The sequence below is a fragment of the Gossypium hirsutum genome, chromosome A01 (genome assembly GCF_007990345.1).
Source record: "Gossypium hirsutum isolate 1008001.06 chromosome A01, Gossypium_hirsutum_v2.1, whole genome shotgun sequence".
NCBI lineage: Eukaryota > Viridiplantae > Streptophyta > Magnoliopsida > Malvales > Malvaceae > Gossypium > Gossypium hirsutum.
In genome coordinates this window covers 26,786,696-26,930,874 of record NC_053424.1, presented here as the reverse complement: position 1 = coordinate 26,930,874, position 144,179 = coordinate 26,786,696, and the positions used below count along the sequence as shown (strand labels likewise).

Sequence of the window (144,179 nt, the reverse complement as noted above, 5' to 3'; positions counted from 1 at the left end):
ATTTTTTTTTTCTTCTGGTAGGTTTTTATAGTTTATGACTAGAAGAAACCCGTCGAGACCATTACTTTTTGATAGTGAGATAGAACACATAGCTTGCAGAAACCGAAGAGAAATTAGGTGAAGCCTACGTGACATAGAGGAAGAGCAAGAGGACGATATTTCCACCACAATCGAGGAGATGGCTGAAAATCAAGAAAATTCGCTACCTTCTGCGATTGCTGCTGATCCAGTAAATCAGAATCCTGCTTCATACACTATGTATGATTATGCTAAACCTAATTTCAGAGGAACTGAGTCGAGTATAGTTAGGCCTGCTATTACTACAAATAATTTTGAACTGAAACCTAACACGATTCAAATGATACAATAATTTGTTCAGTTTGATGGTTTGCAAGATGAGGACCCAAACACTCACTTTGCAAATTTTCTAGAGTTTTGTAACACTTTTAAAATCAATGGTGTTTCTAATGATGTCATTCGTCTTCGGTTGTTTCCCTTTTCATTGAGGAACAAAACTAAACAGTGGTTGAACTTGTTACCACGAGGGTCAATTACTACTTGGGAACAAATAACCAAAAAATTTTTACTTAAATATTTTTCGCCGGCTAAAATAGCTAAGTTGAGGAATGATATTTCTTCTTTTGTGCAGATGGATCTAGAAACACTTTATGATGCATGGGAGAGATACAATGATCTATTGAGAAAGTGCCCTCACCATGGGTTACCTTTATGGTTGCAGGTTCAAACGTTTTACAACAGTGTGAATCCCTCAACAAGGCAACTTATCGACTCGACTGTTTGTGGGACTATCAATAACAAAACACCTGAAGTTGCTTACGAATTTATTGAAGAGATGTCACTGAATAACTATCAGTGGCAAGTCATGAGAACAAAGCCAACAAAAGCAGCCGATGTTTTCAACGTCGACGCGGATACTATGCTATCTAACCAAGTAGAACTTTTAAATAAAAATATTGACGGTTTATATGGTTCTACTCAGGTTCATCCAGTGATGAGATGTGATTCAAATGGAGGAGGAGTACACACAGAATATCAAACCTTCAACCCCAGCACTGAGGACGAACAAGTTCAATATATGGGTAACAATAATTCTAGACCTCAAAATAACTCATACAGTAATACTTATAATGCAGGTTGGAGGAACCATCCCAACTTCTTGTGGGGTAGTCAAGGGAATCAAAGGTCATAACATCCTCCGGGTTTTCAACAACCATCTTACCAACAGGAAAAGAAGCCGAACCTTGAAGAGATGCTAATGATAAATGCCAAATTATACATAGTTTTACCCCAAATACTTAGCATATTTATGGATGTTTACTACTAGATTTGTGAATTTTGGTGCTCTTAATCCGGTTATTTCATGTTTTGTACTCAGGAGATCACCAAGAGTCAAAAGGAGCCAAAAATGAGTTAAAAAGGGACAAAACAGACCAAATCGAGAAGATCATACGACCTAAGCCTTACCACACGGGCATCTTACACGCCCGTGGCCTTTGGGGGTGTCGACCAAGGTTTACACGATTCACACGGCCTGGCCATTGAGCCCACACGATCGTGGAAATTTAACGGATCGAACAAGGCCTGGCAATCACGTCACACAGTCGTGGCACACGGGCGTGTCCCTTTTTCAAAGAGTTATATTTTACACGGAAAAGGGTACCTAGGGAGGAAGAAAGCTAATCTAAAGCCTATATAAACACCCTAAGTATGACCCAGAGAAGGGGGCCTCTTCCAGAACTTTTCTAGAATACAGAACCACATGCCAGGAATTACTTGAAGGAAGTCAGACGATCCATCCCAAAAGCCGGAGCTACTCCAAGACTGAAGATCTCTCTCAGAATTCCTTCAGGGGTTTTAGAGTTTTCTTCATGTTTTGTTATTTTTATACTTTTGAGATGTACTCTTATTTTATTATGAACCAAACCCTTTAGATACCTAAGGAGGATAAAACCTATGATGGATCTTCTTATTATTATCTGAACTGTATGATAAATACTTGATTTATTCTTAATTATGTGTTCTTAATGCTTGAGTTAATATTCCGTGTATTAATTCATGATTTGATGTGCTTATGTAGAGGAGGAATAGACCCTGCCTAAGAGTAGATTTGGCATAATTAAGCGGAGTTGATCGAACGCCTAGAAATAGGGTTACGAGATTTTGCCGGATTAGGGTGAAACCTAATATGGGAGTCCATAGAGTGATTTACTGCTTCCCTAGGGGTTTTAATTAAGAAAGAAATTTTGATTAATTCAACTGACGGTTAGACGTTATTATTCTCAAAAGGGATAATAACATAGGTTAGAGAGTCTCACAGATCAAGTCAAGTGAATAAATCGTCCGGTTCAAAGTCAGTTAACAAGTGAAATCTAGGTGGATTCCTCCTTGGGTGTCTTCTTTATCAATTGCTTCTCTTCAAGTCTTTTCCCAAATTTTCTCTTCGCTTTAATTAAATTAGTTAAGTAGTTTAGATAATTAGTTTAATAAACAAATTCTTTTATTCCTAGGCTAGATAATAAAAAGATAGTTATTACTAGTACTTTTGGTTCCCTTGGGTACGATATCTCGGTCTTGTCGTTACTATACTATTGTTCGATAGGTGCGCTTGCCTTTTCGTCGTGATAATAGTTAGTCTAGGTTTGATCTTCATTATAAATATTTATTACTTGTTACGAGTCACGCGATCAAATTTTTGGCGCCGTTGCCGGGGAACTGAAATATTAGGAACACTAAATTTTTATTACTTTAGCCATTTATTTTTCTTGCAATTTTATTTTATTTTATTATTTATTAATTTACTTTTTCTCTCTTGGCAGGTTTTTATAGTTTATGACTAGAAGAAACCCGTCAGGACCATTACTTTTTGACGAAGAAATCGATCGCACAGTTCGTAGAAATCAAAGAGAAATAAGGCTTAGTTTACGATACATGGAGAACGAGCCTGAGGACGATACTCAAACCCCAACCGAAGAGATGGCCGAAAACCCAGGCAATCAGCTGCCTCTTGCAATTGCAGCTAATCAAAATCCTGCTCCATGTACTATGTATGACTATGCTAAACCTTCTTTAACAGGAACTGAGTCTAGTATAGTTAGACCTGCTATTGCTGCGAATAATTTTGAACTAAAACCTAACACAATTCAGATGATACAGTAGTTTGTTCAGTTTGATGGTTTGCAGGATGAGGATCCCAACACGCACTTGGCGAATTTTCTTGAATTTTGTGATACATTCAAAATCAATGGCGTTTCTGATGATGCCATTCGTCTTCGGTTATTTCGCTTTTCACTGAGAAACAAAGCCAATCAGTGGTTGAACTCGTTACCACGAGGGTCTATCACTACTTGGAAACAAATGACCGAGAAATTTTTACAAAAATATTTTCCGCCAGCTAAAATGGCTAAATTACGTAATGGTATCTCTTCTTTTGTGTAGCTGGATTTAGAAACACTTTACAATGCATGGGAGAGATACAAGGACTTACTGAGAAGGTGCCCTCACCATGGGTTACCGCTTTGGTTGCAAGTTCAAACGTTCTACAATGGTGTGAATCCCTCGACAAGACAAATGATTGACGTAGCTGCTGGAGGAACCATCAACAGTACACACTGGAAGATGCCTATCAATTCATAGAGGAGATGTCACTAAACAACTATTAGTGGCAAGTTATGAGGACAAAGCTGACGAAAACAACCGGCGTTTATAACATCGATTCAGTCAAAATGCTCTCTAATCAGGTAGAACTTCTCAATAAAAAGATCGATAGTTTTCTTGGTTCTACGCAGGTACATCCAGTAAGGAGGTGTGACTCAAACGGAGGAGGTGTGCATACAGAATACCAATCCTTCAATCCTACAACTGAAAAAGAACATGTGACAGCCCAAAGTTGACCCTAGTCGGGAAGTGGTTTCGGGACCGCTAAACCGAGTCACCGAAATGTTTGAATGTGATACTTATTGTCTAGAATATGTAATTATGAATGTGTGAAAATTTCAAGCTTCAATTTGGTTGATTTCATGTGAATTTAGTCAATAGGACTTATGTGAGAAAATTCTAAAATGTGATAGGTCAATGTGTGAGGACCTATTAGTGCATGTGGACAAAGGGGGGACTTGCATGTCAAATTCCCCCCCTACTAGTAGTGGCCGGCCATGACAAGCATGGTAGACCAAGTTTGATGGCCAAGACATGTCATAGACATGTTTTGTTGGTGCATCATGGGTGGAAAAAAATAAAATAATAGGCATGGAAATTAAATAATGAAAAGGAGTATGATGAATACACAAAAAAAAAGTGTGTAGTTGATTCTTTCCCCCCCCATTGCCGTGAGCTAAAGAAAAGAGAGGAGAAGATCTTTGTTCATCCTTTTCTCACCTTCATTTAGCCTAAATTAGAAAGAAAAACAAAGAAAAAATTTTCTCATCCTTTGGTTCATCCTTGGCCAAAAATTTTAAGGAGGAAAGAAGAAGAAAGGTGAAGAGATTCGGCCATGCATGTAGCTAGGCTAAGGTATGTTTGATGATGTTCCATGAGATGCATGCATGTTTTAGTTGTTAGCTTGAGTTCTACCTAGCCCATGGTCTAAATCTTGCTATGTGATGGAATTGGCACTTGACCATGGATGCATCATTCTTGGTTGGTGTTTGATGTTGTGGTGATGAGGCATGAGGATGAGTTAAGATTCGGCCTAGGTGGAGGTTGTGTTAATGCCATTGCATGCAAAATATGAAGCTTGTTAATGATGCATGTGATGATGGCTTGATGATTCTTGAACCTCCTTTTTAGCATTTTTGTGTGAGCACATATGTGCATTGGTTGCTAAATGGAGAAGAATCGGCTAGCAAGATGTGTGCTAAGGCCGAATGTAACTTTGCATGTTAATGAGCAATGCATGTGTTAAATTGATGAAAAGGGGGAGGATGCTTTACTAGTGTGTATATGTGTGTATTAAGTGTTGAAATCGACCCCAAAAATAGACATGCATATTCGGCCAAGGGGAAAGAAATTAGCTAATATGTTGTGTTGATGCATGATTTTTGCATGTATGAGACTTTAATGTCTAATGTATAAATATGGGCTAAGTGCCTTGTGTTCATCTTTTTGATGCCTAAATGATGAAATCAATTTATTTGTTTAATTAAGCTCAAGAGCAAAGGGGAAATAAATCCGATAAAGGGAAGGAAAAAGTGGTTGAATAGCTAGCGGAATCGTTCGACAACACCCAGGTAAGTTCTTGAGTAAGAGAGCTTAAATTACGATGTGATTAAATCATGCTCTATGTGAGGCTATTGAGCCGAATGTGCAAGGACGATATGTGCCTTGTGGTTGAGTTTCGCAATGAAAATGAAATATGAATGTGCCATGAATTATTGTTAGATGTGCATGATTAATTGAATGCTGTCCGGGCTAAGTCCCGAAGGCTTTGTGCTAAGTGAATATATCCGGACTAAGATCCGAAGGCATTTGTGCGAGATACAAATTCCGGGTTAAGCCCCGAAGGCCTTTGTGCGAGATACTAAATCCGGGTTAAGTCCCGAAGGCATTCGTGCGAGTTATTAAATCCGGGTTATGTCCCGAAGGCATTGTGTGAGTTACTAAAACCGGGCTATGTCCCGAAGGCATTTGAACGAGGAGCTATATCCGGTTAAATCCCGAAGGTACGTGATTTGGTAATGAATGAGCTTGCTGTAAAATTCCAGCGAATACTCGAAAAACATCCCAATATGGGGATATGTTACGTATGTGTTGAATTTAATCGAGCCCTTACAAATAAATGTTCGCTCAGTTGATAAACGAGCTACCGGCCTTCGGCTAAGTTAGTCTATTGTGTATGTACATAAGGGTTGTTAATGTTGTGAAGCAAGTTTGGTATCGGTAAATTGCGTATTATGAAATATTCCGTTTAGCTAAATGTGTGTTATTCTTTGTTTATGCTGGAATTCCTTGCTCAAAACTTACTAAGCATAAATTGCTTACTCGTTACACTGCTCCTCTGTTTTATAGATTTTTGGTTCTCCAGCTATCGGACTCGGGATCTTGAAGTCGAAGTCGCCCACACTATCAAAGGCTCTTTTGGGTACTATTTTGGTTGAATTTTGATATGGCATGTATAGGACTACCCATTGTTGTTTTTCGAGTACTTTATGAAATGTATAAGTGTACAGCCATGCGAAAATGGCTTGTAGAAGTGGAGTATGGCATTAGACCATTCGTGTTTATGAATGTATAGATGGTTTCATGATGTAACTATAGTTGGAATGGAAGTGTTGAGCAAATGATCAGCCATTGGAATGGCTAAGTATGATCATATGTGGGCATATGTATGACAAGGCCCTAGTTGGTCCATGAAACCCCGAAAATAGGTAAGGTTTACTTTGAAAACAGAGGCTGACAGCAGCAGTGGTGTGGATTGGAAAAATCACAAGAATTGTAGGAGTGGAATTAAATAGTGAACAAATTATGTAATCGAACCTTGATGAATATACTTTCATATGAAAGTAACGAAACAATCATATGAACAGTACAGTAAGAGATATTCGGGTTCTTGTGGAACAGGGCCAGAACAGTTTCTGGATTCCCTGTTCCGACTTTGGAAATTACTATAAATTGACCAGAGATAATTAGGGGTCATACCATATATGTATGGATTCCTCTCTGAGTTAGTTTCCATAGAAACAAACGGAATCAGTATTGAAGCTCTGTGCAGAGAGATATCCAAGTCGTAATGGGAAAAGGTCAGTGTAGTCGACCCCTGTAACATGGGAGACTTTGACTAATAAACTGTACTAATTGGCCCGACCAAAAATTTAGAAAAAAATACATAGGTGGGGACATGAGTCTAGTTTCAGGGAAAAATCACAAAACTGATTTTCGAGTTGTGAAACTCAAGATATGATTTTTGAAGCGACTAGTACTCAGACTGGGCAGTGTCTGGAAAAATTTTTCAAAGTTTGTTAACATCTCGTGTCTGACTCCGGTGTCGGTCTCGGGTTCGGGGTGTTACATTAAATTGGTATCAGAGCCACGGTTTAGTCGATTCTAGGACTACCGTAATGTGTTGGGTCTAGCTATACATGCCATTTTATGTGATTACTTGATAGTGTGGTGATTTCTGACAATTGTAAATGTGTTTATAGTAATGGATCCCGATCGTGACCGAGAGGTAGCTGATGATCTTGAGAGTGTAGCGCCTGCTCCCGCACAAGGGACAGTGCCGGCAGACTCTCAACCTAATGCTAGTAATCCGAATGATGAAGCTAGACAAGCATTCTATAGCGTGATGAATGATTGGTTCAACCAATACATTCGAACTAATGTGGTGTTCCACAACCTCCATTCCCGACAAATACTACCCCCGCACCTACAATACCACCGGTAACGGACCAAATAAGGTCAAATAAGCCCCAGTTGACAGAATCCGAAAACATGGGGCTACTGAATTTAAGGCTATGGATAGCGATGATGCCGAGCAAGTTGAATTTTGGCTGGACAACACTATCCGGGTACTCGATGAGCTATCTTGTACACCCGATGAATGCCTAAAGTGTGCTATCTCCTTGCTACGTGATTCTGCCTACTATTGGTGGAGTACTCTGACTTCTGTTGTGCCCCGAGAGCAAGTAACTTGGGAGTTTTTCCAAACTGAGTTTCGGAAAAAGTATATCAGTCAGAGATTTGTTGATCAAAAACGGAAGGAATTTCTTGAGCTTAAGCAAGGCTCCATGTCGGTTACTGATTACGAGCGAAAATTTGTTAGACTTAGCAAATACGCTCGGGAATGTGTTTCGTCCGAAGCTATTATGTGTAAACGCTTCGAGGATGGGCTGAATGAAGATATAAAAATGTTCGTTGGCGTTCTTGAAATACGAGAGTTCGTGGTACTTGTTGAACGAGCTTGTAAAGCCGAAGAGCTTAGAAAAGAAAAGCAAAGAGTTGATGAGGGAACTGGAGAGTTTCGTAAAAGATCCTCGGGAAGGTCTCTTCAACAGACATCGAAGAGATTTCGAGATGATGCGGGCCAGTTTAGAGGCACTTCGGGCCTTTTTAGACGAGATCGTGATCGACCCCCTGTGGGTACACGAGGCACTTCGGTCGCCAGTGTTGGGAATGAACGTCGAGATAGAACGAAATGTCGATATTGCGGTAAATGGCATTCGGGGAGTTGTAGATTCCCTGATCGCTCCTGTTACAAGTGCGGATCAGTTGACCACTTCATTAAAGATTGCCCGAGGTTGTTTGAACAGAATGAAAATCAGAGTGGGAAACCGGGTGCTACCACTGCTCGAGGTAGACCATCTGGAAATACGGGCAATGCTAGTGGTGGTCAGAGAGGATCCAGAGATGATATAACCAGATCCGAAGCTCGTGCGCCTGCTAGAGCTTATGCTATACGTGCCCGCGAGGATGCTTCTTCGCCTGATGTTATTACCGGTACATTCAGTCTCTTTGATACTAATGTAATTGCTTTGATTGACCCCGGTTCTACTCATTCTTACATATGTGAAACCTTAGCATCCAGTAAGACTTTACCTATTGAGTCTACTGAGTTTGTAATTCGGGTGTCAAATCCCTTGGGTCATTACGTGCTTGTCGACAAAGTGTGTGAGAAATGTCCCCTGGAAATTCGAGGTTCCTGTTTTCCGGCGGACTTGATGCTTTTGCCGTTTGATGAATTTGATGTTATCCTTGGTTTGGATTGGTTGACCGCGCATGATGCGATTGTGAATTGAAAGAGCAAGACTATTGATTTGAGGTGCGCAAATAACGAAGTAGTCCGAATTGAGTCTGCGGACTTGGAGGGGATGCCAGCTGTAATATCAGCAATGTTGGCACAGAAATATGTAAGAAAAGGGTGCGAAGCATACCTTGCGTATGTACTTGATGACAAAGAATTAGAAAAGAAACCCGAATCTGAACAGGTGGTTTGTGAATACCCGGATGTTTTTCCGGAAGAATTACCGGGTTTCCCACCTGTTCGGGAGGTAGAGTTTGGTATTGAGCTTGTACCTGGGACTATGCCGATTTCGATAGCTCCGTATCGTATGGCACCAACCGAGTTAAAGGAGTTGAAAGCTCAGTTGCAAGAACTGACGGATAGAGGTTTCGCTCGACCAAGTTTCTCACCTTGGGGTGCACCAGTATTGTTCGTGAAAAAGAAGGACGGAACCATGAGGTTGTGCATTGACTATCGTCAGCTGAATAAAGTGACGATAAAGAACAAATATCCGTTGCCGCGCATCGATGATTTGTTCGACCAACTGAAGGGAGCCTCAGTGTTCTCAAAAATAGATTTGAGATCGGGCTATTATCAGTTGCGAATTCGAGATTCACCTCACGATTTTGGAAGAAATTGCAAGAAGCTCTGGGTACCAAGCTGCATTTTAGCACTGCTTTTCACCCCCAAACCGATGGTCAATCCGAACGGATAATTCAGATACTTGAGGATATGTTGAGATGTTGCATCCTCGAGTTCAGTAGTTCATGGGAACGGTATTTACCTTTGATTGAATTCGCTTACAACAATAGTTTTCAATCAAGTATTAAGATGGCACCTTACGAGGCTTTGTACGGTCGTAAATGCCGTACACCATTGTTTTGGACCGAGCTCGGTGAAAGTAAAATTTTCGGAGTTGATTTGATTAAAGATGCTGAATAGAAAGTAAAGGTAATCCGTGAAAGTCTGAAGGTAGCCACGGATCGTCAGAAGTCGTACGCAGATTTGAAACGAAAAGACATCGAGTATCAGGTGGGAGACAAAGTGTTCCTTAAGGTTTCACCTTGGAAAAAGATACTTAGGTTCGGCCGTAAGGGCAAGTTGAGCCCAAGATTCATTGGGCCGTACGAAATCTCCGAACGAGTTGGTCCGGTTGCGTATAGATTGATTTTGCCCCCGGAGCTAGAAAAGATTTATTGCGTCTTTCATGTTTCGATGCTTCGACGCTATCGATCTGATCCATCGCATATAATTAGCCCATCAGAGGTTGAAATTCAAGTCGACATGAGATATGAAGAAGAACCGATGCGTATCCTAGCTCGTGAAGTGAAGGAGTTGCGAAACAAAAGAGTTCCGCTAGTAAAGGTGTTATGGCTCAAACACGGGATCGAGGAAGCTACTTGGGAGACCGAGAGCTCGATGAAAGAACGATACCCAAACTTATTTACCGGTAAGATTTTCGGGGACGAAAATTTCTTAAGTGGGGGAGAGTTGTGACAGCCCAAAGTTGACCCTAGTCGGGAAGTGGTTTCGGGACTGCTAAACCGAGTCACCGAAATGTTTGAATGTGATACTTATTGTCTAGAATATGTAATTATGAATGTGTGAAAATTTCAAGCTTCAATTTGGTTGATTTCATGTGAATTTAGTCAATAGGACTTATGTGAGAAAATTCTAAAATGTCATAGGTCAATGTGTGAGGACCTATTAGTGCATGTGGACAAAGGGGGGACTTGCATGTCAAATTCCCCCCCTACTAGTAGTGGCCGGCCATGACAAGCCTGGTAGACCAAGTTTGATGGCCAAGACATGTCATAGACATGTTTTGTTGGTGCATCATAGGTGGAAAAAAATAAAATAATAGGCATGGAAATTAAATAATGAAAAGGAGTATGATGAATACACAAAAAAAAAGTGTGTAGTTGATTCTTTCCCCCCCCATTGCCGTGAGCTAAAGAAAAGAGAGGAGAAGATCTTTGTTCATCCTTTTCTCACCTTCATTTAGCCTAAATTAGAAAGAAAAACAAAGAAAAAATTTTCTCATCCTTTGGTTCATCCTTGGCCAAAAATTTTAAGGAGGAAAGAAGAAGAAAGGTGAAGAGATTCGGCCATGCATGTAGCTAGGCTAAGGTATGTTTGATGATGTTCCATGAGATGCATGCATGTTTTAGTTGTTAGCTTGAGTTCTACCTAGCCCATGGTCTAAATCTTGCTATGTGATGGAATTGGCACTTGACCATGGATGCATCATTCTTGGTTGGTGTTTGATGTTGTGGTGATGAGGCATGAGGATGAGTTAAGATTCGGCCTAGGTGGAGGTTGTGTTAATGCCATTGCATGCAAAATATGAAGCTTGTTAATGATGCATGTGATGATGGCTTGATGATTCTTGAACCTCCTTTTTAGCATTTTTGTGTGAGCACATATGTGCATTGGTTGCTAAATGGAGAAGAATCGGCTAGCAAGATGTGTGCTAAGGCCGAATGTAACTTTGCATGTTAATGAGCAATGCATGTGTTAAATTGATGAAAAGGGGGAGGATGCTTTACTAGTGTGTATATGTGTGTATTAAGTGTTGAAATCGACCCCAAAAATAGACATGCATATTCGGCCAAGGGGAAAGAAATTAGCTAATATGTTGTGTTGATGCATGATTTTTGCATGTATGAGACTTTAATGTCTAATGTATAAATATGGGCTAAGTGCCTTGTGTTCATCTTTTTGATGCCTAAATGATGAAATCAATTTATTTGTTTAATTAAGCTCAAGAGCAAAGGGGAAATAAATCCGATAAAGGGAAGGAAAAAGTGGTTGAATAGCTAGCGGAATCGTTCGACAACACCCGAGGTAAGTTCTTGAGTAAGAGAGCTTAAATTACGATGTGATTAAATCATGCTCTATGTGAGGCTATTGAGCCGAATGTGCAAGGACGATATGTGCCTTGTGGTTGAGTTTCGCAAATGAAAATGAAATATGAATGTGCCATGAATTATTGTTAGATGTGCATGATTAATTGAATGCTGTCCGGGCTAAGTCCCGAAGGCTTTGTGCTAAGTGAATATATCCGGACTAAGATCCGAAGGCATTTGTGCGAGATACAAATTCCGGGTTAAGCCCCGAAGGCCTTTGTGCGAGATACTAAATCCGGGTTAAGTCCCGAAGGCATTCGTGCGAGTTATTAAATCCGGGTTATGTCCCGAAGGCATTGTGTGAGTTACTAAAACCGGGCTATGTCCCGAAGGCATTTGAACGAGGAGCTATATCCGGTTAAATCCCGAAGGTACGTGATTTGGTAATGAATGAGCTTGCTGTAAAATTCCAGCGAATACTCGAAAAACATCCCAATATGGGGATATGTTACGTATGTGTTGAATTTAATCGAGCCCTTACAAATAAATGTTCGCTCAGTTGATAAACGAGCTACCGGCCTTCGGCTAAGTTAGTCTATTGTGTATGTACATAAGGGTTGTTAATGTTGTGAAGCAAGTTTGGTATCGGTAAATTGCGTATTATGAAATATTCCGTTTAGCTAAATGTGTGTTATTCTTTGTTTATGCTGGAATTCCTTGCTCAAAACTTACTAAGCATAAATTGCTTACTCGTTACACTGCTCCTCTGTTTTATAGATTTTTGGTTCTCCAGCTATCGGACTCGGGATCTTGAAGTCGAAGTCGCCCACACTATCAAAGGCTCTTTTGGGTACTATTTTGGTTGAATTTTGATATGGCATGTATAGGACTACCCATTGTTGTTTTTCGAATACTTTATGAAATGTATAAGTGTACAGCCATGCGAAAATGGCTTGTAGAAGTGGAGTATGGCGTTAGACCATTCGTGTTTATGAATGTATAGATGGTTTCATGATGTAACTATAGTTGGAATGGAAGTTTTGAGCAAATGATCAGCCATTGGAATGGCTAAGTATGATCATATGTGGGCATATGTATGACAAGGCCCTAGTTGGTCCATGAAACCCCGAAAATAGGTAAGGTTTACTTTGAAAACAGAGGCTGACAGCAGCAGTGGTGTGGATTGGAAAAATCACAAGAATTCGTAGGAGTGGAATTAAATAGTTAACAAATTATGTAATCGAACCTTGATGAATCTACTTTCATATGAAAGTAACGAAACAATCATATGAACAGTACAGTAAGAGATATTCGGGTTCTTGTGGAACAGGTCCAGAACAGTTTCTGGATTCCCTGTTCCGACTTTGGAAATTAACTATAAATTGACCAGAGATAATTAGGGGTCATACCATATATGTATGGATTCCTCTCTGAGTCTAGTTTCCATAGAAACAAACGGCATCAGTATTGAAGCTCTGTGCAGAGAGATATCCAAGTCGTAATGGGAAAAGGTCAGTGTAGTCGACCCCTGTAACATGGGAGACTTTGACTAATAAACTGTACTAATTGGCCCAACCAAAAATTCTAGAAAAAAATACATAGGTGGGGACATGAGTCTAGTTTCAGGAAAAAATCACAAAACTGATTTTTGAGTTGTGAAACTCAAGATATGATTTTTGAAGCGACTAGTACTCAGACTGGGCAGTGTCTGGAAAAATTTTTCAAAGTTTGTTAACATCTCGTGTCCGACTCCGGTGTCGGTCTCGGGTTCGGGTGTTACAGAACAAGTCAATTATATGGGTAACAATAACTTTAGATCTCAAAATAACCCATACAGTAATACCTATAATGCAGGTTGGAGGAACCACCCAAATTTCTCCTGGGGTGGTCAAGGGAATCAAAAGCCACAAAATCCTCAGGGTTTTCAACAGCCACCTTATCAACAAGAAAAGAAACCAAACCTTGAAGAGATGCTTTTTAAATTTATCTCGGTGTCAGAAACCCTTTTCCAAAATACTGAGACAACACTTAAGAATCAACAAGCATCGATCCAAGGACTCGAAACTCAGATAGGCCAGCTATCCAAACTAATCTCCGAACGACCACAAGGTAGCTTACTAAAAAAACTGAACCTAATCTGAGGGAACACCTCAATGCAATTAGTGCCCAAGATAAGGAAGGATTCATTACACCTGAGCCAGAATTACAGCAAAATAACGCGATGAACATAGGAACGAGAAGAGGTAAACAATAATGATCCCAAACAGGTAAGTACGAATCATGAACCTCGTGTGCCATATCCTAAAGCGATGACGAAAGACAGAATAAAAGAACAATTCGGTAAGTTTGTCAAACTCTTAAAGAAATTACATATTAACTTACCCTTTATTGAAGTTCTTTCGCAGATGTCTAACTCAGCAAAATTCTTAAAGGAACTTTTGAGCAATAAAAGGAAATTAGAAGCTACATCGCATGTGGAACTCAATGCAATCTACTTAGCTATTCTGAAGAATAAGCTACCTAACAAATTGAAAGATCCAGGGAGTTTTACAATTCCTTACTTAATTGGTAGTTTATCTGTGAATAATACTTTAGCTGATCTAGGGGCAAGTATAAATGTTATGTAACACCCCGAACCCGAGACAGTCGCCGGAGTCGAACACGAGGTGTTAACAGACTTCAAACCACTTATTAAAAATTTCCCAGACAAGCTGCCAATCTGCGTACTAGTCACTTTAAAAATCGTATCTTGAGTTATGAAACTCAAAATCCAGTTCCGTAAATTTTCCCTGGAACTATACTCATATATCTATATGGTATAATTTTTGTAGAATTTTTGGTCGGGACAATTGGTACAGTTTATTAGTTAAATTCGTCTCTGTTCCTGGGTTCGACTACTCTGACCTTTGTGCATTACGACTTAGATATCTCCCTTTAAAGAGCTTCAATACTTATTCCGTTTGTCTCTAATGAAACTAGCCTCGATAATGAATCTGTACATATAAGGCACGACCTCTAATTATCTCGATAAAATTTACGGTGAATTTTATAAGTCATAACAGGGGATCCAGAAATCGCTCTGGCACTGTTTCACAAGAATTTAATTATCTCCTAACATAAAGTTCATATGGTCGTTTCGTTTCTTCCATATGAAAATAGACTCATCAAGCTTCGATTACCTAATTTATTCATTATTTAATTCCATTTCTACTATTTTTAGTGATTTTTCAATCTCACAACACTGCTACTGTCAGCATCTGTTACTAAAGCAGACTATGCCTATTTCGTGATTTTCCTTGGTCTAACGAGTGATTCATCATACCTATCACCAATTATGATCATGACTAGCCATGCCAAAGGCTAATCATTGTCAAACATCTCCCTACTACACTATTGCCATATCATGAATTTTAGCACCAAAAATAATCAACCATGACATATGGCATAAAAATCGAATAGGCCTCAACTATTATTCAACCAAAACCGAATTGGCCCAATATCAGTCATGACCACATTATAAAACCCATTTACTAAGAATTATAACTAAATATCATAGGACCCAAAGTCTAAATTAACATTTATGCCATTTTCGCATGGCTGAAAGTTTACATACCAAAGTTCAAACACAACATAATAGCCTATACATGCCGAAATGTTCTCCTAGATCGACTAAGAAGAAAGTACCAAAACTTGCTAGCTGGTGTGATGACTTCGATGACGGTCCCAAGCACGCAAAAAGACGAGTCCAAGAAACCTAAAGTAGGTGACAAGCAAACACCGAGTGAGTATATAACTCAGTAAGTCATAAGCATTACATAATCATCCATTAATAAATTATCACATGAGAAAACAAGTGAAAAGGGGTTAATTCTCTCCACCCATACCAACTATGCCATGGTTCCTTAGACCTTTCGGCTCAATATCATACAAAGTACTACATCAATTTTTCATATGCTACTCAACATGGTATTTGAGGCATTTTCCATGGATGCTTTCATTCTCGTTACATTCATGCAACTAAATAACATTCCCTCTATTCCACGATGAATCTCATGTACGTCACTTCAAGTATAATTATCACATAGGTTCAAAACTTATCAAGCAAGAATTCCAAATATAAACATAACATCTATTAGCCACGAACTCAAGACACTTACTCGTCCGCTGTCCGTGACCAACTCAATAAGGTCGCACACTTAGTGTCAATAGTGCTTCAAAAACATATAGTAAGTCCGCACACTTAGTGTTATATAATCAAACTCGCACACTTAGTGCTTACATAATCAAACTCGCACACTTAGTGCTATATAATCAAACTTGCACACTTAGTGCTATGCAATTTAAACCCGCACACTTAGTGCCAATCTCATGATCATAATTGTTTATACCCGCACACTTAGTGCCGAAATCTACATCTCAATACACCTCACCTCTTTTCTTTTTCATTCAATACTTTTATCACCCCATGCATACGTGTATATATATATTTATCATTTCATTCGACATAATTACATAGACATTATGACTATTTAAATCAATACCAAATATATGCTTAATGACTTACCTTGTGTTGGGTAAGACGGTTCCAACTCGGCTACTCGATGATCTTTTCTTTGCCTTTGCTTGATTCTCCTTCTTTAACTCCTTGAGCTTAATCAATAAATCAACTAGTTTAACCATCTTGCTAAACATTCATAATTCAATTACACATGCAAATGTATGTTTGTATATTCGGCAACCATCCTCACTAATTACCCATTTAGTCGATTATACACATAATTAAAGGTAACATCACGAATGGGCATACTTATGTATATATATATATATGTATATATACTTCCGAATGGGCATCACAATTAGATTTAACACCACCTTCATACTCAATTAGATGGCCGAATGTATGTATATATGTACAATGTCAACTATAACATCATTTAAACACCTAATTTCATCTCATGAACACTTGATCGAATTTTCCTAATCTAGCATATTTTTCACATCTATTTGTAACATCATGTAAATCCACATATAACTACATTTCTTAAGTTCCACATCTTAATGCCCATTATAGCCACTCCCATAGTCTAAATCTAACAATCGGCAACACCCACCTTTCCACTATGTTAGCCGAATACTCATTCTCTTCTTAGTCCTAAATTTGTCACCTCTAACAAAATAGCTTAACAATTTCAACTTTCATGCTAACATAACAAGCAACTTAACACATCCATATAACTAGCATGCTAATAGCATCAAGGTATCAACTAAAATTTTTAAGCTCCTTAGCCGAATCCTAACTCTCCAACAACCCCAAATCCAACCATGAGATAGATAGAATTTAGACTCATCACCCAAAGGTTGTATATACTTCCAAAAATAACCTTGAACATACCTTAATCTAGAGGACCACCTTGGCCGAATCTTCCTTCTTCCTCTTCCTTTAGTTATGGCAATTGCAAAAGAAAGAAAACATGAACACTCCTTCTTCCCTCCTCATTTTGTTCATCTTTTCCTTTTTAATTCCTTTCTTTTATTTATTTTAATTGTTAACTAATAAATAATTGCATTGAAATTCAACCTAAGGGATGGGCATCATGGCATGGCCGGCCACTACTTGGGTTTTTTTGGCAATTTGACATGCAAACCCAAGATCCCTCACTTTGTTATTATTTGGTCCTTACACATTCCCCTATCATATTTTCTTAAGTTCTCAACTAAGTCAATCACACGAAATTCACATTCATAAGTCTAAATTAAATCATCAAATTTTCACACATGCACTAATACACATAGAGGACATGCAACTAAATTTTAAATAAATTCTTGGGACTCGGTCTTATGGCCCCGAAACTACATTCCAACTAGGGTCTAATTTAGACTGTCACATGTTATGCCATATAAAATGTTTAAATGACTAGGCCTCGATAAACCCAAACAGACTAGGATGAGCATACAATTGCCTGACAAAACAATTAGATTTCCTAAGGGTATTATTGAAGATGTTCTCGTTAAAATTGATAAGTTTATTTACCTAGTAGACTTTGTCATCTTAGATATGGATGAGGATAACGAGGTACCTTTGATTTTAGGACGACCCCTTTAGCAACTACCAGAACCATTATTAATGTAGGCGCAGGAGAGCTAACACTTCGTGCAGGTGAAGATGCAGTAACACTCCAAACACGCAACTCAGTCAAAACCTCTACTACTCAAGATACTGCTATGAAACTTGTCGATGATAAAAGTAATATTCAATTGTCCTTGTAGGAACCTCCTTGAACCAAGACAAAGGAGACAGCGCACTATTATCAAGTAGCGAACAAAGACACCCATGAGGAACGAAGGCTTCAAATAGAGGAGCAAGATGAATGGCGAGCATACAAACCGAGAACATATGATAAACCGAACCTATGCCAAAACAAGCCCGATACCTTTCCCAATCAACTGAAGGTTGGCGATAAAGTCTTCTTAGATGCCACAGATCCCTACATTGTCACTACCACACCAAATGAGGAAATCCCTCTTACGGTACTCATTATTTTTCCATTCGGTACGGTGGAGGTGAGTCATCCAAAGTTCGGCACTTTTAAAGTAAACAACACCCGATTAAGACCTTATTTTAAAATTGACAACAGGAATGAGGAGTATGAACTCCTCAAACCACCATGATCATTAGACGAAGAGGTAAGTCAAGCTTAGACTATAAATAAGCGCTTCTCGGGAGGCAACCCGAGCACTAACATATTTTGATTTCTTTATTTTTATTTTCTAACACTTTGGATCCCTAACTTAATCTTTGAATTGTAAAGTTTTCCAGCACACACGACCAGGCACACAGGCGTGCCTAAAGCCGTGGCCAAACAGGGGAAGAAGCCACGGCCGTGCGACACGGCCGTGTGGAAGCAGGACACGATTTCCCCAAAACACGGGGTGCGATAAATCCTCACGGCCGTGCAACATGGCAGTGGGTGAACATGATAGGAGACCACGGGCATGGGAATGAAAAATTACGAGCGTGCCAGGGACAAGGCTCGATTTTGTTTCTTCGACACGAGCGTGTGACACGCCCGTGCCCTTCAGTCGTATACAACAATCCGCAGGTGTGTTACCATAACACACGGGTGTGGGATAAGCGAACAAAGCTAGGCACGACTGTGTGACATGGCCGTGTGCCACACACACCCAAGACAGATAGGTGTGGGACAGTAGCTGGGCACGACCTAAATTGAAAATTTTGAAAAACACGGGCTCACTTTCAGAGTACACGGGCGTGGCCCTAGGCCGTGTGCACCTTCCCTATATAAACAAACCACTGTTTATCTTCTTCCCCCTTTCAAAACCCTAGCCGAAAAATCCTCTCCCCCACTCCCTAATCCTTATTTCGGCCACCATTCCCAAGATTCTCACTTCCCCAACCCTCAAACCACCCTGAAATCCATTCCCCTTGCATTAATCCCCACTTTCCCCTCTCTATACCCTCCATTTTTCCTCCACACAGCTATATCCCCGCATCACACGCTCGTGCTTGACATCAACACGCCCGTGCGCTGCCATACAGCAGCCCTTGGTTCACTTTCTCAACTTTATTTTTCCAATTTGTATTGCTACATTAGTATTCTACATGCTTTACATAGATATTGTACTATTTTGCTTTAGACAAGTTAGGAATTTGCTTTAGAATTTTCTATATTTGAATTATTTAAGCCACTAAATAGCTTATACTAGTTTTAGGCCTCTTGCTTAACTACTAATGTATCTTGGATTCTATCAATGTTCATATATTTTCAGGAACATTATGTCATCATCGAGAGGAAAGAAGGCCGCAGTCCAATCCTCAAAGAGACGTAGATGACCGGGTTCTTCCTCGGTGCGTGCTACAGCCGAAGTTCAGCACCTGTTCCTTGAATTTTTACAAGCTTCGCAGGAGGAGCTATTTCAGATTCTACACGCGCGACCCGTTAGTACAGGTCACTACATTGACTGGGCTGCCTTAGAGCAAGTCTAGCTCGCTGATGCCATCCGCGCCCTGCTGTCCATACACCCATGGGAACAGTTCTTCGCTATTACCGAGCCCACTTATTTAGAGCTAACTTTAAAATTATGCTCTACTTTTCATTTACAGGTGGTGATGACGAACAATGATGACCCAGACACCATTCAATTCCGATTACGCAGTCTAGTTCGTGCGTTGAGTGTCCCAGAGTTTGGAGTTGCTCTGAGACTTTACACCGATGAGTTTATGGAGGAGGAGGACATGAATGCACTACCACGCAATATCCACATCTCCCCCTCCTTGTGCTGGAAGGCTTTGGCACCACTCTCTTCCACCTACGACCCCAGCCGCTCAAAGGCCTCAGCTCTCCCCCCTTCCCTACGATATCTCCATGCCATATTGGCACACACCTTGAACTGAAAGAGAGAGAGAACCGACATCGTCAACACCCACGACGCCTACTATTTATGGTGCATGGCGAATACACATGTGACTGACTTGGCAGACTTCATTGCTTTCGCCATTCGCCATCAGACCGAGTGGCATAAGAAGGGAGTGATCTCTATCGACTCCTACGTGACGCGTCTTGCCAGACACTTCAGCCTCTTTAACACCGTGGCCCAGTCATCAGCGCTTACCCTGATAGGTCAGATGTCCCCACAGGGTATCACGACTATGTTACACATGAGAATGATCGAGCGCCGACGTGGGACCGATCCTCCTCAGTACCGTCTCTCGCATGCCATTGACGAGGAGGATCTTGAGGACATCCCTGATGATGTTCCCCCACAGCATGAGGAGCCTTCCATCGCGCCACCTAAGGAACGACCAGTTTATGCGGATGCTTCATTAGCACATCTTTCCGACCGACTCGCCTACTTCGAGCAGTATTACACTACACAGTTCGAGATGATTCACGACTGAAATCGGTGATGGGACCGACAGATGGAAGATATGCAGGCCATGATGCAGTAGTTGTGTAAGTACTTTCACATCGCCACTCCAGTACCACCACCTGAGGGCCCCACCGACAAGGATCATTGAATCCTCCTATTTTTTTATTCTTATTTTTACTTTATTTTATTTTATTTATTTTTCTTTTTCTTTTGATTTTTATTTTCATTTCAATTTTATTATTTTATTTTGAAAAACATATCTATATTAGTAAATTTTACTTTTTCCATTTTCTGGTATTTCTAAAAAGTAATCCCACTACGCTCTCTTCCATACCAACTCTTAATAAGCTCTTCATGATTCTACAGACTTCCAAGCAAAGCCGCTAAGAATATTTTACGGAATGAGGAAACAAATGGGAAACAATACCTCATGAGTGCCATGTTCAACGACCCAATTTCTTCATCTAGCCAAAAACAATGGCAGCTACCACTTTCCCCGAACACTCCATCCTCAGAATCAAGCTCCACATCCATATAACAGGGAGTTTCACCTCCTTTCCTCTTATGATTTTCTTTATTTTGAATAATCTATCTCTGTACACTAAGGGCAATGTACATCTTAAGTGTAGGGGGTGAACATGAAACCTGACTTTTTGCATTATTCTCAAATCCCTAAATTTGGTCTTGTGTTTAAGTGATTTTCTCATAATATTGATAGAATGAATTCTGATTGATCTATAATTATTGTTGATATGTCGTGAATTATACCAAGGGAATTATGCATGATTATTTGATTATAGGACCTTAAAGAATCGAGCATGATAAATTGATATTTTAAGAAATAAAATTTTTAGACTATTTCTCCTAAATTGAGGTATTATCTTGAAATCCTAAGTATACAGAAATGACATCAAAAACCCAAATTTTTGGTGAGATTTTTGAGCCTTTTGAGCATATAGCTTTCTTTCTTGCTCACTTCTTTTGTGGTTTGAGTGTGTCAACATTGAACTGTTATTTTAGAACTTGCTTTGATTATACATGTCAAGATCACACGTATGATTTGATATACTGAGATGGTAAAGGCACTTAGGATTTAACCCATTTACTCCATAAAAAGCCTTCCCACATAATTAAACCCTTAGCGAACCCCCTTTGAGCCTACTAACTTTTTTTTATTGATTAACCCTTATCATTAACCCATTAACCCATTATTGTTTAAATCCTCTTACTCAATTTACCTTTTTATCGAGATTAAATTTAATATTATTACCTCACAATGTTCCCATTTTTTGTTACTGAATCATGAAGTATGATTTCTGTATTGTATTGACTTCATTTGTTCTTAAAAAATGTAATTCTCAGCAAGCTAAAGTTGTTATGAACTCATGTAAAATAGTTCTAGATACTTGTTTGTGGTTTAGTAATTAAGTTTTTGATAGTGGGGTAACATATTGAAATTATCTCGATTCTAACCCTTGTTCTTCAGCTTATATCCATACCTGTAACCTAAACCCCATTACAACCATGCAAAGACCTTTTGATTAGTGTATCATATCATTTACAAGTGGCGGAGATTTGATTTTCATGCAAGCCTATGGTAATAACTTTTAATGTTCGACAATAGAATGCTTAATCTTGAACCTTAAACACTTTGAGTGATTTGAATGAATCTTTAGTGAGGATGTCATCTCTTGTATATTTAGGACTAAAGTTGATTACTTAGAAGAAGGAGATTACCTATGATTTTTATTATCAAAATATCTGATTTAGATTGTTTGAGGCTTTTAATGCCCCTATAGTTAAATTCTCACTGTATAATTTTCCATGGAATAGTTTGTAACATTATCAATACTGATCATGTGATTGAAAAGAATGAATTCTAGCAGTAAATGGGAGTTTTGCTTGAGGACAAGCAAATGCTTAAGTGTGGGGGTATTTGATAAACGCCAAATTATACATAGTTTTACCCCAAATACTTAGCATATTTATGGATGTTTACTACTAGATTTGTGGATATTGGAGCTCTTAATCCGGTTATTTCATGTTTTGTACTCAGGAGAGCACCAAGAGTCAAAAGGAGCCGAAAAGGAACTAAAAAGGGACAAAACAGACCAAATCAAGAAGATCACACGGCCTAAGCCTTGCCACACAGGTATCTCACACGTCCGTGGCCTTCGGGGGTGTCGACCAAGGTTTACACGATTCACACGGCCTGGCCATTGAGCCCACACGGCCGTGGCAATTTAACGGATCGAACACGGCCTGGCAATCATGTCACACGGCCATGGCACAAGGGCGTGTCCCTTTTTCAAAAAGTTGTATTTTACACGGAAAAGGGTACTTAGGGAGGAAGAAAGCCAATCCAAAGCCTATATAAACACCCTAAGTATGACCCAGAGAGGGGGGCCTCTTCCAGAACTTTTCTGGAATACAGAACCACACGCCAGGAATTACCTGAAGGAAGTCAGACGATCCATCCCAAAAGTCGGAGCTACTCCAAGACTGAAGATCTCTCTTAGAATTCCTTCAGGGGTTTTAGAGTTTTCTTCATGTTTTGTTATTTTTATACTTTTGAGATGTACTCTTATTTTATTATGAACCAAACCCTTTAGATACCTAAGGAGGATAAAACCTATGATGGATCTTCTTATTATTATCTGAACTGTATGATAAATACTTGATTTATTCTTAATTATGTGTTCTTAATGCTTGAGTTAATATTCCGTGTATTAATTCATGATTTGATGTGCTTATGTAGAGGAGGAATAGACCCTGCCTAAGAGTAGATTTGGCATAATTAAGAGGAGTTGATCGAACACCTAGAAATAGGGTTACGAGATTTTGCCGGATTAGGGTGAAACCTAATATGGGAGTCCATAGAGTGATTTACTGCTTCCCTAGGGGTTTTAATTAAGAAAGAAATTTTGATTAATTCAACTGACGGTTAGACGTTATTATTCTCGAAAGGGATAATAACATAGGTTAGAGAGTCTCACGGATCAAGTCAAGTGAATAAATCGTCCGATTCAAAGTCAGTTAACAAGTGAAATCTAGGTGGATTCCTCCTTGGGTGTCGTCTTTATCAATTGCTTCTCTTCAAGTCTTTTCCCAAATTTTCTCTTCACTTTAATTAAATTAGTTAATTAGTTTAGATAATTAGTTTAATAAACAAATCCTTTTATTCCTAGGCTAGATAATAAAAAGATAGTTATTACTAGTACTTTTGGTTCCCTTGGGTAGATATCCTGGTCTTGCCGTTACTATACTATTGTTCGATAGGTGCGCTTGCCTTTTCGTTGTGATAATAGTTAGTCTAGGTTTGATCTTCATTATAAATATTTATTACTTGTTACGAATCACACGATCAGCTAACAAATTTTATCTCGGTGTTAGAAACTCACTTTCAGAATACCGAAACAACACTTAAGAATCAACAAGCACCGATCCAAGGGCTTGAAACTCAGATAGGACAGCTTGCTAAACTAATTTCTGAACGACCACAAGGTAGACTACCGAGTAACACTGAATCTAACCCAAGGGAACAACTCAATGAGATTACCATTCAAGATGAGGAAGGGCTAGTTGAACCTGAACTAGAACCGAGGCAAGGAATTGTGGTAAGTAAAGGTAAATGTAAGGTAGTCCACAATGAGCAAAAACCGGTAAGTAAAGAGTACAAACCACGGGTGCCATACCCTAATGCGACAAGGAAAGACCGCACAGATGAAAAATTTGGTAAATTCCTTAAATTATTAAAGAAATTGCATATTTACTTACCGTTTATTGAAGCACTTTCGCAGATGCCAAACGCTGTTAAATTTTTAAAAGAGCTTTTAGCAAATAAGCGAAAGTTGGACGAGACGTCGCATGTGGAGATGAATGCAGTTTGCTCAGCCATTCTGCAGAATAAGCTAGCCAACAAATTGAAAGATCCAGGGAGTTTTACGATTCCTTGTTTAATTGGTAGCCTAGATGTTAGTAATGCTTTGGCTGATTTAGGGGCTAGTATTAATGTCATGCCCTATAAACTATTTAAACAACTAGGTCTTGGGAAACTCAAACAAACTAGGATGAGCATTCAATTGGCAGATAAAACAATTAGATTTCCTAGGGGTATTATTGAAAATGTACTCGTTAAAATTGAAAATTTTATATTCCCAATCGATTTTGTTGTTCTAGACATAGAAGAGGATAGTGACGTGCCTTTAATTTTAGGAAGGCCCTTATTAGAAATTGCTAGAACTATAATTGATGTTGGTACAGGTGAACCCACACTTCGTGTGGGTGATGATACAATCACTCTTCAAGCTCAAAATTCTACTAATACTGATCATGTGGTGTAACCTTCTGTGCAGGAAATACATTCGAAAAGCATACATGATCCATGTTCAAATTACAACAAAGGACCCAGCCATGAAGAACGAAGGCTACAACTCGAGGAACTAGATGAATGGCAGACACATAAACCGAGAGCACACAATAGACCAAAACCACGCCATAACGAGCTCAATGTTTCACCAAATCAACTTAAGGTTGGAGACAAAGTACTACTAGATGCAGCAGACCCTCGTATTACCACTTCTGAACCTAATGGAGCAATCCCTCTTACTATCTTTAGCATTTTCGCATACAATACAGTCGAGGTAATTCATCCCAAATTCAGCACTTTTAAGGTAAATAGTACTCGTCTAAAACCTTATTTTGATGAGAATGAGGAGTATAAACTCCTCGCACCACCATGACTACGCAACAAGAGAGGAAATTCGAGCTTAGACTCTAAATAAGCATTTCTTGGGAGGGAACCCGAGCACTAACAGTGTTAACTTCATTAAACTATTGTTTTTAACATCTAAATCATTAACTGAGTCCTTAAACACAGGTTTTCCAAAGTCACACGGCAAGGCACACGGGCGTGTCTTCGACCGTGTGCCCACCACGGAATGCGACACGGTCGTGCAATACGGCCGTGGGAGAACAGAGCAAATTTTTTTCCCAACACGGGATTCGATACATTGCCACGCCCGTGCGACATGGCCATGGGCAATCCTACTAAAACAACACGGGTGTACGACGCGCCCGTGTCTATTAACCGCGGTCGAAACTGCCAACGCCCATGTCACCACCCGTGGTTGAGATTGTCAAAAGAAAACGGGCATTCGCATTTATACACAGGTATTGGAAAACCGAACCACATCGCGCATGGTCGTGCATTACGACCATGTGACCACACGGCCTACGCACACGGGCGTGTCCTCAGGCCGGGTGGAGATTCCTCATTTCACAATAAACACGGCCTGGAAGTGAGACACACGGGCGTGTGACATAGCCGTGTGAGACCAATGTTGGGCAACACGACCGTGCCTCTTTTAAACTCAATTTTTTTATTTTTTTACTTTTATTTCTATTTATTTTTGAAGACTCATGTTTTATATTTTTAAACTCTACCTATCTTTATGGTAATCATAGAATTATTCCCTTAATTCTCATTCATAGTGGTGTCTTCTCATTTATCCCTCAGAATCATGCCATTCCTTCAGCTTTGTCTTCAGTTCTCGCTCTAGCTAATCCAAGGATTTCATCCACAATCTCAGGGCAGTTTCACTTCTCTTCCTCTCTTTCGATATTATATTTATATCGCTATTATATATCTTTGTACATTGAGGACAATGTACATCTTAAGTGTGGAGGGGGTCATTTATATCTTTATTAAAAAAATCCCTAAATTTTGTCTTATTCTCACGTGAATCACTCATATCATTATTAGAATAAATTTTGATTAATTTATGATTTTTATTGATAAATATTGAATTAAAACATAAGCATTTATATATTGATTTTTTAAACTTTAAGAAATTAGAGAATCAAGCATGATAAGTTGATTTTTGAGAACTAAAATGTTTAGGTTGTTCCCCCAAGTTTAGGTATTATCTTGAGTTGAAATTCACAGGTTTAACATCAAAAATGCATTATTTTTGTCAGATCTTAAGCCTTTAGAGCATCTATTATTTCTTTCATGCTCACTTTTATTATTGCTTTGAGTGCGTCAATATCGAATCGTTATTCCAGAACTTGCTTGATTATGCATGTCAAGACCACACCTTTGATTTGATATGTTGAGATGATAAAGGCACCTAGGTTTAACCCACTCACTCTATAAAAGCCTACCTTCATAATTAACCCTTAGTGAACCCCCTGGAGCCTAACAAGCCATTAATTGATTTACCCTCAATATTAACCCATAACCCATTATTGTTGAAATCCCCTCAATTAATTTCATCCCTATTTTTGTCGAGATTTGATTTGAATAAATTGCTTAGCTATGTTTAATTTTTAGCAAAGTTTTAAAATATTTGATTTGTTCTTAAAAAAATTATGAAATTATGTAATGCTTAGATTAAAACGATGTTATCCATGAAGAAAAGCTCAATTAGGAATGTAAATTGTCAATTGTAGTATTTTTCTAGTTAGGTAATTTATCAATTCAATCTCAATTCTAACCTTCTTTTTCAACTTGTGACCACACCCCCTAACCAAGGCCAAGTTACAACCCTCTAAAGACCTTTTGATTGATGTATCATCTCAATATATAGTGGTGGAGATTTGCTTTTCACGCAAGCTTATGGTAATAACTTTTCATATTGACTGATGAGTGCTTAATTTGTTGTCCTTAAACACCTCGAGTGATTTGAGTGAATCTTTAATGAGGATGTTAAACTCTGTGACATTTTGAATCAAAGGTAATCACTTAGATGAGGGGAGACACCTATGTTTTCATGATAAAATGCTCAACTTGGAATGTTTGAAACTTTAATGTTCTGCTAGTTGAATTCTCAATGTATGATTACTTATGGATTGTTTTGAGACATTATTGATGAGAATTATAAGTTAAGAAGAATTTATTTTGATTGTGGGTTGAGGATTTTGCTTGAGGACAAGCAAATGCTTAAGTGTGTGTATTTTATAAGTCATAATTTATACATATTTTTATCCCATGCTTAGCATATTTTTGGATGAATTATCATCAGATTTGTGGAATTCGGTCCTCCTAATCCTTTAATTTCATGTTTTATACTTAGGTGAGCATAGGAGAGTAAAAAAAGCGAGAAATGGGCCAAAAACGGAGAAAATTGGTCGACGTGGGAAATCAACATGGCCTGGACTTCCTCACACGGGTAGTTCACACGCCCATGTCTATTTAACAGATTGTAACACGACCTAAGCCACCTCACACGGGCGTGTCCCTGTCGAGCCCAAGTCTAATCCTATTCGAAAAAGGCCACTCTTGAGGCTTTTAGGCATTCTAAAGCCTATTTAAACACACTAGAGGAGGATTAAAGAGGACACACGAAGTATGAGGCAAGTAATTACTCGAAGGAAGCCGATTGATCCATCTCAAAAGTCGGATTCACCTTAAAGACTGAAGATCTCCCTTTAATTCCCTTCACGAGTTCTTGGGTTTTCTTTATGTTTTGTTATCTTTATTCTTTTGAGATGTTTTCTTTCATAAATATGAACTAAACCCCCTAAATACCTAAGGGGAATGAAAGCTAAGAGGGACCTTGTTATTATTATCTGAATTATATGATAAATATTAGAATTGTTGTTAATTATGTGTTCTTAATTCTTGTTTTGATATTTCAGGATATTAATTCAAGTTTTGATGTGCTTATTCAGAGGAGCAAAAGTCCCTGTCTAAGAGTAGATCTAACATAATTAAGCAGAGTTGATTGCACGCGTAGAGATAGGGTGACATAATTTTGCCAAATTAAGGTGAAACCTAATAAGGGAATCCATAAATTGAGTTAATGCAACACTAGGGTTTTAATTAGAAAGAGATTTCAATTAATTAACCTAGGGTTAGAAGTTGTTAGTCTCTTGACAGATAATAATATAAATTAGGGTTTCTACGGATCAAGTCAAATGAATAAATCGTCTAATTCAGAGTCAATAACAAGTGAAGTCTAGGTGGATTTTTCCTTAGGTATTGTCCAAATCATTCAGTTTTCCCAAAAGTTATTTCCCCAGTTCACTTTCTGTGCATACTTAGTTTAGTAATTAGTTTAGATAAAGCAAACCCCTTATTTTTAGGCTAGATAATAAAAAGAAAGTTACTACTATTACTTTTAGTTCCCGTGGGCTCGACATCCCGGTCTTGCCATAAGCTATACTACTGTTCAATAAAGTGCATTTGCCTTTGTCGTGATAATAGTTAGTTTTCAAGAACGGTCAATTATAAAATTAAAACTTATCATGATTTGTTCACATCACATATAATCATCATTCAACATCATTCACATTGTCCCTAATACGAGCCTACAAGGCCCAAAACATGCATTTGGAGTGGCTCGGGACTAAACCGATAACTCAAAAAAAATTTGGAATACTTAGAAAATTTTTCAAAATACAGGGGACACACACCTGTGTGGCACGACAGTGTGTCTCACATGGCCAAAGACACGCTCGAGTCACAGGCCATGTGGATATTCGAAATGGGATCACATGGCTGTGTCCCAGCCTGTGTCTAACCCCGTGTAACTCTCTAACTTGGGTCACATGGCCAACCACACGCCCATGTGACCAGACCGTGTGCCCTTTGAAAAGGTCACACATGCCCGTTTGTCAGTCCATATGCTAGACCGTGCCAAACATGTAGGGTATACTGACTTATACTACACAGCCAAGACACACGCCCATGTGTTGAATCATGTGGAGTATACTAACTTGGTTTTTAATTAAACACCAAGGGATGCACGACCATGTCACTTGAACGTGTATCACACACGGCTAAGACAAACGCCTATGTCTCTGCCCGTGCGGACAAAAATAGGCTATTTACCAAGCCATCTTCCTCACCTAATTTGCATTCACCTATACCAAACCAAATGGCACAAAACATGGCATAAATAGGCATTCAAACCAACCTCAACCAAGTCTAGTTCGTGCTAGTTCCATACAATCAAACACAAGATACACAAATATCAAAATAAGCCATTCCATTCATGCCAAATTTTACATTCACAAATCACCTAATGATCACTTTTAATTATATAACAATTTACCTAAAATTTCATGCTTATCAAATCTCTAAATTTCAAACATAAGGTACTCAAATTACCAATTCATAATACACATCACATAGCCATTACCAAGCACATGGAAAAAGGGTATTTGCACATATATACAAACATTATCAAACATGCCAAAATAAGCCAACTCACATGGCTATACACATTACAAACCATTCATCCATTACAAGTCAAATCAAATGGCTAAAACCATTACTAACATATACCAAAATGACCATAACTCCTACACATGCCATATAACCAAAACATAAACTCAAAAGTACCAAAGTAGAAGCTCGATAGTGTGATGCAATCTCCATCGACTCCCAACTGAGCTAGCTTCGAAATTCACTATAAAACATGAAAAAGTAAACAGAGTAAGCTATAAAGCTTAGTAAGCGCATATGAAATAATAAGAAAAACTCAAAAATCAATTACCATTCAAGAATATGAACATAACATAATCCTAAACATTTAATCACAATGTTAACATATATTCAATCACACAATTAATCAAGTTTTCAGAACTTTCATAGTTTCAATGCTCATATAGTTTCCATACATACTTGAACTAATATGTATCTATTTCTCACCATTTCATATCTTTAATATACCCGTTGAACCATTCGAAATACTATCGGATACTCAGGAATCTCACACCCTAAGTGCCAAAAACATAGTTGAAGCTATCTCAATCTCATATCACATATAATGCCAACTCTCGAGCTATCAACGGGTCTGCTCACACAAGCTGATGGTCATGACGAAGCTACACTATGCCGCTCAAACAAGTTGATGAGAATCTGCAACACATGCTAGATAACTCAACCATCGATAGGACGTACGGACCAACACCCAAATCAGATAACCCCTAATGACATGTCAATCGTATCCTAATCTATTCCTAAGGTTCAATTGGGATTTCTCATTTGTCGAATCGTTGTTGAACACATCTGCAAGGTCGTATACACAATTTATTCAATATTAAAGCATTTAAAACACAATTATAATAATGCTTATTAACATACAAACTTACCTCGATCGCTAAAACGACGGAATGGATCGACTAATCCAAAACCTTGTTTTCTCTCGATCTCAATTTGAATTTCGCTTTTCTTAATCTAAATATGATCAGGATTAACTTATTTCATTATCATTCTATTCAATTTAGTCCAAAATACACATTAAGGTAATTTTACACTTTTGCCCCTAATATTTCAACATTTTTACAATTTAGTCCTTATCTTATAAAAATACAAATTCATGCAATTTGGTCCCTACCCATGCTAGCCGAATTTCTCTTGTTACCATAGCAGCCCATATTTTTCATTTATTTCACATTTCTACCACAAAATTCACACGTTTCTCAATTTAATCCCTAATTGACAATTTTACCAAAAATCACTTTACAAATGTTTATGTAACAACAAGCATATATTTTCTATCATAAAACATCAAAATACACCTATATTCATCAATGGAAAAACCCTAAACCTTTAAAATTTTGCAAATTTGTCCCTGGGCTAGCTAGAATAAGCTACAACAATCTCAAAAACATAAAAATCATTAAAAACCAAGCAAAAATGCACTTACATGCTCAAGAAAATGTTGGCCGAATGCTCTCTCCCTTTCTCAACAATGATGGACAGTTCTTAGGTTAAAAATATGAAGAAGATGATATTTTATTTCATCTTTTTTTATTTACATTAACTTATATTATCTAATTACTAAATTAATAGTAAAAATTAATTCAATTTACAACATTACCAAGCCATTATCATCCACTATCATATTATTGGGGTATTTACAACATAAGGACCTCCACTTTGAAGTTCTATATCTATGAGACACCTTTAGCTTATAGAACACAAGTTGTACACTTTACGCAATTTAGTTCTTTTTATCAAATTGAGCAAGCAAACGATAAATTTTCACACAATCATACTATTATACTGTAGACCTCAATATAATAATAAATTAATTATTTCGACTTCGGATTTGTGGTCCCGAAACCATTGTTTCGATTTAACTAGAAACGGGCTGTTACAACTCTCCCCCATTAGGAATTTTTTTCCCCGAAAATCTTACCAGAAAAAAAGGTTAGGGTACTATTTTCTCATAGCTTCCTCAGGTTCCCACGTAGCTTCTTTAACACCGTGCTGTTGCCACAAAACCTTCACCAAAGCTATGCTTTTATTTCTCAATTCTTTAACCTCTCAAGCTAAAATATTTATTGGTTCTCCATTATACGGCATATGAGGTTGAATTTCAATCTCTGTGGGAGAAATGGTATGCGATGGATTCTATCGATACCGTCATAACATCGACACATGAAATACATTATGAATTTTTTCTAACTCTGATGGTAAAACTAGTCGATTTTCCACTGGACCTATTCTTTCGATAATCTCGTACGGCCCGATAAATCCCAGACTCAATTTTCCTTTGCAACCAAATCGAAAGATCTTCTTCCATGGAGAAACTTTCAAAAATACTCTATTGCTGATTTGAAATTCAATATCTTTATGTTCCAAATCCGCATACGATTTTTGTCGATCTGAAGCTACTTTCAAACTGTCATGAATTACTTTCACTTTATCTCGGCCTCTCTAACCAAATCAACCCCATGAATCTTTTTATCACTAAGTTTAGTCTAGTATAACGGGGTTCGACATTTGCGACCATACAATGCTTCATACGATGCCATCTTAATTGTATCACCCCTAATCAGTATCCATCGCCAGAACAGGGTTATAGAGTGTTACCAAAATTTTTCATAACATTTGTAGATATTTCAAGTCAATTTCTATTCAATTTTCGAAATCATTCATAACGTTCCTTAAATGGAACCTCGAGGCCCAAAACGAGAATTAGAATCGAGTCAGGACTTCATCAGAAACTTTAAGAATTTTTTGCGAAATTTCAAAATTTTTCCAAGGTACAGGGCTCACATGCTGTGCAGTCCAAGGGACACGCTCGTGTGACCCTAGGACACGCCTATGCTACAAGCCGTCTTTGTCTCCGTGTAACTCTCTGACTTGTGCACACAGCCATGCCACATGCCCGTGTGCTAGGCCGTGTGGTTAATTAATTCAATTCAAAATTAGGTGTAGGTTTCACACAACCAAGACACACGCCTATGTTCTAGGCTGTGTAGCACATACGGCTAAGGCACATGCCCGTGTCTTTGCCCATGTGCTCTATGTGTCACGCACGGTCTAGACACATACCCGTGTGTCTACTCGTGTGGACAAAATAAAGCTATTTCTAGCTTCATTTCTCACCTAAAATCACACTCACGACCTGCACTTGAAACACACATCCAATACCAACCATTCCAAGTATTCAAATTAAACAAATTCTATCATTCAACATAGCATACCATTACATGAATACATGTTCATATTCTTGCCTTGGTTGAATCCATATGATAGGCATAATTTGATCAACTACTTAACACATATGTAGCTACCATAGTATGACATTACAAATATATCAAAACAAACCATTACTAGTCATTCCAATGGCCAGATTACAAGCATAATTTACATTTACATGCCAACATGGCCAATGTAACCTATACATGCCATTACAACCATAATTGATTTACCATATATATAGATATAGGCCGATGGATAGTGTAAGTGATCCCCGCAAGCTTCTAATCCAACGAGCTTCTGATTTATTCTAAAACAGGGAAATAAAACTAAGCATAAAATGCTTAGTAAGTTCGTATAATATGGTACTTAACTTACTATTCATTCTACTTTGATGTAACGATGTAAGGCATATTCAATCAATTTGCCCCCAAGCCCTACTCATATCCTCATTGCCCTTGTTAGTCACATAATCCATAATAACATCACAAACATATAAGGGCTCAACAACAATCAAGCTTCCATGCACATATGCTTTCTATAACATGTATTCATTTAACATGTATAAATCATCTCTTTATATTACAAGTATAATTTCATAATAGTTCATCTCGAGTTCAGATAATTTCATATCAGAACTTTACCCATATTACTGGGAATATCAAGGTGTATAAGTCTATAATCAAGGATGTACATACTCATCAAATAAATTTCATGTACAATATCATCATTTCATATTTCCATATATCAATTATTATGTATCGTCATTTTCATGTATTTCAGGTCGATATGTGTACTAACTCATTTCTTATTCATATATTCTCATGTCGAGAACTTTTACCTATTGAATTTATTTAAAATTTCGATGGATACGCAGGTAGTACACTTGAGGTATACGAATCAGAATCTGTCAATTCATGTTCTATGGTACCCATAGGGTACTATATCAGAGAGTACACTCTCGAACCACACATGTATACGACAGGATTACCAGTCCAAGCTAAATCCTTTTTATGACATACGCTCTAAAGAGCTTGATCTGAATTACCCGTCCGGGCTAAATCCCATCTGCAACAAATGCAAGACCTTATTCATTTCGGGAAATCAAATATCCATCGAATTTTCCCTTTATTCAAGCGAAATTTAGCATCTTTCAAGCATTATCAAGCATGTGGTAAATTTTATATATTTATGCATTTATGCAATTCAAATGTTCACATTCAACTTAAGCATAAAATTAACATTTTTATCATTTATCATTTTTCGGGCATTATAATTGATCGGGCACTTTCATTTATCAAGCTTTAACGAGTATGTGATCATTTCACATATTTATGGCATTTATACAATTCACAAACACAACATTTAATTCAAGCATAAAAACATATACAATTTAGTTACACTAACTTACCTCGACAATGTTCATGTACGTAAAATCTACTAATATGATATTTTTCTCTTTCCTCATTCTAGGTCCTAATTTGGTCTATTCGGATACGAGTAAATTTAACATCAATTTACCATATTTCACATTCAAGTGGACTTAATTTTCATCCTAGGCAAAATTACCATTTTTCCCTTAACTTTTCCATAAATTCCCATTTCATCCATTGGCTCAGAAAATAAAATTTGTGCAATTTACTCTCTATTCCAAGCCTAACCAAAGTCCCATTACAAAATTTACAGCACATGTATTCATAAAAATTCAGCATTTTTCTTCAATTTCACAACTTTATATTTTACTCCCTAAATCATGTTTTCATCAAAAATCACTTTATAAAAAGTTGTTTATCCATCAACAACCTTTCATTTTCTGCCATTAATTTCTAATTTTCAACATATACATCCATGACCCATTTTCTATACTTTGATAACTTCTCAAATTGATCTCCTAAATAGATAGATTACACTATCCTAGTTTCAAAAATATAAAAATTACTAAAAACGAACCAAGAAAACTTACCCAATTTGGCCATGAAAGTTTCTTCTCTCTCTCATAGGGTTTCCATGTATTATTTTGGGGAAGAATATGAAAAAATAAGATGATATCTCTTTCATCATCTTTTAATTAATTAAATATTTTTACTTTCCAATTTAGTTCTTGCCCTTTTTCTAAAATTACATAGATGAGTCACCAAAATATCTACATACTTTTCTTTAATGGTCTAATTAGCATATAAAGACCTCAAGTTTTGAATTTCATAGCTATTTAATCCTTATAGCTACTAGAATTCAACTTTTGCATTTTATGCGATTTAGTCCTTTTCGTAATTAAGCACATAATCGATAAAATTTTCTTTTCAAAATTTTCACATGACATTTCTAACATAAAATAGACCATATAATAAAATAAAAATAAATTTTACTTTTTGGCTCGAATTTGTGGTCTCGAGACCACTTTTTTTATTTCACTGAAATTGGGCTTTACAACTCTCCCCCTTTAAGGAATTTTTGTTCTCAAAAATTTTACTAGTAAAGAGATTCAGACATTAATCTATCATAGTTTCCTCCAGTTCCTAGGTAGCTTCTTCTATATCATGTTATTGCCAGAAAACTTCACATGCTAGAATTTCAATCAGTCTCTCATTGTAAGTCGTGTCAGGCTGAATTTAACATTTATCAAAGCAATAATAGATTATAGGTCTGATCGGTACTGTCATAACACATATACTCACAAAACATTATGAACTTTGTAGAACTCTAATGATAATACCAATCAATATGCAACAGGTCCAATTCTTTTCAATAATCTCATATGACCTGATAATTCACAGGCTTAATTTGCCTTTACGGCCAAACCGGGGAACTTTCTTCCATGGCGAAACTTTTAAAAATATTTTTTCACCAATCTAAAACTCCATTTCTTTTCATTTCAGATTCACATCAGATTTCTAACGATCAAATGCTATTTTTAAACTATCTGAGGTCACTTCATCTTTCTTCGGTTTCAAAAAATCAAACCTACTACATGTATGTTTTCTCACTGAACTCCGTCCAAAACACCAGAGTTTTACATTTGTGACAATATAAGACCTCTCATAGTATAATTTTTTACTTGACTATTAACTGTTATAATAAGCAAATTCAACCCAAGCCAAATACTTTTCTCAGTTACCTTCAAATTCATGTACACAACATCGAAGCATATCTTCCAAGATCTGAATCATATGTTCAGATTGATCATCCATTTGAAAATGAAACACGATACTAAAATGTAACTGTATACCTAGAATTTCTTGTAACTTGTTTCAGAATCGGAATTTAAACTGTAGATCTCCATCAGATATAGCAGAAACTAACACATCATATAATCTGACAATATCAAAAATAGATAATTCAAGCAATCTATCAAGTGTGAAATCCACTCATTCCAGAATGGAATGTGCAGGCTTCATCAAACAATAAAAAATTACTCAATTAGTATCTTTCTTTTTCATGGACAAGGATAATCTCGATATAAAGTTCATGGTAACTTTGTCTCATTTCCATTTCAGTATCTTCGCTGGATATAATCATCCTGAAAGTTTCATCCTTATCTTACTGATACATCCAACATTTAAACACCGATTCAGAAATACCACATTCATTCCAAGCTACTAATACATCTTTTTCAAATCATTATACATTTTATCATTCCCCAAAAAAACAGACATAGTACCATTATGATCATTCATGTAAAATTTTCTATATAAACTCCAAATTATTTAGTATACAAACTCTGTCTCTGAATAACAGACATTTATCAGATCTATTCTAAAATTTTGAATCAAAAATTACTTCACACTATATTCATTTATCTTACAACTCATTATTACTTTTCTGAGTTTTACTGATCTGTCGTAAAATCATCTGTTTAGCTTTATACTCAGCTAAATTTGAGCTATTATCAAACAATCATAATAGGTATCCATGGCTTGCAAAGTATACAAAGATTTTCTACTCAGAATATTTGTAATCACATTCTCTCTTTCCGATTGATATTCAATTATCAAATCATAATCTTTCAACATTTCAAACCATATGCGCTATCTCAGATTCAAATATTTTAGCAACATCAGATACTTCAAACTTTTATTATTGGTGAATATATGACATTTTTCACCAAACAAGTAATGTTGTCAGATTTTAATACAAAAACAATAGTCGGCACTTCTAGATCATGTATGGAGTAATTCTTTCCATGTGGTTTTTAACTATCTGAAAGTACAGGCTATTACCTTGCCTTACTGCATCAAAACATAATCTAATCCCATTCAATAATACATCTCTGTAATAACAAACTCCTTACCCAATTCAGATTGATCTAGAAGTAATACTTCGGTCAACAAAGCTTCTAACTGGTCAAAACTTTACTGGTATTTATCAGTCCATTCAAATCTTACCTCTTTTCTGTAATAACTGGGTCATCATTGTAACTATTTCAATTATTAACATTGAAGCTTTGAGTTTTTCCAAAGCCACAACCATCAGATAGATTTTAAACCATTGTGCAATAATATGACTAACATTTTAGTTGTATAGATAAAACAACACTTCAACATCAATAATGCACCTCAACTTAAAAGAGGGAAACCGAAAGTGGCCCTAATAATAACTAATGCAGTAACACAGTTTCTATAATCTGTGATCTCTATCACCATACCTCATGACCGAGTCAATATTTATAATGGTAATAAATGTAATTACCTTCGAACAAAGAATATCTTTCACAAGTAACCCATGTTTACATAATAAAGAGATTGATGACATCTTAGAGAAAATTCAGAAGGATACTATCACGCATACTCAGTAGAAACAACTGTGATAAAGATAATGTAACTTGCACATTTGCAATTCAGGACTTCAATTAGTAGAAATAGAAAATAACATCATATGAATCTTATCCTAAAATCTTATATCAATCATGATGAATTAGAAAACCCACGTAAAGTAGAGCAATATTGCTTATAAATCAACCTGACTTACAGTAATTTCATCTATCATGATTTACTAGCCTTTCAATACGACAAATATTACATCTGAACATGAACAATTTCTCTGCCTCTGAGAATAAAAGAATTTATAGAGTACCCAGGAGATGTTGTTGTAATGTACTCAATTATAACAGCTACCTTCAAATATCTTTTCAATTTCATCACCAATCTACTAACTAATTAAGTCATCAATAATCTTACATTATTTAGTTCACAGGAAGAGTCAATTTGAAAGAATTTTTGGCTAATTTGTTCTGTAAATATCATATTTGGATAAGTCGTTTACTCATGAATAACTTCTTCCTTAACTATGACATCACATATTTAGAATAATCTTTAGAAAAATCTGATATCTCTTTTAATGCCGTCTTTACTTACTAACCCATTCTCATTCTGACTACATCATTAATCATTCAGCCTTTGAACTCTTTAGTTCCACATTCATGAGCTTAATCCATATAAATCTTGTGAATTTCATTGTATAAAACTATACCGGTAAGGGGGTGGAGATCATAAGTCTCAAAATTTAACTTTCATAAATACACACATCTCACTTAACATTTATCATTAACATGTTCACTGTAAAACATTTATTTCATACTTTTACAAGTCCTCTTTTATCATAAGTAATATTTTTACTCAGGCACGTGTGTATCACCTTCAGTACTATCAGAATTAGCTCGGTTGGAAAGCATCTCTATCTATTTGCAAAATAATTTTCATCAGAGTTTGAAAATATCACACTATCACAGGTTATATAATGGCATGTATTTCTAGATTCCACATACACTACATTTAGTCTGAGAACTGACAAAACCTTAGCTCTGATACCACTAAATATAACAACCCTAACCCATATCCTTCGCCGAAAATGGGTTACATAGCGATACTTGAAATTTTCAGAACATTTGTAGATATTTCAAGTTAATTTCTATCCAGTTTCCAAAATCATTCATAACGTCCCTTAAATAGACCCTCGAGGCCCAAAACGAGCATTAGAATCGAGTTGGGACTTAATCAGAAACTCTAAAAAATTTTCGCGAAATTTCAAAATTTTTCCAAGGTACAAGGCTCAAATGCCTGTGTGGTCCAAGGACACGCCCGTGTGACCCTGGGACAAGCCCATGCTACAGGCTGTCTTTGACCCCGTGTAACTCTCTAACTTGTGCACACGGCCATGCCACACGCCTGTGTGCTAGGCCGTGTAGTTAATTAATTCAATTCGAAATTAGGTGCAAGTTTCACACGGCCAAGACACACGCCCATGTTCTAGGCCGTCTAGCGCACACGGCTGAAACACACGTTCGTGTCTCTGCCCGTGTGCTTAATTCTGAGCATTTTGTTTCTCAAAATTAAGGTGCAGGAGACACACGGCCTAACTACACGCCCATTTACACGGCCGTGTGTCACATACGATCTAGACACACGCCTGTGTGTCTACCCGTATGGACAAAATAAAGCCATTTCTAGCTTCATTTCTCACCCAAAATCACACTCATGACCTGCACTTGAAACACACATCCAATACCAACTATTCCAAGCATTCAAATTAAACAAATTCTATCATTCAACATGGCATACAATTACATGCATACATGTTCATATTATTTATTTGGTTTAATCCATATGATAGGCATGATTTGATCAACTACTTAACGTATGTGTAGCTACTATAGTATGACATTACAAATATATCAACATAAACCATTACTAGTCATTCCAATGGCTAGATTACAAGCATCATTTACATTTACATGCCAACATGGCCAATATAACCTATACATGCCATTACAACCATAATTGATGTACCATATATACAGATATAGGCCGATGGATAGTATGAGTGATATCCGCCAAGATTCCAATCCAACGAGCTTCCGATTTACTCTAAAATAGGGAAATAAAACTAAGTAAGCATAAAATGCTTAGTAAGTTCGTATAACATGGTACCTACCTTACCATTCATTTTAATTTGAGGTAACTATATAAGGCATATTCAATCAATTTGCCCTCAAGCCCTATACATATCCTCATTGCCCTTGTTAGTCACATAATCCATAATAACATCACAAACAATAATGGCTCAACAACAATCAAGTTTCCATGCACATATGCTTTCCACAACATGTATTCATTTAACATGTATAGATCATCTCTTTACGTTACATGTATAATTTCATAATAGTTCATCTCGAGTTCAGATCATTTCATGTTAGAACTTTACCCATATTATTCGGAATATCAAGATCAAGATTAGTACACTCAAGGTGTATAAGTCTATAATCAAGGATGTACATACTCATCAAATAAATTCTATGTACAATATCATCATTTCATATTTCCATATATTAATTATTACGTATCGTCATTTTCATTTATTTCAAGCCGATATGTGTACGAACTCATTTCTTATTCATATACTCTCATGTCGAGAACTTTTACCTGTTGAATTTATCTAAAATATCAATGGATACGCAGGTAGTACACTCGAGGTGTACGAATCAGAATCCGTCAATTCATGTCCAATGGTACCCACAAAGTACTATATCAGATAGTGCACTCTCAAACCTCACATGTATACGATAGGATTGCCAATCCAGGCTAAATCTTTTTTATGACATATGCTCTAAAGAGCTTGATCTGGATTACCCATCCGGGCTAAATCCCGTCCGCAACAAATGCAGGACATCATTCATTTCGGGAAATCACATATCCATCGAATTTTCCCTTTATTCAAACAAAATTTAGCATCTTTCAAGCATTATCAAGCATGTGGTCAATCTCATATATTTATGCATTTATGCAATTCAAATGTTCACATTCAACTCAAGCATAAAATTAACATTGTTATCATTTATCATTTGTCGAGCATTACAATTGATCAGGCACTTTCATTTATCGGGCTTTAACGAGTATGTGATCATTGCACATATTTATGACATTTATACAATTCAAAAACATAACATTTAATTCAAGAATAAAAACGTATACAATTTAGTTACATTAACTTACCTCGACAATGTTCGTGTACATAAAATCTACTAATCCGACATTTTCCTCTTTCCTCGTTCTAGCTTCTAATTTGGTCTATCCGAATCTATACGAGTAAGTTTAACATCAATTTACCATATTTCACATTCAAGTGGACTTAATCTTCATCCTAGGCAAAATTACCATTTTGCCCCAAACTTTTCCATAAATTCTCATTTCCTCCCTAGGCTAGGAAAATAAAATTTTTGCAATTTACTCCCTATTCCAAGCCTAACCAAAATCCCATTACAAAATTTACAACACATGTAGTCATAAAAAATCAGCATTTTTCTTCAATTTCAAAACTTTACATTTTAGTCCATAAATCATGTTTTCATTAAAAATCACTTTGTAAAAGTTGTTCACCTAACAACAACCTTTCATTTTCTACCATAAATTTCTAATTTTCGGCAATACATCCATGACCCATTTTTCATACTTTGATAACTTCTCAAATTGATCCCCTAAATAGATAGATTAAACTATCTCGGTTTCAAACATATAAAAATTACTAAAAACGGGCCAAGGAAACTTACCCAATTTGGCCATAAAAGTTTCTTCTCTCTCTCCTAGGGTTTCCATGTATTATTTTGGGGAAGAAGATGAGAAAATAAGATGATATCTCTTTTATCATCTTTTAATTAATTAAATATTTTCGCATTCCAATTTAGTCTTTACCCTTTTTCTAAATTTACACAGATGAGTCACCAAAATATCTACATACTTTTCTTTAATGGTCTAATTACCATATCAGGACCTCAAGTCTTGAATTCCATAGCTATTTAATCCTTATAGCTACTAGAATTAAACTTTTGCATTTTATGCGATTTGGTCCTTTTTGTAATTAAGCATATAATCGATAAAATTTTCTTTTCAAAATTTTCACATGACATTTCTAACATAATACGGGCCATACAATAAAATAAAAATAAATTTTATTTTTCAGCTCAGATTTGTGGTCCCAAGACCACTGTTTCGAGTTCACTGAAATTGGGCTGTTACATTTATACTCGATTGGAAACTGTTGTTATACACGAATTCAACCAATGGTAAATATTTCTTCCAATTGCCTTCCAACTCTAAAACACAGCAACGAAGCATATCTTCAAGAATCTTAATTACTCTATCAGACTGACCGTCGGTTTGCAGATGAAATGCAGTACAAAAGTGCAACTGTGTACCCAAAGCTTCTTGCAATTTCTTCCAAAATCAAGACGTAAACCTCGGATCTCTATCTAAAATAATAGAAACTGGCACCCCGTGCAATCGAATGATCTCAGAGATGTACAAATTAGCTAATCTATCAAGCAAAAAGTCTGTACGTACCGGAATGAAATGTGTCGATTTCGTCAGTCGATCAACGACAACCCAAATAACATATTTCTTTTCCGGAGACAGAGGTAATCCTGATATGAAATCCATCGTAACTCTATCCCATTTCCACTCTGGTATCATCATCGGCTGTAGTAGTCCTGGAGGCACTTTATGTTCCACTTTAACTTGTTGACAAACCAAGCATCTCAACACCAACTCTGGAATGTCTTGTTTCATGCCCAACCACCAATACAACTATTTCAAATAATTGTACATTTTAGTACTTCCCGAATGAACAGATAAACAACCATTGTTTGCTTTATGTAGAATTTTCTGAATAATCTCAAAATTCTTTGGTACACAAATTCTACCTCAGAACATTAAACAATCATTTGACCCGATCTGATACTCTGAATCAGTAGAAAACTCATACTGCAATCTTTTAGCTTGCAATATTTGACCCAATCTGATATTCAGAATCAGTAGATACTGCAATATTTTACCTTGCAATTCATTATCACACTTTTGAGCTTCACAAATTTGCTGAAGAAATAACGGTTTAGCTTTTAACTCAGCTAAAATCGAATCATCATCAGAAAAAGTTAACTGTGTATTCATCACTCGCAACACAAACAAAGATTTTCTACTCAAAGCATCTGCGACTACATTTGTTTTCCCCAGATGATAATCAATCACTAATTCATAGTCTTTTAGTAATTCGAGCCATCTTCGTTGTCGCAAATTCAAATATTTTTGAGTCATTAAATACTTTAAACTCTTATGATCGGTAAAGATGTGGCACTTCTCATCGAATAAATGATGTTGCCAAATTTTCAATACAAATACAATAGCAGCCAACTCTAAATCGTGCGTCGGATAATTCTTTTCATGCGATTTCAACTGTCTGGAAGTATAAGCTATCACTTTTCCCTCTTGCATCAAAACACAACCCAAACTATTCAATGATGTATTACTGAAAATCACAAACTCTTTACCCTACTCAGGTTGAACTAGAACCGGTGCTTTAATTAACAATGCTTTCAATTGTTCAAAACCCTGTTGACATTTCTCGAATCACTCGAACTTTACATCTTTCTGTAGCAATCTAGTCATCGGTGTAGCAATCATCGAGAATCCTTTCACAAAACGTCGATACTAGCCAGCTAATCCCAGAAAGCTTCGGACTTCGGGCACATTTCTTGGTGGTTTCTAGTCAACAACTGTGGAAATCTTACTCGGATCAACTCGAATACCTTCTGCTGAAACAATATGTCCCCTAAATCCGGCCTCTCGAAGCCAAAACTCGCATTTGCTGAATTTAGCAAACAGTTGCTTCTATCTTAATGTTTGTAGTACAATTCTCAAATATTCAGCATGCTTAGATTCATCTCGAGAATAAATCAGAATGTCTTCAATAAATACAACAAAAAACCTGTCCAAATACGGTTTAAATATTTGATTCATCAAATCCATAAAAACTATAGGAGCATTAGTTAATCCAAAAGGCATAATAAGAAATTCATAATTCTCGTACCTTGTTCTAAACGTAGTCTTCGGTACATCTGAATCTTTAACTCGCAAATGATAATAGCCAGATCTCAGATCAATCTTTGAAAATACTGTTGCACCTTTCAACTGATCAAACAAATAATCAAATCTTGGCAATGGGTACTTATTTTTAATTGTAACCTTGTTGAGTTGACGATAGTCGATACACAATCTCATCATTCCATCTTTCTTCTTTGCAAACAACACTAGTGAACCCTAGGGCGAAAAACTAGGTCGTGCAAAACCTCTATCTGTTAACTCTTGCAACTGAGCTTTCAATTCTTTCAAATCTGTCAGAGCCATTCTATAAGAAGCTATTGATATCGGTGATGTTCCCGGTACTAATTCAATGGCAACCTCAACCTCTCTGATTGGTAGCAACCCCGGTAACTCTTCTGGAAACATATCTGGATACTTACAGACTACTGGCACTGATTTAATCTTCGATTCAGATACTTTTGTATCCAGTACATATGCAAGGTAAGCATCACAACCTTTTCTCACATATCGCTGAGTTGACATCGACGAAATCACAATAGGCAATCCGCTCGACTCATCTAATTCAATTTGAAGGATTTCACTATTCTGTTATTTCAATTCAATAGTCTTTGTCTACAATTCACAACAGCATCATACAAAGTCAACCAATCCATACCCAAAATCAAATCGAATTCATCAAATGGTAAAAGCAACAAATTTTTTGAAAAACAGTAACCCCGAGTCATTAAAGGACAGTTCTTGCAAACTTTATCAACTAGGACATACTTGCCTAAGGGGTTCGATACTTTGAAAAATCACCAAAACTTGTGGAAATCGACTTAGAGGTAATATGAAATTAAATCCTATTAAGTCTAGTTTTACATAGAAGAAATAATGTAATCAAAAGAATTTCATATTATGAGATATTTGAATTTTTGTGAGACAAGGTTAGAATGATTTCGGGTTCCCCTATTCTGATTTTGGAAAATCATAATAAATTGAATAAAAATAATTAGAGGCTTAAATTTATATGATTAAAATCCTTAATGAGTCCATTTTCAAAAGAAAAAAACAATAACATTATCTGAATTTCGTATGAGGAAATAATTAATTTTTAGTGAAGAGGGGTCAGAACTGTCTGACAACAAAATAGGGGTGACATTGAAGAATAAACTGTACTTATTGGCTGAACCAAAAATTCTAAAAATTTTAAGGTAAGAATATATATGAGTCTAGTTTCAGGGAAAATTAGCAAAACTTAATTTGGAGTTCTGTAGCTCAAGATATAAATAATTTAGTGACTATGACTCGAGAAGACAGCTTGACTGGAATATGAGCAAATAGTGGAATTATGTGTAATTATTCTGTAAACTCCGATAACATACTGTAACTCTGTTCTGGCAACAAATATGGGTTAGGGGTGTTACATAAGGTCAATGTGGGTTGAATGTTTGGGTTCAGTTTTGCGTTTTAATGTCAGAATGGGCTTACTGGTCTGATGGTTAGTTGTGTGTTAGTGTATCTCTGGGTCTCGTGTTCGAATCCTTGTGAGTGTTTTTGATATTATTTGTTTTTACTTTATTTTATTTTTGTTTTAAAAGGGGAAGTTAACTTTTAAATAGAAAATAAGTTTACATTCTTTTGCTTTTACTTTTTATTTTTCTTCCTCATCGTTCCTTTTTTGTTCTTTCCAAAGTCCAATTTCGTTTGTTTCTTGTTTCTTTTATTTTATATACGTTACTTGTTCTCTATCAAGACTAATCTTCCTTGTGTGTTTCATTTTATTGAAGGTGAAGCGAGTAAGTTTTATTCATGAAGGTTTACGATAGAATTACTTCTACTTCTATTATTTGTTAATTGAAGTTCTTCTAGTTTAAGTTTATTTGTGAAATTGAGGTTTCCGAACAGTTGGTGAGGGCAAATTGATTGGTTTTTGCTACTTGATATCACGTTCTAAGGTGTGTGTTCTGAAACGGTTTAACTTTGAAATCAAATTGCGGTGAAATTCGATAATGTCTTGTATGTTTATGAGACTTGTTATTTGAAGTATCATATTGTTTTTGATGCATGAAATTCTATATGTTTTGGCATAATTCTGGGTTACCAATGGTTAGGGATCGTTTCGACATCAATCATGAATTTCAGGCTATTTTGGTATGGTTTCGTGACCACACGGGTGGCCACACAGGCGTGTGCCCCACATGGGTGGCTCACATGACTGTATGAAATTGGGAATTAGGGTTTTTGGGAAAATTTTGCTGTCACACGGCCTGACCATACGGGAATGTATACCACACGGGCGTGTAAGATCTCCACACGGCCGTGTCTCCTTTGTTCTTAATTTTTAGCATTTTTGGACAGTGAGTTACACAGGCTGCTCACATGGGCATTGTCCCCTCCACATGGGCGTGTGTAGCCTTCACATGGGCGTGTAGAACATATACAGCCTAGGCACTTCCACATGACTGGGGCACACGGCCATGTTGCCCTATTTTGCAGAATTTTTATTTTGAGTCGTAAACTATCTGTTTTATGTTTCTATGTAATCCGACCCTCGTTCAAGCCTCGATAAGTGTGTTTAGGACTCAATTTAGGTTGTTTCGTGTATATATATGTGTTTATGGGCTTTAATTTTATTGCTCGTTTATGTGATGAATAAGTATGAGTTTATTATTGTTGTCGTAACTAAATATTAGAATACAAGTGTAATCAAATCTGAATCTGTTCAACTGGAAATGTTAATGTATGTTTCTGTATATTGTCGGCATAATGTGTACATTGTTGCATAGCATGAAAATTTTAGGATCTGGTTCTGAAGAGAAGGAAGACAGACTTAGCAACTTTAATTACGATACTTTTGTACAGCGGTTTACCGCACTATCCTATATGTATATCAACTCAGCTATATACAGTTACTCAAGTGGCTTAGTTCCACGTTGTGGTATGTTGGGTGTATAAACCTATTATAGTTCTAAGTGGTGTGCATGGTGGACGAACCTACCATAGCCCTTATGTGGTGTGCTGGATGGACAAAGTGGTGTTTGGTTGGTGGGGTGGGATTTTGACTTGTGCATCTGTTCGCATCTGAATATACGTCTGTTTGTCAAAACATTTTGTCTATTTGTATGAACTTCTAGTTATTGGCAATTTAGTTAATGTCATGTAATATGATATGATTATTGCGTATGACTAGAAAGTCATTTCTATGGTTTGATATTGTATTTGACATACCGATTGAGACTTTTGTAAGTGATATTTTTATGCACATGCTTGTCTGATGTATTTATTGTGTCACTCCGTCTTTTTCCGTCTTTTCATGTTTCAAACTCACATTGAGCTCGCGTAGCTCATCTTTGTAGTGTCTTTCCTTTCAGGTACTTTTTATGTTCTGAAGTTGGACTCTGCATATCGAAGGTCTCAGAAAGATACGGTTTGATTCATTTTAAGTAAAATTTCATAAGTTTTATATGGTTAATTTTAAGCCGGTTTGTAAAACGATTATATAAACTATAGTACAAGTTTTTATGTTGGACTTTCGTAAGGTGTTAATTGGACTGAACTTTAAAAATTGTGGATTTTATTTCTGAATACTTGACGCTGGTTTAATATTGTTTCAAACATAACGAACAATAAGGTTTTCTTGGTTTGAATTAAAGTTTTTGTTTCCACCACTTTTGGTGGCCAATGTAATCTCCAGGATTTGGTCTAAACTTCTAGGTCGGTTTTTAGGGCGTTACATTTATTGATATCAGAGCAAGGTTTACAAAAACTCAGTCTGTGTTTTTACGTATCCGTGAGCGCGCGTGTTTAAGAAAATTTTCTGAAAAAAATTGTGCCACAGTGTTTCGAAAAGTTTTTAAGAAAATAAAATGTCTGAGACTCCGATGCTGGTCTGTGCAAAACACTGAACTTGTCAAATTAGTTTTGTAATATTAGAATGGTAATGTTTAGACAATTATCTTTGTGTTCGATTTTGGTATTGTAGATTCTTGAGGTTAATTTGAAGTTTGATATAGATTCTGGTGATAAGCAAGATCGTAAAGGTCAGTCTAGTGAGACACTTAAGGAGTCATCGGCTTCTCCAAGACGTGTGTCTATTCAGAAGTTGGAAGTCAATGCGGTTCTGACAGCTTCAGGTAGCGATGACCCAGAGGTTGGCACTGAGACATTGACTCGAGTTGTGAGAGAAGTGTTAAAGAAAGTCTTCGAGGCTAGTTTAGAGAGAACTACAGAAATGGTTTAAGGTAGGTGTGTGGAATGTGGGAAGAAAAGAGATCGTAGTCGTTTGAGGTTGGAGCCTCGATCTGCAAAGCGTAGCCCAAAATCTCATAAGTTTAATGTGGTTAATTTTAAGTTGGTTTGTAAAATGATTATATAAATTTTGGTGCAAGTTTTTATGCTGGACTTTCGTAAGGTGTTATTTGGACTGTGGATTTTATATAACCTCAAGGGACCTCAAGCTTTCAACAAATAACGTAGATTTTTTTAAAATAATTTCAAACATCAAAATAATTTAAATAAGTTGTTCAAAATTTTCATCCATTGATAATTTCAACTGATTTGTTGTGTAATCTGGTGCAACTTATATCTCACTAAACTTTTGAACGTACTCCTAAATAATGCCTTGTTGTGTAATCTGGTGCAACTTAGTTTGAGCCTCTTTCTCAACAAAATTTGGGGTAAAATTACTTCTTGAACTCCTTTTGAAACTCCTCTTAAGTTTCAATTGCAACCCCACATTGTTTCTCAATTGTGGACCTATGACCCCACCACAAGAGAGCGACATCAGTAAAATAGATATCAACAATGTTTACCTTAGTGGCATCATCCTCGATGCCCATCGCACGGAAGTATTATTCCATCCCCTAGAGAAAATTGTCCACATCTCTTGTGGACCTCGTCCCCTTAAACTCTTTCGGATTGAGATCATCCATTCTAGGTTATTTAGGAGCCAAAACCAACATCTTATTACCAGAACAACTTTACAAATAGTGAGTTGTCTCTTGAGCTCCGCAATTTGTTCCTTCAAAGTTGTTACCATGGCTTTGAGAGCATCATTCTTCTCTATTAGTTTCTCGTCCTGATCATCCATAGAGGCATTAAAGGTCTTTTAAAAGGCGATAGCATACCGTTCAACTTGCTATTTCTCTTGGACCTCCTACGGTTCTCCACAGTGACATTTTACTTATCTCCTCCTTTTGTCATCTCAATTGGCACCTTCAAACGCGTCTGATACCAACTATCACGGGGCTAGAGCTTTAGTCTGGAAAATCATGCGACCTTAGGTAATTTCTTGGGTTCAAATTTGCCTAATCCAACGTAACACTCGAAAAAGGAAAATTCTTGATAGAAATTGTCTAAGGCACTGAAAGAAAGAAAAAACAAACTCAAAATAGAAAGAAGTCACAAACAAACAAAAAGCCACAGAAAAATAGCACACACTAAGTGTTCAAGTAAATTATTTCTTAAATATTCTATTACTTTGAAGGTTTACAATCGAGTGATTACAAATGAGAAGAAAAACATCTATTCAACGTTGAGCTCTCCCAAATTCAACAGTACAGATTGAGTCACATCAACTATCAAGATTTGTGATTATCTACAAGATGAGAGTACTAAGGGGTTTAAACTTTATGCATATTTATCCATTAGGATTCACATTAATTATCCTAGTAACTTTGGTTTACTAAAGTGTTTCACTAAGGCACCAAGGCTTCAAGAAAATGGTCTTCTTAATATAGTCCATAAGTAGAGCCAGTTCAAGCGGGTCAAATGAACCCCATTTAATTTGTTAACCTTCATGGGACGTCCTGTGCGCAATGGTCATATGCTTTGATTCGCAGCCCATAACACAAGCATGTATTGTTCCATTTATTCTACAACTCTTAAGACTTTTGCATCTGTATCATATATTGATCCTTAGTCTATATATAACATGACACATAAAAACAAAGCTTCGATAAAATGGGAAAAATAAAAAAAAATTACCACTGCAAATATTCAACACAAAACACATGTGCACAAAAAAAAAACTGATAAGCTTGTTACCTGTGCTTGATCTACAGTTTTGATAGCACTATAAAGGGACTTAGCATTCTGCAACCACTATGGCAATGCTGACCGAGTTAATTCTAATTTAAAATCAGAGGAGTGTTGCTCAAGTTCCTTGGCCGCTAAAATTTTAGCAAGATCTTGTTTATGATTCTACATGCACTGCAAGCAACAACCTATTTCCTGAGCAAAATCAAAATTCTCAAAAGGTTGTCTAGGTTGAGTAGTTGTAGTTGTAAAACCCTTCAATGTAGATAACGATTCAAAAAAGTTTCCAAGTATCCCGTTGCTCCCAAGCCTAAAAGATAAAAAGCATAATACAAGTTAATCAATGATACTGAACAACTACAAAATATAGCCCCAAGCCTATAGTTCAAATTGTAACGTCTAAGTTCAAACTTACCAAAGAAACAAAATAAAGAACAAGTGACACAAAGTCTAATTGAAAAAACCATTTTTGCATTAAGAAAGTCCTAAAGTTGATAGGGGAAAAAATTTTAAAATTTTAAAATTAGAATCAAGTTTTTTTTTAGAATAAAATCTATAAGAGCAAATAAACCATAGATGGTTCTATTAGTAGAAATTTCCTGATACCCATCACTATTCCAGATTCAATCGAATCTACTGGCATTTTATCCATGTTAAAATGAATTTAACTTTTCCTAACATAATCTAACATATTTTTTAAAAAACTAAGCATATAGAAAAAATTTTAAAATCAAAATTTGTCATTTTGTAAATGTTAAGGGCTAAATTTATTGTATATGTTAGAAACTGAACTAAAATGACAATTTTTGTAAACATTAAGGACTAAATTTATTGAATTTTTTATATTTAGGATCAATTTGATAGAATGTGTAAATATTAAAGGCTAAATTTGTTATTAAACTAATAAAAAAACCCACATCAATACTTCCGTCAAATTTCAAACTACAGTTAACATTTGGTGACAAAAAAAAGATTTTAAATAGTTTAATAACCAAAATAGAAAAAAAAAATAAAAGTTCAGTGACCAAAATAGAACGTGGGCAATAGTTTGGTGATCATTTCTGTACTTGACCCCTTTTTCACTCACATGATGGGTGTGTCATGATCTAGTATAGATGGATGCATTATCTTATTAGAAAATACATTTAACTATATATATTACTAGTTTTAAATTTCTGTAATTTAAGTTTTTACATTATAATAAATTTATTCAAAATTAAAAATTTTAATTTAACAATAATATGAATATAATTGCTCTAAATTTATTTAAAATTCAAATTTTACATTGTAATCCAAACCCAATTGCTAAAATTCAATGTTAAATCTAGAGATATGGAGTTTCTTATCTTGAGATATGCCTCATTTTAATTTAGAAAAAGATTTCTTTGATCTTAATATGTCTCGAGACTATATAGATCACATCTTGAGACAAGGTTCCTCATGTCTCGAGACAAACCTCTCTATTTTTTTATTTTAGTTTCGGTGTTTGGATGTTTAGAGAGAATGAGCTCTTGTCTCAAGATTTGGAACAACACAAAATTAATTTAGCTTCAATGTATCCTTGTCTTGAGATAAAGGCCACTTTATCCCAAGACCTAGATGGGGTTGTCTCTAGACTAGCATAAAAAGTCTCGAGACATAAAGCATTTAAAAGAACAAAGGTAAATTTTGTTCTAATGGTCTCAAGACATGTTATTACTATCTCGAGACTCAATGGTAAAATGGCCCTAAATACACATTTTCAAGTATCCAAACCATACCAATTTGTACCCTAAACATATATATGCTTTACACCAATGCAAAACCATCAATTTGGCATATGCAAACACAATCAAACATCATCAAATCATAACAATCAAACATCATCAATGCCCAACCAACTAATTAACATAACCAAACTCATATAAACTAACATAACTATATACTAATCAAAGGATGAAACTCACATTTACAAATCATATAGGTAAAGTACCAAATATGCCAAAATATTAACTTAAGCAACGAGCCCAAAATAATCTAGGTACATCATGTAACCAAAACATATATATGCATACAACATAGGAAACAAGTTGATTTCCAAGCTGAGTTGTAACGTTAGATGCTCAAAGACTTCTAATCTACAATAATTCTCATCCAAGATCTACGTATGAAAATAAATATAATCATACGTTGAATATTATACATTTAGTGGTGCTAATATAATTCAAATTCAATACAATAAGATTAAAACTAAATCAAATATGCACAGAAAACAACAAGTTTCACTATTTTACTCTTTTCTTTTTCATTACAAAATCAATAATCATACTTTTCCCCAAATCTACTCATTTCATATTTATTTCAACTTTTCATGATTTCATATCATAATGTATTCAATTTTCAACATGTCATTTATCATCATTCTCGTCACTTACTCATTTCGGCCCCTATTAATCGACTGTAGAAATTAAGATGGATACTTAGATTTGTACACAAGTAAATTGACAACTCTCTGGGAATTGGGACTACTTAATCTATATGTCAATATATGTCAACGACCCTCTAGGAATTGGGAGCACCCATGACCTTCTGCGAATTGAGGCTGCTCACGACCCTCTAAGAATTGGAGCTAATAAATCACTAATATCTATAACCTCATGGCGTGCCAACTATACCCGGACCATGTTTAACATTGTTTAAAGGGGCAATATCAATTATAACTATTATCATAGCACATATCATCACCATTTAAATATCAAGATTTCGATATCTATAAATCAAGCATGTAATAGTCTTGATCATCAAAATCAAACTCATATAACATAATTTGAACAACACAATACTAAATTCATCATCTCAAGCTTTTAGGAAAAGATATAGTTACCTCGACATTTAGTTCAAATTCAGTTATACCAACTAGCAAGACAACATATCAAATAATTGAAATTGAATTAGAGTTGCACAAATCGCAATAGCTATTCGCCTTTTCCTTTTCCTTTGCCTTTAGCGTTTCAACGTTGTCCTTAGCTACATTTGACAATACAATTTTAAAAATAATATCAATTTCTCAATGAAATACACGTATTAACAATAATCAATTATGAATCCATTCATTCGATTTGGTCCCTCAAACCTTAATATCCAAAAACTTTGTATCTCTCAATTACAAACAAGTAAACCCAAATCTAATTTGTAATTACAAACAATTAAACCTAAATCTAATTGTTAAGTGACTTTCTAAATACTGCTTAATTTGTTTTCGGGTAAACTACACCCAATGTCATTAAACTATTAGTAAGTTTATGTTTTAGTCACTAAACTTCAAAAAGTTACAAAATGATTACTAAATTATTTGAAAGTTTTTATTTAATTCACTAAACTATTCAAATTTTTTTTTTAAATCACTAGTCTATTAATTTTTTTTAAGTTTGACTAGAGAGCTTCAAGTAACAATTTGACAAATGGTACTTTAGATCTGAACCAATTGATGAGCAAAAAAACATACCTTAGATCCAAGTCAATTTGATTATTAATGTTGGAGATCAGAGAAGAAAGCTACTTGGATTTTGATTCGTAGATTCATAACATTTAAAGTTGTTTCATAAAAAAAATCTAAAATCTAGAAGAGGAGGAGAAAAACTTTGGATTGGTGCAGGTGGTGCAAAAATAGAAGATTAGACTAGAATGACTTTAACAACCTAGTGACTTAAATGAAAAATTTTAAATAATTTAGTGATCATTTTATAACTTTTTAAAATTAAGTAATCAAAACGTAAATTTATCAATAATGTAATGACTTTGAATGGAATTTACCCTTTATTTGTATAGTGGGTGTTATTTTTAAAAATTCATTAACCTTTTAGTTTTTTCCAAGTCCACTAACCGGTCATTACGCAAGAAAACAGAGTGAAAATTCAGCAATTGATCATCATCTTCTCCCCTTCACACGTAGTTCAATTCTTTTCCAACTCCATTAAGTTGAAGAAGACCATTGAAGAGACAGTTTAAATCCCTTAGCTCGCTGCTCTGCTCCCAGAGACGCAAAACAAAACAAAATTAGAGGCAAAAATGCTTACTTCACTTTGCTTCGTATTTATCTTCATCTTTGTCTTTTCCCCTTTCGCAACCCCCACCTTATTGTTCCAGGTAATGTCTATCTTTATCTTCTGCACTTATGATTGAATGTTTTGGGTCTTTGAATTTGGATGCTTTTCTGTTTTTTTCTTTCAGGGTTTCAACTGGGAATCATCCAACAACGCTGGTGGATGGTATAACTTTCTCCAGAGTTCTGTTTCCGATATTGCTAACGCCGGTGTTACTCATGTTTGGCTCCCACCTCCCTCCCAGTCAGCCGCTCCCCAGGGTACTCTCCGATTGAATTTCTTCATTCATCACATATGTATAGGTTAACTAATGTGAATGATACCAATAATGAATTTTTATGTTCAGGATACTTGCCAGGAAGGCTATATGATCTTGATGCATCAAAGTATGGATCTCAGGCTGAATTGAAGTCATTAATCGATGCTTTCCATCAAAAGGGAGTCAAATGTGTAGCTGACATCGTCATAAATCATAGAACAGCCGAGAGGCAAGATAACAGGGGTATATATTGCCTCTTCGAGGGTGGAACTTCGGATGATCGTCTAGATTGGGGACCATCCTTCATTTGCAAGGATGATACCGCCTATTCTGACGGCACTGGGAATCCCGACACCGGACTACCCTATGATCCTGCCCCAGACATTGATCATCTCAACCCAAGGGTACAAAACGAATTATCAGATTGGTTGAATTGGTTAAAGACTGAAATCGGATTCGATGGATGGCGTTTCGATTTCGTAAGAGGGTATGCCCCAACCATAACCAAAATCTATATGGACCGAACTTCACCCGACTTTGCTGTGGGGGAGAAATGGGAAGACTTTATTGATGGACAAGAAGAATTACATCGTGCTGCGCTAAAAGATTGGGTCGAAGCCGCCGGAGGCGCAGTGACAGCCTTCGATTTCACTACCAAAGGGGTTCTAAATGATGCAGTGCAAGGGAAGTTATGGCGATTAAAGGACTCCAATGGGAAACCTCCAGGAATGATTGGACTTTTACCTCAAAATGCTGTGACTTTTATAGATAATCATGACACTGGATCCACACAAAACATATGGCCATTCCCATCTGATAAGATAATGCAAGGATATGCTTATATTCTAACCCATCCTGGCATCCCCTCCATAGTAAGTTTTACTCTGCATTTTCTTCTTATTCTTATCATCACTTTCTTAATGAAATGAAAACTTGAGTTTCTTGCTCTGCAGTTTTATGATCATTTCTTCGACTTGGGGTTGAAGGATGAGATCAGCAAACTGGTGGAAATAAGGAATAGGAATGGGATTCAAAGCACAAGCACAGTTACTATTCTGGCTTCAGAATCTGAACTTTATATGGCATCTATTGATGATAAAATCATAATGAAGATTGGGCCAAAGATGGATCTGGCAAACCTTGTTCCTCCCAACTACCAGCTTGCTACCTCAGGGAATAACTATGCTGTATGGGAGAAGAAGTGACAAATTGAAATGATAATTTAAACAAAAAAGTGACATTTGGATTATGTTCCAAACACTGGTCATTGTTGTATCTTTAACCAAAATTCTGGTTTTCTATATAAAGGACAATCTAATAATGTTTGAATCATCACCGCTTTTTTCCTCTATTGCTTCAAATGATTTCTTCAAACATTGAAAGGCCCAATGTTATATCAAACAACAGTTCAAAATTTCAAAATCTTTTTTATTTAAAAAATAAATTAATTCATTCATGTATTTTAGATAAAAAAAACAAATGAATCATTTGATTAAAAATTTTATCTCAAATTTAAAAATATCTCATCACATATGAATTCCTACTAGGGCTGAACGTTCGATCGAATCAAATCGAATTAAAAAATTTCAAGTTAATCAAGTTAACGAATCTTATTTTATCATTCTAATTCGATTTGAAATTTTTTTGAATCGAGTCGAGTGAGATAAAATTCGGATCGAATCAAATATATTTGTTCAAGTTAAATTAAAAAAATGATCTTGGATCCTTATCACTACTGTCGCCCACCGTAATTAAATTTGTTATTAATTTTCATCTCCTCATAATTTATTTACTAATATTTTATATACAGGTTAGCTTCTGATTTTTTTAATAAAAGTTATCTTAAAAATAAGATGTGAATATGAAATTTTTTAACATAAATATTTTATGATATTATCAATAATTCAATTTTAAAAGAGATTTTTAAAGATTTAATATGATTAAATAATACAAAATGTGAAATTAATTTAATAATATAAATAGTAGATATAAATAAAATTATTACTAGTTAAGTTTAGGATTTTTTTTTGATAATTTTATATTTATAAATAAAGAGTGATAAGTAAAAATTTAAGAGAAAAATAAAAATTTTTGAACTTTAGAAGAGTAAAAAAGTTTGGTAAAAATATAAAATATTATAATTTAATATTTTATTTATTCAAATTTAAAAATTAAACACATTTCAAAATCAAAATTTAAAAGAATATTTCAAATTAACTTGAATAATTTAATTTATTTAATTTAAAATTCGAATTTTTTTAAATTATTTGAAAGTTAAATCGAATTTTAGCCACCCTACCTCCTACCTCGTTACATCTTCTCGGTTAATAAAGAAAAAGAATTTCTCCTGATATGGAGTGAAATGATCCTTACAAGTCTTGTTATGCACCTTCTTTCATCAACAACAAAAGTAAACTTCAAGGATAACGGCAAAAGTCCCAAGTATGAGCTTGGGTAATTCATTTGGTCTCTGTTTCTTCCATTCATTACTAAAATCACAGCTTCAAACTAAAACATTGAAATCTTCTTTACTTATTTTTCGTCAGTTACTACAATCCAATTTAAAGCCATCTGATCTCACTTTCTCTCTTCTCATCAAGGCCTCAGCTTCATCTTCCTTTGCTTCAAATTCACTTAAATCTAAGATAGAAGCCAATCAAATACATACCCATTTATTTAAATCCGGCATTATTCAACTTGTGTACGTTAAAACTGGTCTTCTTAACTTGTATGTAAAATTGGGTTGCATTGAAAATGCTCGCTTTTTGTTTGAAGAAATGCCTGACAGAGATGTGGTTGCTTGGAATGCCCTGATTTCCGGGTATTCAAAAAATTGTTATGATATTTTTGCTTTTAATCTTTTCATTGAAATGGTCAGAGAGGGGTTCAGGCCTGAAGCTACGACGTTGGTTGGTTTGGTTCCTTCTTGCGGGACGCTTGAGTTAGCGTTTCAAGGGAAATCTATTCATGGATTTGGAGTTAAAGCTGGGTTAGATAAGGACTCTAAGGTGAAAAATGCGCTTACTTCGATGTATGCAAGATGTGGGGAATTGGAAGGGGCAGAAATTTTGTTTGAAGAAATGGTAGAAAAAAGTGTAGTTTCCTGGAATACCATGATTGGTGCTTATGGACAAAACGGTTTGTTTGATGAAGCGATGGTTTTATTCAATAAAATGAGAGCGCAAGCTTTGGAAGCTAATTCTGTAACACTTATGAGCCTTCTATCTGCTAATGCAGACCCTGAAACACTTCATTGTTTGGCTATTAAAGTCGGTTTTGTAAACAATGCTTCTGTGATTGCTTCTTTAGTTTGTGTATATGCGAAATGTGGAGATAGTGAATCTGCTGAATTGCTTCATAAGTCATTGTCTCAAGAAAATTTGGTTTCCTTGACTGCTCTTGTCTCAAGCTATGCTGAGAAAGGGAACATGGATAAGGTAATACCATGCTTTACTCGGAGTCAGATGCTCGATATGGAATTGGATGAAGTTGCAATGGTTAGCATTCTCCATGGGGTTAAAAATCCTGCTAACATTGCTATTGGACTTGCTTTTCATGGTTATGGAATAAAGACTGGTCTTTTCATACATTGTTTGGTTGCAAATGGGCTAATAAGCATGTATTCAAGGTTCAATGATATAGAAGCTGTATTCTCTTTGTTCTCTGAGATGCAGGAAAAACCATTAATCAGTTGGAACTCGATAATATCTAGTTGTGTGCAGGCTGGAAGAACTGGCGATGCCAAGGAGTTATTTTGTCAAATGAGGATGTATGGACATGTACCAGATGCCATCACCATTGCTACTATGCTATCTGGGTGTTCACAATTGGGTTATTTACAGTTTGGTAAAAAGCTTCATGGTTTTATCCTTAGGAATAATCTAGAAATGGAAGATTTTATTGGTACTGCTCTTATACACATGTATGTCAAGTGTGGAACCATTGAGCTAGCTGAACAAATCTTCAAGAGCATCAAAGAACCATGTTTGGCAACATGGAATACAATGATTACAGGTTATGGTATAGGCGGATTCGAAAATAAAGCATTTAATCACTACACTGAATTGCAAAAAAGAGGGTTAAAGCCTGATAAAATCACATTCTTGGGTGTTTTAGCTGCTTGCATCCACGGTGGTAACGTTGATTAAGGAAGAAGATACTTCCAGATGATGGTAGAAGAATTTGGCATATCACCAAGCCTTCAACACTGTGCAAGCATGGTTGCACTGCTTAGCCGTTGTGGCTACTTTGGGGAAGCATTGTTATTCATCAGGAATATGGAATCCAGGCCAGATTCTGCAGTGTGGGGAGCTTTGCTCAATGGTTGTTGCATCCACCAAGAGGTCAAACTTGGGGAATATTTAGCCAAGAAATTGTATTTTTTGGACCACAGAAATGGTGGCCTTTATGTCTTGATGTCAAATCTTTATGCTTCAAAAGGGATGTGGGATGATGTAGCAAGAGTGAGGCAAATTATGAAGGACACTGGAGGGGATGGCTGTTCAGGAACTAGCCTAATCGAGCTGACTTAATAATGTTGCCGCCAATGTCTTGCAAGAAGAACCTTAGAACTAGCTTGGACCAGGAATGATAAAATAACCTGTAATCTGTTAAATTGCCCATTGAATAACCCAAAAAAGCTTAAATCTCTACCTTCACATTGGCAGTAACACCCCTAAAGCCAAATGGATCACTTTCGAGAAGCTCACATCTTACCCTTCTTGAAAATCATTGGTCTGGATGGAGAAGAAGAGAGTAACGAGGAGGAAAACAAGGAATCTTGGTGCGTTTTGAAGGTTGGTAACAAAATTAAAGTGGAAATGCAGTCGAAAACTTTTAGAGATGAACCTTGGTCGATTTCGTAGCAAAGGGAGTTTGGGTAATGAAGTTTTTTAGTGATGAAGTTTATAGAATCTTTGTTAGAAAGTTTAATGATTGTTTGTTTGAGAATACACATGGGTTTGAGTCTGATGATGCTAACATGGTTAAAGTTTATGGGGCAAATTTTACTGGTTGGGAAATGCCTGAAGCAGCTGATGATTCTATCTGGGAAGATGCTGAGGATGCTTCCTTGAGAGTTTCCCAATCTACGACCCAGTGACGGCAAATCAGGATCTTCGAGGAGTCTGAGGAGGTGGCATATGAAGGGATACAAAGCTTGGCTTTGGGGGTATTGGATCATAGTTTCTTGGTTGGTGATTCTGGTGTCCAAGTTAAGAATTTTGCAAATGGGATTCATGGCAAAGGTGTTTATGTAAGTTACGATCATGGGAATCCAAAGAGTTCTTTGTATTTGGTGCATTTGATGTCAAAAAAGGTGCTTCTTATGAAAGCTGAGATGAATGTGCTTCTAATGAGTTCTAAGATCGGGGATTCGGAAGCCTCGCACAACAGGGCTTTATCAGCTGGATATTGAGACCAGAAAGATTGTTACTGAATGGAAGTTCGGGAAAGATGGGGCTGATATTTCAATGAGGTATATCAGAAATGATAGCAAGGGATCACAATTGGAACCCGTCAGAAACCGCATTTTTATGACAATAGGATTTGCTGGTGGATACACTAGACCAAAATGGGATGGTTCAGAATCTTGCTACTAGTTATTGGGTATAAGTGCATCATCAGCATCCAAGAGGGACTAACTTCCAATGCTTTGCAAGCCCTCGGAATGCTCTACTGTTGTTGGATCTCTCAATGGGAAGATTCAGTTTTATTCAACCAATTCTATGAGACAGGCAAGAACAACTTTTCCTGGCCTTGGGTTTCCCAGGACTCATGTTTGTGTTACGTTTGATGGGAAGTATTAGGATCAACTGGTACCTATTTGATCCTTATTTGCACCCTTTTTGGCAACAAGGATGGAAAGACAAAGACAGGTTTTAGTGGGTGTTTGGGGAACAGGATAGAGCTCCACGTTTGTTGAAGCTAACTCCCCTGGATTCACATTTAGCAGGGGCCAATTACAAGTTCAAAAATGCTCAGCTTTCATGGGTAAGCATGCATATACTCTTATTCAGGTTTTAACTTCCTATTGCTTGTGCTTTTAGCTGCTGAGCTGCATTTAATATACATGATGTAGGTATTACTAATTGGCCATCTAATCTTGAAGGAAGTGCTTATTTGGCAGAATATTAACAGTGTCTTTTTTGTTTTTTTAAATTTTGAATAGCTAGCTGGAGTTGTTTGATATCCTTTTGAATTTTGGTTCCTTCGGATTGCATTATTTTTTGATATGTTACTTGCAGCATTGATCCAGTATGTTATTTTATGTGAACTCCGAGGTTAAGGATCTAAAAACTGATCCAGTTTGCGTGTTCCAATTGCACATGTTGCATCAATTTCATTGTCCCCTGGTGGAAACATGATATTTGGATTTGTTGCCTCAGTTGTCTAATATGCTGAATCATTAACATGATTTTGAAGATTCTCCTCACGCTTGATTTGTGAACTTGGTTTTGAGGTCTACACACTTCTCATTTTGTTGCATTCCTTTGTCCAACTTGGTTAAATATCAATATTAAAGCGGCTAGGCCACTTTATTCCCTGGAAATCTAATTACCTCTGCAACATACAATCAACATGCCTTTTATGCCATCTCTATCCTTAAAAGTTCTTTAATCAAGTTTTTTCAGTTCAAGTTTCATCGAGTGCCACTACTAAAGGATGATGAATGGCATGAGGATTGAGGAGGGTGGAAAGGACTATAGAGTACGGAAAGACTCCATTGTCACTTAATAGATAGCGTACATAGTGCTTGCAACAGTTCCTCTCCCCTTTTAGGTCTCAGGTTGTTGTTCTTTCCAACATTTTCTTCGTTTCACAAATGAAAACTTCTAATCATTTGTGTTGCTGCATGACACAGGTCACCAAGAACAGGAAGCAAGAGCACCATCTAGTCGGAACGGTAGGCAAGTTTAGTGTAATATGGGACTTCCAACAGGTGAAAAACGGATCTCACACATGCTACCATATTCACGAGGGTTTGAAGAGCTGTTAGAGTCCTTACGGATGACTACATTGTTGACAATCGTTTCGTGCATGATAAGTTTGCAGTCACTGACTCTCATGAAACCCCACTAGTTGTTGCCACCCCTCTAAAAGTCCGTTCGTTCAGCATTTCAAGCAGGCAGTTATTTGTTCCACTACCACTCTTCCCTAATTTGTAATTTTCCGAATTTTACCAAAGAAGTCGCTGCTGCATTTGTAGAGCTTCTCAACTGTATTTTTCTTTTCTCAATTGTTATTTTCCTTGTTAGATTAAGCTGGCTTGCATGTGTATCTGACAACACTACTACTGTAATGATCTCCCTTTTGCTAGTTAATTGTTGTTACTATAGTTTTATTTAGTTGTAAAGGTAGCAGTTATGGGTTCAAAAGTGAATGGCTATGCTGGTTGATATCTTTCAATAGGTCCAATAATCCATATATCCAAACCCAATGGCTAGGAAGGGGCGAGTGGGTCTGTGTTATCATGTTTTCCACATATGGTGCCATTTTCTATATATTTAACTGTAATAATTTTTTAATGATGACGTGGACGCCATAAATGCCTCCAATAAGATTTACTGATAAGCAAACATAAAAAGAAATACAAAAGAAGAAAGAAGAGGAAAATAAGGAAACAATCAACACAACAATGGCGGTTGCGGTTGGAAGAGGCTTCCTTGTTCAACCTTGTTCTTATTCTTCTTCACCCACATTTCACAACAAAATATACAAACCCTCGTTGGGCTCAGCAACCACATTTTGGTCTACTTTTGCCCCTCAGCGTTATGCACAAGTTGCAGTTCAAGCTCAGCAGCGACCAACATGGCTCCCTGGACTTGACCCTCCGCCATATTTGGATGGAACGTGAGCAAGTGTTCCATATGAAGTTCCCTACACAATAATAGAATTTACACTGGTTTCAGTTTTTGACCTTCTTTTTGTTGTTTCGTAAATCCAGTTTGGCTGGTGATTATGGGTTTGACCCTCTTGGCCTAGGAGAAGATCCCAAGAGCTTGAAATGGTATGTTCAGGCAGAGTTGGTCCATGCTCGCTTTGCCATGGCTGGAGTTGCTGGAATTCTATTCACTGATGTAAGTGATTCTTCCATGGATTACTGTTATTGGGGCTTGGTGGAACTTATTCACTTTATATTTTGCAGTTACTACGCGTTACAGGGATCAGCAATTTACCAGTTTGGTATGAAGCTGGTGCAGTGAAATTTGAATTTGCCAGCACAAGAACTTTGATTGTTGTTCAGTTTCTTTTAATGGGGTAGATACTATATACGCCACAATTTTCTTATCTAGTTAGTAAAAAAATATGCATTTTGTATATAGACTAATTGCTTGGTTTGATGTTGATGAGGACAGGTTTGCTGAAACTAAAAGATACATGGATTTCATTAATCCAGGTTCTCAAGCCAAAGAAGGATCTTTCTTTGGATTGGAAGCTGCACTGGAGGGTTTAGAACCTGGGTATGTTTTTGAGGATCCTTAGACAATCATATCCCATTAGCTGCTTGAATCTCTAAAAATGGAAATCAAACTTAAAGAGACTTTTTTGTTTTCATGGTGAACAGCTACCCTGGAGGTCCACTGCTAAATCCACTTGGTCTGGCCAAAGATATTAAAAATGCTCATGAATGGAAGCTGAAAGAGATAAAAAATGGTCTGCTTTGCCTATTTCCTCCATCATTATTGTGTGTGTGTGTGTGTTTTCATTTTGTTCTGAAACCAGGTGTCCAATGCAGGAAGACTGGCGATGATAGCCATGCTAGGCATCTTTGTGCAAGCTTATGTGACACATGCAGGTCCAATTGATAACCTTGTAGAGCACCTTTCAAATCCATGGCAAAAGACCATCATTCAAACCCTTGCTAACTCTACTTCTTGAACCTCAAAACCAAATGCGGGTCTGTCTTCTTCACTTTTGCCATTGGCTTATACTTTGATGCAAATGTAAATTACTCCTACTTCCCCATTTTTATTACCATTTATTCTTTGTTCAACTGCTGTAAGCAATAGAAGATTTATGATTTCAAGGCCTAAAGCTGGTAAACAATGGCATCCAAACAGGGCTTTCACAAAAATGGAATACTAACAACAATATCAATACCAATCGAGTTAAAACTTGTAAACCAATTACTTTTAAACATGACATATGTAATAAACACGAAAATAGATTAATGAATATAATATAACAATTTTAACACGATGGATCATTTATTTCAGGTTTATGTTTACATAGTTAACAGAAAAAATAAACGAGCAATACATATACACAAATTACCCTATGTATGGGTTATTAACTTCTTAAAATTAACATGATTATGAATAAGGCAAAGAAGACAAAGTTGTTTTTCATTCATAATGAACTTCAGTTTATATCAAAGCCAATAGAGAATAGAACCACCTTTATTCTTAAGATTCTCCAGCCATACAACCCTTCTCAGTAAGCAAGAATATATCCTCAACTTTATCATACATCAACGAATCAATAGAATTTACACTGAGAGTAAACCCTTTGATGAACATTAATGGCCACCTTAACAACCAAGAAAAGAAAAAGAAGAGAGGTGAAATCACAATACCCAAGAAGTTTACTAGGTTTTGGACTTGGTTTTTGAAAAGCTTGCCTTTTTTCTGGAGAAGAACATGAAAATCTTGGGGAAGAGTGACTTTTTCTTTTTCTTTACAACCACTGTCTCTGGGGATGATTCAGATTCTTTGTTATGCCCATAGATTGCCTTGGAGGTATCCAGAGTGCTGGAAGGAGACATGGTTACAGGTTCAACCTTATTACTTTGTCTCTTTCCCTCAAAACTTGACCTTGGAGGGTTTCCTCCATGACTTGATCCAGAAGCCTTTCGGCGCTTCTCATGTTTAGCCCTCCATTGTCTCAATTCCTGTTCTACACCTAACTTCCCTTCCTTGGCCTTCTCAGCCTTCTCCAAAGCTATTTCTAGTGCTTTCTTTCTTTCAGCCATCTCTCGATTTACTTCTTCCAGCTTTACCAAGCTTCTTGACTGGGATTGCTTAGCTTCCTCGATTTGAGAAACGGTAGCTGCCGCGATCATGCTGGCCTGTTCCTCTACCTCATATGCACGTTTTCTAAGGTCATAGTACTCTTCTAAGGAAAGAACTACACTATCTGATGAATCCACATTATTGATGTCTTGCAATGTTTCGATAGCAACTAAAGCTGACTCCTTTGAAGCCTTAACTGCCGCTATCTCCTTTTCAACTGCAAGTAATCTACTCTCCAAGGTACCTGCTCCAGCCTTTGCTTGCTCAGCCTCTTCCTTTAATTTGCTTAGCTCTTGATTAGCCATTTCAACAACCGACTTGGCCTCATCAGCCTCTTGTGCTGCCTGCTGCAGTAGTTTGGTTAGCTCCACCATTTTATCTCTGGCCTCTTTTTCTTTCATGCTTTCTCTTTGCTTCATGGAGGCAAGAGCAGACTTTTCCTTTTCAAGCTCTGATTCCAATGAAACAGCAATCACCTTCAAAGAATCCACTTCTGTAGTTGCTTTTTCTATTTTGAGCTTCACCTCTTCAAGTTCCTTCTTTGCTGAAGCAACCGCAGCTGGTATATCAGTGTGAGTTCTATTCTCTGGTGTCTGTGACGCATCGCTGAGGTATCCATTATTTTCCAACTTGGACTTAGATTCCATATAAGCAGCTAATTCAGCTTTCAAATCAAGTAGCAGTGCTGAAGCAATGTCTAGCTTTGGTTTCATGTCTTTTTCTGATTGGATTTGCTGATTGAGTCTCTGGAGCTCCTCTTCAGCCTGTTTTAGTTCCTTCTCCCAATAGTGAGTATCTTGGTCTCTGGCCATGGCCGCTACAATTCCTTTCTCTTCAGCCCCCACATGGGTAGCCTGTGCAGACTCTAAAGACTCCTTTGTGGCCATCATATCTATAGTCATTCCTTCCACTGTCCTCTCAACCTCTTTTGAAGAAGATTTGGCCTCTTCAGCTTCCTTAATGGCTATATCTCGCTCAGTCACCATAGAAGCATATCCCTTTCTTAATGTTTCCAACTCTTCGTTAACAGATTCCAGCTCCACAACAGCAGCAGCATGCCTAGCTTTAGCAACCTCAAGCTGTTGCTTTGCTGCAACACTAGCCTCATCACCAATCCCTTGTTCCATCTCCTCCGCTCTGAGCATAGCGAGTACAGAGTCTTGTCTTGCCTGATTCTCTTCATTTTGTGCTTTCTCCAGGCTTAGCTTTAGTTCATTTATTTGTCTATTTGTGCTGTCCAGCTCTTGTAATACTTGCATTTTTGCCTCTTCAGCATCCACTAACCGATTCTTATACACAACCATATCCTCCTGTAGTTTCTCAAGGTCCTGGACTGCAAGCTTGCTTCTCTATTGCCCAGCCAAAAAAAATTACATTTAGCAGACATGAACAAGACAAAAACATATTGCAACAACATAGAATTTCTTTTAACATAAATACCACTATAAATATGTCTAATTAATATACCTCAACAGTTTGTGTTCTATTGGATTTCCATCTAACAATTCCTCCAAACTTGGAACCTGCTTCTTTAACAGATTCAAAAGTTGCAGCTGTATCAATATGAACTTTATTTAAATCACCTTCTTTTGTCAGTGTTGAAGTACCAGATTTTGGGGATTCAAAACTAGAAGTGATAATCCGTTTACGAGGCAAAACAAGATTACGGACTTGGACTAGATGATCGCCCTTTTTAGCATCTTCTACCTCAGAGTCATTGACCTTGGGAAAACTTCCAAGAGAACCATTACCTTGACTCTGTTGCCCATCCAAAGTATCTTTTATGGATCCATCAGCAGAATTATTGGAGGAAGCAGAAGGCAAAATCATGTCATTGTCACCATCGACAACAGCTTGTTGAAGTTTCTGACCATCAGAAACACCATGTGTACCTTCAATAGCAACCGTGGTGACATCTATAGGGGGTGAAGAAAGCTCACTGGCTGGTGCTATATGGTCATTTTCAGAATCTTCAACACCAGTATTTTTAGATAGATTTTCATCTGAACTCTCATATATTCTTCCAGACCTAGAACCTTCCATCATTCTACTCTGTAGATCTATCTCAGTTTGATCAATAACAACTGATGAAGCTAAAGCTGCATTATCTATTATAGGCTCTACTTGTGCTGCATTTGGATCAGGCTTAGAACTTTCCATTACTGACAAATGACTTTAAAGAGGATAAGGAAGAATCTAAACAATATATCTCTTCTGCTTGTACATTCCGCTTATGAGAAAAATGGGAAGGGATCTGGCAAGGTGTCTGTAACCAAGAAAATGGAAACCATGTAAGAGGCAGGTAAAAAAAGAAAAAAAAATCACAACAAATCACTTCCTAATCCATCCAATTCTTGAGAAAAAAAAAAGAGAAGAAGCTAATATGAAAACTTGAACCATATGTTTAGCAAACACATCATCAATAATTAATCATATCAGAATGAATCGACAATTTCAAATAAAAATATGGGGGTAGCTCTTTAACACCCCCACTAAATTTAATTTCATGCAAGAGCTCCTTTTTAGGGCTAACTTCATCCAGACTTCAATTACATGGAAAGTAGAATTCTATCCCCTACGACCATATCTCAGCCCTGCAAATTACATGCTCTATAAAAAATAAAGCAATTTTAATCAGAAAACAAATGTTTCTATGATCATTCATCTGCTAAGAGCACATAGACAGACTTCTTTACCTTGAATGAAATTCAAACTGCATAAATCCAATCCAAATTCATAAATAGAAGCATCTCTATTTCTCAATCCCATTGTTTTCCGACTAGTAGATAAACAATTTTAGCATAACATTACCATAATTTAATCAAAATTTAACTTTTTCTTTCCCCCTAATATTTTGGAAGTTCACTTCTTTTTCAGAAGAATCAATAATCATAACTATATTTTGAGATAAGGACACAAATTATCATCTAGAAAATCTGTTAATCCTGCATTTAATTGCAAAAGGTTGTACAAAGTAAAATAAAAGAAAATCAAATTAAATTAAATTCTAAAAAAAATGTAAATGAAAGCTTACGGGAAAGGAAGCTCAGGTAAGCCAAATCGATTTCAATGTCGCTTGTTTCTGCAATAAAACAAAGCAAAAACAAAAAGATGAGATTAAATGAAGAAACTAAGCTTGTGATCTCAGTAAACGTTAAAATAAATTCATTCAACTCGAATCCCATGCAATTTCAAAATTCTAAGAACTTCATTTCCAGATAAAAAAATATAAACGAACGGTTTGCCGCTTAATTATTTGATTGAATCATAGATTAACAGAAAACTAATTGACAAATTTCATTTCATAAAAGAAGAAGAAGAAGAAGGAAATGAAGTTACCCGGATTAACCAGAAACAAACAGACAGAAAATGGAAGGGATCCATTGTTAATGATTTCTTAAAAGATTCAGACGCGAAAGTTAAGCAAAAAACAACGATTGTGAATGGTTTATTTTGTGACACGTAAAATCCATGCAGTTTATTTATTTTGAGAAAATTATTCGTTTTCTTCTTACATTCATTATTCCTTTTTGGTTTGTATAAATAAGTTTCAATACAATTCCATTTACCTTAAATAGGACCGCTCTAACCTCTGATTCTAACACTGTTGTTTGATAAATTAAGTTGAAAAAATAAATATTGAAATTTTAGTATTACTTCAAATTTAATTAGATTGTTTTTAGATTTTAATATATATATATATATGCTATTTTTATCGTTAATTCTTAAATATTTCACTTTATTCTAAATAAAAATTCTAAAGTTTTATAAGATAATATAATATTAAAATAAATAAATAAAATTATTTGGAAATATTTTCCATTAATTGAAAATAACTTACCTTTTTAGGAAAAAATATCTTTTTTATTTATAAATTATCCTAATAGTCACTCAAGTTTTAGGCATTTATGTTTTGATCATCCATTTTTTTAGTCACTCTTATTAAATCAATTATAATTTATAGTTAAAATATCTTTGTTTACCAAATGGAATGTTGGTATAATAATAACTTTAGCTCTCAATGTTTATATATTTTGTTAATTTAGTTCCAATTTTAAACATACAACAAATTTAACCTCAATATTTATACATTTTATCCTAATTCTAAAAATTAAAAAAAAACATTATAAATAAAAAATTCAAAAATATAAAAAAATAATTATAGAATTAAAAAATTATTAAAATTTTAAAAATCTTATAAAATATTCAAATTACATAAAAGTGTTATCATTGATTATATTATTTAAATATATATTTTTTCATTAAAGTTTAAGAGATGGTTAAAAAAACTAGTTTATTTCTGATGGGATGTATTGATTGTATTTAATATTAAATATATATTTATATAAATGAGGAATTTTCAAACTAATTACAAAGCACCATGTGTCAAGCTGAAGTTATCATAGGTAAAGAATAAACCACATGGTGAAAATGATAACATTATATTTGTGTCATAATTATTTTTCCCTATTTAATTAAGATATAAATAATAAAAATTTTATATTATCACTAATTAAGTTAAAATAATTAAGGGATAACCTTAAATGATTACCTTATCTCTTAATTAATTAATTGATAAGAGATAACTACTAAATAAAAGAGTTTCGTATTTAGATTCGGCTAGTGGACAGGTGGAGGTGATCTGAGGGTACGGTTTAGATATGAGGCATGTTGGGCTAGTGAATCGGCTTGTAAGGAGTTGATAGAGGAGTGGGATAGTAATCAATGTTTTAATTTAATAAGAGAAATTTTCCATGTGAGAGAATCAAGGTAAAGGTGGAAGAATTTGATTACTTACCTTGTGGCTAATGATAGGATTCGGGTTGAAGGGACAGAGGGGGTTAAACGAGTAGCACTAGACTAATTTGTCAATCTTTTTCGGTCATCTTGGCCAGGGGAGAGCTTGAAGATGCTCATGGCAATTAAGCCTTCTATTACGTAGTCCATGAATGATGTGCTATGTACTCCCTTTACAACTAAGGTAAGTATATGGATTCTTCTAAGGCTCTAGGTATTAATGGTTTTCTAGGTTTATTCTTTCAAATTTTTTTAGGATCTTATTAGTTGTTATGTGGTTGATCTTTTCCTGGGCTTGTTGAATGGTTTGGTTGGGATGGGTTTATTGAATAATACAATTATTATTTTGATCCCGAAAAGGAAAGATCCTGTAAATATGTCACACTTTTGACCGATTAGTCTTTGTAGGGTTATCTATAAGATTGTTTCTAATGTGCTTTCTAGCCAATTAAAAGTGGTCCTTCCTCATTGCATTAGCCAAAATTAGAGTGTATTTGTGCCGAGTCATATGATACATGATAATGTTTTAGTGCTCAAGAGTTGATGCATTATCTTCAGTGCTCTACAAATGACCCTAATAAGGGTTTTGCGGTTAAATTGGATATGAGCTAGGATTATAACCGTGTGGAATGGAACTTCCTGGCATAGGTTATATATCAAATGGGCTTTTATCAAAGGTGGATTGAACTTATTATGTGTGTGTGACTTTTATCTCTTATGTGGTTAAATATATCGATTTGATTTTAAAGACCTTTTATCTTAAGTGAGGCTTGCAATAAGGGTTTCCTTGTCTACCTATTTATTTTTTCTTTGCATGGAGGCCTTTTCTACAATTTTGATTAAGGCCCAAAGTGAAAAATGAATTAGGGGTATTTGAGTTAGTCAGAATAGCCCTTAGGTTAATCATCTATTTTTCATGGACAATTGTTTACTCTTTGTTTAAACTAGAATGGAAGAGGTGGATGCTTTAATGGAAATCTCGTTACTATTTGAGAATGCTTGAGGCTAAAAGGTTAATGTAGAAAAGTCTACGGTCTATTTTACCCTGAATACTAGACTAAAGGATAGGGGAATAATAGCCAATTCATTGGTGATGCATGTGCTTGATTTCTCGGAGGTGAATTTAAGGCTTCCCTTGTTGGTGGGTAGGAATAAAACATCAGCTTTCCAGTCCTTGAAAAGATCTCTACTTGTATTTAGAGTTGGTTCAAGCAGGTTCTATTGTATGGGGGTAAATAGGTATTTATCAAGGCAATTTTTCAGTCGATTCCCACTTATGCTATGTAACAACCCGATTTAAACCCTAGTAGGAACAGTGGATTCGAGACCACAAATCTGAGTCAGAAAAATATTTTAATATCATTTTTCGTGTTTACAGCATGATATTTGATATGTGTGAAAGTTTCGTACGAAAATTTTATCGATTATGTGTTTAATTGGATAAAAGGACCTAATCGCAGAAAATGCAAAAGATGTGTAATATTTGTTAAAGTGTCGAATTGATTTGTCTTTATATATGTGGGGTCCTTATGATGCAATTATACCATTGAATTAATCCGTGGACATAGTTGGACAGTAAGGCTAATATGGTAAATTTGGTGTTATAATCATCCATATAGCCGAAGGTTGAGAGAAAAATAAGAGAAAAATATAGTTTAGGTTGGTTTTGTTTTAGGTTGCTTATAGGCCCCGGGCAAATTGGGCTTTCTACAATGATGATTTTGAGTTATGTCATTGTTGATTTTGTGAGCTTTGTGATGTTAATTGATGAAAAATGAAAGTCATATGTTAAATTAATATGTTTTGTATTTGAATTTTTGATGAATTTGAGTAATTTGGGCTAAATTGTGAAAATTATATTTGGAGGGACTAAAATGTAAAATAAATGAAATATGTGGGCTTATATGAACTACATGAATATTCGGCTAAGTATGTGTATAAGGAAATTATGTGTATTTTGTGATTTTATGAATTAGGGACTAAAGTATTAAAATGTGAAAATATGAGGGCTAATTTGTAAAATGCCCTAAATATGTGTAAATCGATTGAATTGAATGATTTGGTGCATAAAAGAGTTAAATTTTAATGTGTATAGATTAAGAACCAAAGAAAACAGAATTAGATCGGGGGAAATTGAAAGTAGTTGAATAGCCGTTCATTTCCTTTAATTCTCGTACTAGGTAAGTTGATATGCAAATAAATGTGTTTGAATTGAATTGTTATTGCTTATGTGTTAATGAATAATGATGAATGGCTATTTTGAGTTGAATATGAGAAATCCGAGAAAGTTTCGATAATATGACGACGTCCGAAAAGTCCCGTACGAACTATAGGAATTGTTAGATACATATGTCATGACATAGGATTTCAATATGTGTTTTCTTGTAAGACCACGTCTGGGACGTTGGCATCGATTTGAGATTTAAGTGTAAGACCATGTTGGGGACATCGGCATCGCATTTGATTTCGTGTAAGACCCTGTCTGGGACAGTGGCATTGATATTTGATTACATGTAAGACCACGTCTGGGACGTTGGCATTGTACGAGCTTTCTGAGCTATCCGCTTATCCTATTTGATTCCATACGGTTCAACGGGCATTTCGAGAAATATGTGATTGAATGAATGAATAACTAATTAGGTACGTTGAAATGTGTTCAACATTTGTTAATGTGAAGGAAGTATATGTGCAAGTGATGATATGTAATTCAAAGATGAGAAAATATACCATATCTGCAAATGAATTAGAAATATATGAAATGTATATGAACTATGAGGTTTGTGATAGTATTTGACTATGGAGTATATGTATTTTATGATGCTTATATGCTTAAAATGATAAGTTTATTTGTATATGGCTTACTAAGCTTTTGAAAGCTTACTTTGTGTGTGTTTGCATTGTTTTTATTTTAGATATCGAAGCTACTGGAAGCTCAGTGATCGTCGAGGATCATCACCACACTATCAAATGTTATTTTGGTACCTTTTGAACATATATATATATAACAAAGTATGGCATGTATAGGCTAGGACTAATGTGGTATGTTTTGAGATGTGTATATCTAGCAATGTAATATGGCTTGATTATGAATGAATTTTGGTATATGCTTTGTGTTCAAAAATAATATGTTTTAATGCGTTTATGAATGGCCAAATGAAATGGTCAATTTTGGTAAGTTTTATGATTGATTTTGGGAAGTTGAAATGATTAGAAATGCTATAAATTGAAATGGATTAATATGATGTATGAATAATATGCTTTTGATATGAAGTTAGTATATTGAATTGGTATGTCTAAATTGGATTTGTATATGAGAATGAATGATGATATTATGGTTCAATTAGCACATGATTTGGTATGTTTTTGAATGTCTTTGAGACATGATATATGCTTGTTTTGATGCTTGTAGGGATGACCCAAATTGGGTGGCAAAATGGTCTTGTGAATGGCCTATTTTGTCCACACAGGCAGAGACACGGGCGTGTGTCTCAGCCATGTGCGACACGGTCATGCTATATGGTCGTGTGTCCCCTAGGGTACCCTTTTCAATTAAGGCAGTATACCCTACAGTTTTGACATGGCCTAGACACACGGGCGTGTCTGGTGGCCGTGCGAGGCACACAGTCTTGATACATGGGCGTGTGCGACCATTTCAAAGTGTATATGGGCTAGACACATGGGCATGTGGTCAGCCATGTGACCCAAGTTAGTTTCGACCACGACGAAGGCACACGGGCATGTCTCCGGCCGTGTGGTACAAGTCAGTATGTACACTCTATTTTCACGCAGTCTATGACACGGGCGTGTTTGGTAACCGTGTGAGGTACACTGCCTGTTCACACGGGCGTGTGCCCCTTGAAATGTTGAAAATTTTCTAAGTTCTTGAAATGTTTATATATTACAGATTTAGTCCCGAATGTATGATTAAAGCTTTATATGCTTGATTTGAATACATATGGAATGTGAATGAATGATATTGACTGAAATATGAGGACTATTTGTTCTGAATTAAGTTACAAGTTCGGCAATGCCTCTTAACCTATTCCAGCGACGGTTACGGGTTAGGGGTGTTGCATGCTATCTCTATTTATTCTTGATGGTGTACTAGAAGCCATTAGACAATTTTGGTTGGCGAGAGGGAAGGAAGGATGCGGATGGTCGATGTTAGCTTATAACCACTTGTGTTAGTTGAAGGGGGTGGGAGGATTGGGTTTTCTTGACTTGAGGGGTTTTAACTTAGCACTCTTAGGTCAATAGGTGTAGTAGTTGGTCAATCATAAAAATACTTTTTGTTTTAAAGCCTTTAGTGTTAAATATTTTCTCGAGGGACATGTCTTTAACACGAAAAGAGTAGAAAAATGTCATATGCTTAGTCGAGTATTCTTGTTGTAACACTCTACACCCTACCTGGTCTTCGCATTCGAATGTGCAATGCCAAATTACATTACCAAAGCAACTTAGTCTATCTCATTACAATATCACAAAATTTAGTTCATAAATACAAATAAATTCAATTTAACACCAATCATATTCAGACATCCATTCATAATGTTTAGGATTCAATTTCATCATTTTACGGAGTTATGTAAGGTCAAATTTAGAGCTAGGACTCAAATCCAAATCCAAATATCAAATTTCAATGTTGTGTTTCGAGACATAGAGAACCGTGTCTCGAGACATAGAGAACGATGTCTCAAGATAGGCTTCCCCTATTTTCAAACCCCTAACTTTGTTGTGTTCATGTCTCGAGACTTAACTCCTTTGTTTTGGACTTTTTGGTTTGTTGTTTAGGTGTCTCGAGACAAACGGGTTCTTGTATCGAGACTTAGTAGCTATTGTTCAACGTGTCTCAAGACCATTCTGTAAAAATGTTTGGAAAGGCTTTTTTGTTTGTGTTGTCTTGACACAATAGCCTTATTGTCTTGAGACCAATTGGAAAATATTGCCAAAATGCAAATTTACTCCACTCTATAAGGATGCCAACTCATTCCTATATGAAACCATATAACACTTAATTATCAGTTAACAATTCATTTAATTTAAATGACCTTATAAGGCCCCAAATACCTAGGTACATGCCATTATAGCTCACAAACATAATGGAACTTTACAAAGATTTAGCTTAGTCGAGATGTGAGACCTGGATGCTGTTAACTCTCTCAATCAGTCCAAACCTAGTCGCCACCTGCACATTGAAACAAACAATTCACACGCTGCCAAAAAATCTCAGTTGTGCTTATATAATATGACAACAATTCTTCTATGTGATAAACAAATATCAAGCTACTAAAACAATTATAAACAATATATGGTATAATTACTACATCACAATATTGTTATTTAATGATTTCTTAAGATCGTCGTGATTTGATGCATGTTTCGTATAGTACATATTGTTATGCTCTTAGGACTCTTTTCCCATAATCTCGCATGGTCTTTCACATGCTATTCAAGTTTTCATAATTAATGTCAATTATCAAATAGTATTTTACCATTTTCATAGTCATAACACATATCATTTTTATATTATTTAACATTTCATACTGGTATTATCATCCCTATTAACCGAACACGGATTCAAGACTGGATATGCAAATTAATCCACCATCACACCAATATAAAATGCACACAGGGCTCATTGGTATGTTCTCGCGGGCGCCTAGTGCTCTAGAGAACTATCGAAGTAATATACAACTGACATTAAATATATTTGCACCCAGCGCGCATCAATACATCCGAAGTAATATGCGCTCAACACTTATCGGTATAAACCAAAGTAATGGTGCCCAACACTTACGGAACATAACCAAAGTAAGATGTGACTGAACTAACCAAAGTAAGATGTGACTGAACTAAGTAACTTTGTATAACAAATCCTATGACATACCAACTATACATGTAACTTTATCTGATACTATTAATAGTATTGGATCTGATGCCTTAACTGTAGTATTTTCATTTATTTACATTTTTATCTTTTTGAATAAATTGGTTTAATAATAATATTCATTAATTACATGGATACCCTTTGTATATTGTCCTCGATGTTTTGTAAGCAAAGGAAAATGGAAACAAATATTGACTCACTGGTTATCTATCGTTTAACTAATACCAAGCGGTATTATGTGGTCAGATAGTAATACGGAAAGACAACTTGTATTAGTAGATGAACCTACACATGTACTTAGTCTAATCAATTTTCTGAGTAAACTGATTGAAAGACTAATTTGTCATCTGTCAAGTCTAATTGGGGAGATGCTTTTTCTTGAGCATAAAAGTGAATGACTCCTAGAAGATATAGACATAGATGTGATTGATTGGACTGACAGTACATCAGACAGGACCCAAGTAGAATAAATCCTAGATCTTATTCACTTATAACATTCAAAGTGTGGCATACTTTAATCTTAAGTGGATGATTGATGATGTATGTATGACTTGTATACTTTGATACAAGTAAAAGTTTAAGTAAAAAGATAAGAAATTGAAAGCTAGTGTGTTGGGTGTAGACTTTTGTTGTATGTTGCATCATTCACAATAGTGGAATTCGTAGTCCAACTAATAGGTAAATTATATCCTCTCATCGGCATTACATGATAGATGAAAATTAAAAGTGGTCATGGGTTGTTTGTCTTTGTGATAAATGACTTAATTACTATTTGATAGTAATTGGTTTTTAATGAAGGAAGATGTAATGGTTACCAAGAGATAAATAAGATCATATTGGGAGAATGGATTTATTTCAAAGAGATTAAGAATATCTTATAAGGGAAACATGTTGATCACAAGGTCATTAGACGAGCACTGATTAAGTAGCTTTCATAAGGGTATATAATTAGGGAGAACTCAATTATGATATTATAATGGAATGGTTTCGCAACTAAATAAGTTTATAGTTAATAAGAAAAAAATTAAAACTTAATTATAAATTATTTGAGCCCTAATTACATATGTCCAATTGATCCCTCTGCTAGCTTATTGAAATCAGAAATGAATTTCAAGTAGAACCAAATTAACAGAAATGAATAGAAATGATGAAATTAGAGAAATGAGTCACATTCACAAATGAATGTTTTTTAGTATAGAAATGACTTGAGAATTACTTTAAGGCTTTTGAATTATTATTTAATTAATTAAATAATTGAAGTTTGAAAATGAAATTAAATTGATTAGTTATTATGAATCCATTGAATATAAAAATTACATATGATGGTCGCAAAACTAGCTAATAATTTGATTTAAGGCAAGCGCACCTATCAAACAGTAGTATAGTTATGGTAAGATCGGAATATCGTATTCACGAGGACTAAAAGTACTAGTAGTTACTCTCTTTTTATTACCTAGCCTAAGAATTTAAGGGTGTTTTTAAACTAAACTGATTTTCTAATTTATCTAAGATCACAACAGAGGCGAAAGTTGGAAAATACTTTAGGAAAACCAATTGAGAAGACAATACCCAAGAAAGAATCCACCTAGACTCACTTATTACCCTTGACTTAGACGATTTATTCACTTAACTTATTCCGTAGAAATCCCTAATTTATGTTAATATCTCTCTCGAGACTAAGAACAACTGACTCTAGGTTGATTAATTGAAATCTCTTTCTAATTAAAACTTTTATTGTCTCATTAACTCGATCTATGGATTCCATTATTAGATTTGACTCTAATCTGGCAGATTTATGTCGTCCTATCTCTAGGAGTGCATTCAACTCCACTTAATTATGAAAAATCTACTCTTAAACAGGGACTTTTGCTCCACTAAATAAGCACATCAAAAACCTGGATTAATATCCTGAAATATTAAAGCAAGAATTAAAACTCATAATTAAGAATAAGAACAAGTATTTATCATATAAATCAAAGCATAATAGGATTTGTTATAGGGTTCATCTCCCTTAGGTATTTAGGGAGTTTAGTTCATAATAATAATGGAAAACATCTTAAAGTTTGGAAGACAACAAAACATAAAGAAAACCCAAGAACTTCTAGGATGGAAATCTTCAGTCTTGATGTAAATCCTAGCTCCGAGGAGGTTCCGATGGCTAATCGCGAGTATTTTCTGCCTCCAACTCTGTGTATCCCTCTTAATCCTCCTCTAGGGTGTTTATATAGGCTTTAAAATGCTTCAGAACCCCCAACTGAATAGGACTAGGCTTAGGCTCGGTAGAGACACGGTCGTGTGCCATGCCCGTGTGAAGGTCCTCAGACCGTGTGCAATATTGAGTTGGTTCTTAGTCGACACAGCCATGACACACAGGCATGTGGTCTACCTGTGTGTCACGCACAGACGTGTGGATCACCCGTGTGGAAGTGCCTAGGCCATGTAGAACACTGATTTACTCAATTTGCCCCTTTTTGGCCCGTTTCTCGCTCATTTTGCTATCCGAAGCTCTCCTGAGTATAAAACATGAAATTAAAAGATTAGGAGCATCGAATTCACTAAAACCAATGAGAAATTATTCATAAATATGCCAAGCATGGGGTAAAAATATGTATAAATTACGGTTTATCAAATATCCCCACACTTAAGCATTTGCTTATCCTCAAGCAAAATCCTCAACTCACAATCAAAATAAATTCTTCTCAACTTATAATTCTCATCAATAATGTTTCAAAATAATTCACAAGTAATCATACATTGAAAAATTAACTAAAAGAACATTAAGGTTTCAAATAGTCAAAGTTGATCATTTTAATCATAAAATTATAGGCCTCCCCATTTATCTAAGTAATTATCTTTTAATTCCAAATTGACAAGGGTTGATATTCTCACTAAAGATTCACTCAAATCACTCAAAATGTTTAAGTTTAATAATCCAGCACTCAATAGTCAAACATGAAAAGTTATTACCATAAGCTTGCATGAAAATCAAATCTCCACCATATTGAATGAGATGATACACAAATAAAAAGGTTTTAAGCAGGGTTGTAATAGGGTTTGGGTTAAAAGTGTGGATAAAGGCTGCAAAAGAGGGTTAGAATCGAGATTAATTTAATAAATTACCAAATTTAGAAGGATGAAGCAAATTGCTAAATTACAAGAAAGTGCCAGAATTTGACTATCTAAAGCAAATGATGAGAGCTTTTTCTCAATATAATAAATTTACTTAACCAAGCTCTTTATAACAATAACTAATTGTAACTATACGTTTTTTTAAGACTAAGAACAAGTACAATGATGGAAAATACATAATAAGAAATAATTCTGCAACTGGAATGAAAGAACAAAGTTAGGTAACTAATTAAATCAAATCTCGGTAAAAAAGAGTCAATGAAAAGGGAGTAATTCTTAACGAATCAAAAAGGGTTAAGTTGTGGGTTATTATTAAGGGTAAAATCAAGAAATAAAAGTTAAGGTCCAAAGGGGTTCACTAGGGGTCAATTATGTGGGTAGGCTTTTATGGGGTAAATGGGTTAAAACCTAAGTGCCTTTATCATTTTCGTATATCAAATCAAAGGTGTGGTCTTGACATGTATAATTGAAGTAAGTTCTAGAATAACAAATCAATGTTGACTCACTCATAACCAATAAAATTAGTGAGCAAGAAAGATATATGCTCTAAAGGGCTCAAAATCGCACGAAATATATGGGAATTTGATGTCAATCCTGTAAATTCAAAACTTCAAGATAATACTTCAATTTAGGGAAATAACCTAGCAATTTTAATTCTCAAAAGTCAACTTATCATGCTTGATTATCTAATGTCTTTAAAGTTTAAACAATCAATGCACAATTACCTATGATTTACTTCAAAAACATATCAATAAAAATCATAAATCAATAAGAATTTACTCTAATAATGATATGAGAAAATTATTTGAGAACAAGATAAAAATTTAGGGATTTCTGATAATCTCATAAATAACCTCCCCACACTTAAAATGTACATTGTCCTCAATGTACAAAGATATATAATAATCATATAAGCATAATATCAAAAGAGAGGGAAAGAAGCGAAACTTCCCTGAATTTTTGAATGAAATCCTTGGAATAGCGAAGGCTGGATTTGTAGGTATGACCAATGAAGGGCATGATTCTGAGTTACTAATAAGAAAATAAACATGTAGAAGAGAATTAAGGCTTACTCGATAATAACCATTAGGATAAACATAGTTCAAAATATAAAAACATAAGTCTTCAAAAATAATTAAAAAGAAAGATAAAATTAAAAAGAAAAAGAAAAATAAAAATAAAATAAATAAATGGACTCAAAGGTCCTCATCATCGGTGTCGTGAGCCGGTGGCGCTGGAGGAGCGATATGGAGGTGCTCGCGAATCTGCCGCAAAGTCTCGTCGATACTATCGAACCTCGCATCAAGACTGTCGAACCTCTGAGCATAGTACTGACGGAAATCAGTAAACTCCTCGAAAGTTGGCAGTAGAAGGAGCATGGTGGTGACTCGATGGTGGAGGCTGTGGTGGATCCTCGTGAGGGGGAGGGACATCATCAGTAATGTCCTCTGGCTCATCCTGGTCATCAGATTGAACGAGTCGGTACTGAGGGGGGTCGAATCCACAGCGTCACTCTATCTTCCTCATATGGATCATATTAGAAATTCCCTGAGGAGACATCTGGGGGGTTAAAAAGGGGCACGGTTGTATGAGCCCCGTGTTGGACCACACGGCCATGTCACAAGCCCGTGTGGCTCACGTCCAACCCATGTTTATCGCGAAATTTGAATGTGTAATCGTCACACGGCCTGGGGACACGCCCATGTGGTCAAGCCATGTGGTGCACATGGTCGCGTCGCACGCTGTGTACCAGGTTCTTCGCTTCTCTCACGCGCGTGTGGTCTACCACACGCCCGTGTGTCTGAACACACTGCCGTGTGCCTTACCCGTGTGGCTCCCTGACTTAATTAAAATTTGAAAAATTAGCTCTAGTTTTCACACGGTCTAGGACACGCCCATGTGTCTAGGCCGTGTGCTCTACACGGCCGTGTCGCACGCCTGTGTGGATCGAATTAATGGCCGTGTGGCTCGATACTTGGGGAATTTTTAGCCCTGTTTCTACACGGCCAAGGACACGTCCGTGTGTCCAGACCGTGTGAGACACTGTACCTGCAAAAAAAATTAAAAATAGCTAAAATAAACTAGTTAGTGGTGTTAGTACTCAGGTTGCCTCCCGAGGAGCGCTTATTTAGAGTCTAAGCTAGACTTACCTCTCATTCGCATGATTACGGTGGACTGAGGAGTTGAAACTCCTCACTTCTGCTATCAATTTTATCAAAATAAGGTCTGAGTCGAGTATTCTTACTTTAAAAGTTTCGAATTTAGTACGTGTTACCTCGACTGTACCATGTGAGAAGATGTTCATTACCGTGAAGGGAGTTGCTCCATCTGTATTGTGCTCTAAAGTATCAGATCGGGTGTCCTCTTTATCTAACAATACTTTATCCCCAACTTTAATTTGCTTTGTTACATCCTTTCACTCATCGTGGTGCTACTTTAATTTTTCGTGTGCTTTTGGCTTCTCCTTGACATGTGTTCACCATTCATCTAGTTCATCGATCTGAAGCCTTCGTTCTTCATGAGTCGCTCCATTTTTTGGTATGGATTCCTGCAAAGAAGTTTGAGTTGTAATATTATTTAAATTAACCGAACTTAAACTATCATCTCAATTACTAGATATTTTAGCAGAATCATGAGCTTGGAGAGTAATCGTGTCATCACTTACACGAAGTATCAATTTACCTATGCCAACATCTATGATAGTTCTAGCAGTTCCTAAAAAGGGTCTTCCTAATATTAAAGGCACGTCATTATCCTTTTCCATGTCTAGAACAACAAAATCAATTGGGAATATAAATTCATCAATTTTAACAAGCACGTATTCAATAATACCCCTAGGTAATCTGATTGTTTTATTTGCTAATTGAATGCTCATCCTAGTTTGTTTGGGTTTCCCAAAGCCTAGTTGTTTAAACATTTATAGGGCATGACATTAATACTTGCCCCTAAATCAGCCAAAGCATTGTTAACGTTTAAACTACCAATTAAACAAGGAACCGTAAAACTCCCTGGATCTTTCAACTTGTTGGGTAGCTTATTCTGTAGAATGGCTAAGCAAACTGTGTTCAACTCCACATACGACGCCTAATCCAATTTTTGTTTATTTGCTAAAAGCTCCTTTAAAAATTTAACTGTGTTTGGCATCTGCGAAAGAGCTTCAATAAACAGTAAGTTAATATGTAATTTCTTTAATAATTTAAGGAATTTACCAAATTGTTCATCTGTGTGGTCTTTCCTTGTTGCACTTGGATATGGCACATGAGGTTTATATTCTCTACTTACTGATTTTTGTTCACTATGGTCCACATTATCCTTACCTTTACTTACCACAAGTCATTGCCTTGATTCTGGTTTAAGTTCAACTAACTCTTTCTCATCTCAAACGGTAATCGCATTAAGCTGCTCCTTTGGGTTAGTTTCAGTATTACTAAGCAAACTACCTTATGGTCGGTCAGAAATCAATTTAGCAAGCTGGCCTATCTGAGTTTTGAGCCTTTGGATCGACGCTTGTTGATTCTTAAGTGTTGTTTCGGTATTCTGAAAATGAGTTTCTGACACTGAGATGAATTTCGTTAGCATTTCCTCAAGGTTCGACTTCTTATCCTGCTGGTAAGGTGGTTGTTGAAAACTTGGGGGATGTTGTGGCCTTTGATTTCCTTGACCACCCCATGAGAAGTTGGGATGGTTCCTCCAACCTGCATTATACCTACATTATAAGTATTGCTGTATGGGTTATTTTGAGGTCTAAAATTATTATTACCCATATATTGAACTTGTTCCTCCTTGGTGTTAGGGTTGAAGGATTGATATTCTGTGTGTACTCCTCCTCCATTTGAATCGCACGTCATCACTGGATGTACCTGAGTAGAACCATACAAACCGTCAATATTTTTATTTAATAGTTCTACTTGGTTACATAGCATAGTAACCGCGTCGAGGTTGAAAACACCGGCTACTTTTGTCGGCTTTCTTCTCATGACTTGCCACTGATAGTTATTTAATGACATCTCTTTAATAAATTCATAAGCCTCTTTAGGTGTTTTGCTGTTTAATGTTCCATCAGCGGCTGCGTCGATCAGTTGCCTTGTTGAGGGGTTCACACTGTTGTAAAACGTCTAAACCTGCAACCATAAAGGTAACACATGGTGAGGGCACCTTCTTAATAGGTCCTTGTATCTCTCCCATGCATCATAAAGAGTTTCTAGATCCATCTACACAAAAGAAGAGATATCATTCCGCAATTTAGCCGTTTTAGCCGGCGGAAAATATTTAAGTAAAAATTTCTCTGTCATTTGTTCCCAAGTAGTGATTGACCCTCGTGGTAACGAGTTCAACCACTGTTTAGCCTTATTCCTTAATAAAAAGGGGAATAACCGAAGGCGAATGGCATCATCAGAAACGCCATTGATTTTAAATACGTCGCAGAGTCCCAGAAAATTCGCTAAATGAGTGTTTGGATCCTCGTCTTTCAAACCATCAAATTGAACAAATTGTTCTATCATTTGAATCGTGTTAGGTTTCAGTTCAAAATTATTTACAGCAATAGCAGGTCTAACTATACTTGATTCAGTTCCTGTTAAGTTAGGTTTAGCATAATTATACATAGTACGAGGAGCAGGATTCTGATTTACTGGATCAGCAGTAATCGCAGGAGTTAGCGGGTTTTCCTGATTTTCAGCCATCTCCTCGGTTGTGGCGTGAATATCTTTCTCTTGCTCTTCCTCTATGTATCTTAGGCTTCACCTTATTTCTCTTCAATATCTGCGAGTTGTGCTTTCGATCTCACTATCAAAAAGTAGGGGTCCTGACGGGTTTCTTCTAGTCATACATTATTAAAAACCTGCCAGAAGTATATAAAAGAAAATTTAGTGATATAAAAAAATTAAAATAAAAATTAAATTGCAATAAAATAAATGACTAAAGTAATAAAAATTAAGCATTCCTAATATCTTAGTCCCCGGCAACGGTGCCAAAAACTTGATGGTCATAAAACTAACTAATAATTCGATTTAAGGCAAGCGCATCTATCAAACAGTAGTATAGTTATGGTAAGACCGAAATATCATATCCATGAGTACTAAAAGTACTAGTAGTTACTCTCTTTTTATTATATAGCCAAAGAATTTAAGGTTGTTTTTAAACTAAACTAATTTTCTAATTTAAGATCACGACAGAGGCGAAAGTTGGAAAATACTTTAGGAAAACCAATTGAGAAGACAATACCTAAGAAAAAATCTACCTAGACTCACTTATTACCCTTGACTTTGATGATTTATTCACTTAACTTATTCCGTAGAAATCCCTAATTTATGTTAATATCTCTCTCGAGACTAAGAACAACTGACTCTAGGTTGATTAATTGAAATCTCTTTCTAATTAAAACCCCTCTTGTCGCATTAACTAGATCTATGGATTCCCTTATTAGATTTGACTCTAATCCGATAGATTTATGTCGCCCTATCTCTAGGATTGCCTTCAACTTCGCTTAATTATGAAAGATCTACTTAAATAGGGACTTTTGCTCCACTGAATAAGCACATCAAAAACCTGGATTAATATCCTGAAATATTAAGCAAGAATTAAAACTTATAATTAAGAATAAGAACAAGTATTTATCATATAAATCAAAGCATAATAGGATTCGTAACAGGGTTCATCTCCCTTAGGTATTTAGGGAGTTTAGTTCATAATAATAATGGAAAACATCTCAAAGTTTGGAAGACAACAAAACATAAAGAAAACCCAAGAACTTCTAGGATGGAAATCTTCAGTCTTTATGTAAATTTTAGCTCCGAGGTGATTCCGATGGCTAATCGCGAGTATTTTCTACCTCCAACTCTGTGTATCCCCCTTAATCCTCCTCTAGAGTGTTTTTATAGGCTTTAAAATGCTTTAGAACCCTCAAAAGTACCCTTTTCCGAATAGGACTAGGCTTGGGCTCGGTAGAGACACGACTGTGTGAAGGTGCTCAAGCCGTGTGCAATATTGAGTTGGTTCCTAGTCGACACAGCCATGACACACGGGCGTGTGGTCTACCCGTGTGTCACACACGGGCGTATGGATCACCCGTGTGGAAGTGTCTAGGCCGTGTGAAACACTGATTTAATCCCAATTTGTCCGTTTTTGGCCCGTGTCTCGCTCCTTTTGCTATCCTAAGCTCTCCTGAGTATAAAACATGAAATTAAGAGATTAGGAGAATCGAATTCACTAAAACCAAGGATAAATCATTCATAAATATGCCAAGCATGGGGTAAAAATATGTATAAATTACAGTTTATCAACATATCTTTCCTCAAAGATTCTTTTACGGTAAAGTCGTCATAACTTTAATTGATTTAAAATTGGGTTGAGAAAATGATATAATTGAGAAATTAATTTAGTTAATTTTAAAATTAATTAATATTTATTTTAGAAATAAAAAACAAATATTTCTTTGGTAGAGCTATTAAACAAGTTTTTATACAAAAGTTGCATATATTGTTATTTTGCGAGAAAGTAGTGAGAATTTATTTTCTAAGAATAAATTTTATTTTCTAGGAATAATAATTTGCATTGGTTTCTATTTGAGAGAATTATTTTTTCTACTGGAAGTAATAAATTATTTTTGGTTCTGTATTTGGTTCTCGTTGTTCGAGCCCACACTCGATGCAATTTGAGGTATGAGATAGCAGAGAAGGTCGTTCGGTTGAAAGGCGGGAATGTTTTGGATCCATCTCGCACAAAACACATGTACTTTTCGAAAAAAGTTTATTATTATAAATATCACAAACCAGCTCGATTTTTAAAATTTTAATTTACCCTTGTGAGTGAAAATCGTTTTCTAAACAGAATCTTTCCAACAAATAGGGCATTATTCTCTATTGTTTAATATTACTAAAACTCATTGTATCATATATAGTATCACATTATCAAACCTAATTCATGATCGCAATAATATATGTGTATATAATTCGACATAGCTCAATCGAATCAAGTAGCCAAATGTATACATACTTCAATTATGTTCGTCACCAATATGATTCGATTATAAATAACTACTTAATTAAAAAATAAATTAGAAACAAATTATGAAAGCATAAACTAGATTCGTTGTTTGTGTCCATTCTCATCTTTTTGTTGTCCCTCGACGTTTCAATCTTGTTTTTAACCTCATTCACTAAATCGAGTATAAAAAATATATTGAATTCTCATTTACTAACCTATAATTATTCAATTAAAACTCATTTTACATACTTTTCAATCTAGTCCTTTATATCGCTAATATCTTAAATCTTACATTTTACAATTTACTTAATCGAATCTAAATCTGACTTTGTATTTATTTATTAGAAAATCCATTCTATACTTTCCCTTACACTTGGGTCCTTGTTAAGTTAAATATAATTTCTAAGATTTGAGCTTAATCTAACTACATTCCAAGCTAACCTATTTCATCCTTTTCATAATTTTCATATAATCAAGTTTAATCTATTATGATTTTCATGTTTCTAGTCTCAATTACATTAAGACTTCTCTAATCGCAATTTTAAAAATTACTAACAATTATAAAAACTAATCAATGGGTTGACTTAATACAAGCTTTCTATAAAAAAAATCCATAAAATTTTACCAGGAAACCTTTCTCACTAATCTACTATAATATATCCATGAAAACCCAACTATTCTATATCAAGAATTAACAAAGTTTCAAAAGAAAACTCAGCTATTTCTTAACGTATAGCACACGACAATAGTGAAATAAGAAAACAAGTTTTTCTTTTCTTTCTCTTGATGTTCGATGGAGGAAAATGAGATGAGAATCATGTTTTTTTTCTTCTCTCCCTTATCCTATATCTATATAATTAATATTTAATTAACTAATTAAAACCAAATCAAAGGCCATCATTTAATCTACAACAATTAATGGACATGAACGACCAAGATTCACCAGGGCCAGTAGTCCTAATTAATTAATGGTTAAATCATTATTTAACCCTTGATTTAATTCACATTTAAACCTCTACTCAAATCCAATTAAATTTCAACTAGTTTTAACAACTACACAATTTAGTCTCTGTACTATTTTCTTTAATAAATTAAATAAATCACTCATTACAAATATTCATAATTAATTCATAATTTTTTGGTTTAATACTCGAATTATCTCGGTTTAAGAAAATTCAACTATAAATCGAGTTTTTCAACATCGATAAAAATTGAGTAGTTACACTTGCAGCTTCGAGGAAGCTAGCTTCGAAGTTCTTTTGGTAGGTTGGTACGGGGTCATCTATCCATATTTGGCATGACCGTTAGGGGTAGAGAGTTTAGTGGGAAATGAGTCGAGCTATAATGTGTCAATTTCGAGACTCGACAATTAGGTCATGTTTAGTTCAATGTAATGGCATAATCGTTAAACTATTTCACGGGCCCACCATAAACAGATGTTTGGTTAAATGGAATGCCCTATTATGGGCTTATTTCATTACGAGCCTATGCAATGAAATGGTTTGATTTCTATTTCGTTTCCTCACTATTGATTACTGATTCGGTGCTTAAGGAGGCCATCACCACAAAAATGCTCCCTACTTTATCCTCTCCCTTCTCACCTCAAAAAAGCTCCCACGTAGCGAGACAGTCACTCTCTTACTTCCTTTGACTCTGGCCATAGCACTCCTCACCTTTATCGCAGTGTCCTTCAAGTAAACATTTTCTCCCTCCATTCCTTTCATTTTCCTCCCTTCTAATTTTTCTGCCCTTTTTTTTCTCTCTTTTTGAATTCCTTTTCTTTTTGTCAATAGAGTTGTCATAGCCTCTATTTGAATCGAAATAAATATCTCTATTGATTTGTCCATTTTTAGGTTCGTTTTCACCATTTTTAGGTTTTTTTTCCTTTTATTTGTTTTGTTTTTCTAGAAAGTTAAAGTTTTTGGATTTGAAATTCTGGGTTATTTTGACTTTGTTTGATTTGAGATAAGAATTGGGTTTTTTTTTCTTTTGATTTAGATTTTTCAGTACTATCAAAGAAGAAGAAAAAATGAGTTGGAAAAGCAGAAGATTTTATCCAAATCCAAAATCTATGGTAACAAAAAAGGTGAATCTTTTGCTTTGCATTGGTTATTTTTATGCTGGAATGCTCTTTTCTAATAGGTAAATTTCTTTTAATTTTCATTTCTTGATTTGGTTCTAGCTTGTATTTGCAGTTTGATGAATTAGGTGATTGTAAAAATTATATATATAATTTAGTGAAAGCAATAGTTGTTTTGTTTTTTGTTTTAATTAGTTCCATGGACCTTTTTTTTTCCATTTTCTTCTTGTTTTTCTTCACCTATGGTTGCAGAGTTGCAAGAAAAAGAAACGACCAAGTGCTTTTTTGCTGTTGAAATCGATGATAAGGTTGTCAGAAAAATCGTTATGGGCCTTACATACTTTATAATCTTTTTTTGTTTTTGTTTTTGTTTTTTACAAATGGATGCTTCATAGAAAACTATTCTTATTACTGGTGGTGCTGGGTTCATTGGCACTCACACTATGGTACAACTACTCAATGAAGGTTTTAAAGTATCAATTATTGACAATCATGATAACTCTATTATTGAAGCTATTGATAGGGTTAAGAAATTAGTGGGTCCTGAACTCTCTAAGAAACTCCAGTTCAACTTGGAAAGTAAATTTTTTTCCATCTTTTACTCCAAAGATGAAACCTTTGTTGTATGTATCATTTTATTATGATGATCACACATTTGTGTTTTTATTTGTTTTAAGATCTATGATGGGATCAAAGCTTTTTCATATAGATTTTTGGTTTTGTTTGCTTGCAGGATGATTTGAGGAACAGGGATGACTTGGACAAGCTTTTCTCTAAAACAAAGTACTGCCAGTTGAATATATATTGTAATCTTTTTTTGTTTTGATTGTTTGCATCACAATGGTCCATAAATTTATTGTCATTTTACAGTTTCATTTGAGATTATGCTTGCAAATGACTTAAAATAAATGTAATTTGACTAATGTTGAATTGGATTTCACTTGTAACAATTGGCTTAGGTTTGATGTCGTCATACATTTTGTTGCCTTTAAGGTTGTTGAGGAGAGTGTCGGTAACCCTTGTCAGTAATGGGTTGCTGGGAAGCCCTATGGTGCAGTGGAAAAATTATTCTGGCGAACCAAACCAGGAATCTATGCACAAGGAACGAATCAGGAAGAAAAGGTTTGAAAAATATACCTTTCGTACTCTAAAAATAGGAAGGAACCACTTCTGTTTTAACCCCCTTCGAGTGCTGCCGATCCAAAGCCGCAACAGAATTGCCCCAGCCTCTACATAGTCCACCCTGTTACAAACGAATGAAAAAAAAACTCTCACAGAACATTTCAAAAAGTTTTTCTGAAAAGAAAATGTGGCTGCTAGACCTAGGTTCCTTTTCTTTTGTGGTTAATGTTGGTCAACACTTTTCTGCACCCTAGGGTTTTACTTTATGATTTATTTCCTTTTTATTTAATATTCCTTAAAAAAATGGAATCCCCTTTTTTGTGCTAGAATATATATGAAAATATCACATTGTAATATCCTTTCTGAAAGGATAGTAATTTCCATATATATTTTATGTTTGACCAAAATTAATTATTATAATACTTTATTTTAATAATTTCGGTAAATAAATCATATTTTATATTTTATATGAATCAAATATGTACATTTGTTTTAATTATGTTCTCTATTCTTGTACAATGAATTTGTACATGTATTGTGTTCATTATTTAACTCTCGAATTAAATTAATTCAGTAATTAATATAATTCTCATGACAGTTAAATTTAATATCAATTGTGTTTAGATTCTGTTTGTTTCAACCATAAGGTGTGACCTTGTAGACTCTTGTAACATTGGTAGTAATACTAGAACACTTTTAACATTACAAGTTATGAGTGGCATCTAGCAATGCATCATCACTACCCAAGTTACAAGAAGTTGTGGTTCAACATAACCTTTTTGTTATAAATTTTCATGTATAATATCTTTTTGTCCTTTATATCTCGGTTGGACACTAGTCATGGAATGGTCACACTTGCAAAGTCCGATCTCATGTTTCTTAATACCTGAAGTAGACTACAATAAACTAATAAGTGTAATATCTCATATTAACTTATTTGAGATTGGCCATGCATTTCTAGTCTCACTTTATCAAGTGGCCTAAGATATTGCTCCCATTATTTAAGAGGGACAAATCCTATCTTGATCAATCATATCCCACTACATAGATTGTGGCATACCCAACGCCAGTCTTTATAGTACAACCTATTACAGTAGACGTTTGATTGTATCAAAATATACGACTCACGATGTTGGGATAATGATGATATCAAGTCTAAGGATTGTATACATAGTTATCACTATAAGTAATGTTGTGACTATTACATAATAATGCAAGAAACATACTCATAGTGGGTCAGTCCAATATGTCGTTCTCTAACATATACTCATGTATTGATTTTGACATCTCTATGTCAATGACAACACTTTATCATCAATCAACTACATGTTAGTCTTAATACATTATTGTTGTCCAAGTCCAAAATAATACTCGACTAAAGACTTTTTAATAAAAATCATATTATTCTCAGGATATTATTATAAAACAATTTATTTATATACACAGAAAAGAAGCTGAAATAATAATGGCAATACTTTATATTAATAAATGAGGTAAAACAAGTATGTTATTACAATAATCTCATTATTGGTCATTGGGCATACTCTAACAGTCAGTATTTTGACAATAATTTGATTGGCACTATCAATTTGTATGAGATCATGACCAAATATAATTGCAAAAAGTTATGAGAATTTCTTCAAAACTCTTTGTTTTCCTCTATATGGTATCTTTTTGGTTTCATAGTTGCATTTCAACTTATCTAAGAATGATGTTAAATTAGTATAATTGCTAGAATTCCTTGTTGAGTTGTTCCTATTTGTTCTAGTCTTCGAAGAAGGCCCATTTTTATCTCTATGATTTTATCTAAGAAGATGTTAAACTAGTATAATTGTTCCTATTTACTAGAATCAAGGAGCTTATTATATGTCAATGCTTTTATGCCAAGAAAACAATACTTTTTGCTTATACTGCTTCAATTCCACTAAATTTTTCAAGTGTTAGTAAACATGAACACCACTCGATTGCGTCCTTATTCTTCTCTTACTTTGGTGTTATACGTATTCACACGTTTTTTTTACTAAGCAAATGGTATTCTCATCCCCTGCAACTGTATATGGCCAACTAGAAAAAATACCATGTGTTGAGGATTTTGAGTTGAAGGTCGTGAATCCTTATGTCTGTTTTGAGATGCTGTTGGACATGTCTATTTTTTCACTTTTGTATATATTAGATTGAACTCCAGTATTTGCATGAGTATGCTAGGATAAGCTCAAGCATTGGATTGACTGCCAAACCGATAGTTAACTTCTCGAGTGTGCTTGGAACAAATGTTCTTACACTAGGTATCGATATCTCATTCGACACAAAGGTTTGGAATTTTACCAAATGCAACACGGGATTGAGCTTCACCAATGCAGACCTTATTGCTTTTTTGGCTTTTCATGTGGTTATGTTCTATATGCTTATCTACAGCTGAACATTCCAAATGATATAATCTCAAGTTTAATACCCTGTTTGTCAATGCAGGAATGAAAAGGGTGATTCAGTTAACGCATCTTATTACCATATTGTGAATCCATTGACCAACGTTGTTGTTGGTGTTGAGGTGACCCACAGGTTCTCTAGCAATGTGAACACTGTCACTATGGGTACACAACATGCATTGGATCCATTAACCACAATCAAGGCACCGGTGAACAATGCCGACAAGGCAAGCACACTCATTCAGTACGAGTGGTGCCCGAAATCCCTCTTTACCAATTTTAGAGAGGTGGATACAAAGTCCATTGATAAGAGCCCTAAGGTCAAACTTGCTTTGACACTCAAGCCTTGAGAGCTTAAAAAAAAACTTATTTTGGTAAGAGTATGGTAGACTTAAAAAGATTTTTTAAGTTCTAGTTTGTTGTTGACTTTCATGGTGTTGTCATCTTCCCTTTTATGTCAATGGTTTTTCATTTTAAAAAAGAATAAAGTGAAAAAAATGTGATAATTGTTTTTATTCATTCCTTGTTTAATTGAGGTACCTTTGATTTGCCCCATAATTTTTTTTAGAGGCTCTCTTTGTTTTTTTCATGGAGTTTACTAATAAAGGAAAATAAGAGTTGTACCTTTTTTTTGTTGAGAACAATATTTACTTGGTAAAAGGTATAGGCATAAAGTCTAACATTGGTAGGGGTGTGCAAATTTTGGGTAAAACTGAATTAATTCAGTTAACCAACCGAATTCAGTTAATCGGCCAGTTAATTGAATTAATTCGGTCGAGGTCAGTTAATAATTTTTTGGAAGTTTGGTTAACGGTTAATTTGGTTCGAAATTGGTCGGTTAATCGAATTAACAGAATTTAATAAATAATAGTATAATATATAAGTATTCAGTCGGTTCAGTTAATTTTTTGGAAATATAAATTAATCGGTCAGTTAAGCTGGTTAATTTTTTATATGTTTTATACTTGTTTTAACCAAAAATAAAAATATATATATATAAATTTCGTTTAATTCGGTTAACCGACCGAATTAATCAAAAAAGTTCGGTTAGGTTAACTTTTTTGAAAAAAATTCAGTTCATTTAATGGTTAACAGTTTAAAAAGGTCGGTTAATTCGATTGAACACCCCTAAACATTGGATTAGCTTGTAAACTCGGCCATGGAAAGCTTTCATCACTGGTGGTGAGATTGCCTAAAGGTAGAATTATCATTGAGACTCTTATATTTTGAGTCTGATTGTATTTTGATCTCTATTTAAGAAATATACAAATTAGTACATTTACGTTAAAGTAAAGAGCAAATTGTTTTTTTTACAACACAATTTGGAACGACGATATTACAAAAGAGAACAAATACTTTAAAGAATTTAGTTTAAAAGTGTTCAGTTTGCTATTAAAAAGTACTTTTGATAGATAAAATGTTTACTTTAGAGGTGATGTTATGATATAAAATATGTATTTATATGATGTTTAAATTCACTAATATTATATTATTTTTAGTAAGGATATAAAAGAAAATAATTTATTATTGACTCATTATTAATTTTTTGATATATAAATTTTAAATTTTAAATATTTTTAACCATTAATATTAATTATTTTTTTTAAAAAAAAAGGAAGATGTAAATAGTAAGAATAAAATGTATATATTTTAAACAAATAAAATTAGATTAAAAAAGAGTTGAAGATATGAACTTGTCGAATCTAAAAATATTTTTAAATATTAAATTCATTCATAATTAAGCTTATAGAATGTATTTGTTGTGTGTCAACTATAATGAACATAATTTGAGAAACATTGGATTCAAATGATAGTTCATTATTTTAATATGTATTAAATAAAATATTTTAAATATTTTAATATAAAAATAAAAATATTTTAATATAATTTAATATAAAAGTAATTATATTAAGAATATTACTAAATTATATATTATTTTTATTAAATTATATTTAATAATAATTATATTAAAATATAATTAAATTATTTATTATTATTTTTATTAAATCATATTTAATAATAATTCTATTAAAATTTAATAAAAATAATCATTTATCTAATTTTTTTGTTAAGGATACTCTGGTCATTTTAACTTTTCTCCTTATGCTATTACAAATCTATTCCATTCAACCAAACATAATAATACAGATCTATTCCATTTCATTCAACTAAACAATTGAATTACTGATTATAGTTCTATTATATTACAGCTCTATTCCATTCCAGTGAACCAAACGTGCCATTAATGTTTGTTTCGGGAGGGGGTGTAGGGTGGGATGCCAAGGGGGTTCGGGAGTTGTTTTCAGTGGAGGAGGCGGATCAGATTCTGTGCATTACAATTGCCACGCCGGGGCCACCGAATATGTTAGTATGGGGACATTAGCAGACGGGCTGTTATTCGACCAAATCGAGCTATACATGGTTTCTGCTTCATAATTTTGGGTTGGGTCTTCACCAGTTCTATTGGAAAGCTACTAGGAAAGTGGTGACTCTTCCCAAGAATCGGGTGTTTGCTTGGTGCCTCGAACCCACTGACTAATTATGCAAGATGCCACCGATGTGCTCACCCTATGGATGCATTGCGTGATTGCCTAGCTTCTTACAACACCTCAGTTCTTGCTAGTATTCATGATAACCTGTTACAAGCTAATGTTAGTTGTATTGATTGGTCGGAGATGGCCATGCCTATTTTGGATGAGGCCGCCTTTTGTGGATTTGTTGGTCCTAATTTGGAACCTATGGAATGAGCGTAACAAGGTGGTGATGCGAGGCCGTTGGACAGCACCACACATGATTTTGGACGGGGTGAAAGGGCTTAACGATGATTTTCGAATTCATAATTTGGTTAATCCACCGATTCCTTCGACAGGTTCTAAAGGTAAATGCTGATGGGTGAGCATTGGGGTTGTAATCCGTGATTCTGATGGGCTAGCGACGAGTGTGGCTGATTGAGGGAGTCATTGTGGACGGAGGCGGCGCACTCCATGGGCTTCCGTGTGGAAAGCGGTTCTGCTATTATTATTACTACATTTGTCGTTATTGAGCCATATGTTACACGAGGCTCAGAACATGAAAATTTTATTTGATTTTTAAAAAAGTTTTGCTATGTAGGGTTGTTGATTGTGTAAGTAGACCGGCTCAGAATGATGTTACTTTCGAGATACATCAAATTAATTTCTTTGTTAATTAACTTTTATTTAGAGCTAATTTAATTAGTGAAACATAACAAATAAAAAGTCAACTAATTTAACCTACTGATATTAAATCGACTGGATTAAATTGATTAAAACTATGTCTGCCAAATAAGTTTAAAGATGATCAAAACTAATTGGATCAACATTAGACCAACTACTTTAAGGCCAACAAATCACGGAGAAGAAAAGTGGATTCATGAGGGATCTCAAACAAGAATAATTTTTAGCAAATAATTTGCAATTCTATGTTTGCTTTTCTTAAAACTCTTCCTTGATGAAGAAATGTAAGATGTAAGCCAAGACACAACTAATGCTTTCTCTACCAATTTACTCGTTCAAAGTATAAATATGCATATCAATGACCGCACTACTAGGTTTCCTTGCCTATTTCTTTTCTCTTCCTTTTTTCCCGGTAACATATGGAGAACCCATCAGACAGTGTACATCCCACTCTTAATTACCATCTCTTCCATTCCAAATTCTACTTCAAGAGCTTCTGAGTTGCTGTAATCGCATTTTTTATGTTATCAAATGGACAGGCGAAAGTAACATCCCAACTGCCTCATACTTTCACCACATCTTGGAGGTGTTGAGAATAGCTTTTACCGGGTGGAATGAATATTAGATCTTCCCAGCCCGAGTTTTTCTCGCTCATCTGCATCAAACAATGTTGAACTATCAGATTCCAGTTCCTTATTCTAAGTGTTACATAGACCTACTCAGCAATTAGATTCTCTTACCTCCATTTTCTTCAGAACGTCTTCCAAGCTTCCAACCTGCTCCAACATATTGGATGAAATGAATACTAAGAAAGGCAAAGCCAAACCGAAAATCATACCATTAATAAAGCACTTATACACAGATGGAACAATTGAAAGCATTTAGGAGAGAGAGTGGAGGGGTTTTGATGTCTAATCTTTAATCCATGCATGCATGTACAATTTGAATCTCCAAAACAGACACATAATACACACACACACAAACATGCGCGATACCATGATTTGCTGAGAAACACCAGGTCCTCTCGATGCCCTTGAAACCTTTGAAAGTTCTTTTTCAATATCTTCCTACACAATAACAAGTAAATAATAGAAATCATGTATGGTTAACAAATATTTATAAATGAATAATAAACAAACAAAAAAAAAAAAGTGTCTATAACAACTTGATGGATCAAGCTAACCTTATTGAAATATATTGGGCAGTAACGCTTGTTTTTCTTCCTCACAACAAGGAGGTCAGACTGTAGAAAGAGGCATTAAAGAAAAAAAATCTAACATTAATTTGTGGTGACATAGAAATTGTTATCACAGTTCAGCTCCTCATGCACTCCTAATGGAAAAACAGCATGTTGGAAGTGGCAATATCTTTCAGAAACTGTGGAGGAAAAAACGTTCTGATTCATCAATTTATAATAACACCGGAAGTGTCTCATATTCACAACAAGAAGTAAGGAAAGTCTCTTTATGCTATGATAATACAGAAAAAAGAATTGCGAATGATTCAATGCGCCACTGTGAGTAACCATATACATGCATAAATAAGGTTTTGGTACCAACTAAAAAACCATGCGATACATTGTATACATATATATTGAATAAAATATATAGCATACCTGGAAAACTGGAACTCCATCGAACCCACTTTTGATGTCACCAGATTTCAGCTAATAGATATGAGAAACTATTGTGAGTAATGGTGTAGAATTGCCCAAGTAAGAAAGTAACATCTTCACTCAAGTACAAAAGAATAATCATTATAATCTCATTTGAAGCATAGTTGTCTACTCTAAGTACCCAACAACCAGTCCACATAAAAACTGACACCCAACAATCTTACACCTAAATGAAAATTGAAACATTTTTTCCTTCATTGTGTTAAAATTTCTTAAAAGAAACACAATCTAGATGAAATAAGTCCACTGCATTAAGTAGCAAAGTTCAGCTATTTATGTTCCCTTTTAAGAACAACTTTAAAACCAAATTGCATTAAACACTAACCTCTAGTGCATTCTTTATTTGAATTGGATCCGGTAGAAAACGAAATGCAATTCCTTCAACCTTCAGTGAGTATACCTGTATATATATTATGAAACCAGCAATCATAAAAATCAATATTGTTATTTCCAAATCAATTTTAGTTAATATTTTAAATTTTTTTGAACATAAATGACAATTGGAAAACCGGTAATTAAAAAGAAAAAAAAAAGCGTAACCTGATCAAGTGTAATCGGCACGACTTTAGCATTACTTCTCAGCTCCCTTCTCCGTAATCGAACCTATGAAAAAATAAAATAAAATAAACACAAAAAGGTTCGAAACTTCCTCTAAATTTTTAAAAAAAATTTAACTAACCTGAGCAAGAAAAGCCTCGGCGTCTTCTTGGCGAAAGCAAAGTAAGCCAATAGACTTGGCTCCATTGGGATCAGAGATAAGCACGAACTCATTGTTGGAGTTGCTCACTGTATAGACAGCGGTGCCGGCTAGAGTTTTCGCAACTTGCTCGGGATTCAACGTGGCAGCCGCCGCTACCGCAGCCTTCGGCTGAGAAACTGAGGCAAAGAGCGGACGATGGTGGGAAGTCGCAGAGGGGGAGAAACCGGCGGCAAAGTTGGAGGCAAGACGGTTGGTATGGTGGAGGCGGGTGGCGAGCTCAGCGCCGAGACGGTGGATGAAGGTGGAGAGGGATAAGAGAGGGTTTGAGGGGAATGGAGGAGGTTTTGGGAATTCCATTTTTCTTTTCTGAGGGAAAAAGAAAATGAAGTTATGAGCCTGAAATGTAATTTGTTTTGTTCAACGGACATTTTTCGATGGTCCAATTCGTTATAAGGGCTTCAACCCCATTTCAGTCTATTGGGTTTAAAATGTTACCGAAGCCTACTTCGGATTGACCAAAGAAATTGCGAACTGTAAATTATATTTTCTAATAAATTTCAAGGATCATTTGTGATATTATTCCTTTTATAGTTCAGTTAATATTTTTTTTATAAAATTTATTAGAGAGATAAGAGGAAATGACTTATTTAACCCTCTAACTTAAAAAAGAGTCATTTTAACTTTTTATTTAATTTTTTTTGCTTCATTTAGCTTTTGGAAACTTATATTATTTGTCAAATCACAAAAAAAAAGTTAATATTTGTTAATTTTACTGACATGACCACGTGACCACATCAACAATTAATTTTTTTTTAAAAGTTTAAAAAATTAATTAACTACTGACATGGTATCCATTATGGCAATCCACGTGTATCAGCAAAACTAACAAGATTAATTTTTTCGTTAATTTTAAGGTGATTTGACAAACAACACAAATTTAAAGACTAAAAAAGATATAATTAATTGAAAGGCTAAAATAATCTCTTTTTTTTAATTAAAGGGTCAAATAAATCATTATGTTTTTTTTATGACAACATATCTTTTCTAAAATATGTATTGAACATTAATTGAAACAATACAAAAACTAATAAAAGTAGTAAGCCTAGTATTGAGATAAGAAGGAATAAGCTTACGTTTTACTTATGATAATTCTAAACTTAATCAACCATCTTGTATTTTATTTCTCAAAAAATTGTATAGATAAAGAGAAGTTTTACCTTGACATTAATTTTTAAATGGCATGAAGAAAAAACATTTTTAAAAGACAAATTCTTTAGGGGTTGGGTACTAAAAGAATTTAGAGTAGTAGTAAAGGAGCTTATATAAATTCTTTTAAAGTTAGAATTAATTAATTATATTAATAGCTAATTGAATAGCTTTACTTATTTCAAATTGAGTAATCTCGACTAACTAATTAAATTTCAAATCCAACTTCATAATCACAATATCATATAGATTTTTCAATTTTTGTATTTTATAAAATGTAGGTATCTATGGCATAATCTAAACATCTTTTTCTTTTCCTTTTTTTAACCTTTTTCAATTACTTTGCTGAAGAGTGAAGACTAAACCTAATAATCACTAATAATATTCTCATTGCTCAGTAAGTTATTCATTTTGTGCAGATCAATAAAGGTAAGTTAAAGTGTATGGCTATTCAGGTTTATTTAGAGATAACATATTATACGGTGCGGCTAAGAGTTTTTTTTTAAAAGACGCATTGTATGAAGTAAGATTTTGGAAAACGCTAGTTCCATAAATTATGCGATGCATCTCTTCGTTTTCGATGTAGGTTTTATGAAATGGGAGCATAGTTGAGGAGTTCAAATCAATGAGGGGAATTAGATAAGGTGATTCTTTGTTGCCTTATCTTTTATTCTTGGGATGGAGTATCTAGGACATACCATTGAGAAGTCTATAGAAGCTAATGAATGGCGATCGGTTCGACTGGCTAGATAGGGTCCGCTAATCCCCCATTTGTTTTTTTTTCCCATTGATTTAGTGTTGTTGTATGATGCTGATATGGCACAAGAGAGAATGAATTGTAATATCCTTGATTAGTTTAGTATGTTTTCAGGCCATAGGATTAATGCTTTTAACACATATATTTATTTTTCGCAGAATGTGGGAGAGGTTGATGCAAATGCTACAAGTATTTTCTTGGGTTTTCAAAGGGTGTTAGATCTTAGCAAGTACCTTAGTGTACCATTTTTTCATAACCGTGACAAGAAAAGTACCTTTCACTTTGTAATTGACAAGGTTCATAGTAGATTGAACGAGTGGGATGCAAAGTTGGCTAGTAGAGTTACTTTGGCGAAATCAGTTCTATATCAATTCTGAATTATTATATTCAACATTCATACCTTTAGAGGTTTGTGAAGAGGTTTAGCAAATTGTTTGTTGTTTTTTCTAGAGAGGGTCATCATCTACAATAAAAATATATTCGGTGAATTGGAAGGATGTATGTCAATTAGATGTTCTTTTTTGAACAAGGACCACTAACAACCAGAAGAATGTATATGGGGGTTTCTTTGGAGGACTAAATTTCCTCGACGTGGTAGTCAATTTCTTTGGTTGGTTGCTAAAGGGTGAGTTTTTGATGAAGCCGGCCTGCATGTAAACAAGAAGCAAAGAAGCTGCCCGAGCCATGAAGTTGTAGCTGAAGTTCATGTTGCTGATTTATTTTGTTACTTCAAGTATTTGTTTTGTTACTTAGTTGAAAATGAACTAAGTTGGTATTGTTTTGATGAAATTAGGTGCTGATAGATTGATAAATCAACATAGCTATGTGTGCAAGTTATGTTTAACTAGTTTCAAGACTACTTAGTGGTAGTAGGTAGTTGTTTAGGTGACATTTGCTTGTTTTGTGATCGTGATTCACTTAACTAACTAAAATCACGACAAAGGCAAGCGCACCTATCCAATAATAGTATAACTGGTGAGTCAGGAATATCGTATCCACGAGGACTAAAAGTACTAGTACTTACTATCTTTCTATTATCTAGCCGGTAAATTGAAGAAGTTTGTTTTAATCTAAAATTATCTAAACTAATTATTAAGAATTCGACAGAGAATAAAGTAAGAAAATAATCGAATAAACTAGTATGAGAGACAATACTTAGGAAAGACTCCACTTATACTTCACTTATTATTCTGAATCTGAATTAAACGATTTATTCACTTGCCTTGATCCATAAAAATCCCTAAATTATATTAATATCTGTAACATCCAAAAATAGGGCCTAGTCGAAATAGTGGTTTCGGGACCACAAATCCGACATCAAAATATTTGTTTTGATGATTATTATGAGGCCTAGAATATGAGTATAAGCATGTGTTAAAGTTTCATGAAGAAATTCTAAGTATAAGGTGTTCAATTGGAAATTAGGAACTAAATTGAATAAATTGCAAAACTTGATTTCTAGAAGCAAGTTGTATGAAATTGCTTTAGATTATGAATTAAAAGGTCTTGGAGAGCAATTTGCCCAAATTCTAAATTTTTGGACAAAAATGGACTTGCATGGTTAAAATTTTAAAGAAAGGGCATGAGGGCATTTTGGTCATTTGGCTTTTTAATGAGATAAAATGGGAAAAATCAAGCCAAAATCAGCCATTTTCTTCCCCATAGCTACCGAATTTCTCTTGTCACCATAGCTAGGGTTTCAAGCTTTCCAAGCTCAATAGTAAGTGCTCCCAAGCCCCATTTTTAATGTTCTTTGTATTTTTGAAATTCCTGTAGCTTGCTCTCTCCATTTCTACCCATATTTCATGCTAGGGTTCATGTTTAAAAATTTACCCATGGATGAGTTGCTTGTCTTTTGATAGATTATGGAGGAATATGAAAGATTAATGTGTGTTAAACATCTTTTCCTAATTGATTTTCGTGAAAAACCCTTATAGGGACTATTTTGCAAAAGATGTAAATGTGTGGTAGAAATGAGAAAATAATGGATAATGTGGGCTACCATAATAAGGAAAGGTGTTCAACTAGGCTTGGGTAAGATAAAAAGTACATGCGTTTCATTATACGAGCCTAAGGATTAAATCGTAAAAATGTGAAGGGTTAGGGGCAAAACGGTCATTTGGACTGGGGGTAAATATTAAACTTGAAATATATAATGTGGGGTATTAATGAGTTAATTTTGCTGTTATAGACCCCGAGGAACAAATTTCAGAGGTCTATCGTGGTAAACGCAAGGTTTCGGAATAACCGAAACATATCTCTAAAACGAATACCAGGTAAGTTCGGATAACTTAAAATAAACCCCTAATATGTGTAATTGAATGATTTATTAATGCATGATGATTGCATTTATTATTAGCATGAAATATCATGGAAATGCATATTTGATGGCAACATGTGAAAAATGTCTCGAATGAGATTGACAAAGGGAATTCGATGGATAAACCCTCATTGATATGTGTAAAGATATCCTGCATGTGTTGCAGTAAAGATTTAGCCCAGACAGGTAATCCGTGATCTCGAGTATGGAAAGGATCTAGCCCGGACGGGTATTTCTTGAATGATCGAGCTTCCCGAAGAATATAAGTGCATTGAGGATTTAGCCCGGACGGGTAATCCTATTAGGGTCTGAATTTAGCCTGGACTGGTAATTCAGATTCGAGTTCATTAAGGATGTTTGTCGTTATAAGGGATTTAGCCTGGACTGGTAATCTCGACATCACCTTATGAGTTTATGATATAGGGGATTTAGCCTGGACTGGTAATCCTGCCATGAGATGTGAGGTTCGCGGGAGTGCATATATGTGAAATGATCATTCGTAAGAATTGACGGATAATGGGTATTCCATCAAGATTTCCTAGAAACTCAACGAGATTAATATGATGTACGTCAATAAGATAATGAATGATGAGCTCATCTACATAAATTACATGATGCTTTGTTATGTGACTAACTCATTGATTGAGTGTATGTGATAGGAAATCACTTCATAATTGATGATTTCATGATTTAAGTGTAATGTATGCTAATTACTCGGTAAGTTTACTTTTCGGTTATTCGAGCTTACTAAGCATGAAAATGATTACCCCCTCTCTTTTCCCTGTTTTACAGAGCTCAATGACTCATAAGGATTGGAAGACGGTTGGAGAAGCAACACACTATCAACTAGTCAAGCTTTGGTATAAAGACACTTCTATTTTGTTAATGGCATGTATAGGGCTTTGAGTATTTTGTCATATGTGTCATTTGAATTGCTAAATGAAGGCATGTAAAGATGTATTCATCTTCTTGTATAAGGCCATGGAAATTGGCATATTTGAAAGTAGGCTATGACCTGCCTTTATATGCAAGTTTATGTTTTTATATGATGGGTTGCTACAATTGGCAATGGGTTCAAAAACGAGCTAAATTTTGAATGTGCTACAACAACACAAGAACCCATAAATACTAGATGGGAAATAACCTTTTTGTATGAAACCAATGATATGAGGTTTTCATACAACTAACTTCACCAAGATCATTTATAAGTGTATAATCATGTTGTACTTTGAATTTGGTATCTATAAGAAGAAGAGGGAGTAGAAAGGGGTGACTAAAGGCTTGGAAAATAGCCTATTAAGGTCTACATAGTTAGACACACGGGCGTATGTCTAGGCATGGGCGTGTGGTATGGTCGTGTGTCCCCTGCACCTAAAACTTTAAGTCAAATTAGTACACGGGTAGGACAAACGAACGTGTGTCTTGGTCGTGTTAATTTAACAGAATGCTCAAGTTTTGGACACGAGGTGAGCCCACGGGTCTGTGTCTTGGCCGTGCCTAAAAGTCAATGTTGCCCATGGGTTAGTGGCATGGACGTGCCCTAGGCCACATGGGCGTGGGTGACCACACAGCCCATCATACACAGGCGTGTGACACTTCTAAATAAGGAAATTTTCTAAAGTTATTAAATGTTCCCGATCCTATCCCGAACTATCTCTATGTATATTTAGGGCCTTGAAGGTCCATTTAAGGGACAAGATGTGAATGTCTGAAAATTTCAAATCTAAGCTAAACCTGGTGAGTCGATTCAGTATGTTTTAAATTTGAAGTTCCGGTAATACCTCGAATCCTATCCTGATAACGGATACGGGTGAGGGGTGTTACATTTATTGGTATTAGAGCCACGGTTTAGTCGGTTCTAGGACTACCGTAGAGGATGTTAAAGTTTGTTATACATGCCATTATTTGAATGTTGATAGTGTGACGTCTCCTAATTGTTTAAATTATTTTGATTATAGTAAATGTCTTCCAAAGTCCGAGGGAGCCGAGAGCCATGCTCCAGCTTCCGTACAATGAGTTGTATCTAGTAATAGTAGAAGGCTAATGTCAGAAGGCCGAGAAGAGGCCCGAGCTACCTTCTTTGATATGATGGATGAATGGTTTGGGGATTATTTAAGAAATCGCCTCAATATACCAAGACCTCCTCTGCCCCCTAACCAACCTAATGAGGATGTGCCACGAGGTATGGCACCGGTGAGAATCGGTAAAGCCCCGGTAGATAAGCTTAGAAAGTATGAGGCTGAGGAATTTAGAGTGAAAGTTGATGATGACGCTGAAACAGCTGAGTTCTAGCTCGAGAACACTACGCGGGTGCTAGATGATTTGTCATGCACACCCGAGGAATGTTTGAAGTGTGTTGTGTCCCTTTTGAAGGACACTGCATACAATTGGTGGAAGACTGTATCCTCGATAGTGCCGAAGGAAAATATTACTTCTGATTTCTTCCAAGCAGAGTTTAGGAAGAAATATATTAGCCAACAGTTTTTAGACTCGAAGCGAAAGGAGTTCTTGGAACTCAAACAAGGGAACAAGACTGTGGTGGAATACGAGAGAGAGTTCATACAACTAAGTCAGTACGTGACTGAATGGGTCCAAATGGAATTGGAAATATGTAAACGCTTTGAGGAAGGCCTGAAAGTGGACATCAAGTTGTTGATTGGGATCTTGGAAATACGGGAGTTTTCCGCATTGGCCGATCGAGCCAAGAAGGCCGAGGAACTTAATAGTGAAAGAAAAAAAGCTAAAAGAGAGGCTCGAGTTGCAAGAAAGAGGCCTAGCTGTAAAACACTCTCGTTCTCCACGAAGAAAGCCAAGAGCCAATATGAACGCTCCACTTCATCAGTGGGATATTCTAGTAGATCAAGAAGCTCTATGCGACGAGGTAAAAAATCTTTCTCTCTGATGGTGACTTGTGTTGGGAGTGTAGATGATCAAAAACTGAAGTTTAAGAGCTGCAACAAATTTCACTTCAGAAAGTGCCGAATGAAGAGCGACGCATGTTTCAGATGTGGTTCTCTTGATCACTTTCTCAGAGACTACCCGGAACGAGTTGAAAAAGATGAGAAAATAGCTCCAAAGTCGGGTGCTCCCATTCCATGAGGTAGACCTCCGAGATACCCTGGGAGTGCTAGTGGCAATCGAGTCGTGCAAAATCAGAAGTTCGAGCCGCGGCAAGAACGTATGCAATACGTGCCTGAGAGGAAGCCGCTGCTCCTGATGTTATTACGGGTACTTTCTCTTTTTAATACAAGTGTCGTTGCTTTAATTGACCCGGGGTCAACACATTCATATATCTGTATGAGATTGGCATCTAGTATGAACATATTTGTTGAACCTACAGAATTCATCATTAGAGTGTTGAACCCACTAGGCAGATCCATCCTAGTTGATAAAGTCTGTAAGAATTGTCCTTTAACGATTTAAGGTCATTGTTTTCCGGCTAACCTTATGTTGTTACCATTTGACGAATTTGATGTAATAGTTGGTATAGATTGGTTAGCCCTTCATGATGTAACTGTAAATTGTGGTAGCAAATATATTAAGTTAAAATGTCCCGATAGTAAGATTCTACGGGTCAAATTAAGAGAATTTGGCTCACCGTCGATTGTAATCATAGGAATGGTTGCTCAGAGATATATGAAGAAAGGATATGAAGCTTACCTTGCGTTTGTGATGAACACTAAGGAAACAGAGCTGAAGATCGAGTCTGTGCCGATAGTTTGTGAATACGCAGATGTGTTTCCGGAGGAATTACCCAAATTACCTTTTGAAAGGGAAATAGAGTTTGGTATTGAATTGGTGCTAGAGACGACTCCCATTTCTAGTGCCTCGTATAGAATGGCACCTACCGAGCTGAAGGGGTTAAAAGCACAGTTGTAAGAGCTGACGGATAAAGATTCACTAGGTCAAGTTTTTCACCTTAGGGTGCCTCTGTGTTGTTAATAAAGAAAAAAGATGGTTTGATGAGACTATGTATCGATTATCGACAACTGAACAAGGTGACTATCAAGAATAAGTATCCTTTGCCAAGGATCGATGATTTGTTTGACCAGTTGAGAGGAGCCACCGTATTCTCCAAGATAAACTTGAGGTCTGGCTATTATCAGCTGTGAGTTAAAGACTCAAATGTACCCAAGACAACTTTCAAAATGAGGTATGGCCATTATGAATTTCTTGTCATGCCGTTTGGGTTGACGAATGCACCGGCTGTGTTCATGGATCTAATGAATAGGATCTTTCAGCTATATTTGGATAAGTTTGTCATTGTGTTTATTGACAACATTTTGATTTACTCTAAAGATGAGACAGAGCATGCGAAGCACCTGAGAATTGTGTTGCAGACCTTGCGGGAGAAGCAACTGTATGCTAAGTTTAGCAAGAGTGAGTTTTGGCTCCAGGAAGTTGGATTTTTGGGTCATATAGTTTCGGTGAAGGTATACGAGTTGATCCAAGAAAGATTTCTGCAATTATTGAATGGAAATCGCCTAAGAATATAACCGAGGTTAAAAGCTTGTTGGGCTTAGCCGGTTACTATTGAAGGTTTGTAAAAGGACTTTCCATGATAGCGACTCCGATGACGAAGCTGCTACAGAAAGACGTTAAGTTTGAATGGACAGAGAAGTGTCAGCGAAGTTTTAAGAAGTTAAAGACATTACTAACCGAAGCTCCTATTTTAGTACTACCTGAACCGAGAAAGAATTTGCGGTCTATAGTGATGCATCCTTAAACGGATTGGGTTGTGTGCTTATGCAAAATGGCAAGGTGATAGCCTATGCTTCACGGCAATTGAAGCCCCACAAGAAGAATTATCTGACCCACCCAGAGCTAGCTGTTATAGTTTTTGCCTTAAAAATTTGGAGGCATTATTTGTATGGCGAGACTTTCCGTATATTCACGGACCACAAGAGTTTGAAATACTTGATGACTCAGAAAGAATTAAATTTGAGATAGCGGAGATGGTTGGAATTAATTAAGGATTAAGATTTGATTATCGACTATCACCCGGGAAAGGCAAATGTGGTCGTCTATGCATTGAGTAGGAAATCCCTGTATGCTTTGAGAGCTATGGATGCTCGTTTGACATTGTTTGATGATGGTTCAGTTTTGGTCGAGCTGGAGGTTAGGCCGACATTTCTGCAGGAAATTCATGATGCTCAGCTTAATGATGACGACTTGCAGAGAAAAAGGGCTCAATGTGAGTTTGGTCTTGAGTCAGATTTCTGAATCAGTCCTGATGGATGTTTGATGTTCAGAGATAGGGTTTGTGTACCCAAAGACAATGAACTTATTCGGAAGATTTTGAAAGAAGCACATAACATTCGTTTGTCTATTCACTCGGAAGTACCAAGATGTATAACGACTTGAAAAAAATGTACTGGTGGAATGGCATGAAAAGAGATATTTCTAAATTTGTATCAAATAGTATGTCAACAAGTTAAAGGTGAAATCAAGTGCCTTCAGGTTTGTTACAGCCTGTAATGGTTCCCGAATGGAAGTGGGACAGAGTTACTATGGATTTTGCGACAGGACTACCTATAACTCCGAAAAAGAAAGATGCCATATGGGTTATAGTGGATAAATTGACAAAGTCGGCTCATTTCATTTCGGTAAGGACAAATTATTGTCTTGATAGATTGGCTGATTTGTACATTTCTGAGATAGTAAGATTACACGAAGTACCACTGTCGATTATTTCGGAGAGAGACCCGAGGTTCACTTAGAGATTCTGGAAGAAGTTACAAGAAGCCTTAAGTACAAAGTTGAGCTTTAGTACAGGTTTTCACCCTTAGACCGATGGCCAGTCTGAGCGGATGATTCAGATTCTCGAGGACATGTTGCGTTGTTGCATCCTCGAATTTCAGGGTAGCTAGGAAAAATATCTGTCATTGGTAGAATTTGCCTACAACAATAGTTTCCAAACAGGTTTGAAGATAGCGCCTTATGAGGCCTTGTATGGTAGGAAGTGCCGAACTCTATTGTATTGGACAGAACTCAAAGAAAATCAGATTCATGAAGTTGACCTGATTAAAGAAACTGAAGAAAAAGTTAAAGTGATACGGGGTTGTTTAAAAGCGCCATCGGATAGGCAAAAGTCTTATCCTGATCTGAAAAGAAAGGAAATTGAGTTTCAAGTTGGAGATAGAGTGCTCTTGAAAGTATCTCCATGGAGAAAGGTATTGAGATTTGGTCGGAAAGGTAAACTGAGTCCATGATTTATCGGACTGTACGAGATTACTGAAGAGTTGGACCGTTAGCCTATCATTTGGCGTTGCCACCCGAACTAGAAAATATTCTTGACGTGTTCCATGTATCCATGTTAAGGAGATACCGATCAGACCCCTCTCATGTGATTTCACCGACTGATATTGAAATTCGACCGGACATAACTTAAGGAGAGGAACCGGTTAAGATATTGGCTTGTGAAGTTAAACAGTTGAGAAATAAAGATGTGGCTCTTGTAAAAGTTTTATGGCATCGACATGGTGTAGAAGAGGCTACATGGAAGCCGGAAGAAACCATGAGAATCCAATATCCGAATTTTTTTTCTGGTAAGACTTTCGAGAACGAAAGCCCCTAAAGGGGGGAGAAATGTAACATCCCAAAATAGGGCCTAGTCGGATAGTGGTTTTGGGACCACAAATTCGACATCAAAATATTTGTTTTGATGATTATTATAAGGCCTAGAATATGAGTATAAGCATGTGTTAAAGTTTCATGAAGAAATTCTAAATATAAGGTGTTCAATTGGAAATTAGAAACTAAATTGAATAAATTGCAAAACTTGATTTCTAGAAGCAATTTGTATGAAATTGCTTTAGATTATGAATTAGAAGGTCTTGGAGAGCAATTTGCAAAAATTCTAAATTTTTGGACAAAAATGGGCTTGCATGGTTAAAATTTTAAAGAAAGGGCATGAGGGCATTTTGGTCATTTGGCTTTTTAATGAAATAATATGGGAAAAATCAAGCCAAAATCAGCCATTTTCTTCCCCATAGTTGCTGAATTTCTCTTGTCACCATAGCTAGGGTTTCAAGCTTTCCAAGCTCAATAGTAAGTGCTCCCAAGCCCCGTTTTTAATGTTTTTTTGTATTTTTAAAATCCCGGTAGCTTGCTCTCTCCATTTCTACCCATATTTCATGCCATGCATGTGTTTCTTGTGTTTTGATAGATTATGGAGGAATATGAAAGATTAATGTGCGTTAAACATTTTTTTCCTAGCTGATTTTCAAGAAAAACCCTTATAGGGACTATTTTGCAAAAGATATAAATGTGTGGTAGAAATGAGAAAATAATGGATAATTTTGGCTACCATAAGAAGGAAAGGTGTTCAGCTAGGCTTGGGTAAGATAAAAAGTGCATGTGTTTCATTATACGAGCCTAGGGATTAAATCGTAAAAGTGTAAAGGGTTAGGGGCAAAATAGTCATTTGGACCGGGGTAAATATTAAACTTGAAATGTATAATGTGGGGTATTAATGAGTTAATTTTTCTATTATAGACCCCGAGGAACAAATTTCGAAGGTCGATCGTGGTAAACGCAAGGTTTCGAAATAACCAAAACATATCTCTAAAACGAATACTGGGTAAATTTGGATAACTTAAAGTAAACCCCTAATATGCGTAATTGAATGATTTATGAATGCATGATGATTGCATTTATCATTAGCATGAAATATCATGGAAATGCATATTTGATCGTAACATGTGAAAAATGTCTCGGATGAGGTTGACAAAGGGAATTCGATGGAATTTGATATGTGTAAAGAGATCCTGCATGTGTTGCAGTAAGGATTTAGCGGGGACGGGTAATCCATGATCTCGAGTATGGAAAGGATCTAGCCCGGATGGGTGTTCCTCTAATGATCGAGCCTCCCGAAGAATATATGTGCATTGAGGATTTTGCCCGGATGGGTAATCCTATTAGGGTCTGAATTTAGTCTGGACTGGTAATTCAGATCTGAGTTCATTAAGGGTGTTTGTCGTTATAAGGGATTTAGCCTGGACTGGTAATCCCGACATCACCTTATGAGTTTATGATATGGGGGATTTAGCCTGGACTGGTAATCGTGCCATGAGATGTGAGGTTCGCGGGAGTGCATATATGTGAAATGATCATTCGTAAGAATTGACGGATAATGGGTATTCCATCGAGATTTCCTAGAAACTCAACGAGATTAATATGATGTATGTTAATAAGATGATGAATGATGAGCTCATCTACATAAATTACATGATGCTTTGTTATGTGACTAACTCATTGATTGAGTGTATGTGATAGGAAATCACTTCATAATTGATGATTTCATGATTTAAGTGGGATGTATGCTAATTACTCGGTAAGTTTACTTTCCGATTATTCGAGCTTACTAAGCATGAAAATGCTTGCCCCCTCTCTTTTCCCTGTTTTACAGAGCTCAATGACTCATAAGGATTGGAAGACGGTTAGAGAAGCAACACACTATCAATTAGTCAAGCTTTGGTATAAAGACACTTCTATTTTGTTAATGGCATGTATAGGGCTTTGAGTTATTTTGTCATATGTGTTATTTGAATTGCCAAATGAAGGCATGTAAAGATGTATTCATCTTCTTGTATAATGCCATGGAAATTGCCATATTTGAAAGTAGGCTATGACCTGCCTTTATATCCAAGTTTATGTTTTTATATGATGGGTTGCTACAATTGGCAATGAGTTCAAAAACGAGCCAAATTTTGAATTTGCTACAACAACACAAGAACCCATAAATACTAGGTGGGAAATAACCTTTTTGTATGAAACCAATGATATGAGGTTTTCATACAACTAATTTCACCAAGATCATTTACAAGTGTATAATCATGTTTTACTTTTAATTTGGTATCTATAAGAAGAAGAGGGAGTAGAAAGGGGTGACTAAAGGCTTGGAAAATAGCCTATTAAGGTCTACATGGTTAGACATACGGGCGTGTGTCTAGGCATGGGCGTGTGGTATGGTCGTGTGTCCCCTGCACCTAAAATTTTAAGTCAAATTAGTACATGGGTAGGACACACAGGCATGTGTCTTGGTCGTGTTAATTTAACAGAATGCTCAAGTTTTGGACACGGGGTGAGCCCACGGGCGTGTGTCTTGGTCGTGCCTAAAAGTTAGTGTTACCCATGGCTTAGAGGCATGGATGTGCCCTAGGCCACACGGGCGTGGGTGACCACACAGCCCATCATACAAGGGTGTGTGACACTTCTAAATAAGGAAATTTTCTAAAGTTATTAAATGTTCCCGATCCTATCCCGAACTATCTCTTTGTATATTTAGGGCCTTGAAGGTCCATTTAAGGGACAAGATGTGATTGTCTGAAAGTTTCAAATCTGAGCTAAACCTGGTGAGTCGATTCAGTATGTTTTAAATTTGAAGTTCCGGTAATACCTCGAATCCTATCCTGATAACAGATACGGGTGAGGGGTGTTACAATATCTCTTTCGAGAATAAAAATAACTGGCTCTAGGTTGATTAATTGAAATCTCTTTCTAATTAAAACACCTATTGTCGCATTAACTCGATCAATGGATTCCCCTATTCGATTTGACTCTAATGCAGTAGATTTATGTCATCCTATTTTTAGGATTGCATACAACTCCACTCAGTTATGGCAGATCTACTCTTAAACAGGGACTTTTGCTCCACTGAATTAAGCACATCAATCATGAATTAATATCCTAAAAAAATTAAAACATGGAATAAGTACACATAATTGAGATCAAGAAATTAAGTATTTATCATGTAATTCAGAATAATTAAATAATAAAATCCATCATAAGTTTCATCTTCCCTAGGTATCTAGGGAATTTAGTTCATACTTTGGGAGGAAAACATCTCAAAATTAGGAAAACTACAAAACATAAAGAAACCCAAAAAATTCTAGAGAAGTTGACTGGAGATCTTCAATCTTGAAGGAGATCCTGCTTATGAGTTGATTCCGACTACGTTCTTCGAGTAATTTATGCGTTCTACTCTGCGTGTTCCCTTAGGTTTTCTTCTAGTGTGTATTTATAGATTTAGAATGCTCAAAAACCATAAAAATTGGCTTTTTTTGCGTGTTTAGGAAACAGAGAGTGATATCGGCATAGGCTGGCACATGGGTATGTGGCTCACATGGGCATGTGCTCAGCCCATGTGGGAATAGCCAGGCCGTGTGGATCCTAAAAGTAGCTCGTTTTGTCTGATTTTGGCCCGTTTTTTGCTCCTTTTGCTCCCCTATGCTCTCCTAAATATAGAAACATGAAATTAAAGGATTAGGAGCATCAAATTCACTAAATTAAATAATAAAACATCAAAAAACATGTCAAGCATGGGATTGAAATATGTTTCTGTTATGGCTTATCAAATATCAGTACACTTAAGCGTTTGCTTGTCCTTAAGAAAAATCCTAAACTCACAAATAAAAATTAAACTTTCTCAATTCATAATTCTCATCAATAATGTTTTTTCATAGTTCACAAATAATCATAAATTGATAATTCAACTAAAAGAGCACTAAAGATTCAAACAATCTAAGTTACGCACTTTTAAAGCATGAAAACAGGTATTTCCCTTTATCTAAGTAATTACCTTTAATCCAAAACCGACAAGAATTGACATCCTCACTAAAGATTCACTCAAAATGTTTAGGGTTCAAAAATAAGCACTCAACAGTCAAGCATGAAAAGTCATTACTATAGACTTGTATGAAAATCAAATCTCCACCATTGTAAAATGAGATGATACAAAAATCAAAAGGTCTTTAAAGGGTTGTAATGGGGCTTGGGTTAAAGGTGTGGATAAAGGCTGAAAATGAGGGTTAGAATCGAAATCGAATTGATAATTTACCTAACTAGAAAAATAAACTAATACTGAATAATTACATCATTTGAAAACTTGTCAATAATAGCACGAGCTTCTTCTCAAAATGTGAAATTAACTGTTTAAGCTCAATCGACATAAAACTACGTAACAATCAATAAATATAAATGTCAATAAATATAATAATAATTTTTTTCATTCATTTTTTTATAATAAAGATAATCAGAGATAATTTAACAATTGAAGAAAAGAACATAGTTAGGCAACTAACCAAATCAAATATCGACAAAAAAGAGTCAATAAAATAGGAAAAATTATCAATGAATGAAAAAGAATGAGTTAGGAGTTAATATTAAGGGTAGATCAAGAAATGTTTTATTAGGCTCAAAGGGGTTCACTAAGGGTTAATTATGAAGGTAGGCTTTTTGGGATAAGTGGGTTAAAAACCAAGGTGCCTTTATCATCTCAGTATATCAAATCAAAGGTGTGGTCTCGACATGTATAATCGAAGCAAGTTCTAGAATAACCAATCAGTATTGACACACTTATAACCAATAATAAAGTGAGTAAGAAAAGTGTATGCTCTAAAGGCTCAAAATCTCACAAAAATTATGATTTTTGATATCAATCTTGCAAATCTCAAACTTCAAGGTAATACCTCAATTTAGGGAAACAACCTAGCAATTTTTTTTTCTAAAAATAGACTTATCATGCTTGATTCTCTCATGTCTTAAAGTTTAAACAATCAATGCACAATTACCTATGAATTTAATCTAAAACATATCAATAAAAACAGCAAATCGATAAAAATTCATTTTAATAGTAAAATGAGAAAATTACTTGAACACAAGACATAATTCAGGGATTTTCTAATAATTATATAAATAACCTCCCCACATTTAAGATGCACATTGTCCTCAATGTAAAAAAATAGATAATCAAGTAGAAACAAAATATCATAAGAGAGGGAGAGAATTGAAACTGCCCTGAATATTGGATGAAATGCCTAGAATAGTGAAAAGCGGAATAGTAGATAAATATAGATGTAGGGAATGATTCTGAGCAACTGATAAGAAAATAAACACAATGCTGACGAAGATTAAAGGGCTACTCAATTAGAAACAACCAGAATAATTAAAAGAAGTTCAAAATATAAAAACAAAAGAAGTCTAAAAAAATAATAATAAACATAAACATAAAAATAAAAATAAAAATAAAATAAATGATAAATGGACTCAATGGTCCTCATTACCAGACACATCAGCATTGTGAGTCGTTGGCACAGGAGGGGCAATATGGAAATGTTGACAAATTTGCTACAATGCCGCATCAATACTGTCGAACCTCTGGATGCAGTACTGACGGAAGCTAGTGAACTCCTCGGTGGATACTCCTTGAAAGCTAGCAGCAGAAGGAACAGGACAGTGACTCAAAGGTGGAGGCTGTGGTGGGTCCTCGTGATAAGGAGGAACGTCATCAGTGAAGTCCTCGGGTACAATTTGAGCGTCAGGATGAAACAATATGTACTAATGAGGATCTACTCCACGATGCCGATCGTTCATCCTCTTGTGTATCATGCTCGAGATGGCCTGTAGGGACATTTGGCCGACAAGTGTGAGTATGGAGGACTACTCCGGTGTGTCTAAGAGACCGAAGTGTCAAGCGAGGGGAGTCACGTAAAGACCTAGACAGATGGGGCCCTTCCTGTGGTGATCGGTCTGATGGCAGAAGGCTAGAGCAATGAAGTATGCCAAGTCAAATATATGCCCATGCGCAATGCTCCATAGAAAGTAAGCGTCGTGAGTGCTAACGACTCCAGTGCTTTCTCTCTGACTTGTCAAAGTGTAAGCTCAAAGGGTGTGAATGTACCGTAAGGCTAGAGAGAGAAAGAAAAGTCGCCTTCGAGCGACTCACGTCATAAGGTATTTGACTAGCTGTAATGTGGGTCTAACAATGTGATGGCGCATGGTAGATGTGCCGATGAAGTCTAAGAAATCCCTCGGCACTCATAAATTCCTCCGTGTAAAGTTCTATAGTAGCTCCAAAGTCAAGCACAGTCATCTGGTGCACCAAACCACCAAGGCGAAATATGATGGTGCCTAGCTCATTATGGGTCGTCATGACCTGCTGGACAAAAATTGTAGCATAGAAATCAAAGGTAAGCTCTGTGTAGGTGGGCTCAATGATGTCGAAGAATCTGTCCTACGGAGCTATGGCAATAAGGGCGCGCATGTCATTAGCGAGTTGGACCTGCTCCAACGAGGCCAATCAATGCAGCGGCCTAGACCGAGTGGTCGTGCTTGAAGGAGTTGATATAAATCCTCCTATAGGCCCGTTGCAAATCGAAGAAAAAGGTGGCGAGCCTCGGTGGATGTGTTCGAGGAGGAGGTCCCACAGAGGCCCTTCCGTTTTTTTCGAAGTGGGGACAGCGGTTTTAGTCTTGCCACGAGTATTTGTCATGGTATGCCTGAAAAATAGTGGTCAAATAAAGAAAAAAAAAGACAAACCTACATTAAAGAGGCATGCTAATAAGAAACTGAAATTTAAGTTAAACTCAACAATTAAACTAATAAAGAAATAGATGTAAAACAAAATAAAGTTAAGAAACATCATGCTATTACCAAACATGAGTTAATAATGAGTAATGTTAACGTAAAGAATCACAGCAACAAGAAAAATAAACATAAAATTAGTAGCAAAAATTAAGTAGAAATAATAATATACAAGACTTAAGTAGAAATAATAATATATAATATAGCTAGTAACAAGAATAAGTATGAGAGTAATAGTTATCTAAATAGAAGGCAATATCATAAAAATGGAAAAACTAATTAACATAAACTAGAAATAACATAAGGAGTAACCTGAAAATAAAATAACAAATAACAAATAAATAATAAAGAAATAAAGAAAATAAGAAATAAAGAAATAAATAAAGATTAAATAAAATAAAGAATGGGTAAAAGATGAGACCGATAGAGTGGGAGTTAGAGGTACATACGGCGGTAGTGTGGGGGGCGTGTGGGTGAGACAATGGAGGGGGTTGGTGGGGCATGGGTTGCGTGTAGGTGTGTTTGTGCGAGGGCCAGAGGGGGGAGCGAAAGGGAAAAAGGGAAAGAGAGAGTTAGGGGTTCGACATATGGGGATAGGGAGGGGTCAGCGCAAGTAAATAGGTGTTGAGAAGAATGGGAAAAGGGAAGGAGAGGGGAGACGAGGCAGGCTGTAGGTTGATAGTGGTTGGATGGTGGGGAGAGGGAAATGGCGGCTGGGGTGGGGAAGTTTGAAGAAGAAGAAAAAGTAAAAAAAATTTAGGGTTTTGAGGTTAAAAGGGTGACACGATAATGTGAGGCCTATGTTGGGCCACACGGCCATGTCTCGTGCTCGTGTGGTCTCTTATTAGCCCGTGTTGATGAAATTTCAAGCCTAGTATTCATACGGTCTAAGACACACCCATGTGGTTCACACAGTCATGTGAAATCATTTCTCCCATGCCCATGTGACCTCCCACACGCCCGTGTGACTGCATACATAGCCGTGTGCCTTGCCCGTGTAACCCTCTAACTTGTTTTAAAATTGAAAATTTTAACTCCAGGTTGTACACGGCCGTGCCACACGCCCGTGTAGACTATTTTAGGCTGTGTCTCTGTCGATTTTTAGAAAAATTAAATCCCAAGGTTCACACGACCGAGGACACGCCCGTGTGCCCAGGCCGTGTGGGTTACATGGCCATGTCGCCAGGCCGTGTAACTTACTGTCGACTTTTTTCAATTTTAAAAACTAAGTCATATGATCCACACAGCAAAGGACACGCCCGTGTGTTAAGGCCATGTGGATTTTTAAAAAACCAATTTTTTAAATTAATTAATTTTAAAAAATATAATGAGATAAAATTAGTAAATTAGGAATGTTAATGCTCGGGTTGCCTCCTGAGAAGTGCTTATTTAAAGTCTAAGCTTGACTTACCTCTTATTCGCACAGTCACTGTGGTTCGCGGAGTCGAAACTCCTCTTTCTTGCTGTCAATTCTTTTATTCAAATAAGGTTTAAGTCGAGTAATGTTTACCTTAAAAGTGCCGAAATGAGAATGAGTTACCTCGATTGTACCATATGGGAAGACATTGAGTACCGTAAAAGGAGTTGCTCCATTTGCGTAAAGCTTTGAAGTGGTTATTCGAGGGTCGGTTTCATCTAACAGTACCTGGTCCCCTACCTTAAATTGGTTCATCCCATCCTTAAGTTTGTCATGGAGTCGATTCAGTTTTGCATTGTGTATTCTCGGTTTCTCTTTGACATGTGTCCGCTATTCGTCTAGTTCATTGATCTGAAGCCTTCATTCTTTATGAGTTGTTCTATTTTTGTCGCTTGAGCTGGACCGTGGCTCTATCACCTTTTTTCGAGGAATTTCCTACAAAGAAGGTTGAGTCGCAAGGTTACTCACATTAATAGAACTCATATAATTGATAAACCATAATATATACATATTTTTACCCCATGCTTTGCATATTTATGGATGATTTTTCCTTAGTTTCATTGAATTTGATGCTCCTAATCCTTTAATATCATGTTTTATACTCAGGAAAGCTTAGGATAGCAAAAAGAGCGAGAAACAGGCCAAAAACAGAAAAATTGGGCCTAAATTAGTGTTTCACACAGCCTAAGAACTTCCACATGGGTGATCCACATTCCCGGGTGTGACACACGAGTATACCACACGCCTGTGTGTCATGGCTGTGTCAACATTAATCCAAGTCAAAATTGCAGACAGCCTGAGCACCTTCACACGAGCGTGGCACACGACCGTGTCCCTATCGAGCCCAAGTTCTACTCAGAAAAGGCTAATTTTGGGTTATTTTGAGCATTCGAAAGTCTATATAAAAACCCTCGAAGAGGATTAGAGGGGACACGCAAAGAGAAAAGCAGAAAATACTCAAAGACAGCCATCAGAATCACCTCAGAGGCAAGATCTACATCAAGACTGAAGATTTTCATCCAATTTCTTAGAAGTTCTTTGGGTTTCTTTATGTTTTGTCATTTTCCAAACTTTGAGATGTTTTCCATTATTATTATGAACTAAACTCCCTAAATACTTGAGGGAGATAAAACCTAAGAAGGATCTTATTATTATTTGAGTTATATGATAAATACTTGTTCTTATTCTAAATTGTGAATTTAACCCTTGCTTTAATATTCCAAGATATTTATTCAGTTTTGATGTGCTTATTCAGTGGAGCAAAAGTCCCTATTTAAGAGTAGATAATCCATAATTAAGCGGAGTTGCATGCAATCCTAGAGATAGACAACATAAATCTGCCGGATTAGATTCAAATCTAATAAGGGAATCCATAGATTGAGTTAATGCGACAATAGGGGATTTAATTAGAAAGAGACTTCAATTAATCAACCTAGAGTCAGTTGTTTTTAGTCTCGAGGGAGATATTAACATAAATCAGGGATTTCTACGGATTAAGTCAAGTGAATAAATTGTCTAACTCAAAGGTATTAAGTGAATTCTAGGTGGATTCTTCCTTGGGTATTGTCTTCTCCATCATTTTTCTAAAAAGTATTTTTCAACTTTAGTCTCTGTCGTAATCTTAGTTAATTAGATAATTAGTTCTAGATAAAACATTCTCTTAAATTTTAGGCTAGATAATAAGAATATAGTAATTACTAGTACTTTTAGTCCTCGTGGATACGATATTTCCGGTCTCACCATAACTATACTACTGTTTGACAGGTGCGCTTGTCTTAAGTCGAATTTTTAGTTAGTTTCACGATCATCAAGTTTTTGGCGCCATTGCCGAGGACTAAGATATTAGGAACGCTTAATTTTTATTACTTTAGCCATTTTTTATTTTTATTGTAATTTAATTTTGTTTTTATTTTAAATTACTAAATTTTCTTTTATTTACTTCTGCAGGTTTTTATAGTTTATGACTAAAAGAAACCCATCAGGACCTCTACTTTTCGACAGTGAGATTGAAAGCACAGCTCGCAGAAACCAAAGAGAAATAAGGCGAAGCCTACAATACATAGAGAAAGGGCAAGAGGACAATATTCATACCACAACCGAGGAAATGGCTGATAATTTGAATAATCTGTTACCTCATGTCGTTACTGCAAATCCAGTAGATCAAAATGCTACTCCTCTTACTATGTATGGTTATGCTAAACCTATTTAAACAGGAACTGAATCGAGTATAGTTAGGCCTGCTGTTACTGCAAATAATTTTGAACTGGAACCTAACACGATTCAAATGATACAACAGTTTGTTCAGTTTGATTATTTGCAGGACGAGGATCCAAACACTCATTTAGTAAATTTTCTGGAACTCTGCGAAACCTTTAAGATTAATGGTGTTTCTGATAATGCCATTTGCCTTCAGTTATTTCCCTTTTCATTGAGGAATAAGGCTAAACAGTGGTTGAACTCGTTACCGCAAGGGTCAATCACCACTTGGGAACAAATGACCGAAAAATTTTAACTTAAATATTTTCCACCGGCTAAAACAGCTAAATTAAGGAATAATATATCTTATTTCGTACAGATGGATCTAGAAACTCTTTATGATGCATGAGAGAGGTATAAGGACTTATTAAGAAGGTGCCCTCACCATGGGTTACCTCTATGGCCGTAGGTTCAGACTTTTTACAAAGGTGTGAACCTCTCAACAAGGCAACTTATCGACGTAGCCACCGGTGGAACCTTAAACAATAAAACACTTGAAGAGGCTTACGAATTTATTGAAGAGATGTTACTGAATAACTATCAATGGCAAGTCATGAGAACAAAGTCGACAAAAGCAGCCGGTGTTTTCAACCTCGACGCAGTCACTATGCTATATAATCAACTAGAACTTTTAAATGAAAAGATTGATGGTTTGTATGGTTCTACTCAGGTACATCCAGTAATGAGGTGTGATTCAAATAGAGGAGGAGTACACAACACGGATTGTCCATCCTTCAACCCTAGCACCAAGGAAGAACAAGTCCACTATATGAATAGTAATTCTAAACCTCAAAATAACTCGTATAGTAACACTTATAATGCAGGTTGGAGGAACCATCCCAATTTCTCGTGGGGTGGTCAAGGAAATCAAAGGCCACAACATCCCCCAGGCTTTCAACAACCACCTTACCAATAAGAGAAGAAACCGAACCTTGAAGAGATGCTTACAAAATTCATCTCGATGTTAGAAACTCATTTTCAGAATATCGAAACAGCGGTTAAGAATCAGCAAGCGTCGATTCAATGGCTCGAAACTCAAATAGGACAGCTTGCTAAGTTGATTTCTAAATGACCATAAGGTGGCCTACCAAGTAACACTGAAACTAACCCAATGGAGCAACTTCATGCCATTACTGTGCACAATGATGAAGGGTTAGTTGAGGATGAACCGAAACCGAGGCAAGACAATCTGGTAGATAACGGTAAGGTTGATGTAAGTAAAGAGTATAAATCTCGTGTACCATACCCTAAGGCGACAAGAAAAGACCACACAGATGAAAAATTTGGTAAATTCCTTAAATTATTAAAAAAATTACATATTAACTTATCGTTTATTGAAGCTCTTTCGCAGATGCCAAACGCAGTAAAATTTTTAAAAGAGCTCTTGGCTAATAAACGGAAGTTAGATTATGCATCACATGTGGAATTAAACGCAGTTTGCTCAGCCATTTTACAAAATAAGCTACCCAACAAGTTGAAAGATCCAGGGACTTTTATGATTCCTTGCTTAGTTGGTAGTTTAAATGTTAACAACGCTTTGGCTGATTTAGGGGCAAGCATTAATGTCATGCCTTATAAAATGTTTAAACAACTAGGTCTTGGGAAACCCAAACAAACTAGGATGAACATTCAATTGACAGATAAAACAATCAGATTTCCTAGGGGTATTATTGAGGACGTGCTTGTCAAAATTGATAAATTTATATTCCCAATTGATTTTGTTGTTCTAGACATGGAAGAAGATAGTGATGTGCCTTTGATTTTAGGATGACCCTTTTTAGCAACTGCTAGGACTATCATTGATGTTGGCACAGGAGAACTAATACTTCGTGTAGGAGATGACACGATTACTCTCCAAGCTCGTGATTTGATTAAATTATCCAGTAAGCAAGATGGCTATACAAGTTCTGTTGATATAAATAACATTATGGCTCAAACTTATTTTCAGGAAACCCCTAGGAAGAATGTGATAGAGACACATTCTAGTCCATGTGATAAAAACAGAATGAGTAATGAGGAATGAAAACTACAAATTGATGAACTAGACGAATGGTGAACACATGTCAAGGAGAAACCAAAAGCACACGATGAATCAAAGTGGCACCACGATAGGCGTAGGGATGAAACAACGCAATTTAAGGTCGATGATAAAGTATTGTTAGATGAAAAAGACCCCCGAATTGTTACTTTAGAGCTTAATGAAAACAGAACGATTCCTTTCTCGGTATTGAATGTTTTTAGAGCTTAATGCAAACGGAACGATTCCTTTCACGGTATTGAATGTTTTCCCATACTGTACAATCGAGGTAAATCATTCTCAATTCGACACTTTTAAGGTAAATATTACTCGATTTAGATTTTATGTGGATAATAGAATCGATAATGAGAAAAAGGAGTCTCAACTCCGTGATCAGCCATGACTATGCGAATGAGAGGAAAGTCAAGCTTAGACTCTAAATAAGTGCTTCTCGGGAGGCAACCCGAGCACTAACACCACTAACTAGTTTATTTTAGCTATTTTTGTATTTCTTTATATAGGAACAATGACCCACATAGCCTGGACACACAGACGTGTCCTTGGCCGTGTGGAAATAGGACTAAAAAATTCCCAAGTATCGAGCCACATAGCCTACGATAAATCCACACAGGCGTGCGACACGGCCGTATGGACCACATGGCCTAGACACACGGGCATGTCCTAGACTGTGTGAAAACTAGAACTAAATTTTTAATTTTCAAACAAGTCAGAGAGTTACACGAGCAAGGTACACGGTCGTGTGTTCAGTCACACGGGCGTGTGGGATACCACATGGGCATAGGAGAAGCGAACAACGAAGGACACGGCCGTACGATACGGTAGTGAGAACCATACGACCTGGACACACGGGCGTGTCCCAGGCCGTGTGATGATTGGGCATTTAATTTTCGTGATTAACATGGGCTGAACTCGAGCTACACTGGCCTTCACACGACCATGCCCTTATTTTAACCCCCAAACCCTAATTTTTTCTCTCTTGTCTTTTTCATCCCACCTTTCTCCTAGCCGTCACGACCTTTTAATCCTCTTACTCCAGCCACCTTCCACTCTCCGTCCGGCCACCATCATCCCTTCTCACCTTTCCTTTCCTTCTTTTCCCATCCCTTTCCCCCTCTCTTTTCCCTTCTTTACTTCCTCTCCTCCCCTTCTCCCTTCACCCGTCCGAACCCAAGATCCACCCCCACGCCTCCACCACCACCCCGTGACGCTGACGCATCTGATGATGAGGACCTCTGAGTCCATTTATTTTATTTCTTTTTCTTTTTCTTTTTATTTGTCTTTTATTTAATTTTCTTAAGACTTATGTTTAATATTTTGAACTATGTTTATCTTTATGGTTATTATCGAGTGATCCCTTAATTATCTTCCACAGTTGTGTTTATTTTCCTATTAGCAACTCAGAATAATACCTTTCATTAGCCTTATCCACAACTCTGGCTTTTACTATTCCAAGGATTTCATCCAAAAATTCAGCACAGTTTCGCTTCTCTCCCTCTCTTTTGATATTATGCTTATATTATTATCTAACTTTGTACATTGAGAACAATGTACATAATAAGTGTGGGGAGGTTATTTATGATTATCAGAAAATCCTTGAATATTTATCTTGTTCTCAAGTAAATCTCTCATATTACTATTAGAATGAATTTGATTGATTTATGATTTTTATTGATATGTTTTGAATTAAATCATAGGTAATTGTGCATTTATTATTTAAACTTTTAGACATTAGAGGATCAAGCATGATAAGTTGAATTTTGAGAATTAAAATTGTTAGGTTATTTCCCTGAATTGAAGTATTATCTTGAAGTTTTGAGTTTACAGGATTGACATCAAACACCCATAACTTTCGTGATATTTTGAGCCTTTTAGAGCATATATCTTTTTTGCTCACTGATTGTTTTTATGAGTATGTCAACATTGATTTGCTATTCTAGAACTTGCATCAATTATACATGTCAAGACCACACCTTTGATTTGATATACTAAAATGATAAAGGCACTTAGGTTTTAACCCATTTACCCCATAAAAAGCCTACCCATATAATTGACCCCTAGTGAACCCCTTTGAGCCTTAACTATTATTTCTCAAATTTCCCCTTAATCTTAACCCACAACTTAACCCTTTTTGATTAATTAAGAATTTTTCCCTTTTTATTGTCTCCCTTTTTATCGAGATTTAATTTGATTAGTTACCTAATTATGTTCGTTCATTCCAGTTGCGAAATTATTTCTTATTATGTATTTTCCATTATTATTCTTGTTCTTAAAAAAAACCCGTATATTCATTCAAATTACATATTGTTCTAAAAAGCTTGGATCATATTGTTCTAAAGAGCTTGGATAAGTTATCATGTTAAGAGAAAAGCTCCCTTCATTAGTTTTAGTTAGTGTTAATTCTGGCACTTGTTTGTAATTCAGTGATTAGCTTTGTTTTTCTAAGATTGCTAATCTATTAAATTAATCTCGATATTAACCCTCTTTTTTAGCCTATATCCACAACTTTAACCCAAGCCCCATTACAACCTTATTAAAGACCTTTTGTTTTGTGTATCATCTCATTACAGTGGTGGAGATTTGATTTTCATGCAAGCCTATGGTAATAACTTTTCATGTTTGACTATTGAGTGCTTAATTATTGAACCTTAAACACTTTGAGTGATTTGAGTGAATCATTAGTGAGGATGTCAACCTTGTCAATTTGGAATTAAATGTGATTACTTAGATAAATGGGGACACCTATGATTTTATGATTGAAATGTTCAATTTGGATTGCTTGAAACTTTAATGTTCTTATAGTTAAGCTCTTAACGTATGAATACTTATGGATTATTTCAAACAATATTAAAAAGAATTATAAGTTAAGAAGGATTTATTTTATTTGTGAGTTGAAGATTTTGCTTGGGGACAAGCAAATGGTTAAGTGTGGGGATATCTGATAAACTATAATATATACATATTTTTACCCCATGATTGGCATATTTGTGGATGAATTTTCCTTGGTTTCATTGAATTTGATGCTCCTAATCCTTTAATTTCATGTTTTATACTCAGGAAAGCTTAGGATAGCAAAAAGAGCGAGAAATGGGCCAAAAATGGACAAATTAGGCCTAAATCAGTGCTTCATACAGCCTAGGCACTTCCACATGGGTGATCTACACGCCCCTGTGTGACACACAAGTATACCACACGCCCGTGTGTCATGGCCGTGTCGACATTAATCCAAGTCAAAATTGTACACAGCCTTAGCACCTTCATACGGGTGTGGCACACGGCCGTGTCCCTATCGAACCCAAGTCTAGTTCTACTCGAAAAAGGCTAATTTTGGGCTATTTTGGGCATTTGAAAGTCTATATAAACACCCTAGAAGAGGATTAGAAGGGACACATAGAGAGAAAAGAAGAAAATACTCAAAGACAGCCATTAGAATCACCTCAGAGGCAGGATCTACATCAAGACTGAAGATTTCCATCCAATTCCTAGAAGTTCTTTGGGTTTCTTTATGTTTTGTTGTTTTCCAAACTTTGAGATGTTTTCCATTATTATTATGAATTAAAATCCCTAAATACCTAAGAGAGATAAAACCTAAGACGGATCTTATTATTATTTGGGTTATATGATAAATACTTGTTCTTATTCTTAATTTTGAATTTAACCCTTGCTTTAATATTCGAGGACATTAATTCAGGTTTTTGATGTGCTTATTCATTGGAATAAAAGTCCCTATTTAAGAGTAGATAATCCATAATTAAGCGGAGTTGCATGCAATCATAGAGATAGGACGACATAAATCTGCAGGATTAGAGTCAAATCTAATAAGGGAATCCATAGATCTAGTTAATGCGACAGTAGGGGTTTTAATTAGAAAGAGATTTCAATTAATCAACCTAGAGTCAGTTATTTTTAGTCTCGAAAGAGATATTAATATAAATCAGTGATTTCTACGGATTAAGTCAAGTGAAAAAATCGTCTAATTCAAAGGTAATAAGTGAAGTCTAGGTGGATTCTTCGTTGGGTATTGTCTTCTCCCTCGATTTTTTAAAAAGTATTTTTCAACTTTAGCCTCTTTCTTAATCTTAGTTTAGATAATTAGTTCTAGATAAAATATTCTCTTAAATTTTAAGCTAGATAATAAGAAGATAGTAATTACTAATACTTTTAGTCCTCGTGGATACGATATTTATGGTCTCATCATAACTATACTACTGTTTGATAGGTGCACTTGCCTTAAGTCAAATTTTTAGTTAGTTTCACGACCATCAATAATCATCTTGGTTACTAGATAACTTAGCAGAATCACGAGCTTGAAGTTTAATCGTGTAATCACCTACACGAAGTATCAATTCACCTGTACCAACATTAATGACGGTTCTAGCAGTTGCTAAAAAAGGCTGACCTAGAATTAATGGTACGTCACTATCCTCATCTATGTCTAAAACAGCAAAATCGACTGGGAATATGAATTTATCAATTTTAACAAGCACGTCTTCAACAATACCCTTAGGAAATCTAATAGTTCTATTTGCCAATTGAATACCCATCCTAGTTTGTTTGGGTTTCCCAAGACCTAGTTGTTTAAACATTTTATAAGGCATGACATTAATACTTGCCCCTAAATTAGCTAAAGCATTATTAACATTTAAACTACTAATTAAACAAGGAATAGTAAAACTCCCTAGATCTTTCAATTTGTTGGGTAGTTTATTCTGCAAGATAGCTGAGCAAACTGCGTTTAGCTCCACATGCGACGAATCATCGAACTTCCGTTTGTTTGCTAAAAGCTCCTTTAAAAATTTTACTGAATTTGGCATCTACGAAAGTGCTTCAATAAATGGTAAGTTAATATGTAACTTTTTCAACAGTTTAAGGAATTTATTGAATTGTTCGTTTGTGTGGTCTTTCCTTGTCGCATCTGGAAAGGGCACATGAGGTTTATATTCCTTACTTACTAGCTTTTGTACACCGTGGCTCACCTCAACCTTACCTTGACTTACCACACTTTCTTGCCTTAATTCTGGTTCAGGTTCAGCTAACCCTTCTTCATCTCGAACTATAAATGCATGAAGCTGCTCTTTTGGGTTAGTTTCGGTGTTGCTAGGCAAGCTACCTTGTGGTCTCTCTGAAATCAGCTTAGCAAGTTGACCTATCTGGTTCTTGAGTCCTTGAATCAATGCTTGTTGATTTTTGAGTGCTGTTTCAGTGTTTTGGAAATAGGTTTTTGACACCGAAATAAATTTTGTCAACATCTCTTCAAGGTTCGGCTTCTTCTCTTACGGGTAAGGTTATTGTTGTAAGCCTAGAGGGGGTTGTGGTCTTTGATTTCCTTGACCACCCCAAGAGAAATTGGGATGGTTCCTCCAACCTACATTATAAGTGTTACTATAGGGGTTATTTTGAGGTTTAGAATTATTACCCATATAGTTGACTTGTTTGTTTTTTCTGCTAGGGTTGTAGGATAGACATTCTAGATTGTTCATTCCTCCTCCTTTTGTATCGCATTGCATCACTAGATGTACTTGCGTAGAACCATATAAACCATCAATCCTTTTACTTAAAAGTTCTACCTAATTTGATAACATTGTGACCGCATTAACGTTAAAAACACCGGCTATTTTCATCGACTTTGTTCTCATGACTTTCCACTGATAATTTTTCAGTGACATCTCTTCTATAAACTCATAAGCCACTTCAGATGTTTTGTTATTTAAAGTCTCACCGGAGGTTGCATTGATTAGTTGCCTAGTTTAGGGGTTCAAACCGTTGTAGAAAGTTTGAACCTGTAGCCATAGAGGTAACCCATGGTGAGGGCACCTTCTCAATAAATCCTTATACCTCTCCAATGCATCGTAAAGGGTTTCTAAATCCATTTGCACGAATGAAGAGATATCATTCCTCAGCTTGGCTGTCTTATCTGGTGGAAAATACTTTAATAAAAACTTTTCAGTCATTTTCTCCCATGTAGTGAGAAAACCTCGTGGTAGGGAGTTCAACCACTGTTTAGCCTTATTCCTCAATGAAAAGGGAAATAACCGAAGGTGAATGGCATCATCAGAAACGACTTTTATCTTAAAAGTGTCATAGAATTCTAGGAAATTAGCCAAATGAGTATTTGGGTCTTTGTCCTGCAAACCATCAAACTGAACAAACTATTGAATCATTTGAATAGTGTTAAGTTTCAGTTCAAAATTATTTGCAGCAATAGCAAGTCTAACAATACTCGATTCGGCCCAGTTAAATTAAGCTTGGCATAGTCGTACATAGTACGAGGAGTAGGATTTGTGGCAACTACAGGAGGTAGTTGATTATTCTGATTTTCAGCCATCTCCTCAGTAATATTAATGATTTCCTCTTGCTCTTCCACTGTACTTTGTCGACTCTGCCTCACCTCTCTATGATTTCTGTGAGCTGTACTTTCTATCTCACTGTCAAATACGAGAGGTCCTGATGGGTTTCTTCTAGTCATATACTAAAGGAACCTGCCAGAAGCAAACAAAAAAGAAAAATTAGTAAACAAAATTAAACTAAAAATAAAAATAAAATGCAATAAAATAAAATGGCTAAAGTAATAAAAATGAAGTGTTCCTAATATTTTAGTCATCAGCAATGGCACCAAAAACCTGATGGTGATTCACTTAACTAACTAAAATCACGACAAAGGCAAGCGCACCTATCGAATAATAGTATAGCTGGTGAGTCGGGAATATCGTATCCACAAGGACTAAAATTACTAGTACTTACTATCTTTCTATTATCTAGCTGGTAAATTAAAGAAGTTTGTCTTAATCTAAAATTATCTAAACTAATTATTAAGAACTTGGCAGAGAATAAAGTAAGAAAATAATCAAATAAACCAATATGAGAGACAATACCCAGGAATAACTCCACCTAGACTTCACTTATTATTCGAAATCTGAATTAAACAATTTATTCACTTGCCTTGATCCGTAGAAATCCCTAAATTATATTAATATCTCTTTCGAGAGTAAAAATAACTGACTCTAGGTTGATTAACTGAAATCTCTTTCTAATTAAAACCCCTATTGTCGCATTAACTCGATCAATGGATTCCCCTATTAGATTTGGCTCTAATCTGTATATTTATATCGTCTTATTTCTAGGATGGCATGCAACTCCACTCAATTATGGCAGATCTACTCTTAAACAGGGACTTTTGCTCCACTGAATTAAGCACATCAATCATGAATTAATATCCTGAAAACATTAAAACATGGAATAAGCACACATAATTGAGATCAAGAAAACAAGTATTTATCATGTAATTCAGAATAATTAAATAATAAGATCCATCAAAGGTTTCATCTTCCCTAGGTATCTAAGGAATTTAGTTTATACTTTGGGAGGAAAACATCTCAAAATTTGAAAAACTACAAAACATAAAGAAACCCAAAAACTTCTAGAAAAGATGACTGAAGATCTTCAATCTTGAAGGAGATCTTGTTTCTGAGTTGATTCCGACAGTGCTCTTCAAGTAATTTCTTCGTCCTACTTTACGTGTTCCCTTAGGTCCTCTTCTAGTGTGTATTTATAGATTTTAGAATGCTTAGAACCCTTAAAAATTAGCTTTTTTCACGTGTTTGAGAAACAGGGAGCGATATCGACACGGGCTGGCACATGGGCGTATGGCCAGCCCGTGTGGCTCACACAGGCGTGTGCTTAGCCCGTGTGGGAATGGCTAGGCTGTGTAGATTCTGAAAGAAGCTTGTTTTGTCTGGTTTTGGCTCGTTTTCTTCTCCTTTTACTCCCCTATGCTTTCTTAAGTATGGAAACATGAAATTAAAGGATTAGGAGCATCAAATTCACTAAATTAAATAATAAAACATCCAAAAACCTGTCAAGCATGGGATTAAAATATGTTACTTTTATGGCTTATCATTTTTACCAACTTATTGACTAGTATATGTATTGGTATTATGCCTCAATTAAAAATTAATGAAAATATTCAGAATTCTTATTCATTTTTCTAGTTTTTACTCAAGCAATTTGCTCAAAGGTCACAATTGATTTTCTTGTTTGCACAGTAAAACATCAAGCCTTTAAGCTTAATTTTCTATCAAACTCCATTCATTTGTTTTCTTACTTCTAACAATTGGTATCTAGAGCTCATTTTCTTAGTGGACCTGTCATTTTTCAATCCTTAAAACCATGTCTTCATCCGGATTCTCTCTAGCTCTACCATCAGTGGTCAATGGTGAAGGCTACCACATTTGGGTAGTAATGAAGACCTATCTGCAGGCATTCAACTTGTGGGAGGTTGTCAACTCGGATGTTGAACCACACCTTTGAGAGCCAATCCCACAGTGGCTCAGATCAGGCGACACTCTGATGATAGAGCCAAAAGATTCAAGGCCATATCATGCATCCAAAACAGTGTGTCTGATGTGATTTTCACAAGGATCATGGCTTGTAAGTCTCCAAAACAGGCCTGGGATAAGCTCAATAAGGAGTTTCAAGGTACTAAAAGAACAAGACAACAACAACTCTTGAATTTGAAAATGGACTTTAAAAATTTAAAGATAAAGGAAGAAGAAACAGTGAAGCAATGCTTAGACAGGATCATGTCTGTTGTGAACAGCATCAGATTGCTTGGGGACCAGTTTAGTGAAGCAAGAATAATGAAAAAGGTTATTGCAACCTTGCCTGAGAGATATGAAGCCAAGGTCTCATCCCTTGAAGATTCAAGAGATCTATCAAGTATTACTTTGACTGAGCTGATCAATGCTCTTTATGCTCAGGAGCAAAGAAGAGCCAATAGACAAGAAAAGCATCAAGAAGGTGCCTTCCAAGCCAAGAGTAGACCAACCTCGTGCTCCTCTAGCTGCAAAGGGAATAAGATTTGGTCAAATAAGCTTAGAAATGATGGAGCAAAAAGAAGATATCCACATTGCCCACATTGCAAAAAGCTCAGTCATTCAGAAGCAAAGTGTTGTTGCCCAATCGACAATCGGCTGAGTATGTGGTAACTGCAGAAGCTGATAATCAAGCCATTTGGCTAAGAAAAATCATGGTTGATTTGAATCTATACCAAAGGAAAGTAACAGAGATCAAATGTGACAACCAATCTGCTGTTGCATTTGTAAAGAATCCAGTGTTTCTTGGGAGAACTAAGCATTTCAAGATAAAGTTTCATTTTGTTAGGGAAATGGAACAATCTCAAGAAGTGAAATTGATTCATTGCAGTTCTGAGGACCAGCTTGCTGATATCTTGAAAAAGCCTCTTTGTGTGTGAAAGTTTAAGTATTTGAGAGCTAAAATGGGAGTTTGTAGCATGTAAGCCAATGAGGAGTGATGAAGCTGGCCTGCATGCAAACAAGAAGCAAAGAAGCTGCCCGAGCTATGAAGTTGCAGCTGAAGTTCACGTTGCTGATTTATTTTGTTACTTCAAGTATTTGTTTTGTTACTTAGTTGAAAATGAACTAAGTTGGTATTTCTTTGATGAAATTAAATGCTGATATATTGATAAATTAGCATAGCTATGTGTGCAAGTTATGTTTAACTAGTTTCAAGACTACTTAGTGGTAGTAGGTAGTTGTTTAGGTGACATTTGCTTGTTTTGACAAACTTATTGACTGGTATATGCATTGGCATTATGCTTCAATTCAAAATTAATGAAAATATTCAGAATTCTTATTCATTTTTTCTGGTTTTTACTCAAGCAATTTGCTCAAAGGTCACAGCTGATTTTCTTGTCTGCACAGTAAGACATCAAGCCTTTAAGCTCAAGTTTTTGTCAAACTTCATTCATTTGTTTTCTTAGTTCAACAGTTTTAACCAATATTGAATTACGCAAAAGGGGCTTGGTCGATGACTTGCTTGTAGCTGCAGTGATGGATCCATTTTGCATGTCCTTAGAGACTATTTTCAAGCAAGAACTGTATGGAAGTATGTAGTCCCACAATTAGCTTACCATAGTTTCTTTCAATTATTTTTGAGCAATTCGTTGCTGGCTAATTGTAAAAACAACTTTAATTTTTAATTATTTAATGATCTGGACTGAATGTCTTTATTTGCAAATGTGAGTTGGAAAGCATGGAAGAATAGGAATGCAAGAATTATTTCTCATTTTGTAATGGATACTGTTAATGTGATTACTCGTAACTTTGAGTAGGCAAGGCAATTGAAAACCTCTTATGTTGCTTGTAGTCCTTGGCGACATGGTAATACTATGAGCAAGAAATGGAGGCCACTAAGAGAATTGATGTGTTAAGCTTAATACAGATGCAATGGTGAATACCATTTCAAATGGGGTTTGATTCGAGATGAATTTGGGAGATGGGGTGTTGGCTTCACCAAATTAGTTGGAATATGCTCTACTTTTGAAGTTGAATTATGAGTGATTTATGAGAGTCTAAATCTTACTTGGGGTAAGGGCTTTAGGCGAGTTGATATGGAACCTGACAGTTTAATAGCTGCTAAAATGTCGAACGCATGAAGGGAAAACAACATACCGCTAGCTCGGACAATTAAGGCATTACTTGGAACACATTAGGATGTGAAGATTGCTCATGTCTCTTTATGACCTAATAGTACAACATACCGAATGGCTAAACTTGCTCCATCTCAAGATTTAAATGTGGTCATTTATGAGGCTCTTCTACCTTGTTTAGAGGAGAGGCTCCATTGTTATTGTAAAGAATTTACAACGATGTAGCCTCTTTTAACTACAAAAAGAAAATTTAAATTTACACAAAATTTTAATTATTAAACAAAATTTCAGACTGAATCAAATAAATTTAAATTTAGCAAAAAAAAATATCTTATTCAAAATCCTACCATCTAAAACCAGCAATCAAACCCTTAAACATTTTGATAATATAATCTTCCACCACTAATGCGATTCAAAGAGCTAAATAAGATACCCATAAGTATGTCTTACTAGTTACTTGTTGATCACGGTAGCTTTTTCTTTTTCTATTTCTCTTTGTTGGGTTTAATTTATTTTCATCTCCTAACTAATTTGAAGAAAAAAAGCTAAAACCTAATAATTAATGAATATGGATTCCATTACCTTTTTCTTTTTTGTCTATACCAAACTCCATTCATTTTCTTTAAAGTTACTTTTATATATTATTGTTCTATACTTATAATTAACTTTAAATGAACTTTTTTTTATTATTTTAACATTAATCAGATCAAATTATCTCATAAACTATCAATCAAAGCTTATCCATATAACTCATAATAGTTATTGAGCTCTCAAACTATTTGAATTTGATTAAAAGAAAAACTTGAATTCTATATATTTATGGTTGTATGGTGAATTCAATCAAAATTTTCTTTTGTTTAATTTAAATTTCATTTGTGGACAAATAATTTAATTTAAAATCGAGAAAAAATCATTTTATATTAAGTAATTGACTTTGATGAACTTTGTTTAAGTAATTGTATCTTTATATCAAATTAAGTTGAAACTAAATTGAATCGAGCACAAACTTGTTTTAAACAATTGCATTAGCCATATCGTTACAATATGTATAAGCAAAGCTCAAAGCTTTTGCTTTTTAAAGGCTAAATTTCCAACTCGGTAAAAGTATTATGGAGGTCATTGTACTAGTAGTTAAATTGCTTCCTTTACTCATAAAATAGACATATTAGTCTCTAAACGTTATATCAAAAAGGAAATTGATCATTTTCATAAAAATTTCATCTATTTTTATGGTTAAAAATTGGTCTTGTAAGTCAAAATAAGGTATATGTGCATACCACATATAATTGTCCAGTTATTTAGTCAAATAAGTCAAAATCATGTTAGTTTTTAACAGTAAAAAGAGATGAAATTTTTAATAAAAAAACTAATTTGTTATTTAGTCTAACTTATAAAGACTAATTTTTATTATATTTTAAATAAAAAGACAAAATATAACTTAACTTTTAATACAAACCTATACATAATTTTACACTTCCAACTTCGTTATATGCAAAATATATAATACTTTTAAGTAACACTCTTGTTCCACTTTCTAGCATCTCACTTTATTTTATATTCTTTGGTATTTTATTGAAAAGAAAAAACTTTCTCATACTTTATTCCCTACTTTTTTTCCTAAATTATTTGAAGGCATCTGAAAATTGTTACTTTATAAGGATTATATATATATCCTGCTTGTTCATCCACAACATCAAAAAACCAAACGAACAATCTTCTTAACCTTTCTTTTACTGTTTCTTTCTAATTATAACATAGTTTTCACAATGATGCACATCTTCAGTTCAATTACTTCAACTCAAAACAGCAATCTGGACGAGGGTGCTTTTGTTCCTAAAGGCATAGACAAAGCTTGCCCAAGGGCTACTTGGCCAGCCACCGGAAAAAAGCGTGCGTCGGTTCCGATAACTGAGGAGCAGGTGAGGGGTATCTTTCATCGTTACGATACTAACAGAGATGGCCTTCTTAGCAAGCAAGAACTGAAGAACGCCTTTTCCAGCCTCGGTTCTCGTATGCCTGGTGTGCGAGCGTGGTTAGCGTTGCAGCATGCAGATGTCAACGGTGATGGGTATATCAACGAGGCTGAATTTGACAAGCTTGTTAAATATACTATGAAGCGTGGTTACAAATTCAACTAGATCAAACCACTACTGAGTAGTTTTTTTTGTTAGCTGCTTTGTGTTAGAATAGACTAGGTGGTGTTTGCTAGCTTAAACTTTGCCCATAATAGAGGGTTGACCGAGATGTCCGCCATAGCTGTTCGTCGCTTAAGCTCAGGTGATGTAAATTAATCTTGTGTTTCTTTTAAGGTTTTAGATTTTCTTTTTTCTGGTTATGTATGTAATCTGATCATGTAGTTCAATATATGTACAGATAAGGAGATGGTTTAAGAAAGACATCTCTTTATGTAAATTCAATATACGTAGTTTTAATTTAAGGATTTGATGGTATAGGTAGAAATATTTATAGGTAATCCATTCGATTGAACCAGGTTTGATCTGCGGCTTCTCTTTATAATAAATTCTTCGATTAAATCTACAAAGTCTAGCAAGACAAACTAGTCATTAGGCTTTTCTCCATAGTTTCTGCCAAAAATCGGTACATAGAGTTCACCGTTTTCTCTTTTTGTCTTTATTTCTTCTATACGATTTTGTGTGTGTGTGTGTGTTTTGCTAAAAGAAACTCTCATCTCTTTTTTTAGTGAGAAATAATAAATGTCTGATATTTAAAGAAAAGGTTATAAATTAGTATATTATTTTTTAAAATTGAAACTTTACGAGAATAATAGTATTTTCGAATTATTATGAAAAATAATGTTAATTTAATTCTCTTTTAGTAGAAAAGGTGAAAGATTAATTATAAAGAACATTAAAATCATAAAACAAATTCTAACTCTCATTCCTTATTTGAACAACAATCACGGTGGGTAAATCCTGGAAAACGTGGGAACCATAACGAAATTCCTTCATCAACCTAGCCAGAGTGTGAGCAGCAATATTTGCCTCCCTCAAAACTTACTGAATTTTCACCCTCTAATCTCTTCTACAAAGTTCTTGAATTCTTAGAACCAAATCCCTATTCAATTGTCTTTGAAGCCTACCATTAAGGGTTTCAATAACTACAGCACAATCAGTTTCGACAATGATATTAGTCCATTCGGTAGACCAAGCCAATTGGAAACCATCATAAATCACCCAAACTCTGCTTGTTCAACACTTTATTTGCTTATATTTCTTCCAATCCTACAAATCCACCTATTGTGTTCATCTCTAGCCACTGCTGTCGAGGGCTAAGCTCAAGCCTAGATTACATGCCCCATTTGTGTTCAACTTAATGGATGTTATAGGCGGAGGAGACCAAATTCGACATCGATTCTGTCTTTTGGGAGTACCATCTAAACTACCAGTCATATCCTTGATGGCTTTTGTCAAATACCACGAAGACTGAAGGATGTGGATAATGTTGAACTGCTTTCCTTAGATCACACAAAGATTCATTTGTTTCTAAAGCTTCTAGCAAATAATACCAAATAAGGTTTGTCAATCAACTTCTATAACACCCTATACCCAACCAATCGCTAGGCCTGAGTACCAAGGGTCACAATTAACTCGAGTTACATAACTGCCTTTCTAATTTGGTTTGTTTACAACTTAATCCACGCCTAACTTAATCCATATCTACCACATAACGTTATTCTAATATTTTACATGAAAACATGTGCGAATTATAATTTCAAATACACTTTCTAAGTTTACTAAAGTTCTTACTATCATTTTACCTTATTAGGCATGAATAATATTTACATTAACTTGAAACTTAAGACTTCACTACAAATACACTTAATCAACCCCCAAGACGTAGCCTTTAAGGGTACCCCTCTATATACATGAAACAACTACTACATCCTTCGCGTGAATTTGGTGGTGTCTAGCTTGGTCCCTCCACACGGTCCTTGAGTCATCCCTGACCCTACATTTAAGGTAAATTACACGTAAGTTCAAAAAAACTTAGTGAGAATCTATACAATAGTGTTTACAAATGTCTTGAAGTTTAAGAAATAAATTACTTATAACAATCCGAATTTTGGGGCTGGAATTTTTAACTTTTATGGTTAGGGCCAGTGAGAAGGTGCAACTATTATGTGTGGTTGTGTGTTTAAGTGACAAAATGGGTTCGCTGGTTTGGTGGTTTGTTCTGTGTTAATTTGTCCTTGGGTTGTAGGTTTGAGTCCTTGTGTGAACGGTTTGGAGAAGTATTTTAGATTTGTTTTGTTTTGTTAAATAGTAGTTTTGTTTTAAGTTAATATATATAAATTTTTTTATATTTTATTAAAAGGTTGATTATTATTTTATTTTTATTTCTTATTTTTCTTTTCTTTTCTTTGCTGGATGTTTTCCCTCTGTATTGGTTTTCTTTGTTTTTTCCCTTGCTTCATTTTTATTGGAAATGGCTTTGCTGGCAGATTTCAAAGAGTTTCGCCTTTCGTCGCTGGATCAGGTGTGGGATTCGAAACTCCTTTATTTTACTTTATTTGCGCAATTTGATTTGCTGTGGAAATTCGGCAATCTTTTAGCGTGCCTAGTAATTGGGCAACTTAGGCTCATGTTGTTTGAAATTTTCTGAAAGGTAGTGTGTTATGGTTAGTTTTGAAGCAGCATGATTGAGGGTCATTTTAGTGACCAAAAAACTTAGTTTTCAGGCTATTTGTAGGCATTTTTGTGGCCACACGGGCATGTGCCGGTTCACACGGCCATGTGGAATTAAGTATTAAGGTTTTCGGGTAAAATTTAGCGTCACACGGTCGTGTGGCTGATTTAGGGATTTTGTCAATTTTCAGACGACCGTGTCCCTTGGGCACAAGGGCTTGTGTGTTTGGGGATTAGGGTTTGAGTGATTTGGTGCCACACGGCCGTGAGGCTAATTTGGAGATTTAAGGATCCTATACAAGCGTGTGTTTTGGATACACGACCTTTTCTAGTAGTCACATGGGCATGTGAGACCCTCACATGGTCATGTCTGCCCTGTACCCCAATTTAGTACAAATGGACAGAGAGTTACACGGCCTGTTCCCACGGCCATGACCCTGGTCCACATCGGCGTGTGCCTTTCTTCACATGGGCGTGTGCCTCTACCACACGACCGTGTGCCCCTTTTTACATGGGCTATTGACCTCCCACACGGCCTAGGCATTTTCACACTACCAGAGCACACGGACGTGTGGTCCTTAGGCACTTATATCAGTTCCGAGTGCGTTTCTGATCTGAAATTGTATTTGTGTGTGCTCAAACCCTTAGCTAAATTTAGTGATGGTGCTTCAAACTTGTTATCTGCGATGATTGTGTATGTGATGTAAGATTTTGAATCTGGTCTGTGGGGTGTGTTGCATATCTATTCTGTCTGATTGTCTGTCTAACAGTCTCTATTCTTTGAATCTGTGTGCATGCATACACTTGTATAAAGAGAAGGGAGTCTGATTTTGATCTAATTTAGCAGTTTTAGTGCATCATTTTTGTACGGCGATTTATCGCACTGTACTACATGTGCGTCAGCTTTGTTGCGTGCTATTATTTGATTTGGCAGATAACTACAACAGGACTATATAACGGGTTACCGCATTGCACTGTACAGCACATACGCCAGCTCTGCTGCGTATTATTTGAGTGGCTTAGTCCACATATGTGGCGTGTAGGGTTGGATGGGTCTTTCATGGTCCAAATTGGTGTGATTGGTTGGATGAGTTTTAAAAGCTTTTTTGGGATGTGATCGGGGGACGGGGAAGTGTGTTGCCTGGATAGGTGGGTTTTATCATCTGACTGCATTTCATTTGTATCTGTCTATGGGTTCTGTCTATAAGATTAGTTGTCTGTTCATCACTCGTGTAGAGTTTTCTGTATGAATTTGGTATGCTCTGGTTGTTACGTTTGGTTGGGACGTTAGTTCCAAGCATACTCTTTGACTCTGTGTGTGTTTGAAATTCTGTTGCGTTTCTGATTTGAATACTGCATTTCTGTTCTTTGTCTTGATTCGAACTCACACTGAGCTCGCGTAGCTCACCCCCTCTTAGTGTTTCCCTTTCAGGTACCTTTTCTGATTATTGACGCTAGACTAGGTATGAGGAGGTCTCGGACAGTCTTGGTGAAAATTCAATATAAGTTATATTTTCAGATCTATTTGCCATTCAGTTTCGAAATGTAAAGTTTTATAAAACTGTGGTACAAATTTTGATTTAAGTTTTATTCGTTTTATTTTAAGTTTTAATTTGCTTATATTTATATACACGATATTAATTGTAATTTTTCTGACTGGTTACTAAACGATTAAATATCACAATTTGACGTATCAGTTGTTTTGTAAAAAATTACTTACGATCACTTCGATGATCAATGTGACATCCAGGATTCAGTCTAAACTTCTAGGTCGGGTTTTGGGTGTTACATTACTAATACACATAATTAAACTCCCTGTATATCATAGAAGGTTTCGTATTTGACTAGCATAGACAGGGCCCACACGTTCTTCTCAAATGAATAGTTGGCAGACAAATCAGGTTGATTTAGTTGCAGTTTCACTCTTACTGACGACCCCTTTCTTAAACTTGAACTTGTCTAGCTTCATTTTAGATTTCCATTTTACCTTTCTTGGTTTTACTTATTAATGATAACCATATGTGCAAATATACAGATTAACGTCTACTATTGGCGGATTAGTAGGTATTTCACCACAACTGCAGATTGTTACCTTAATCCCTTCATTCCATTTTGTATTTAATATAGACTTACTCTATTACCTCGACAATTATCTTCTTATGACTTAACCTATGCATAAACCACACTTTTAAGGAAGACCCACTTACTGATATCCTCATTTACGGCCTTGAATTTGAGATTTGGCTAATAAATAAGCACCCCATTTTTGTGAACTCATACTTATAAGATAGTTCTATAGGACTTTCCCACTTCAAACTAGTCTTCTAAGATACTCCCAACAATAGATAGTTCCCAGTGGACTATCTGTTACTTAGATTACCCTTAGTAGACTTCCACATTTGATAGCCCTAAGTGGACTTTCTCGCGCTATATAGTCCTAACAAACATCTGCTTATTTTTTTAATTCTCGGTGGATTTCTCTTTTAAGAGAGTCATTGGCAGACTCTTCCCCATTTCTGGCGACCTCTTATACCCACAGATACTTATGATTAAAATCTACATAATCATCTCGCCCTATCATAACGAATGTTGGTTTACTCGTCAAACTCTGGCAGACTCATAATGGTGGATACTTATTTTCAAAGACTTTGAAAGAAATACCCATTCCTTTCACATATGTCCACGTTTAAGACACCTCTACCAGTTTTTCTTACCTTCGCATTTTGGCTGATCCTCTTGTTAGCACGCTTGTCAACATTCTCAAACTCTCTATGATCACGATGTTAGACTGCTCGCTGCGCAAGTCATACAATGGCTTCCCTTTTTATTCATTGGCAGGCTTCCTTGTTCACTGTTTTGGGGGAGTCCATTTTAGCCATAAGGTGTACCTATTTACCACTGAGTGATGCCATGACTAACCATGAACTTTTAATTTTGAAGAATCAGTAAACCCTTTTCGTGGTGTCGCCTTGAAGGACATGTATTGTAACACCCTAAAACTTGGCCCAAAAGTTTCGACCGGATACCGGAGGTTACATTGATCACCAAAGTGATCTAAAAGCAATTTACTAAAAGAAACTTGTTTAAAACTCATTTACAATACAGTTTGCTAAAATCGTACTGAATTTTTATGCAATTTATGTTTACAAACAATAATTAATTCGCACTACAAAAAATTAGAAATAAATCAAATTGATGTCCTTATAAAATTTCAAAATGCATCAATTTTTCTAAATGTACCTTGAAATTCCAGATTAGAATTTGCGTGGAAACATATGTCGTTTTCTCAAATAAGTATGAACTTTGAAACAATAACAGAAAATCCAATTAAAAATCCTGCGCGAAACTTTCAAATTGTGGTTCAAAATAAAAAACATGTAGTTTAACGAAAACTTTAAACTTGAACCCATATTACAGTTTATCCATACCACAGTTTATATAATCGTTTTACAGACAATTTTAAACAAACCATATAAAAAATTATGAAAAACTTAACTAAATCAAATCATATTCATTTTCTAATACCTCCAACGCTGAATCCAAAACTCAACCACGCGAATTACTGGAAAGGAATAACTAAAAGGGAGTGAGCTACGCGAGCTTAGTTGAGTCCGAAACCAAAAGAAATCAACCAAAAGACAGAGTAACTCAACGGTTGGTCCAGAAAAGTAAATGCTCATGAATCACATGCAAAAAGCTCATAATGGTAAACAGTATAACATATATCCAAGCATACCGTAACACATATGATTTATGCACATTTGTACATTAATCATGTTCTCAACATACCAACGCTCACATAGACAAACATATATCCAGATGTGTGATGAATGCAACAAGTTAAAAATAATTCCACCCCACTAACCGAATGCCACTCCGATCACCTTGCACACCACTTACAGGCTATGATAAGCCTATCCACCCTACACACCACATAGGACCATGATAGACACATCCACCCTACACACCACGTAGTGGGTCTCAGCCACTCAAATCGAATATGTAGCTGAGCTGACATATTTATAAAATAGTGCGGTAACCCGCTGCACGGAAACAATAGAGTTAAACTGCCAAATCAGTCTTCCTTCTCTTCACAACCAAAATCCCAAAATTTATGCAAATGAATGTGTGCACACAATTTATAGACAATCGTACAAAAATAGATTTTCACATATTCAGTCAATCAATTTCATAAATAGTTATACCTGTATTCAACTACAAGGTATCATCTCAAATTCAACTGACACAACACTTTACTACCTTAACAGACCATTAAAATAATTTTATAATTACGAATTAACACACGATTCCAAGTTGAAACAGAGTCTCAATCACCCTTACTAAGGCCTAGTCGAGAGTCGGTACACATAGAAACATAAAACGAGTCAAAATTTGACACAGAACAAAAATCTGCAAAATAGGGCCACAAGACTGTGTGGAAGTGCCTAGGCCGTGTGGAAGCCTACACGCCCATGTGAAAACTACACACGCCCATATGGAGGAGACACGCACCCGTGTAGAGGAGACACGTACCCGTGTGGAAGAGACACATGCCCGTGTGACCAAGCTACAGAGTCGTATGAGTAGCTCGTGTAACTCACTGTCCAAAAATGCCAAAATTAAGTGCAAAATAGACATGACCGTGTAGAAATCTCATGTAACACCCTAACCAGTATCTATCGCTGGAACAGGGTTACGGAGCATTACCAAAGTTTAGAGTTCAATTATAATTAAATTATATCATTTACTATTTGTTTCTAAGAATCAATCACAATCAATCATAATGTCTTTCATATAGGTCCTCGGGGCCCAAAATACATATTAGAGTCGTATCGGGACTAAACCGGAATTACAGTAAATATTTCAAAAAATCTTAATTTTTTTCTTAAGTGCAGGGGACACACGCCCGTGTGGCTAGGCCGTGTGGCTCACAAGGCTAATGACACGCCCGTGTCCCAAGTCGTGTGGGCATTCGATGTAAGGCACACGGTCATGTCCCAGCCCGTGTCCTTACCGGTGTAATTCTCTGACTTGGGTTACATGGCCATCCACATGCCCATGTGGTAGGCCGTGTGGACAATTTAATTTTTCAAAAATTAGGTGCAGGATTCACACGGCCATGTCACACGTCCATGTGCTAGGTCGTGTGACTCACACGGCTGAGACACACGCTCGTGTCTTTGCTCGTGTGACCAATTTTGAGCATTTTGTTCCTCAGTTTTTAAAATGAAGGGGACAGACGGCCAAACCACACACCCGTGCATATGGCCGTGTGTCACACATGGTTGAGACACACGCCTGTGTGTCTGCCCGTGTGGACAGAATAAGGCCATTTTCCAAGCCTTATTTCTCACCCTTTTACCTTGCACCTACATCAACACTTCAATATATTCACAAACCAATTCAAGGCATATAAATCAACTAATATTCAAGTTTTATACATGACATGTTGCTCACATACCAAGTGTGATTAGAACTAAGTTACTAATCCTAGCATACTCACATACCAAACATGATAAAACTTCATGCATCAATATATTAAATATGTTTTCACTAGCCATTCTAATGGCTAATTACAACCAAAACATTTACATACCCTTACTTGTCACCATTAGCCTATACATGCCATTATATCAAAGTAAGTTTCCTATTTATACCAAAACAAGCTAGAGGATAGTGTGATGATGCTCCGACCGTTCTCCAACCTTTACAAGCTTCCGAGTACTGTAAAACAGATGAAAGAAAATTGAGTAAGCATTTCAAATGCTTAGTAAGTTCGTATAACATAAATTTAATTACTATATATTTTCATTTAAGATAAGCACACAAAAATGCATCCAAGCAATTTGGCTAATAGCCTAAAACACAACTTCATCAATCATGTTAGTCAAGTATTTCACATAATACTAAGAACATGGATGAGCTCATCATTTAATGATTTTCATATACATATGCTTTCCATATCATTATTCCATATTACATGTACATTTCCATGACAAATCATTTCAAGTTCATTTTAGCCATGTCAAAACTTTACCCATTTAATTTATTTGAAATATCGATGGATACGTTCATGTAGTACACTTAAAGTGTACAAAACTGAAATCCGTCAATTCATATCCAGGGGTACCCAATTAGGGCACATGATCAGGAAACACGCTCTCAAGCCATATGTCAGGATACTCAGATGAGCCATGTAACAGGATGCTTATCTGGGCTAAACAGGAAACTCCTAAGAGTTCAGGACAGGAGTTCATTGAGCTTAACAGGTAACTCCGAAGAGTTATTAATAGGGAGCCCTAGATAGCATAACAGTGAGTTCAAGAGAGCCATGTCAGGAAGCTCATAAGAGCCTATATCAGGACGCTTATGAAGAGCTGCGTTTGTGTCTGCAATAAATGTTGGATCACAACCGATTGAATCGTGTGACAAGACGCTCACAAAGAGTTGCAGTAGTGCGTAACACATGCAGGATCATTACCGATCAGGATGCTTGCAAGAACTATACAACATGATGCTCGAAAGGGCTTATAACAGGATTGCTCATCCGAATGATAGTCTGTCTGCAACATATGCAGGACTATAATCAATACGGGAAAATATTGTATCCATCGAATTTCATTATTCATTTGGGACTCAACATTTATCCAGCTTTATCGATCATGTATTCAATTTCACATCAATAGCATTTACACAATTCATACATACAACATTCAATTTAAGCATATAAAGAAACACGATTTAGTTACACGAACTTACCTCGTTACTTGTTCGTATACAGAAATTTACCAATCCGACACTTTTTCTTTCCCTCGATCTAACTTAGTATTTGAGTTTTCTGGATCTATATAAATAATTTATCATCAATTTAATCCAGTTCATACTCAATTGAACTCAATTCACTTCTTAGGCAAAATTACTATTTTGCCCCTATACTTTTCATAAATGACAATATTGTCCCTAAGCTCAAAAAATAAATTTTATGCAATTTAATCCTTATTCCAAGCCTAATTGATTTGTACATGTTAAAATAACAGCCCATGAATTTTACAAAAATCAAAATTTTCCATGGGTTTTACCACTTTTCAATTTAGTCCATAAATCATAATTTCATCAAAATTCTCTTTGTAAAAGTTGTTTATCTACTAACAACCTTTCATTTTCTACCATAAATTTCAAAATTTCAGCATTTACATCCATGGAAAAATTTTATATTTTGATATATTTACAAATTAATCCCCAAAATAGATAGATTAAACTATTTTGAACTCAAAAATATAAAAATTACTAAAAACGAGACAAGATTACCATATAAAGACCTCAAATTAAGCCAAGAAAGCTTGCTTTCTCTTTCCTAGGGTTTCCATATATTTTTGGGGAAGAAGATGGTATAAAATGATGATATTAAATATTTATTTAATTTATCATCTTTTATTTATTTCATTTCCAATTTAGTCCTTTTCTTTTTCTAATTTTCTATGGATGAATCATCAAAAATATCTACTAACTTTTCTTAATGGTCTAATTACCATATAAGGACCACAAATTTTGAATTCCATAGCTATTTCATACTTATATCCTCTAGAACTCAACTTTTGCATTTTATGCAATTTGGTCCTTTCCACAATTAAACATGAAATCGGTAAAATTTTCTTATCGAAATTTTCGTACGTCTCTCCTATCATAATACAGACCATGAAATATTACTAAAATAATTTTTTTCTAACTCAAATTTGTGGTCCCAAAACCACAATTCTAATTTTACTAAAAATGGGCTATAACATCTCACACACCCGTGTGGCTAAGGGACATGGCCGTGTGACCATGGCACTGGCTTGTGTGAAAATTGATAAAATTCCCAAACAGTAGCCATACGGCTGTGTGGCACCAAAAACCGCCAAAAACCTAATTTCCCAATTGCACACAGCCATGTGGACCATCAATGTGCAGCACACGCTCATGTGGCCACATGTTTGGTCACAAAACCACACCGAATCAGGCTGCAAATCGTGCCTTTGTTGTCGAAACGATCCCCAACCCTTGGTAACTCAGAAATACACCATAATATACCGAATTTCATGCAATTTAATAGTGATACAACACTTCAATTACTCAATTACTGAAACATACAAGAAGTTACCAAATTCTACAGTAATTCAATACTGAGTTACACAGGTTCAGGACACACACTTTAAATCGTGATTCCAAGCACCAAGAATCATCAATTCACTCTACCAAACTATTTAGAAACCTTAGTTAAACATATAAACTCAGATTATAAGGCTTCCAATTGAACAACAAATAGAAACAGAAGCAATTCTATCAAAAACCCAAAAAAACAAAACTTATCCGCTTCACCTCTAATTAATCGAAACTTACGAAGACAATCTCCTTTGACAGACGAAAAAAAATGAGAATGCAAAAGAAGCAGTAAGAAAAATCCAAGAACCGAAGATTTGTGTAACACAGAAAAAAATAAAAGGAAATTGATCTTGAGGAAAAAGAATTGGCAAAAGAACGTTTAAGAGAGGGAGAAGAGAACGTGAGATAGATTTTTGGCCTTTTTCAAAAAACATTAAGAATAAATAGATATTTTAAAAATTAAAAAAATATATAAAATAAAATAATTTTTCAAAACACCCATGAGGATTCAAACCTAGAACCCAGAGGTAAACTAACACACATCCAACCACCGAATCAGCAGGCTTATTCTAACACTAAAATGCGACAACAAATCCATACTCACTGACCCTTATTTCAAACCTCAAAACTTCTAACCCAAAATTTTGGGATGTTACAACTCACCCATCCTTAAAGAAATTTCGTCCCAGAAATTTCTCACTAACAAAATAGTTGCTCAAACACAAAACTCACCACTATGCTCCCATTGCGCAACTCTGATCCCAACACACCACCATACTAAACTTTAAAATCTCACACACATACCCAGAACACTTAAATACTGAACCAAACCACTTTACTTGTCTATAACATCCACACAAATACTAAGCCACAATCAGAAAGTTGAATCATTCATCAACAACATCACATATAAGTTGAAGTATCCTACAACCATACCTGACTCAATGACGTCAAGGACACTCCCTAATTCGATGTTTCATAGACCAGCATCTGAGACACACTCCCGAATTTTTCCAACATTCGCCCGGATGTCACTTCTTACATTGCCGATAAACTGAAATGTCTGCGCCACCAGCACTTACTTTTGATAACATTCAGCTGAGATCTCACGTGTTTTGCTGACCGAGGCTCCAACCTCGAAGGACTACGATCTCTTTTCTTCCCAAAATCTACACACCTACCCTGAACCATTTCTCTAGTTCTTTCTATGTTAGCCTCGAACACTTTCTCTAGAACCACTCTCATTGTCGGAGTCAATGCCTCAGTACCAACCTCTGAGTTATCGCTACCCAAAGTCGGCGAAACCGCATTGACCTCCAACTCCTGAATGGACAAATGTCCCGGAAAAGCTAACAACTCCTCGAGAGTCTCACTAAACTAACCCTCACGGATTAGCTTGTCACCAGAATCCATATCGAACCTCGTATATAACCTTAAGGGATC

At 35.7% G+C, this 144,179-nt stretch overlaps 5 protein-coding genes, 4 non-coding genes and 2 pseudogenes across 10 annotated transcripts; 7 read left to right on the top strand and 4 right to left on the bottom strand.

Annotated features, from left to right (window-relative positions):
• Positions 1 to 616: 616 nt before the first annotated feature.
• LOC121207341 (small nucleolar RNA R71) lies at positions 617 to 723 on the bottom strand. The gene has a single exon (XR_005902437.1). It is a non-coding gene; the product is annotated as a small nucleolar RNA R71 (small nucleolar RNA).
• A 52,918-nt stretch (positions 724 to 53,641) lies between these two features.
• LOC107916876 (alpha-amylase) lies at positions 53,642 to 55,470 on the top strand. Its single transcript, XM_016846245.2, has 4 exons — positions 53,642 to 53,922; positions 54,007 to 54,139; positions 54,226 to 55,010; positions 55,092 to 55,470. Exons 1-4 carry the CDS (start codon positions 53,845 to 53,847, stop codon positions 55,341 to 55,343), a joined length of 1,248 nt encoding a protein of 415 aa, XP_016701734.1. The 5' UTR covers positions 53,642 to 53,844; the 3' UTR covers positions 55,344 to 55,470.
• A 990-nt stretch (positions 55,471 to 56,460) lies between these two features.
• On the top strand, positions 56,461 to 61,484 carry LOC107918057 (pentatricopeptide repeat-containing protein At2g04860-like; annotated as a pseudogene).
• LOC107917032 (protein CYPRO4-like) lies at positions 58,673 to 61,484 on the top strand (annotated as a pseudogene).
• A 160-nt stretch (positions 61,485 to 61,644) lies between these two features.
• Positions 61,645 to 63,133, top strand: LOC107918058 (photosystem I chlorophyll a/b-binding protein 5, chloroplastic). Its single transcript, XM_016847561.2, has 6 exons — positions 61,645 to 61,989; positions 62,084 to 62,216; positions 62,285 to 62,397; positions 62,496 to 62,600; positions 62,705 to 62,793; positions 62,876 to 63,133. Exons 1-6 carry the CDS (start codon positions 61,775 to 61,777, stop codon positions 63,016 to 63,018), a joined length of 798 nt encoding a protein of 265 aa, XP_016703050.1. The 5' UTR covers positions 61,645 to 61,774; the 3' UTR covers positions 63,019 to 63,133.
• A 189-nt stretch (positions 63,134 to 63,322) lies between these two features.
• On the bottom strand, positions 63,323 to 67,601 carry LOC107917399 (protein WEAK CHLOROPLAST MOVEMENT UNDER BLUE LIGHT 1). Its single transcript, XM_016846754.2, has 4 exons — positions 67,491 to 67,601; positions 67,186 to 67,233; positions 65,619 to 66,417; positions 63,323 to 65,500 (listed from the first exon to the last, which is right to left on the bottom strand). The coding sequence occupies exons 3-4, from the start codon at positions 66,309 to 66,311 to the stop codon at positions 63,728 to 63,730; spliced, it is 2,466 nt and encodes an 821-aa protein (XP_016702243.2). The 5' UTR covers positions 66,312 to 66,417; positions 67,186 to 67,233; positions 67,491 to 67,601; the 3' UTR covers positions 63,323 to 63,727.
• Positions 67,602 to 82,101: 14,500 nt separating this feature from the next.
• Positions 82,102 to 82,208, top strand: LOC121207911 (small nucleolar RNA R71). The gene has a single exon (XR_005903005.1). It is a non-coding gene; the product is annotated as a small nucleolar RNA R71 (small nucleolar RNA).
• A 5,062-nt stretch (positions 82,209 to 87,270) lies between these two features.
• Positions 87,271 to 90,926, top strand: LOC107917400 (mitochondrial outer membrane protein porin of 36 kDa-like). The gene is made up of 6 exons (XM_016846755.1): positions 87,271 to 87,336; positions 87,424 to 87,651; positions 87,762 to 87,834; positions 87,988 to 88,079; positions 90,324 to 90,544; positions 90,620 to 90,926. Exons 1-6 carry the CDS (start codon positions 87,271 to 87,273, stop codon positions 90,924 to 90,926), a joined length of 987 nt encoding a protein of 328 aa, XP_016702244.1.
• Positions 90,927 to 93,943: 3,017 nt separating this feature from the next.
• On the bottom strand, positions 93,944 to 96,641 carry LOC107918155 (protein TIC 22, chloroplastic). Of its 2 annotated transcripts, none has more exons than XM_016847685.2 (8): positions 96,125 to 96,641; positions 95,986 to 96,048; positions 95,771 to 95,845; positions 95,386 to 95,436; positions 94,954 to 95,013; positions 94,766 to 94,837; positions 94,511 to 94,546; positions 93,944 to 94,425 (listed from the first exon to the last, which is right to left on the bottom strand). In XM_016847685.2, the coding sequence occupies exons 1-8, from the start codon at positions 96,500 to 96,502 to the stop codon at positions 94,333 to 94,335; spliced, it is 828 nt and encodes a 275-aa protein (XP_016703174.1). In that variant the 5' UTR covers positions 96,503 to 96,641; the 3' UTR covers positions 93,944 to 94,332. The 2 variants fall into 2 exon arrangements, with proteins under 2 accessions (XP_016703174.1, XP_016703175.1); XM_016847686.2 differs by having other exon boundaries at positions 94,267 to 94,425; positions 94,511 to 94,575; positions 96,125 to 96,561.
• A 21,111-nt stretch (positions 96,642 to 117,752) lies between these two features.
• On the bottom strand, positions 117,753 to 117,859 carry LOC121206396 (small nucleolar RNA R71). Its single transcript, XR_005901454.1, has one exon. It is a non-coding gene; the product is annotated as a small nucleolar RNA R71 (small nucleolar RNA).
• Positions 117,860 to 125,297: 7,438 nt separating this feature from the next.
• Positions 125,298 to 125,404, top strand: LOC121207920 (small nucleolar RNA R71). The gene has a single exon (XR_005903015.1). It is a non-coding gene; the product is annotated as a small nucleolar RNA R71 (small nucleolar RNA).
• The last annotated feature ends 18,775 nt before the right edge of the window (positions 125,405 to 144,179 follow it).

Bases quoted from the DNA above. Each gene is read 5' to 3' on its own strand.
- LOC107916876 (XM_016846245.2), top strand. From the start codon at position 53,845: ATGCTTACTTCACTTTGCTTCGTATTTATCTTCATCTTTGTCTTTTCC. The intron at 53,923-54,006 runs GTAATGTCTATC...TTTTTCTTTCAG, and splicing joins CCCCCACCTTATTGTTCCAG to GGTTTCAACTGGGAATCATC. The intron at 54,140-54,225 runs GTACTCTCCGAT...TTTTATGTTCAG, and splicing joins CCAGTCAGCCGCTCCCCAGG to GATACTTGCCAGGAAGGCTA.
- LOC107918058 (XM_016847561.2), top strand. From the start codon at position 61,775: ATGGCGGTTGCGGTTGGAAGAGGCTTCCTTGTTCAACCTTGTTCTTAT. The intron at 61,990-62,083 runs GTGAGCAAGTGT...TCGTAAATCCAG, and splicing joins CCGCCATATTTGGATGGAAC to TTTGGCTGGTGATTATGGGT. The intron at 62,601-62,704 runs GTATGTTTTTGA...CATGGTGAACAG, and splicing joins CTGGAGGGTTTAGAACCTGG to CTACCCTGGAGGTCCACTGC.
- LOC107918155 (XM_016847685.2), bottom strand. From the start codon at position 96,502: ATGGAATTCCCAAAACCTCCTCCATTCCCCTCAAACCCTCTCTTATCC. The intron at 96,049-96,124 runs GTTAGTTAAATT...ATTTTTTCATAG, and splicing joins CCGAGGCTTTTCTTGCTCAG to GTTCGATTACGGAGAAGGGA. The intron at 95,014-95,385 runs GTATGCTATATA...CTCTTTCTACAG, and splicing joins ATGGAGTTCCAGTTTTCCAG to TCTGACCTCCTTGTTGTGAG.
- LOC107917399 (XM_016846754.2), bottom strand. From the start codon at position 66,311: ATGGAAAGTTCTAAGCCTGATCCAAATGCAGCACAAGTAGAGCCTATA. The intron at 65,501-65,618 runs GTATATTAATTA...GCTGGGCAATAG, and splicing joins ATAGAACACAAACTGTTGAG to AGAAGCAAGCTTGCAGTCCA.
- LOC107917400 (XM_016846755.1), top strand. From the start codon at position 87,271: ATGGTTGCAGAGTTGCAAGAAAAAGAAACGACCAAGTGCTTTTTTGCT. The intron at 87,337-87,423 runs GTTGTCAGAAAA...GATGCTTCATAG, and splicing joins CTGTTGAAATCGATGATAAG to AAAACTATTCTTATTACTGG. The intron at 90,545-90,619 runs GTTCTATATGCT...TTGTCAATGCAG, and splicing joins TTGGCTTTTCATGTGGTTAT to GAATGAAAAGGGTGATTCAG.